Here is a 127,728-nt window from a genome sequence, read left to right as displayed (position 1 = left end):
TAACCTTGTGGGGGATTAACGGCTGAGGATGAATAACGCGGTTTTTCCTAACTGAAACTGCATTCCTCGAATGACTGACAACTAGAGACCTGTGGAAGAAGATTACCACGAGGGGCCGAGAAGGAGTTGGCATTGGACCAGACCAGCCTGACCTCCTGAGGAGGAGGGACAATTGGGGGATATGATGTGTTAGCCTTATTCTGTCTCAGATCCAACTATATACGCTGCCATCATGACTGTAGCTAGTAAAAGTACTTGTCTTTAATTCAAATGAAGTCAAGGTGTTTTCTTTCTTAGCTATAATCAGAGGTAGTCTGACAGTGGGTCTGGTGTCATTCCTCGTGTTAGGGACTCGTTTGTCAATAAGGGCGGGTTTCCAAATGGCTGGTAGGCGGGAGGTGTCATCTCGTTTGTTCATGCTGTGTGGGCATTTTTCTATCTCAACATTAGCCATTTCAAACCCCTCCAATCCATACATGCAGCAGACTGACACCCACTATGAAGATGTAGCACGACCACAAAGCCAAACAACAGCTATGCAGCTCACCAGCTCAAATCCCCCTGCAACACAGACTAAACTGAGCACAAACAAGCCCCACCAACAGGACACACCCAGCCAATCAGAGCACAGCCAAGCTCCCAATCAGTTCAAATTACTGCAGTTAAAAGGAAGAAACAGCTGCGATCACACATTGCTCCCAAAGCACGAAGCTGAAGCCTGAAGATGAATGAGACTTAAGACACTTCCAATTTTACGACCTATATACAAACACAATATATATATATATATATATATATATATATATATAGGTCTTTGGTTGTGGGGTTTTCCTGTGGAGTTCTTGACAGTCTCTGTCTTAGCTTCAATTCTGGGCAATGTGTGATGCCTTCTTCCTTTAACTCTAGTGATTTCTGATTGAGTGAAATTAATCTGTTGATGAGTTGTGCTCTGATTGGCTGGGGTGTGTCCTGTGTGTTGGTAGCTTGTGCTCAGTTTTCTGTGTTGCAGGGGATTTGAGCTGGTGAGCTGCATAGCTGTTGTTTGGCTTTGTGGTCGTGCTACATCTTCATAGTGGGTGTCAGTCTGCTGCATGTATGGATTGGAGGGTTTGAAATGGCTAATGTTGCAGCTGCGGTCTGGCTTCTGGTCCTTGGTCGTGCTTCATGATCAGTGTGGGTTTGGGTCTGCTTTCTGGGTGGATGTGCGGTGGTGACATCCTGTGTGGACCTCGTGAGTGTGGGTCTGGTGTCATTCCTCGTGTTGGGACACGTTTGTCAATAAGGGCAGGTTTCAAATGGCTGGTAGGCGGAGGTGTCATCTCTTTTGTTCATGCTGTGTGGGTTTTCTATCTCAATGGCTTCTCTGATTATTCTGTTGTTAAAGTGTTCAGTTTTGGCGATAGTTCTGGTCTTTTAAAGTCAATGATTGTTAAGTTGGAAGTAAGAGGCTGGAGACCAGGAGGTAGTGACAACAGCTCTTTAATATAGGGTGAACCAGCAACAGGCTGGGGAAAATCTCCTTTTATACAGTTCTGGGGAGGAGTTTCACCAATCAGCAACGTGCTGATTTCCGCTCAAATATTTAAAGGTACAACTGTTTCATACACACTCTCCTCCCAGAAAACACTTTGTCTCTATTTTGTATTTATTTGTTTTTTTTGCACATAAATAACCTGTCTAGTTTTTCTGATCTGTGGTTCAGTTCTGGGTGTGTTTTGGAGCTGGTGGAGGCTGTTTCTCCTGCACTTCCTCTGGGTCTTGGGCTGGATTATGGCTGACTCTTTCTTGGCCTTGGATTACTTTCAAATTCTGCAGCTTCCCTGGAAAATGCGTGCTGGAACTCAGGACCTCAATAAGTGTGGGTCATTGTTGTGGCAGTCCTGAAGACAAGAACTGGTTGAATGTCTTTCAGGTTACAGTCACTTCTGTAGATGCCAGTCACTCCCATGCCCAGGGCACGAAACCAGTCTAGTCCCAACAGACTGGGCAGAGTTCCTTGACGATCGTGATGGGCAGGGTCTTTTATGTGGACCGTGCTCGACTCGGACGGAGGTGGTCCCTCGAACAGGGATGCGATTCCCTGGTAGTCGTGCACTCGTAGCGTTGTGCTTGCAGGTGGCGTTCCGACGGACGGCAGCGACTTCGCCAGAGTGTCCCAGGACATGATGGTGATCGCTGATCCGTGTCTACTTCAAGCCTGCACCGTACTCCCTCGATCTTGGGCTTTGTGAAAATCTTCTTTTCCACTTTGGTTGGTGCGGCCTATAATGACAGTCGTTTGGTTAGACTTGGCGCCTTTCTTGTTTGAACCAATCGGGCCGCCTTTCCGGTTCAGCGTTTTGATTGGCGATTTGAATTTTCGGCGGGAAGGTTGGGCGCTCTGCAGACCTGAGCTAAGTGTCCTTTCTTCCCACACACCGGCATGTTGCGTCTTTAAACCTGCAGCGTTGGCGCTGATGCTGCCCTCCGCAGCTTCCGCTTTTCGTCACGGTCCTCAATGCCGCGTTTCTCGGTCCGGCAGACCCCTTCCTCATCCGCGCCCTCACCGATTCGGACTGAATCTCCTCCTGGTGTACTGGCGTTGGCTTTGCGCTCGCCTTGGATTGAAGAGGCTTTTGCAGGGTCTCTGCTGCTTTAGTAGACATTTCGTGTGCTCTGGCCGTCCAGAGCGTTGGCTAAGTCAGGTTGCTCTGGCTGGCAGCCGTCGCCGTGAGCGGATGTCCTTGACCCCTCGGATGAGTTGCTCGAGTAGCACCTCGTCTAAGTCTCGGTATCCGCGGTCCTTGGGCGCTCTTCTTAAGCGGCCATGTAGTCACCGATGGACTCGCCTCCATCTGTCTCGTTCTCAATTCAAACCGCTGCGTATTTGGGACGGCGTCGAAATGGTTCTTCAGCAAAGTCTGCAGAGTCGGCCACGATACCGATTGTATCGGCGTTGGCTCTGCCAGAACTCGCAATCTCGATGACCTCCGGCCCGCAATGGCTTAAAGTAAGCCCGTTTGCGGTTATCAGGATCCTGTAGTTCGTTGGCTTCTAAGCTTTCGAAACGGGTCATATGTTCCCATTTCTCCTTGACCGGGTTGTACGGTGCGGGTGGCGTATTTGCCATTTCCGCGTTTCTGCCCTGAGTTTGCTGGGTTCAGAACTAGCGTGCTTCAGCTCGGTTCTGGTTCTCCTTAACCTCGAAATCCCATCCTCGTCGCCAATGTTAAGTTCGGGAAGTAACGAGGCTGGAGACCAGGGTAGTGACAACAGCTCTTTAATATAGGGTGAACCCAGCAACAGGCTGGGGGAAAACCTCTCCTTTTATACAGTTCTGCAGGAGGCTTCGTCCAATCAGCAACGTGCTGATTTCCCGCTCAAATATTTAAAGGTACAACTGTTAATACATAACAAATATCATGTCCTGTGACTTTAAAGTGTTGGACCAGGGAAGAAGTTGGTTCCTCTTTTTTGAATGAGTTCTTGTGTTCTTCAATGCGTGCACTTATTCTTCTGTTGGTTTGTCCAATGTATGTGGTGGGGCAGGCGGTGCATGGGATTTCATATACTCCTTGATTTTCTAACTCAATTTTGTCTTTGGGGTTTCTTAGGATGGTGGATATTTTTCTGTTTGTGCAGAATGCTGTCTTGATGTTGTGTTTGTGGAGGATCTTGCTGATTCTGTCTGTGGTGCCTTTTATATATGGGAGGAGGGCTGTGCCATTTTCTTGTTCTCTGTCTTGGATTTTAGTGGGGGTTCTTTTGGATTAGTTTGGTAATCTTATTTCTTTGGAATCCATTGGATGTTAGTCGTTAGTGAGAGTGTCTAGTTCGGTTTTAGGTGTTGTTCATCAGCTAAGCATTTTGTTCTGGAGATGAGTGTCTTGGCTCGGAGTTGATCTGTGCTGGGTGGTGGTGTGAGAGTGCGTGCAGATAGCGGTTTGTGTGTGTTTTCTTCTGGTAGATGGTGTGTCCTAGGGGCCATTGGGTTTCTGTAGACTAAGACATCCAGGAAGGAAGTTGGTTATTAACTTCTGTTTCCATGGTGAACTGTATTTTGGGGTGTAGGCTATTGAGGTGTGTGAGGAAGTTGTCAAGTTTTCTTTCCCGTGTGGCCAGATTATGAAGGTGTCGTCTACATATCTGAGCCAGAGTTTGGGTTTGTGATCAGATTTTCTAGAGCTTGGGTTTCAAAGTGTTCCATGTAGAGATTGGCAATGACAGGTGAGAGGGGTGATCCATGGGTGCTCCTTCTACTTGTTTGTATTTTGTCCATTATAGATGAAGTATGTGTTGGATAGGCAGTGGTTGGTCAGATCTAGGATGTGCTTGGGGGTTATATTTGTTTTGGATAGCTGTCAAGGCTTCTTTGATTGGCACTTGGGTGAAGAGGATATGACATCAAAGCTCACAGGTAGGTCGCTGGGCTGTAAGTTTTGTTTCTTTATGATCTCTATGAACTGGAATGAGTTTTTCGTGTGAGGTGATGGATTCTGCATAGGGCTGTAGTTGTTTGGCGGAAATTTGGCTGGGTTTTGTAGAGGTGAGCCTATGGAGCTGACTATGGGTCTGAGTGGGGTTCCTTCTTTGTGTATCTTGGGAGGCCATAGAGCTTAGGGCATCTGGATGATTTCTCTCTGGGAATGATTCTTTGTTGGATTTCTTCGCTGATGGGGAGGCTTTTATTTTGGATCTAGTGGTTTTCTAGGTAGGTGGTGGGGTCTGTGTTTAGGGGCTTGTATGCAGGGTCTTGGAGTAGGTTGGTTAATTTGGTTTGGTAGTCAGATGTGTTCCTTAACCACCGTGGCGTTGCCCTTGTCTGCTGGTAGGATTATTATGCTGGTATCTTTTTCAGGTTAAGTAGTGCTGTCTGTTCCTCTTTGGGTAAGTTGCTTTTGGGTGGCTTGCTGGTGCAGAGGATGTTGGAGATCTCGAGTCTGATTTTGTTAAGCGTCATGGGGTTGATTTTGGTCAGGCTGGTTTCAACTCCATATAATGGTTTCGGTGGGGATGTATTTGGGAGTGACTGCAAAGTTGAATCCTTTGGAAAGGACATCGGTTTCAGCTTTGGTGAGGATCCTATCTGAGATATTATGCACTGTTTGTTTCATGTGTTGCTGTGAGGGTGGAGGTTTGTTTCTGGCGTTCTTGTAGTCTTGAGTTTGTTGGTGTGCGTGTCTGTCTTGAGGGTGGTCTGTGTTTGACTCTCAGGCGGCAAGTTGTTGGATTTGTCCCAAAGTGCAGGGTGCATCTTGTTGCTGAGTTTGAGGTGAAGTGTGAGGAGATCTTTGTTGATTTGATCTAGGAGGAATCTTTTTGTGTGAAGTTCATTTCTGATTAAGGCCAATTCTGTTCTTTTAGGATCGTTTGGTGAGGCTGCAGAGGAATTTCAATTAGAAGCCTTTATATTAAATTTTTCATGTCAGCAACGTAGGAATGCGAGGTCACATAAACAAGCTCTTTGGACTTGAGATAGGTCCTGGTCAGATGGTGGATTTCCTCCCGTAGAGGTGCAATATTTTTTCTGAGGTTTCATGAATTGTTTGTATATAGGTCTTTGGTTGTTCGGGTTTTCTCCCGTGTAAAATTGGAGTGTCTTGGCGGGGTTTAACGTGACAGTCTCGTCATCTTCAGCTTCAGCACCGGCTTCTGGGGCAATGTGTGACAGCTGTTTCTTCCTTTTAACTGCTAGTGGGGTTTTAACTGATTGGGTGGGGCTTGGCTGTGCTCTGATTGGCTGGGGTTTGTGCTCTGATTGGCTGGGTGTGTGTCCTGTGTTGGTGGGGCTTTTTGTGCTCAGTTTAGTCTGTGTTGCAGGGGATTGAGCTGGTGAGCTGCATAGCTGTTGTTTGGCTTTGTGGTACTCGCTACATCTTCATAGTGGGTGTCAGTCTGCTGCATGATTGGAGGGTTTGAAATGGCTAATGTTGCAGCTGGTCTGGCTTCTGGTCGGTGGTGCCAGTGTGGGTTTGGGTCTGCTTTCGCATTGTGGGATAGCAGCCCGTAGACCACCTCTAGCTCCTCAGAACAACGCTAACCAAAACATAGTACAAAGAGATGACACCTCCGCCTACCAGCCATTTGGAAACCTGCCCTTATTGACAAAGCGTGTCCCTAACACGAGGAATGACACCAGACCCACACTCACGAGGTCCACACAGGATGTCACCACCGCACATCCACCCAGAAAGCAGACCCAAACCCACACTGATCATGAAGCACGACCAAGGACCAGAAGCCAGACCGCAGCTGCAACATTAGCCATTTCAAACCCCTCCAATCCATACATGCAGCAGACTGACACCCACTATGAAGATGTAGCACGACCACAAAGCCAAACAACAGCTATGCAGCTTACCAGCTCAAATCCCCCTGCAACACAGACTAAACTGAGCACAACAAGCCCCCACCAACACAGGACACACCCCAGCCAATCAGAGCACAAACCCCATCCAATCAGACCACAGCCAAGCTCCCACCCAATCAGTTCAAATCCCCACTAGCAGTTAAAGGAAGAAACAGCTGCGATCACACATTGCTCCCAGAAGCACGAAGCTGAAGCCTGAAGATGACGAATGAGACTTCGTCGAAACGTCGCCAAGACACTTCCAATTTTACACGGGAGAAAACCCGAACAACCAAAGACCTATATACAAACACCCGTGAAAACCTCAGAAAAGAAATATATATATATATATATATATATATATATATATATATATATATATATATATATATATATATATATATAAAAAGAATAGGGAACAGGTGCTCTCTTAGGAATGGGGTGAGGTCAATAGTAGAAAGTTTTTGGTTAAAGCTTTTGGGATTATGGGAAGAGACCACAGAGTCAGGTAAAGTGTTCCAAGCACTGATGATTCTGTTACAGAAGTCATCTTTTCTGCAATCTAGATTAAAGCGGTTAACATTAAGTTTAAATCTATTGGTTGCTCTTGTATTATTGCAATTAAAGCTGAAGTAGTCTTTAATAGGAAGGACATTACAATAGATGATTCTATGAGTTAAACTTAGGTCTTGTCGAAGGCGACAGAGTTCTAAGTTTTCTAAGCCTAGGATTTCAAGTCTGGTGGGATAAGGTATTTTGTTGTTTTCAGAGGAGTGAAGAACTCTTCTTGTAAAATACTTCTGGACACGTTCAGTTGTATTGATGTCAGAAATTTGGTGAGGGTTCCAGACAGGCGAGCTGGATTCTAGAATTGGTCTAGCGAATGTTTTATATGCTCTGGTTAGTAGTGTAGTGTTTTTCGAAAAGAAGCTACGCAAGATGAGGTTTACAACTCAGAGCCTTTTTTGCTATGTAGTTGCAGTGTGCTTTGGCACTTAGATCATTTGACATGAAAACTCCAAGGTCTTTAACAGGGCGGGGTCATCTGCAAGGTAATGTCCATCAAGTATGTACTTTTTTTTTTAATTTGCATTTATATCCCGCCCTTCTCTGAAGACTCAGGGCGGCTTACAAAAATGTCTTCATCCATTTGTATACTATATACAAAGTCAACTTATTGCCCCCAACAATCTGGGTCCTCATTTTACCTACCTTATAAAGGATGGAAGGCTGAGTCAACCTTGGGCCTGGTGGGACTTGAACCTGCAATATTGCAAGCAGTTGCTGTTAATAACAGGCTGCATTAGCCTGTTGAGCCACCAGAGGCCCAAACTTAGTGTTTGGGTTCTTTTTTCCAATATGTAAGACAGAGCATTTGCTGGTTGAGATTTGGAGTTGCCAAGTTTTAGACCAAGCGGTTAGATGATCAAGGTCTTTTTGAATGGTAGATGTATTGTCTGTGGTGTTAAATAGTTTGACATCGTTAGCAAAGAGAACACAATTACTTGAGATATGGTCACAAAGATCATTTATGTATAGTATGAAGAGTGTTGGTCCAAGAACGCTGCCTTGAGGAACGCCATTCTTGACAGGAACAGGGTTTGATAAAGCATTGCCAATTTTGACCACTTGTTGTCTGTTAGACAGAAAAGCAGATATCCATTTGTGAAGGGGTCCAGAAATGCTAGGCACTGCGGGGTCTCCAGCGAGCAGGAGGGTGCCTCATGGGTGATGCTGGGGTGAGCAGTCCAGAGAGCTCCGCAGGGGCACCTGGGGAAACTTGTAGGCAGGAAAACAGGAGACTCCCGCCTCCCTTGCAGTGTTGTATTTTCTCCTGCTCTTTCCTTCCTTCCATCCTTCCTTCATCTTCCCATCTCCTTCTTTCCTTCCATCCATCCCTTATCTTCTCGTTCCCTCGCTCCCTTCCTCTTCACTTTCATATCCTTTCTTCCTTCCCTTATTTCTCTCTTATCTTCTCATTCCTATTCCTTTCTTTTTATTCCCATCTTCTTTCTTCCTTTTCTTTCTCCCACTTTCTTGTTATTTTCTTTCACCTTTTCCTTTCCTTCTCTTTCCTTTTCCATCTTTCTTTTTTCCTCTTTCTAACTTTTTCCCTTACTTTGTTTCCCTCCCTTTTCCCTTTATTCTTTCTTGCTACGTTTTTTTCTTTCACTTCCTTTTCCATCTTTCTTTTTATAATAATAATAATAATAATAATAATAATAATAATAATAATAATAATAATAATAATAATAATTATTATTATTATTATTATTATTATTATTATTATTATTTAATTTCTATACAGCCCTTTTCTCGAAAGACTCAGGGTGGTTTACAGCCAGATAAAAATAACAATCATAAATACAATACAATAAAATCAGAGTTAAAAAACTTATTCAATTTGGCTGATAATTCAAATATAAAATACATAACATCATAAAACCCCATTAAAATCCTAATAAAACCCATTTTATGCCAGTCCTGCGCGGAAGAATAAATATGTCTTCAGCTCACGGCGGAAGGCCCGGAGGTCAGGAAGTTGACGAAGTCCTGGGGGAAGCTCATTCCAGAGGGCAGGTGCCCCCACAGAGAAGGCTCTCGCCCTGGGGGTCGCCAGCCGGCATTGTTTGGCTGACGGCACCGTGAGGAGACCCTCTCTTTGGGAGCGCACCGGTCGGTGGGAGGAAAGTGGTAGCAGAAGACGGTCCCGTAAGTATCCCAATCCTAAACCATGGAGTGCTTTAAAGGTGGTAACCAACACCTTGAAGTGCACCCGGAAGACTACAGGCAGCCAGTGCAGCTGTTGTGTCTTGCCCGCCCTCAGAGCAGCCGGGGCCTTCTTACCTGCTCTTTCCCTGACCCGGCCGTCAGCGGAGGAGTGTGACTCGACAGCAGCTTGCGCAGGAGAGGTGTTATATGAGAGCCACGAGTGGCTCCCTCTATCATCCGCGCAGCTGCATTCTAGACCAACTGGAGTCTCCGGGTGCTCTTCAAGGGAAGCCCCACGTAGAGAGCATTGCAGTAGTCCAGGTGAGAAGTGACGAGGGCATGAGTGACCGTGCATAGGGCATCCCGGTCTAGGAAGGGGTGCAACTGGCGAACCAGGCGTACCTGGTAAAAAGCTCTCCTGGAGACGGTCGTCAGGTGTTCCTCAAAAGACAACCGCCCATCCAGGAGAACGCCTAAATTGCGCTCCCTCTCCAATGGGGCCAATGACTCGCCCCCAACAGTCAGCAGTGGTTGCAGCAGACTCTACTGGGATGCCGCCATCCACAGCCACTCCGTCTTGGAGGGGTTGAGTTTGATCCTGTTTCTCCCCATCCAGACCCGCACGGCCTCCAGACACCGGGACAACACTTCGACAGCTTCGTTGGGGTGGTCAGGGGTGGACATGTACAGCTGAGTGTCATCAGCGTACAGCTGGTATCTCACCCCAAAACCACTGATGACCTCGCCCAGCGGCTTCATATAGATGTTGAACAGGAGAGGCGAGAGAACCGACCCCTGTGGCACCCCACACATGAGGCGCCTTGCGGTCGATCTCTGCCCCCCTGCCATCGGTCGGAGAGATAGGATGAGAACTGAAGGGTTTCTGAAGGGCAAACATTTTGTTGTTCATTATGTATGCATTTTGGAATGTGGGTAGTGCTCTTATCTTGGATGGCAAAACTCATTTAAGCAGTGTTCCCAGCATATACAAGAATACAGGATGAAACAAAGTTGTAGCCCTGAAACACTGTTGCATTTGCTTTCTAGCATAAACACGTATTCTCACGAAAAGCCAATGATGTAATTACTAACCAATTATTGTGCCTTGGAGACTAATTAACCAATAATGAAGTAACACGTATGTTAGGTGAGAAATGAGAAATTGAGAAACTATATAAACTTTGTCTGACCTTCAATAAAGTGCTGTTGAATTCTAGACTTTCTATGCTGTTGATTCTGGACATTGTTTGCTGTAAAGTCTTATCAATCGTCTTCAGTCTCTGGGCCCATGCAACAGAGAACCACCGAAAAACGGTGCCCCCCACTCCTAAACTCCCCAACCGTCGGAGCAGGATACCATGGTCGATGGTATCAAAAGCCGCTGAGAGATCTAAGAGGACCAGGGCAGAGGAATAACCCCTGTCCCGAGCCCTCCAGAAATCATCCACCAACGCGACCAAAGCCGTCTCCGTGCTATACCCGGGCCGAAAACCGGACTGGAACGGGTCTAGATAGACAGTTTCATCCAGGTACTGGGGTAACTGATGTGCCACCACACTCTCAACAACCTTCGCTACAAAGCGAAAGTTGGAGACTGGACGATAGATTTTTTCATTTCTTTTCTCTCCTTTCCATTTCTCATTTTCGTTCCTTTTTTTCTTTCCTTCTTTTTTCTCTCTTCCTTTCTCCTGCACTATCTTTCTATCTTTCCTTTTTCCTTTCTCCCTTTCTTTCTCTTCCTTTCCTTCTCCTATTTGTGTCTTTCCCTTTTTCTCATTCTCCTTTTCGTTCTCTTTCCTTCATTTCTCCTTTCTCCTTCTCTTTCTTGCACTTGCTTTTTCTCTTTCCCCCTTTCTCTGTCACCATTTATTTCTCTTTCCTTCCTTCCTTTTTCACTCCTTCTTCCTTTTGGTCTCATTCCCCTACTCTTCCTTTCTCTGTGTTTTCCCCTCAGTAGTTTCTTTTTAATTTGAACTTATTCTAACCCATTTCTGAAGAAAGACGTAACCCATCAGAAAGAAAAGATAAAGCAGATTCAGATTTTTTTTTCAGCCACAAAGAATTCCATGAGTTTGTGTCCAAAATATAAAATTTATACTAAAAGAACAGAGGAATCAAATTCTCTTGGTGTCTTTGTTTTTCAGATGTGTTACGAATAATTCTGAAGTTGCTTTTTATATGCTTTCTCTCTTTATTTGTTTGAAGCTTCCTGCTCAGGAAGTGTTGTGGTCCGCCAGCAGCTTGCGGAGCTGGCAATGGAGTTGGACAGCGATGAGGCTGAGGTGATGCCAGGGCCATTGGGGAGTGTGGTGTGGACTCCAGAGCCTGATAGTAGTGAGGCAGAGGAACAGGAGGAGCCTGTCCTAATGCACACGAGAAGAGCTGCCAGAAGGCAAGAGGAGCTCAAGCAAAAAGGACAATTCGGGAGTAGGGCCAAGAGATGATTGGTTCCTCCCATAAGGTTTAAAACAGACCAGCAAAGGCAGTTTGGGCTTTGCCGGAAAACAACGTTGGTAGCTTTGTCTTCTGCTTCGTCTACGTCTTACATTTATTTTTGTGACTTCTGAACGTTTGCCAAGAAAGGCCTTTGGCAGTTTGCCTAATTGGACCAAGGTTTGCAATAGAACTGAGGAATTTGTGATGGGAGGAATTTGTTTTAATTTAGCTGAACTACGCTGGGAATGAAGTAATTCTCAGCTGTTCGAAGAAAGTTTTTTTTTTCACTAACTGAGTTTCCTACTACCTACTTCTATTCCAACTACCTACAGTATTCCTTAAAAAAAATAGTCCTAGACTTACAAAAGTTCATTCAGTGACCATTCAAAGTTACAACGGAATTGGAAATAGCGACTTATGACTGTTTTTCACACTTGCAACCGTTGCAGTATCCTCATGGTCACGTGATCAAAATTCAGTTGCTTGGCAACTAATTTATGACAGTTGCAGTGCCCCGGGTCACGTGATCCCCTTTTGCAACCTTCTGACAAGCAAAATCAATGGGTAAATCAGATTCACTTAACAACTGTGTTACTAATAACTTCAGTGATTCACTTAACAACCATGGCAAGAAAAGTCGTAAAATGGGGCAAAACTCACTTAATAAAGGTTTCACTTAACAGACATGTTGAGCTCAATTGCGGTCACAAGTCCAGGACTACATCTATATAGTTGGGTGTGTAGCAATTTTTGTTCATAGGGTTTTTATATTTCTTTCAATTCTATTTCCCTTTACAGAACAGAACAGAACAGAATGTCAGGGTTCCAACTTATACCCCCAATGAAAGAAAACTCCGAGGCTTGGATTTCCTCAAAGTCACATTTTATTACAGATGTCATATTGGCGCATCTGAGGAAACCTGAATCTAAAAGCTTTCAGGGTTTCCCCACCCAAAGGAAGTTCAAGTCTCTGCCCAACACCCACAAGTCCATCACATGGTCCAATTATAACATAGTCCAAACTGGACAGGCCTCCTAGTTTCAGCCTCTCAGTTGCAGGCCAAAATGGCCTTGACTTTCTGCGAAAGGAATGTTGTTATGACTGTATCACCGATGCTCCATACAATCCCCCCTCCCAGTTTCCCACACTAGGAAACATGGCAGGTCTGAAGGCACAATGACAGAAATGGCTTCCAGGTCTGAAAGCCACCCCACCCCCCCGGACAGAAAAGCATATCCTGGAAAGAGAGTAACATAGCGGTCAAAATTCAACATACTAACCACCTCTCCCTCCCCCAGGGGGGCCCTTTGGCTTATCAGGAAATTTATCATTGCTTTATCAGTCTATCTGCCTTAACATTCCAACTTTTAACCCAAGTTGCTTCAGACAAAGGGTACCCTCTCCAATGTACTAAGTATTGCAATCTACCTCTATACAGTCTAGACCATTTCAGGATCTATTGATATTCCTACAGGATCTATTTTGGACACGTGATTTATCCAGTCTCCTCTTAAAAACATGAAGGAATCACAATGTCTGAAGGAAAGCTGTTCCACTGGTTAAATGTCTTTACTGTAAGGAAGATTCTTGTTAATTCAAAATGGCTTCTCTCGATTATTTTGAATGCGTTGTTTCTTGTCCTGCCCTCTGGTGTTTTGGAAAATAAGTTGACCCCCTCCTCTTTGTGGCAGCCTCTCAAGTACTGGAATATTGCTATCATGGTCACTCCCAATCCTTCTTTTCTTTGACTAGCCAAACCAAAATCCTGCAATCGTTCTTCCTATGTTTTAGTCTCCAGGCCTTTAATCAGCCTACTGCTCTTCTCTGCACTTTTTTCCAAAGTCTCACCATCTTTTTTGTAATTTGAGAACCAAAACTGGATGCAGTATTCCAGGTGTGGTCTTACTAAGGCTTTATAGAGCAGGACTAATACTTCATGTGATTTTGATTCTATGCTTCTGTTTATACAACCAAGGATTGCATTAGCTTTTTTGGCTGCTGCTGCTGCACACAGGTAACTCCTCCATTCAGACTCCAAGGTCCTTCTCACAGCTACTGTTTTTGAGCCATGTTTCAGGTACTGTTTTTCCTGCCCAGGTGTAAAAGAGGTTCTGACAGGTTCTGGAGAACCAGTAGTGGAAATTTTGAGTAGTTTGGAGAACCGGTAAATATCACCTCTGGCTGACCCCCGAGTGGGATGGGAATGAAGATTTTACAATATCCTTCCTCCAGGAGTGGGGAGGTAATGGAATTTTGCAGTATCCTTCCCCTGGAGTGGGCTGGGAATGGAGATTTTGCAGTATCCTTCTATCACGCCTACCAAGCTACACCACGCACACCAAACCATGCCCACAGAACTGGTAGTAAAAAGAATTAGATTTCACCAATGGATTTAACCTTATCTCATTTGGATCAGAAAGGCATAATATGCATATACATAAAAAGCTATAGAAATGGTGGGGCTGTTGTAGAATGAAGAGATACAAGCCAGCTCTTCTGGGACGGAAAGGTTTATTATATATGCATAGGTTCAGGGAACAGAACAAAGCTGAGGGTCTGAACAAAATCAGGGACTTTCCAACAGAGATATATATACTTTTCCGTTACGTATAATCAGCGTATACATTGCTCAGCATGTTACATTCCATATATGGTTATAATTCCAGTAAATGAGTTTTGAGGAACTGATACCAAACATTGGGTGTGGCAAGACAATATGTTTGTTCTGATACCAGAGTTCAGTTGATGCATGACAGGAAGATATAGTTATCTAAGCTCAGCACATTTATTTATGGGTATATCCTGGCAGGGCTGTGGTCGTCCATCAGCCTGAGAAAGCAGTTCCTTTAATATAGCTGACAAAGCATTTCCTTATATATGAGAGTTGACCAAAGTTTATTTTCCCAGGGCTTGAGGCCTGCTATGTGTATCTGTGGTCTGAATGGTTTTATGTATGCCACCTTATTCCCCCCTTTGTTACTCATCTCATTCCTCGAGAAGAGTAACATATTCAGGTTCCTCAGGTTCTTCAGCAACCATGCGTTCTAATTGCCACATAGCCATGACCTGGGCCGTCGCTTTTCTTTCAGCTATTAAGGATATAGTGTTAGAAATAGTTCGCACAAAAATGGGCATCACACAGGGTATGAGGACACATCCAGCAGCAATAAGACCTATAAGCGCTACAATAGCCTGTAGTCCAGGCAATTTGGGAAACCAACTACCAAAGATTTCTTTCAAATTGAACCCCTTATTCCATACTTGGTCAGGGTTATGCGTAAGTTGCCGGATTTCCGTGGTCAATTGCTTTATAACCTGTCCTGTTTCATCTATTTGCAGACAACAGTTAGAGAGATTAAATTTACCACATGCACCTCCTTCTCGGGCTAGGATATAATCAAGGGCAAGCCTGTTTTGATATACCGCTGTTCGCAACCGGTCGGTGGTGTCTGATAGTATAGATAGGGCATTGCTAATCCTTACTCCGGCCATATCAAGAATGGCTTGTAACCTAATAATATGATTGAGTAAATATATTGGAGTACGATACCCCCATGAACCGTCTTCTGCCCACGTGGCTCTCCCATAGGTACATACAATTCTTTCATTTGTCCATACTTGTACCGATTTGGTGTCAAGTGCTTCATATTCGGCCAAATTTTTGCATGGAAAGTTGGAAAATGCAGAAGAGGAATCATCAATATCATACTTATAGGATCTCTTTTGTCTTTTTCCCAATTGCTCATACACAGGTACACCTAACACCTGTCGTGATTGAATAGGCAAAAGGAAAAAGGAAGGCTTTATCCAGCCGAGGATGCATGAGCCCGACCAGTCATGTGGCAATCGTTCATATGCTAGCTTTCCACAGATCCAGTACATGTTCTCTGGGGCTACCCATACTGTACTAGGGTTGGATGTATTAAGATAGGGTAAAAAGGTTCTATCGAATTTGTCAGGTTGAGAGGCGTTACCGGGTGACTGCCAAATAGTATATGTTTCATCCCAGGAGCCTAGACATATTAGGTCACCTACTTGGTTGGACCCGTTGCGAACAAAACAGTTACGTCCCACCAGATTTGTAGTCAGTGTCCAAATAATGTCTTGCCCTGTTTGCCTAGCCGAGATATTTCCCTCTTTTGACATTTGATTATATAGAGAGGGAGCTGCTTCTGTTGCTTCCCAAGGCCATTGCTCCCCCATATTTGTACCTCCTCACACAAAACAATTCTTAACAGTTAGGGTTTTAGCAATATCCTAAGCCATGGCCACAAAAAGGTTTTTAGCTAATGGGCTAATGTCCACAGGTTTTTTTTCCATTTCCTGAAGCCTGTCATATATTGTCCATCCTAATGTCCTTATTTGCCCATCATATACAGTGTCAATCTTGATGGTAAGATAGGTACTGGGATCTGAGCCTGTGCCGTCAATCCCAAACCCATAACTCTTTAAAGATGGATGTGACGGTGCTATATCCATCAAGATAATGTTGTTATCCCCCCTTCGGAAAGACGTAATATGTGGGCATCCCTTATAGCCTCCACCTGTGTAGTCACACACACACTCCCATCCTGAACATTGGGTTGTCCCTCCACACGGCAGCCATTGATTCGGATTCCCATAAGCCCAATTATCATTAGCTTTGCAGAGATACTTATGGTTATGGTAGTAGGCCTTTTTCCACGAATCAGACCCACAAGGAGTGCCCCACCCGTATGACAAAGCTTTGCATGCATCAAATGTTATAGTGGCTGCAGTACGGGACCCTTTTAGTATGGTGGTATGGTTCAGGTAATACTGCCTACCTGATCCTTCCGGATCTGTTCGGGCAGAAACCTTAGGCAAACCTGCCAGAATCGTATAGTTAAGATGGATGGGTGTCGCCGGATTATAGCAGATCACCTTCTGGCCATCTTTACAGTAACTGTACATAGTCTTATTATATACACAATTGTTTTTCAAGGGCTTACATGATTTCGGAGCTTGTGTATGATAACTCAAGGTGTTAATGATCATGATTCCTATCCTGGCCTTGGTAATACAAGGAGTGCATTCATCATCTAGTGAGGGTGGAGTGGGATGCAGTTGTACCTGTCTTATCATGTGTGAGGGTGTGAGTATGTGTTTAGCATATGTTGGCTCAGGGGATGTTAGAGGTGGTGGACTTAGAAGTGCTGAGGTGAGTTCCGGTACCTGCTCTAGGGTTGTAGGAGACTGGGATCTGGGGGTACTTGACAAGGAGCCGTATCCTTCTTGTTCATCTGGTTGACCTTGGGTGCTGGAATTAAAGTAGCTAGAACGAAACAACCTAAAACACACAATACCTTGCAGCCCCCGGCACCTACGGTATGTACTGAGTACTCTCAGGCCATATATACATCGGGGCAGGTTGTATTGGTTACATTCCCTGGGTATCCCATATTGTGCTAACATCTCTCCTTGTTTACCTATGCATTCGGTACATTGTGGAAGGTCTCTCCTGGTCCTCATCCGCTTTGCTATCTTAACACGCTTGCCTCGGCCTTCGTTTATTACCAGAGCATGCTCTTGGGGATCAACATGGAGGGTGCAAGTACCATCCTAACCCGATTTGAGCTGTGTGACTGCGGTGATGCGCTCCCAACCCCACAGCAATGGAGGTCCACAATCCAGTTTAACGGGGACCACTCCCTTATAAGGGGCCTTCGAGCACATCCCTTTTCTGAGAACATATCCCACGTATCGACAAGCCTCCGGATTGACTGGCCGTCTAACACGACAAGCTTCCGTAGCAATCCTATCAAACACCTGTGGGTACTGGCAAGGGTGAGGTAAGGTGCCTGCCCAGCATTCGGGGGTAAAGGTTAACGGTGGATGGCCTCCACAATCCCCTGTTCCTATAGCCTAGGACCTGGTAATTCTAGGCCTTTCCTCCGGGGGGGCTCCATTGGCCCAAGTTGCGGATGCATACATCATTGCTTCCAATCAGGAGTACAGAGATACGCAGCATCAACAAAACTACCTCCTTTTGTTGCATCTTCGTCTTTTTGCACAGCCCTAATGGTGGGACTAGATTTAAGGGTATAGTAGGAAGGGAATCCTGCACGTATCACCTTGTAATGGCTCAGGACGTCCTCTATGATCTTGATATCACACTCTACGTTACAGGCTACACATAAAACACAATCAATACAATGAGAACAGCAACAACAACCACAAAGGCACTTGCAAAACCAACACATCCAACTCCTTGTCCAGTCTTCTCCCGTGAGTAGAAAGTCAGCTTCCGGAGTGACTTATCAAGGATTTTCACTACTGTGCGCAGGGAACTCTATTGCCAGTAAGAGTTCAGCAGAGTAGCCACACTGAGATGTCGTCTTAGGCTCCTGAGGTTCACACGTCCGTATCTTATGATGTAAACAATACATATGAACAGTCCAAACACAACAACAGTAATTGCTAAGTGAACATAAAGCATTTGCAGGGTAATTTGTGGGTGAACTGTTACTTGCGGATCGGCCTCGGTCTCAAATTGTATGGGTGTCCACTGGGTTGTACAGTCCATTGTTGTTCAGCTGCTTTCTTAACCCTAGTCCAATGGATCCATAATTTGGACTCAGCAATCTTAACAGCAAGTGGAGATGACATGATTACAACATACGGCCCCTTCCATCTCCCTTCTAGCTGTTCCTTTTTCCAATGTTTCACCCATACTCTATCCCCAGGCTGGAATCAGTGACATTGAGTGATGAGCCTAGGAGGGGATTGTTCTAACACATAGTTCCTTAGCTTCAGTATTTGTTTATTTAATTGCTGTACCATTTCCATAGCCCAAACACCCCCCTTATGTCCCAAGTCAGGCCACCCAGCTAGGTTTCTCCTCAGCAAGATTGGCGGATGGCCGTACATTAGTTCAAACAGGGACAACTTATGTTGTCTTCTGGGTGCACTTCTGACTGCATACAATGCTAAAGGTAAGGCGTCTGGCCACTTTAGGTGTGTTTCAGCACATATCTTAGTTATTTTCTCCTTCAAGGTTCTATTCATCCTTTCTACTGTAGCGCCTCCTTGTGGGTGATAGGCACTATGGAATCGCCACTTAATCCCCACAGCTTGAGCTAGTGCCTGGTTTATATGATGTACAAATTCAGGCCCATTATCTGATGATATAAAGGATGGATTACCAAACCGGGGTATCACCTCTTTTAACAGTAGGCGGGCCACTTCCCGTGCTTGTTTTGACTTTGTCGGGAAGGCTTCTGGCCAGCCTGTATACATGTCTACCATTACTAACATAGCCTTGTATAATCCACACCTCAGCATATCTGTGAAATCTATCATGATGGAGTCCATAGGGAAATACGACTGGGGAATCGTTCCAGGAGGGATTATTGGGCCTTGTCTAGGATTTACTTTTGCACATATTTCACATTGAGTTGCTACTCTGGCTACAATACTGGCCACCCCATCAATGTAATAATCTCTGCCCAGGGCAGTTTCAAGAGCAGTCTTTCCCATATGTGTAGCCTCATGAGACATTTGCACTAGGGGCCAGGCCATAGATGACGGTACGTATATTCTACCATCGACTAAGATGTACCAACCGTCTTTGAGAGTTGCTTTCAGGTCGTTCAACGCCTTGGCACACTCTGCCTGGGAGTATGAGGGCTTAATTGTGGGTGGAATAACACCCAAGTCCTGAGCTATATGTATGGACAGGTCTGGGGTAACATCATCTCTAAGGGCCACAGCCCGCGCCTCCAAATCCACTGCCCTATTACCAAGGGCTACCCTATCATCACCATGTTGATGTCCCTTGCAATGCATTACTGATACTTTCTTGGGTTTCTTTACTGCGTCAATCAAATACTGGATCAGGTGTTCATGTTGTATAAACTTACCAGCTGAATCTCTAAAGCCTCTTTCCTTGTACACTGCCCCATGGGCGTGTAACGTCAAAAAGGCATATTTACTATCTGTCCATACGTTTAGCGTTTCCATCTCGGCCCTGTTTAGGGCTCGTATCAGAGCCCATAGCTCAGCCACCTGAGCACTCCTTCCGCTTCCTAGTGGTCCACTTTCTATTACTTGATCGTCATCGACAATTGCGTACCCTGCTACCCTTTTGCCTTCATGTATGTAGCTGGACCCGTCAGTGTACCAGTTATTTTTAGCATTTGGTAGGGGGATGTCTGATAGGTCTGGTCTAGTAGAATATACATTGTCTAGTACGTGCAGACAATCATGTTCCAGGGTTGTCTCAATAGGTAACAGGGTTGCTGGGTTGAGACGTGTGGATACATGAAGTCTGACATGTGGGTTTTCAATCATCATGGCCTGATATTTCACAAGTCTCTGGTTGCTGATCCACAAATGCCCCTTGCTGTCTAAAACAGATTGAACTGCATGGGGGGGGTGTACGTTTATGGGGCATGAAAACGTTAATTTGTTACAATCCTGCAACAGCTCAGCTATGGCTGCCAATACTTTCAAACAATGGGGCCATTCTTTGGCCACTCCATCAAGCTGCTTTGAGAGATATGCAATCGGGCGTTGCCACGCCCCTAACTGCTGAGTCAACACACCTAAGGCTATATTTTGTTTTGTATCCACATATAGGTTAAAGGGTTTTTCCAGGTTTGGCAGTGCCAACGCCGGTGCCCTGGTCAGTTCCTTTTTTATCTCTTTGAAAGCTCTGCGTTGTTCTTCAGTCCAAATGAACACATCAGTGTTACTCCCCTTAGTAGATGTATAGAGGGGCGCTGCCAATAATGCAAAATTGGGGATCCAAATCCTGCTAGCCCTAGGAATCCTTGCAATTGTCTTCTGGTCGTAGGTTCTGCTATAGCCAACACTGCCTCCTTCCGCTCGGGGCCCAAGGACCTTTTCCCTTGTTCAATATCGTAACCCAAATACCGCACTTGTTGCTTTACTAACTGGGCCTTTTTTCTCAACGCCCTATATCCACACTCCACCAATAGGACAAACAAGGCTTTTGTATTGTCCCAACACATGTCTTCTGTCTGTCCAGTCACCAGCACATCATCCACATACTGTAACACTGTATCCCCCTTCTGCCTAGGTACGTAATATTGTAAATCCCTTCCCAGAGCCGTTCCGAACAGGGTGGGTGAGTTCTTGAACCCTTGGGGTAAGCGGGTCCAGGTATATTGTAGTCTAGTTCCCGTGGTTGGGTTTTCCCACTCAAATGCAAACAACGGCTGACTTTCGGGGTGTATGGGGATTGTGAAAAATGCATCTTTCAGGTCTATGACTGAAAACCATCTAGCTTTTGGTGGGATTAGGCTGAGTAATGTGTACGGGTTCGGGACAGCCGGGTGAATCGTCACTGTGACGTCATTAATAATCCTGAGATCTTGAACCGGCCTAAAGGAGACCCCGTCCGGTTTCCTTATGGGCAAGATCGGGGTGTTCCAGGGTGACTGGATAGGGACCAAGATGCCTGCCTTCAGGAATTTCTGAATAATGTCATAAATGGCGGTAATCGCCTCACGTGAACATGGGCGTTGCCTGATGTGTACTGGTGTAGCATATGGTTTCACTTCTACAATTACTGGCGGATGGTGAGAAGCAAACCCGGGGGGGTTATCCTCAGCCCACAGCTCCGGCACATCAAACTCCTTTCATTTATCGTCCTCGACAGGCTGTACTACCATTAGCCTCCATACAGAGTCGGGATGGTGTTTGACAGTGATATGCTGTTTTCCCTCATCAAATGATATGGTGGCTCTCAATTTGTTTAGCAGATCCCTTCCTAATAGAGGGACGGGGCACTCAGGTATATATAAGAATTCATGTTGGAGTTTTGACCCTTTATATGTGCATGTCACGGGTTGAAGGACTTGTTGTTCTACTACTTGGCCTGACACACCTTGTACCCGTATTTGGTGCGGCCCTGGTGCAGTGATCGGATTATTCACTACGGATCTCCCTGCACCGGTGTCTACTAGGAAAGTTGTTTGTTTGCCCCCGATATTCATAGTAATCAAAAACTCAGGCGGGGCCTGCTCCAAGCCTGGTCCCCGTCAGTCCGACCATCCTGTTCCGGCAAGACCAATCTCCTCTATTTCTTCCACTCCTACATTTCCTCTGCCTCGTCCTCCTCTTGTTCCTCTACTTCCAAAACCTCGTCTCCCTGATGGGAATTGTGGTGCATATCCACCTCTTCCCACCAGGCCTCGACCACCTCCAGCCTGGCCAGCGCCGGGCCGGCTGCCTCTCACCACACGTCCCCTCATTAATCTCCTCGGGCAGTCTCTCTGCCAATGTCCCTCTGCCCTGCAATGCGCACACTGGTTGGGGCCCAAAACCCGTCCTCCTTGTAAAGCTACTGCCAACAATTCTGTTTTCTTATGCATTCGAGCATCCTTTTCTCTCTTCTCCACTTTATCCCTATTCACAAACACTTTCCGCGCCACTTCCAGCAACTCAGTGGTATTCTTCCCCAAAGCTCCCTCTAGCTTCTGTAACTTCTTCCCGATGTCGTCATAACTCTGCGCTATGAATCTTTCATTCAACATACGCACATTCTCCGGTTGCCGCGGGTCTACTTGGGTATACAACTCGTATGCCTCTATCAGCCTTTGTAGAAAGCTTTCAGGGCTCTCATCCGCCTTCTGCATTATCAAAGAAGGCTTGGACATGTTGACCGGAGGCTTCCCTGCCTTTCTCAATGCCTCCACGGTCAGATTTTGGAATTCTCGCAACCACGTCATTTGATCCGCCTCCTTTGGATCCCATCCAGGGTTGTGCTCGGGAGCTCATGCCGCCAACTCTGGTCCCACATCTGCCATATTTGGAAACCGTTCCCTCATACAAACCCTAACTGCCGCTTTCCACTTCTCCTTTTCCTCAGGTGTCAACAGCGTGTTCAATAACTGCTGCACATCCTGCCAATTGGGGTTATGTGTTTGCATGATGGTTTGAAACAGATCGGCCATTTCCGTTGGCTTACTGGATAATGGCCCATAATGCTGTTTCCAGTTTAAAAGGTCAGTTGTCGAGAAAGGAACGTATTGAAAACACGGTCGGTACTCAACCACTCCCTGAGGGTTTACCACTTGTGGTCCATCTGCCTTAACGGTGCCACAAACTCATCCTGGGCTGCAGCTGCCGCGGCTTCAGCCTTGGCGGCGGCTGCCCTTCTCATTACCCCTACGGCAAGCTCCATTCTTGCTGCCGGAGCCTCGGCTTCTTCTCCCTCGCCGTCCCGAGTCCAGGGGGGAGATCAAGCCCCCTCTTCTATCTTCAAACGAGATAGGTACACCAACAAGTTATATATACTCGCCTGCGATGTTTTCACACACGCGCGTCCTGGCCAGGATTCGGTTCAGACCTCCGTTCCTTCCCGCAAGAGTTCTTGGATGAACTCTCAGCACCGTCGGTCCCACCGAGGTGTCACCACCGTCTCCCGGAGGACGTACCCCCGTGGCACCTGGAGAATGTTCAGGAGTGGCCCCTGAGAGGGTCCGAGGGGTCGAGCCGCCTTCAACGAGATGTCGTCTCGCTTAGTGTCCCATCTGGGGTGCCAGCGAAGCTGTTGTAGAATGAAGAGACACAAGCCAGCTCTTCTGGGAAGGAAAGGTTTATTATATATGCATTGGTTCAGGGAACAGAACAAAGCTGAGGGTCTGAACAAAATCAGGGACTTTCCAACAGAGATATATATACTTTTCCGTTACGTATAATCAGCGTATACATTGCTCAGCATGTTACATTCCATATATGGTTATAATTCCAGTAAATGAGTTTTGAGGAATTGATACCAAACATTGGGGGTGGCAAGACAATATGTTTGTTCTGATACCAGAGTTCAGTTGATGCATGACAGGAAGATATAGTTATCTATGCTCAGCACATTTATTTATGGGTATATCCTGGCAGGGCTGTGGTCGTCCATCAGCCTGAGAAAGCAGTTCCTTTAATATAGCTGACAAAGCATTTCCTTATATATGAGAGTTGACCAAAGTTTCTTTTCCCAGGGCTTGAGGCCTGCTATGTGTATCTGTGGTCTGAATGGTTTTATGTATGCCACCTTAGGGCAGTGGCTAGAATACAGTACTACAGGCTAATTGCCCACAGCCAGGAGTTTGATTCGGACAGGCACATGGTTGATTCAGCCTTTCATCCTTCTGAGGTCAGTAAAATGAGGATGCAGGCTGCTGGGGACCGACCATATGCTGACTTTGTAAACTGCTCAGATAGTATTGTAAAGCATTGTGGAGTGGTATATAAGTCTAAGTGGAATTACTATTGTTATATAGTTTCTCATGAGCATGGATCCATTTATGAGAAGAAAGACATCCACTCTGAGCAAAGCACTTTCCACACTCCATGCATTTATATGGCTTCTCCCCTGTGTGGATCCTCTTATGGGAAATAAGATCACCTCTTTGAGCAAAGGTCTTTCCACACTCCATACATTTATACGGCTTCTCCCCAGTGTGGATCACCTTATGGCGAATAAGATGAGCACTTTGAGCAAAGGTCTTTCCACACTCGATGCATTTATATGGCTTCTCACCTGTGTGGATCCTCTTATGGCGAATAAGATGAGCACTTTGAGCAAAGGTCTTTCCACACTCGATGCATTTATATGGCTTCTCCCCTGTGTGGATCCTCTTATGGGAAATAAGTTCACCTCTTTGAGCAAACGTCTTTCCACATTCCATGCATTTATATGGCTTCTCTCCAGTGTGGATCACCTTATGGCGAATAAGATGAGCACTTTGAGCAAAGGTCTTTCCACACTCCATACATTTATACGGCTTCTCCCCAGTGTGGATCACCTTATGGCGAATAAGATCACCTCTTTGAGCAAAGGTCTTTCCACACACCATACATTTATACGGCTTCTCCCCAGTGTGGATCACCTTATGGCGAATAAGATCACCTCTTTGAGCAAAGGTCTTTCCACACTCCATACATTTATACGGCTTCTCCCCAGTGTGGATCACCTTATGGCGAGTAAGATGACCTCTTTGAGCAAAGGTCTTTCCACACTCCATGCATTTATATGGCTTTTCCCCTGTGTGGATCCTCTTATGGGAAATAAGATGACCTCTTTGAGCAAAGATCTTTCCACACTCCATGCATTTATACGACTTTTCTTCTGTGTGGATCTTTTTGTGGCTACTGAGTCCACTGCTTTGCGTAAAGATTTTCCCACACTGCATGCATTTATATGGCTTCTCCCCTGTGTGGATCCTCTTATGGGAAATAAGATCACCTCTTTGAGCAAAGGTCTTTCCACACTCCATGCATTTATATGGCTTCTCCCCAGTGTGGATCACCTTATGGCGAATAAGATGACCTCTTCGAGCAAAGGTCCTTCCACACTCCATGCATTTAAATGGCTTTTCCCCTGTGTGGATCTTTTTGTGGATAGAAAGTACATTACTATAAGCAAAGGTCTTTCCACACTCCATACATTTATACGGCTTCTCCCCTGTGTGGATCCTCTTATGGCGAATAAGATCCCTTCTTTGAGCAAAGGTCTTTCCACATTCCATGCATTTATACGGCTTCTCCCCTGTATGGAACTTTTTGTGGTTAGTAAGTCCACTGCTGTGAACAAAGGCCTTTCCACACTCCATGCATTTATAGGACTTTTCTCTTGTGTGGAGCTTATTGTGGTTACTGAGTCCACCGCTATGCAACAACATTTTCCCACACTCCATGCATTTGTACGGCTTTTCCCCTGTGTGGATCCTCATATGCCGAATAAGATTACCTCTTTCAGCAAAGGTCCCTCCACACTCCATGCATTTGTACGGCTTCTCCCCTGTGTGGATCGTTTTATGACGAATAAGATGACTTCCTTGAGCAAAGGTCTTTCCACACTCCATGCATTTATACGGCTTCTCCCCTGTGTGGATCCTCTTATGGGAAATAAGATTACCTCTTTGAGCAAAGGTCTTTCCATATTCGATGCATTTATAGGACTTTTCTCTTCTGTGGAGCTTATTGTGATTATTGAGTCCACTGCTACGCTTAAACATTTTTCCACACTCCATGCATTTATATGGCTTCTCCCCTGTGTGGATCCTCTTATGGCGAATAAGATGAGCACTTTGAGCAAAGGTCTTTCCACACTCGATGCATTTATATGGCTTCTCCCCTGTGTGGATCCTCTTATGGGAGATAAGTTCACCTCTTTGAGCAAACGTCTTTCCACATTCCATGCATTTATACGGCTTTTCTCCTGAGTGGATCCTTTTATGGGAAATAAGATTACTATGACTTCTGAACCTGTTACCAGACTCTCTGCATTTGTATAGCTTCTCCTCAGTGTGAATCCTTTCATGGGAATTAAGTTGCCTGCTTGTTCTAAAACATGTTCCACATTCCAAACATTGGTAAGGTTTCCAATCATTTGACTGGTTTCTATCATGGGTTTCTAATTCCGTTCGAATTCTAAACTTTCCCATTCCATCTTTAGCATTGATCACTTGGAACAGTTCACAGCAATCTTGATTCTCCTGACCATTATTACCTTCAAAGCAAAAGAGAAATGAAAATGATAACAAAATTAGAGAAAAAGATCAAACCATACAAAATCAAGTGAATTTCCTTCTGAATTTTTACGTTTTATGTTTGCATGCTTACAGTGGTGTGATATAGACAGAATGATTTCTATATTCATGAGTCCTGAAAGCTTTGAAAATATCTAGAAAACATCTCTTTCTTTACAACCATCTATATGTGTGCAAACCTCAATCAAAGTCTGTTTTGAGTCATGGAATAATCAGGGGAAACATCCAAGGAGGGATAAGGAGAAAACTTAAGATTTATTGGGGTGGGTTAATTTCGGCAGAGACCCGAGAGCTCTTTCTTCCCTGGTGTACCTTGGAGAAGCTGCTCCATGGCGTCTGTCTGGCAGGCAGGACTCCTGCTTGGCTTGTTCCTTGATCCCAGCGATGACTTTGGAGTGAAGTCCCTTGCTTGAAGCTTCCCATTGGCTTGTAAATGTCTTTCCACTGAGATTGGAAAGGTTGGGAGGCTTCAAGAATGACTATTTCGCTGCCCCAAAGTACTCAACGGTTGGCAAGGATCTGGTACAGGCTTCCGTTTGTAGAGAATGGAGGCCTAAAGTACTTTAGTGTGAGATCACACAAGACGAGAAGTGCAAGATCTCACACTAATGATCTTGCAAGATCTCACACTGCAGTACTTTTGTCCTGTGTTCCCTACAAACTGAGGACTGCACGAGATCCAGGGCAAAAGTGTTTGAAAACAAAGAGGCCTTCCCTTTGTTTGCACAGTATTTTGGCCGGGATCTCGTGCAGGCCTTTCTTAGCAGACAACAGAGGCCTGAAGCAGTGTAGTGCGAGTTCATGAGAGATCACTAGTTCCAAATTTCCCACTATTGATCTTCTGTATTTCTCACTACTTTAGGCCTCTGTATGCACCCAAGCAGGCAAAGGAACCGATAGCTCGCTCCATCCTCGTAAAGTAAGTCCCAGCAGGGTGGGGGATATAGGTAGGGTGATTGTTGTTGCAACGCCTCTGCTGTCATTTGTAATGCTCTGAGGCACACTTCATGAGGCCTTTGTTTTTGAATTGGATTGGGAGAAAGCTCTTCCGTGGCCTAAACGTGTAAGTTCTGTTCTCACACAATTTGGGGAGGTTTCAGTGGACAAATGACAAAACATTCTTCTCACCTAACCTCCAGAGGTCACATGAAAGCACACCTCGTTCTTTTCAGCCCCCACAGTTAAGTTCAAATAGAAATGGAAAAATACAGATAAGAAATGACCCAAAAGCATCTAAGCAAAGAGACATTGACTCCTTCTTTCCTTGGAGTACCAGAAGGCCAGATCCTTTCCTTTTCCCTTCCAGGAGATGATATCTGATTAGTGATTTTTTAAAATAAAAAGTAACTATAATCTGTCTCCTTGAACTCTCTGATTGGGGACTAGAAAACTCTTACCCAGAGAGACCACGTTCCTATAGTTTTCAAGCATGACTTCCAAATGTAGCGCTTTTTGGTCAGGATCCAGCTGAGACCATTCCTTCTCAGAGAAATAGACAGCCACCTCCTCGAAGGACACAAGACTCTCCTGAACACGGAAAAAAGAGAACAGGAGAATTTACAAGATCTGTTCAACTTCATTAATGATTTAGAAAAGGGAATGGAAGGGGAACTCGTCAAATTTGCAGACAAGACCAAATTGACAGAAATACCAACACTTCAGAAGATAGGCTCGAGATATAGAAGGATTGACAGATTGGCACCTTCTAACAAAATGAAATTCAATGGTGAGAAATGTAATGTGCTACATATAGAAAAGAAAAACCAAATTCACTGGCATAGAATAGGTGATACCTGGCTCAAAAGCAGTAAGTGGAACACGGATCTTGAAGAGGAAGCCATGTTGACTGAAAGCAACTTCAAGCTGTTATTCAGCTGTCCATGTTGTGGAAGAACACAAAAATAATCCAGTCCAAACAAGGGGAGAAATAGAAGCAGAGAGCACTCTGCACACCCACTTCTCTTCCTGAAGGTGAGAATACAAATCTAATAACTTTTCTCTTTCTTACTTGATTTAGAGGTTCAACCGTTGTTTGATCGTCGTCATAAAAACCTGAAAATTTTATTCTTTCTTTCTCTGTAAGGAAAAAATATTTTCAAAATAACTGATTAAAAAATATTTATTGTAGACAATTTATATGCCGCCTATGCGCAAATGGCGACTCAAGGAAGCTTACAAAATATAAAAACAATATTAAAACAATAAAAGGAAAATGATATAATACATTTAATAAAATGTAATAATAATAATAATAAAATCACACCCTCACCCTCCCCAACAACAGCCAATCACAGGAGCCATTTAATGGGCTCCATCCCACTCTGGGTTCCCCAGGCCCACTGGCAGAACCAGTTCTTCAATGCCTTCCGGAAGAGTGCTACTGTGCGGGTCCATTCTAATCTCTGGGGGGATGATGTTCCAGGGAGAGGGAGCCACCACAAAGAAAGCCCTTCTTCCGAGTTTCACCAGGTATATCTTCTAGGGGATGGGATCCACAAGACCAGAGATGGTTTAGTTTCAACCCGTTCAACCTCATCGAAAGCCACCGAGAGGTCAAGTAGAGCAAGGATGGATGCACTACTCGGATCCTGCTCTCGCCAGAGATCATACAAAATCGCAATGTGGATTCTGTCCCAAATCCAGGCCTGAAACTTGACCAGTAGGAGTCCTACCTGTCAATGACTTCTTCAGCCAGAATAATATATGAGCACACGTTAGATACAAAGTTATTGTAAACCATGTTAAACTTGATTGCAGAAAATATGACTTCAGTAACAGTCACTAACACCTGGAATGCACTACTACACTCTGTGGTTTCTTCCCCTAATCCCCAAAACTTTAACCTTAGATTGTCTGCTGTCAACCTCACCCCATTCCTAAGAGGTCTCTAAGAGAGTGCATAAGCATACTAGCGTGCCTACCGTCCCTATCTTAATGTTCCCTTTTCTATGTATCCATTTCATGTATTCATAATTATGTTTATGCTTATATCTCTTACCTCCATTACATGCTTGATGAAATAAACAAACAAACAAACAACCTCTGGAGCTGCTGCACAACCACATTCTAAACAACCTTCCCCAAAAGGGAAGATTGAAGACAGGTCGGAAATTATCCAAGAGGGTGGAATCCAGCAATAGCTTCTTAAGAAGAGGGCGGACCAGAGCCTCCTTAATGTGCTGGTGAACTGCCTCCTCCTGTAGAGAAGCATTAATGACTGCCAGCATCCACCCACCTGTTACCTCCCGGGAAGCTTTCACAAGCCAGGCAAGAACCTGCCTCAAGGGCTTCCCCTGGACCAGGAACTACGCCAGCATCCAACTGGGAATGAAGTCAAGCAATTTTGTCTTACAGAAAATCCAAAAATTCCTCAGTATGCCCCTTCAGGTGGACCTCAATCTCCCCCTTCCCCAGGAGGAGGAGGCTCACTTAAAGAGGGTTGCTGGGCAATTATCTGAAGATACAATTAGTCTCGAGAAATATAAATAGGAGGAGGTATCGTATAGAAGAGAAGAGAGAGCGAAGGTAAGACAGTTGGGTAATCGAAGGATCTTTAATTACCTCCTGAGCTGTCCTGACTTTGTTCTTCCCAAGGGATCCTCCTGAAAAATTGCTCCTGAGGGGAGTTTGATGGGTTCTTCTTTCCCTCAGGATCTCTGATCTCCACAGAGCAGCACTTCGAACAGGAGGAAGGAAGAAAGAAGCAGAATTAATATAAATCACACGACGTAAAGTGGATTCCTATATTCGGAACACAACATCAAAGCTCCCAATATCCATCAGTGTGGTTGAGTGAGAAAACAATGGAACAATGTCCTACAAGAATAGGTGGGACATCTCCACCTATTATGAATGTCAGAGAACTTTGGGAAGGAGGGGTGAAGCATTCAAACACATTCTCTATTGTCTTTTGAGCTCTCACCTGCATCTGGACCTGCTCCTTCTGTTCCTCTGCCTGGCTCAGGAGGAAGCCTTCCACCAGGGCCACCGCCTGGGAGCTGGTCTCTGCTCCATACTCCCGCACCCAGTCCTCCATCTCTGAGGGCAGAAGAGCCAGGAGCTGCTCCAGAACCACCAGGTCCAGCATCTGGGCTTTGGTGTGCTTTTCTGATCTCAGCCATCGCCTGCAAAAGTCATGGAGTCAGCTGCAAAGTCCTCGGGGACCCTCAGCCTCCCGATATTGGATGAAATTCCAGGGCTGAACTTCTGAAGGGAGGATGGTTTCCTCCTCCAGGATCTTCTGCCCAGTCCTTGTCCAGAGCTTCCCCCACTTCCCAGGCTGAGCAACTGAGGGGCCTTTTCCGGCTCCCTCCTTTCCAAAAGGTTGTATCTCCATCTTTTCTCTCTCTTGCAGAGATTTCAAATGGCTTCAAGTTTCTGTATTTGAGATGGAGAGAAAAATAAATAGAAGGAATTAGAAAGTGGAATTTAGCAATTAAACAACCTTCACCCAACCTGCCTGGAGCCCCAAGCGGCTCATCCCAGCGCAGGGGCGGGGAGGAAGCAGCTGGAGAGGCCGCCCCGCTTCCTCTCCCTCCGGAGACAGGACGGGGCCCTCGGAGACCCTGGTGCGAATCCTGCCTCCTCCTCGCCCGGATTCTCTCCTCTCCTGCTGGGTCTCTGCAAGGCCGACCCTCCCCTCCTCCCACTCGGGCTCTTCGCATGGAGAGGGCGGCTGGGGAGCATGGGACCCGGGGTTGAAGCCACAGGAGGGCCTCCTCCGCCTCCCTTTGCCCGGGAAGAGCCCCCAACTCACCCGGAGAACCTCTGGATCTCCCCCCGCCAGACTCTCCCGCAGCCTCTCCGCCTCTTGCGGAGCCCCAGGGGTTAAGGAGAGCGAGTGCGGAGTCCTAGAGCGGCAAGCGTTTGTGATGTCATTTCCTTCCTAATCTCCTCTGGAAAGGCAGCTGTGACGTTCACCCTCCAGCGGACCAATGGGGAAGCGCATGACGTTTCCTTCAAAATCCCAGCAATCTAGAAAGCGCGGGAAAGAGGAACGCTTCTGAGGGGAAGGGAGAATTTATTTATTTATTTATTTATTGTTTAAATTTATATACCGCCCTATCTCCCACAGGACTCAGGGCGGTTTACAGGCATTTAAAAACAAATAAATACAATCTAAAAGACAATTAAAAAACTTATTATAAAGCCTAATAATTAAAAAATATAAAAAATAAAACCCCATTTAAAACCCATTAATTAAAATCTAACTCAGTCCTGCGCAATGAAATAAGTATGTTTTGAGCTCGCGGCGGAAGGCCCGAAGGGTCCGGTAGCTGACGAAGTCCTGGGGGCAGTTCATTCCAGAGGGTGGGAGCCCCCACCGAGAAGGCCCTCCCCCTGGGCGTCGCCAGACGACATTGCCTCGCTGACGGCACCCTGAGGAGTCCCTCCCTGTGAGAGCGCACGGGTCGGTGAGAGGTATTCGGTAGCAGTAGGCGGTCCCGTAGATAACCCGGCCCTATGCCGGCAGGGGTGATGGGCTTGGGAGTAGGGGGAAAGGCCTCTCTCCATGGCTCCCTGGCAGACAAAGGCTGCAACGTTTCCAGAGGCGGCACTTTCTCCATCTTCCTCCTTCCTGTCCAGGAACCGTTTGTGGAGATGGAGAAAAATCTCTCTGGAGGATTTGAACTCACCTCCCTCAAGAACAGCCGCCCTGAAGGCTGGGCAGAGATTGGAGGAGGCCTCAAAAGGGTCCAAATCCTGTCAGAAACTGCCGGACAGTCAGAAGAGAAGAACCAGGAGGCTCTCTGGGAAACACAGCTTGTGTCTTGCGGTTGTTGAGAACTTCGGTCTTCAGTGTGGAAGATGGAACACAAGCAGGGAAGCCACAATCTGGAAAAATGGAGATTTCTGTCAATTTTTATTTTTTAATTCAATACTTACAGCTGCCCTTCTCAAATCCTGACGCTCAGCCTCACAACGGAGCACCCTGGGCGATCCGTCTCATGTGAATGACGCTGAAGAAAAAGAACAGTCAGTGGGCAGAAGATGAGGACCAGGAACCTCTCTTGGAACTTGTGTGTCTTGTGATTGTTGCAAATTGTAGCATGAAGTGGAGAAAGATAAACCATTTGTCTTAAGTGGTGTAGAGTTTCCTGCCTAAGCAGGGGGTTGGACTAGAAGACCTCCAACTTCCTTTCAACTACGCCTCCACCTTCATTGCTTCGGCAGATAACCGCCCGGCCGCCCTGTTTCGGTGACCCGCTCCCTCCTTCATCAGGAGGTGCGGGATGACCCTTTGCAGGGACCTGCCGAGGAGTTTAGTGGTTATCTATACAATAAAATCGCTCAGCTCCGGGATGGTCTGAACCGAAATTGGGATGATCCAAGCGAGGGAGAGGAGGCACGCCTTGTTGAGTCTGTTTGGGATGAGTTTGACCCTGTGGCTCCCGAGGACGTGGACAGGTTGTTGGGGAGGCTTCACGCCACTACATGTTTACTGGACCCGTGTCCTTCCTGGCTGGTACTGGCCACTCAGGAGGTGACACAAGGCTGGCTCCAGAGGATTATTAACGCTTCTTTGTTGGAAGGGGTTTTCCCTGCCGCCTTGAAGGAGGCGGTGGTGAGACCCCTCCTCAAGAAGTCCTCTTTGGATCCAGCTATTTTGGATAATTACCGTCCAGTCTCCAACCTTCGCTTTGTTGCGAAGATTGTAGAGAGTGCTGTGGTGCGACAGCTACCCCAATACCTGGATGAAGCCGTCTATCTAGACCCGTTCCAGTCGTGCTTCCGACCCGGATACAGCACGGAGACAGCTTTGGTCGCATTGGTGGATGATCTCTGGAGGGCCAGGGCCAGGGGTTATTCCTCTGCCCTGGTCCTATTAGACCTCTCAGCAGCTTTTGATACCATCGACCATGGTATCTTGCTGCGCCGGTTGGGGGGGATTGGGAGTGGGAGGCACTGTGTATCGGTGGTTCTCCTCCTATCTCTCCGACCGGTCGCAGACGGTGTTGACAGGGGGGTAGAGGTCGACCGCGAGGTGCCTCACTTGTGGGGTGCCGCAGGGGTCGATCCTCTCGCCCCTTCTGTTCAACATCTATATGAAGCCGTTGGGTGAGATCATCAGTGGCTTCGGGGTGAGATACCAGCAGTACGCTGATAACACCCAGCTGTACTTTTCCACCCCGGGCCACCCCAATGAAGTTGTCGAAGTGCTGTCCCGGTGTTTGGAAGCTGTACGGGTCTGGATGGGGAGAAACAGGCTCAAGCTTAATCCCTCCAAGACAGAGTGGCTGTGGATGCCGGCATCCCGATTCAGTCAGCTGCAGCTGCAGCTGACTGTTGGGGGCGAGTCATTGGCCCCGATGGATAGAGTGCGCAACTTAGGTGTTCTCCTGGATGAACGGCTGTCGTTTGAAGATCATTTGACGGCCGTCTCCAGGAGGGCCTTCCACCAGGTGTGCCTGGTTCGGCAGTTGCGCCCCTTCCTTGATCGGGGTGCCTTGTGCACAGTCACTCATGCGCTCGTTACCTCTCACTTGGATTATTATAATGCTCTCTACATGGGGCTCCCCTTGAGGTGCACTCGGAGGCTTCAGTTAGTCCAGAATGCAGCTGCGCGGTTGATAAAGGGAGCTACGCGTAGCTCCCACGTAACACCGCTCCTGCGCAGACTGCACTGGCTACCTGTGGCCTTTCGAGTGCACTTTAAGGTTTTGGTTACGATCTTTAAAGCGCTCCATGGCTTAGGGCCTGGGTACTTACGGGACCGCCTGCTGTTACCGCATGCCTCCCACCGACCCATACGCTCTCACAGAGAGGGACTTCTCAGGTTGCCGTCGGCCAAGCAATGTCGGCTGGTGGCCCCCAGGGGAAGGTCCTTCTCTGTGGGGGCTCCCACACTCTGGAACGAGCTTCCCCCGGGTTTACGCCAAATACCTGACCTTCGGACCTTTCGCCGCGAACTGAAGACACATCTTTTCACTCACGCGGGGCTGGCTTAAGTTTTATCGATTTTAAGTTTCTTATTACTAATTTTAAATGGGGTTTTAGTTTTTATATATTTTAAAGTTTTTAGGCTAATTATAATAAGTTTTTTAACTTGGATTTTAAATTGTATATTGTATTGTCTGTTTTTTTATTTTTGCCTGAGTCCTTTGGGAGAAGGGCGGTATAAAAATCAAATAAATAATAATAATAATAATAACTCTGCACCTCCGTGCAAGCCAGGGGCTAGAGCAGCCGGGAAGGAGAGAGCTGCTATTTATTTTTATTTTTATTTATTTATTTATTTTGTCACAACAATATATATAAGCATCACACAAAAAGATTATATAGTATATAAACATATACATGAGGGAATATTAGGAGGTATAAGCATATATATATATAAGAAGATAAAAGGTAAATGTTCCAAGCGCTGAAGTGGTATTTAACAGGAAGGACATTACAATAGATGATTCTATGAGTTAAACTCAGGTCTTGTCGAAAGTGACGGAGTTCTAAGTTTTCTAAGCCTAGGATTTCAAGTCTGGTGGGATAAGGTATTTTGTTGTTTTCAGAGGAGTGAAGAACTCTTCTTGTAAAATACTTCTGGACACGTTCAGTTGTATTGATGTCAGAAATTTGGTGAGGGTTCCAGACAGGCGAGCTGGATTCTAGAATTGGTCTAGCGAATGTTTTATATGCTCTGGTTAGTAGTGTAGTGTTTTTCGAAAAGAAGCTACGCAAGATTAGGTTTACAACTCTTAGAGCCTTTTTTGCTATGTAGTTGCAGTGGGCTTTGGCACTTAGATCATTTGATATGAAAACTCCAAGGTCTTTAACAGGGCGGGGTCATCTGCAAGGTAATGTCCATCAAGTATGTACTTTTTTTTTAATTTGCATTTATATCCCGCCCTTCTCTGAAGACTCAGGGCGGCTTACACTATGTCAGGCAATAGTCTTCATCCATTTTTATACTATATACAAAGTCAACTTATTGCCCCAACAATCTGGATCCTCATTTTACCTGCCTTATAAAGGATGGAAGGCTGAGTCAACCTTGGGCCTGGTGGGACTTGAACCTGCAATATTGCAAGCAGTTGCTGTTAATAACAGGCTGCATTAGCCTGTTGAGCCACCAGAGGCCCAAACTTAGTGTTTGGGTTCTTTTTTCCAATATGTAAGACAGAGCATTTGCTGGTTGAGATTTGGAGTTGCCAAGTTTTAGACCAAGCGGTTAGATGATCAAGGTCTTTTTGAATGGTAGATGTATTGTCTGTGGTGTTAAATAGTTTGACATCGTCAGCAAAGAGAACACAATTACTTGAGATATGGTCACAAAGATCATTTATGTATAGTATGAAGAGTGTTGGTCCAAGAACGCTGCCTTGAGGAACGCCATTCTTGACAGGAACAGGGTTTGATAAAGCATTGCCAATTTTGACCACTTGTCTTGGACAGAAAAGCAGATATCCATTTGTGAAGGGGTCCAGAAATGCTAGGCACTGCAGGGTCTCCAGCGAGCAGGAGGGTGCCTCATGGGCGATGCTGGGGCAAGCAGTCCAGAGAGCTCCACAGGGGCACCTGGGGAAACTTGTAGGCAGGAAAACAGGAGACTCCCGCCTCCCTTGCAGTGTTGTATTTTCTCCTGCTCTTTCCTTCCTTCCATCCTTCCTTCATCTTCCCATCTCCTTCCTTCCTTCCATCCATCCCTTATCTTCTCGTTCCCTCGCTCCCTTCCTCTTCACTTTCATATCCTTCCTTCCTTCCTTCCCTTATTTCTCTCTTATCTTCTCATTCCTATTCCTTTCTTTTTATTCCCATCTTCTTTCTTCCTTTTCTTTCTCCCACTTTCTTGTTGTTTTCTTTCACCTTTTCCTTTCCTTCTCTCTCCTTTTCCATCTTTCTATTTTCCTCTAACTTTTTCCCTTACTTTGTTTCCCTCCCTTTTCCCTTTATTCTTTCTTGCTACGTTTTTTTCTTTCACTTCCTTTTCCATCTTTCCTTTTATAATAATAATAATAATAATAATAATAATTATTATTATTATTATTATTATTATTATTATTATTATTATTATTATTATTATTATTATTATTATTATTATTATTATTTAATTTCTATACAGCCCTTTTCCCGAAAGACTCAGGGCGGTTTACAGTCGGTGGGAGGAAAGTGGTAGCAGAAGACGGTCCCGTAAGTATCCCAATCCTAAACCATGGAGTGCTTTAAAGGTGGTAACCAACACCTTGAAGTGTACCTGGAAGACTACAGGCAGCCAGTGCAGCTTGCGCAGGAGAGGTGTTATATGAGAGCCACGAGTGGCTCCCTCTATCATCCGCGCAGCTGCATTCTAGACCAACTGAAGTCTCCGGGTGCTCTTCAAGGGAAGCCCCATGTAGAGAGCATTGCAGTAGTCCAGGCGAGAAGTGACGAGGGCATGAGGAAGGGGTGCAACTGACGAACCAGGCGTACCTGGTAAAAAGCTCTCCTGGAGACGGTCGTCAGGTGTTCCTCAAAAGACAACCGCCCATCCAGGAGAACGCCTAAATTGCGCTCCCTCTCCATTGGGGCCAATGACTCGCCCCCAACAGTCAGCAGTGGTTGCAGCTGACTGTACTGGGATGCCGCCATCCACAGCCACTCCGTCTTGGAGGGGTTGAGTTTGAGCCTGTTTCTCCCCATCCGGACCCGCATGGCCTCCAGACACCGGGACAACACTTCGACAGCTTCGTTGGGGTGGTCAGGGGTGGACATGTACAGCTGAGTGTCATCAGCGTACAGCTGGTATCTCACCCCAAAACCACTTATGACCTCGCCCAGCGGCTTCATATAGATGTTGAACAGGAGAGGCGAGAGAACCGACCTGTTGTGACCCAGGTTCCTGGACCCGGACTCCTGGACTCGGATGATTCAGAAAGTGAGGGAGAAGACCTGGTCAGCCCTGCTTCTCTTGAGCCCTTTCCCTCCCTGGCAGCCACTCAAAGGGAGGAGGAGGGGCCAGCAAAGCCTGATTCCCTGGAGCCTCCTGATTTGGCAATGCCCCAAGAACAGTTTTGGAGTGATGCAAGATTACGGAGACGTGACCGGCGTGCGCAGCAGCGGAAGAGTTGGGACAAAGCCAAGTCATAATTGTCATGCAGTGACATCTGCAGAGACTATAAATAGGAGGCGGGACTTCCTGTTTTTTTGTCTTTTAATGAATTGGCGCGAGCTAACTGTCTCAATGGAGGGAAGAATATATTCGTGAGTAATTCTGGCCTTATCTATAATTTCCTCGTTATCTCCAGAAACTTGGCAGGCCCGTGGGTAGACGTGGCCAGGACATGTATCTATGTAAATAAAAGGAGAAAAGAGACTGACTCTTTGCTGGGAGTATTAGGGGGAGGGAAACAGAACATTTTGTCCAAGACCTGACTAAAACATCTTCCACCAAAGATGGACCAGCAGCAGGAACAGCAGCAGTTAAAGCAGCTACAAGCGGCTAATCAACAGCTCCAGCAGCAAGTGGCTCACTTGGCAGGCCAACTTGCTGCCAGGAATGTGCCTGCAGCCCCCCCCCCCATCCTCCCACGCCTCCTCCTCGTCGCAAGTGCCCGATAACCGTGCCGGATAAGTTTTCTGGGCAGCCTGAGATGTTCCCGACCTTCTTGGGACAGTGCCAGCTCTACATGGCTATGAGGCCAGAGGATTTCCCAGACGACCAGGCTAAGGTGGCCTTCGTGATTAACCTTCTTTTCGGCTCGGCTGCTCGATGGGCCACGCCCCTCTTGCTCCAGGACAGCCCCCTGCTGGCGGACCAACAGCGTTTTTGGCAGCACCTGCGCACCATGTATGAGGACCCCGTTCGAATGCTGATGGCAACCAGGCGCCTTAAGGAACTCCGTCAAGGGAAACGCCCCCTGCAGGAGTACATCGCCGAATTTCATCTTTTGTGCCAGGATTCTGACTGGAATGATGCAGCGCTGGTGGACGCGTTCCAGGAGGGACTCTCAGAGGAATTGCAAGACGAGCTGGCCTGCGTGGAGGTGCCGCGGACCCTCGACAACTTGGTGCCCCTTTGTCTCCGCCTCGATGCCCGTCTGCAATGGCGACCATCCCGTCGCACCCCCCAGGACCCGCCGTCGACATCTGCACCCCCACTTCCTGCACCACCAGCACCCAGGGTCGCCCCACGTTTTGTAACCGCTGCGGAAGAGCCCATGGAGTTGGGAGCGGCCAGACCTCGCCTGACAGCCCAGGAGCGGAACCGGAGGCACCAAGGGGGATTGTGCCTGTACTGTGGGGAGCCCGGCCACTTCGCCGCTTCTTGCCCCAGAAAGCGAAGTGGGGCACGCACGCCGGTCCCCGAATCACAGCGTGACCAATCGGGAAACGGAGCAGGCCCGACCTCGGGGAAACCCTAGGTCGGGCACGTACTAAGCCCCCACTGGACGTTGCGGAAGTAGACTCTGGGCCCCCTCGGCATCTGATTCTGGACACACGATAACCAGTTGGACAGGCTCCAGGCGCATGCGCTGGTGGACTCAGGGGCCACAACAAACTTTATGGACCAGGCCTTTGCGACCCAGTTTGCGGTCCCCGTGGTTCCGGTGGACCCTCCGATGCGGTTAGAGACAATTGATGGGCGAGAACTGGTGTCCGGCCCCATTAAATTTGCCACCCAGCCTTTGCGCCTGGCTATTGGGGACCATGAGGAGGCGATCCAGTTTTATGTCACGGCGGACCTTCATTTTCCCTTGGTCCTTGGGTTGGCCTGGCTTCGGACCCACGATCCTCAGGTGGCCTGGTCGCGGAACGGCATCTCTTTCCCGAGTCTGCAGTGCGTCGATCACATCCGCCACACCTGTGCCGGCCAGAACGTCCCCACCGCTGCCATCACCTTGCCTCCTGAGCTGACGGACTTCGCCGACGTGTTCAGCGAGAAGGAGGCGGACCGACTACCCCCGCATTGGCCCTACGATTGCCCCGTGGACCTTCTGCCCAACGCACCACTGCCTGTGGGATGCCTGTATTCCATGTCGGAGCCTGAGTTGGCCGCCCTCAGGGACTTCCTGGACAAAAACCTGGCCCGAGGGTTCATCCGGCCTTCAAAGTCCCCTCTCTCGGCCCCGGTCCTCTTCGTGAAGAAGAAGACAGGGGACTTGCGCCTATGCTGTGATTACCGCCGGCTAAACGCCATTACGGTGCGGAATCGCTACCCCCTGCCGCTCATCCCAGAGCTACTGGAGAGGTTGCGGGAGGCCATGATTTTCACCAAGCTCGATCTCCAGGGGGCCTACAACCTGGTGCGGATGCAAGAAGGAGATGAATGGAAGACGGCATTCGGCACCCGATACGGACATTACGAATACACTGTCATGCCATTTGGGTTGACCAACGCTCCCGCCGTTTTCCAGCACTTCATGAACGACATGTTCCAAGACATGTTGGATCGGTTCGTGGTTATCTACCTGGACAACATCCTGATTTACTCCCGGTCCAGGGAAAGCCACCTTCGACACGTCGGTCTGGTTCTGCAATGCTTGCGGGAGCAACAACTCAATGCGAAGCTGGAGAAATGCGTCTTCTTCCGGACTTCCATAGAATTCCTCGGACATATCATCTCGCCCGAGGGCATAGCCATGGACCCATGTAAAGTAGAAGCTTTGTGTAGCTGGGAAGCCCCTCGTCGGGTGAAGGATGTTCAGCGCCTGCTGGGCTTCGCCAACTACTACTGGACCTTCATCCCGGGCTTTGCCACACTGACGGCTCCACTTACCCAGCTCCTCAGGAAGAAGGTTGCCTTCCGGTGGGGTCCCCCGCAGCAAGAAGCATTCACAGCCCTCAAGAAAGCCTTCATCACGGAACCCGTCCTGAGGCATCCTGACCCGCTCCAGCCTTTTGTGGTGGAAACGGACGCGTCCAATGTGGCTCTGGGAGCGGTGCTGCTACCGGCTCTGACGAATGGCGGCACACTTTTTCCCTGCGCTTACTACTCCCGGAAACTCAATCCTTCCGAGCGCAACTACACTATCTGGGAAAAAGAGTTGCTGGCTATCAAGGCTGCATTCGAGGCTTGGCGACATCATCTGGAGGGGGCCCGACATCAGGTGGAGGTCCGAACGGACCATCGGAATCTCGAGCACCTCACCACAGCTCGGAAGTTGAACCAGCGGCAGATCCGGTGGTCGTTGTTTTTTGCCCGGTTCAACTTCCGCGTGACCTACATTCCCAGTGGTCACAACCGGAGGGCGGATGCCCTGTCCCGCAAGCCAGAGTACCTCTGCGCCAAGGACCCCCTTCCTCCATGGACAGTGCTGCCGGCAGAAGCCTTGGCCGCAGCACGGGAGCCAGTGGACTTGCGGGCCCAGGTGCGAGAGGCGCAGCGCCAGGACGCCTGGTCGTAGCAGAGGAGAGCGGAGGTGGGCCCCGCATCTCCTTGGACCTTGGAGGAGGACTTACTCAAGTTTCGGGGGCGATTATATGTGCCCACAGGACCACTCCGAGCCCTTGTCATGACCCAGTGCCACGACAACCCTGCAGCAGGACATTTTGGGTTCTTCAAGACCCTCCACCTGGTGACACGGACCTTTTGGTGGTTTCGAGTGCATGATATACATGCCTATGTGACATCCTGCGTACCGTGCCGGCAAGCCAAGGCCGCCACGGGGGCCCCTCCCGGGCTCCTCCAGCCCTTGCCGACACCCGACAGACCCTGGGGGGCGATCTCTATGGACTTCCTGACGGACCTGCCACCGTCCTCTGGGTTCACCATGGTGCTGGTGGTGGTGGACATGCTCACCAAGATGGCACACTTCATCCCATGCCGCGGACTGCCCACAGCTGCAAAAACGGCCCGTCTCTTTCTGTAGCACATCTTCGCCTCCATGGTCTACCGGACAGGGTGGTTTCGGACCGCGGAGTTCAGTTCACAGCCCGCTTCTAGAAGAGCCTGATGGCCACGTTGGAGGTGCAGGTGTGGAATCAAGTGCATTTACATAACATAACATCAGAGTTGGAAGGGACCTTGGAGGCCTTCTAGTCCAACCCCCTGCCCAGGCAGGAAACCCTACACCATCTCAATCAGATGGTTATCCAACATTTTCTTAAAAATTTCCAGTGTTGGAGCATTCACAACTTCTGAAGGCAAGTCGTTCCACTTATTAATTGTTCTAACTGTCAGGAAATTTCTCCTTAGTTCTAAGTTGCTTCTTTCCTTGATCAGTTTCCACCCATTGCTTCTTGTTCTACCCTCAGGTGCTCTGGAGAACAGCCCAACTCCCACTTCTCTGTGGCAGCCCCTGAGATATTGGAACACTGCTATCATGTCTCCCCTAGTCCTTCTTTTTGTTAAACTAGACATACCCAGTTCCTGCAACCGTTCTTCATATGTTTTATCCTCCAGTCCCCTAATCATCTTTGTTGCTCTTCTGCACTCTTCTAGAGTCTCAACATCTTTTTACATCGTGCACCAAAACTGGATGCAATATTCCAAGTGTGGCCTTACCAAGGCATTATAAAGTGGTACTAGCACTTCACGTGATCTTGATTCTATCCTCTGTTTATGCAGCCCAGAACTGTGTTGGCTTTTTAACAGCTGCTGCACACTGCTGGCTCATATCCAGATGGTTATCCACTAGGACTCCAAGATCCCTCTCACAGGTACTACTATTGAGCAAGGTACCACATATACGGTACTGGTGCATTTTGTTTTTGGCCTAAATGTAGAACCTTACTTTTTCACTGTTGAATTTCATTTTGTTAGATAGCGCCCAATGTTCAAGTCTGTCAAGATCTTTCTGTAACTTGAGCCTATCTTCTGAGTGTTGGCTATTCCTGCCAGCTTGGTGTCATCTGCAAATTTGATGAGTTCCCCATCTATCCTCGTCCAAGTCATTGATGAAGATGTTGAAGAGTACTGGGCCTAAAACAGAGCCTTGGGGTACTCCACTGCATACTTCCTCCATGTGGATGTAGTTCCGTTGAGGACTACACGTTGAGTGCGGTTGGTCAGCCAGTTACAATCCATCTGGTGGTGGTGGTGTCTAACCCACATTTTCTACTTTATCTAGTAGTAGGTTATGGTCTACTTTATCAAATGCTTTACTGAAGTCCAAGTAAATTATATCAACAGCATTCCTCTGGTCTACTAATTTTGTCATTTTGTCAAAGAATGCGATAAGATTAGTCTGGCATGATCTGTTTTGACAAACCCATGTTGGCTTTTGGTTATTACTTTGTTTGCTTCTAGGTGTTCGTGATTCGTTGCTTGATTATCTTTTCCAGAATCTTCCCGGTATTGAGGTCAGACTGATAGGTCTGTAGTTTCCTGGATCTGTTTTTTCCTTTTTGAAGATGGGAACTACATCAGCTCTTTTCCAGTCCTCTGGCAGCTCCCTGTGCTCCAGGATCTTTGAAAGATATAGTTCAGTGGTTCTGAGATCACGTCTGCCAGTTCCTTCAGAACCTTGGGGTGTAATCCATCCGTCCTGGTGATTTGAACTCGTCTAGGGTAGACAGGTGTTCACTTACCATTTTCTTCCCTATTTTAACTTGTGTTTCTAATCTGTTTTTGTAGTGCTGTTTTTGATAGGTTGGATTGTTTTTCCTTTTGTGTAAAGACAGATGCAAAATATGAGTTAAGTAGATCTGCTTTCTCCCTGTTGCTTGTCATCTTCTTGCCACTTTCTCCCAGCAATGGGCCAATTGTTTCTTGACTTTTTCTTGTTTTTAACATGTTGTAAGAAGCTTTTTGTTATTTTTTACTTTTGTCGCTAGCCTTTGTTCATTGTGAGCCTTAGCTTTCCTCATTTCAACTTTACAGGCTCGGGCTATTTGCTGATATTCTGCCTTAGTTATTTGCCCCTCTTTCTACTTTTTATATTTGTCCTTTTTGTCTTTCAATTTGTCAGATAGTTCTTTATGCATCCATGCTGGTTTCTTTTGAGATCTATTATTTTTCTTTTTCATTGGTATTGTGCTAGACTGCGCTTTTATAATCTCACTTTTCAAAATTTCTCAAGCTTCTTGAGTTGTTTTCCCGCAGAGGATTCTCATCCATTGAATCCTTCTCAAGCTCTCTCTAACTTTATTGAAATTAGCTCTCTTAAAGTCCAAGACTCTAGTTTGACTTTGTTCTACTACTTGTATTTGCTTAATGTCGAATTCCAATATTGCGTGGTCACTTGCCCCCGAGGTTCCTGTAGCTTCAACACCTTCTATCATTTCATCTCTGTTAGTGAGAATTAAGTCCAGTATGGCTGATCCCCTTGTTGCCTTCTCTATTTTTTGGGAAACAAAGTTGTCTGCTAGGTTTGTTAGGAACCTGTTGGATCTTCCACTTGGTGCAGAATTTGTTTCCCAGTTGATGTCAGGGTAGTTAAAATCCTCTATTACTACTGTGATGTGCTTTCTACATACCTTAGTTAGCTGACTAGCAAAAAGTTCATCTACTTCCTCTGTTTGGTTGGGTGGCCTATAGTATAGACCTATGGCAATATCGTTTTTCACCCCTTTTATATTGACCCAAATACATTCAAGATGATTTTCATCATTGTTGTGCTCTATTTCTGTAGAGATGTAGTTATTTCTTATATATAGTGCAACTCCACCTCCTCTTTTATTTGGTCTATTTCTTTTAAATAATTTATATCCCTCTAGCTGTATGTTCCATTTGTCAGTTTCATCCCACCAAGTTTCCGTAATGGCAACAATATCATATCTACCCTCATTTACTTGGATTTCTAATTCACTCTGTTTATTCCTCATACTCTGTGCATTGGTGTATAGACATTTGAGTCCATTTGGATTGATCTTGTGTTTACTGTCTACATAACCTGTGTTGACTGCCCCTACTTTCATGCCACCTGTTGGTTTAGTGCACATGGTATGGCACTCACTGTTAAATGCTTGGTTTTGCTTGATAGCATGGTTGATAGTCTTACCCATACAGACATCTATGTTACATGCACTGACATACATACATGTTACATACATGTGTGTCTGTCATCATCGCACCATCCGGAGACCGACGGGGGTACAGAGAAGGTCATCGGTATACTGGAACAGTATCGCCGTTGCTTCATCAACCAGCAAGAGGACAACTGGGCCGACTACCTGTCCTTGGCGGAGTTTGCTTTTAACAACTCTCAGCACACCTCTACTCAAATGACCCCGTTCTTTGCCAATGTGGGGTACCATCCGCGGCTCTTCCCTCTGGCACCACCGGACTCTCCTGTTCCCGAAACGCAGACCTTTCTGACGGAATTGCATGCGGTCCAACAGTTGGTACGTCAGCAGCTGAATCGGGCAAAGGAGGACTACAAACGGTCCGCTGACCGCTCCCGACGGGCAACGCCCCCGCTGGCAGTTGGAGACTGGGTGTGGCTCTCCACCAAACACCTCCCGTCCGACCGCCCGGTAAAGAAGTTGGATCACCGATTCATCGGCCCGTTCCCTGTCGAGGCAGTCATCAACCCGGTAGCCTACCGACTGACCCTGCCACGATCCATGTGGATCCACCTTGTTTTTCACCGGTCCCTTCTGGTTCCTGAGGCCACACCGAGTCCCCTTCGGTGCCCAACAGCACCCGTCACTATCGCCGAGGACGGATCGGAGGAATACGAAGTCCACAGCGTACGAGACTCCCGCTGGCTGAAGGGACGTTTCCAATATTTGATCGCGTGGAAGGGATACGGGACTGATTTCTCCTGGGTAGATGCCTCCGACGTTCATGCCCCTGACCTGGTGCAGGCCTTCCATGAGCAGAACCCAGCCCAACCGCATCCCGATCGTCAGCCCCGGGGGAAGGGCCCTGCGGTGAGGGATAGTGTTGTGACCCAGGTTTCTGGACCCGGACTCCTAGACTCGGATGATTCAGAAAGTGAGGGAGAAGACCTGGCCAGCCCTGCTTCTCTTGAGCCCTTTCCCTCCCTGGCACCCACTCAAAGGGAGGAGGAGGGGCCGGCAAAGCCTGATTCCCTGGAGCCTCCTGATTTTGCAACGCCCCAAGAACAGTTTTGGAATGATGCAAGATTACGGAGACGTGACCGGCGTGCGCAGCAGTGGAAGAGTTGGGACAAAGCCAAGTCATAATTGTCATGCAGTGACATCTGCAGAGACTATAAATAGGAGGCGGGACTTCCTGGTTTTTTGTCTTGGACAAAGTAATGAATTGGCGCGAGCTAGCTGTCTCAATGGAGGGAAGAATATATTCGTGAGTAATTCTGGCCTTATCTATAATTTCCTCGTTATCTCCAGAAACTTGGCAGGCCCGTGGGTAGACGTGGCCAGGACATGTATCTATGTAAATAAAAGGAGAAAAGAAGGCCTCTGACTGACTGTTTGCTGGGAGTATTAGGGGGAGGGAAACAGAACACGACCCCTGTGGCACCCCACACATGAGGCGCCTTGCGGTCGATCTCTGCTCCCCTGCCAACACCGTCTGCGATCGGTCGGAGAGATAGGACGAGAACTGAAGGGTTTGTGAAGGGCAAACATTTTGTTGTTCATTATGTATGCATTTTGAAATGTGGGTAGTGCTCTTATCTTGGCTGGCAAAACTCATTTAAGCAGTGTTCCCAGCATATACAAGAATACAGGATGAAACAAAGTTGTAGCCCTGAAACACTGTTGCATTTGCTTTCTAGCATAAACACGTATTCTCATGAAAAGCCAATGATGTAATTACTAACCAATTATTGTGCCTTGGAGACTAATTAACCAATAATGAAGTAACACGTATGTTAGGTGAGAAATGAGAAATTGAGAAACTATATAAACTTTGTCTGATATTCAATAAAGTGCTGTTGAATTCTAGACTTTCTATGCTGTTGATTCTGGACATTGTTTGCTGTAAAGTCTTATCAATCGTCTTCAGTCTCTGGGCCCATGCAACAGAGAACCACCGAAAAACGGTGCCCCCCACTCCTAAATTCCCCAACCGTCACAGCAGGATACCATGGTCGATGGTATTAAAAGCCGCTGAGAGATCTAAGAGGACCAGGGCAGAGGAATAACCCCTGTCCCGAGCCCTCCAGAAATCATCCACCAACGCGACCAAAGCCGTCTCCGTGCTATACCCGGGCCGAAAACCGGACTGGAACGGGTCTAGATAGACAGTTTCATCCAGGTACTGGGGTAACTGATGTGCCACCACACTCTCAACAACCTTCGCTACAAAGCGAAAGTTGGAGACTGGACGATAGAATTTTTCATTCCTTTTCTCTCCTTTCCATTTCTCATTTTCTCTCCCTTTTTTCTTTCCTTCTTTTTTCTCTCTTCCTTTCTCCTGCACTATCTTTCTATCTTTCCTTTTTCCTTTCTCCCTTTCTTTCTCTTCCTTTCCTTCTCCTATTTGTGTCTTTCCCTTTTTCTCATTCTCCTTTTCGTTCTCTTTCCTTCATTTCTCCTTTCTCCTTCTCTTTCTTGCACTTGCTTTTTCTCTTTCCCCCTTTCTCTGTCACCATTTATTTCTCTTCCTTCCTTCCTTTTCACTCCTTCTTCCTTTTGGTCTCATTCCCCTACTCTTCCTTTCTCTGTGTTTTCCCCTCAGTAGTTTCTTTTTAATTTGAACGTATTCTAACCCATTTCTGAAGAAAGACGTAACCCATCAGAAAGAAAAGATAAAGCAGATTCAGATTTTTTTTTCAACCACAAAGAATTCCATGAGTTTGTGTCCAAAATATAAAATTTATACTAAAAGAACAGAGGAATCAAATTCTCTTGGTGTCTTTGTTTTTCAGATGTGTTACGAATAATTCTGAAGTTGCTTTTTATATGCTTTCTCTCTTTATTTGTTTGAAGCTTCCTGCTCAGGAAGTGTTGTGGTCCGCCAGCAGCTTGCGGAGCTGGCAATGGAGTTGGACAGCGATGAGGCTGAGGTGATGCTGGGCCATTGGGGAGTGAGGTGCGGACTCCAGAGCCTGATAGTAGTGAGGCAGAGGAACAGGAGGAACCTGTTCCTAATGCACACGAGAAGAGCTGCCAGAAGGCAAGAGGAGCTTAAGCAAAAAGGACAATTCGGGAGTAGGGCCAAGACATGATTGGTTCCTCCCATAAGGTTTAAAACAGACCAGCAAAGGCGTTTGGGCTTTGCCGGAAAACAACGTTGGTAGCTTTGTCTTCTGCTTCGTCTACGTCTTGCATTTATTTTTGTGACTTCTGAACGTTTGCCAAGAAAGGCCTTTGGCAGTTTGCCTAATTGGACCAAGGTTTGCGATAGAACTGAGGAATTTGTGATGGGAGGAATTTGTTTTAATTTAGCTGAACTATGCTGGGAATGAAGTAATTCTCAGCTGTTCGAAGAAAGTGTTTTTTTTCTCTGACTGAGTTTCCTACTACCTACTTCTATTCCAACTACCTACAGTATTCCTAAAAAAAAATAGTCCTAGACTTACAAAAGTTCATTCAGTGACCATTCAAAGTTACAACGGAATTGGAAATAGCGACTTATGACTGTTTTTCACACTTGCAACCGTTGCAGTATCCTCATGGTCACGTGATCAAAATTCAGTTGCTTGGCAACTAATTTATGACAGTTGCAGTGCCCGGGTCACGTGATCCCCTTTTGCAACCTTCTGACAAGCAAAATCAATGGGTAAATCAGATTCACTTAACAACTGTGTTACTAATAACTTCAGTGATTCACTTAACAACCATGGCAAGAAAAGTCGTAAAATGGGGCAAAACTCACTTAATAAAGGTTTCACTTAACAGACATGTTGAGCTCAATTGCGGTCACAAGTCCAGGACTACATCTATATAGTTGGGTGTGTAGCAATTTTTGTTCATAGGGTTTTTATATTTCTTTCAATTCTATTTCCCTTTACAGAACAGAACAGAACAGAATGTCAGGGTTCCAACTTATACCCCCAATGAAAGAAAACTCCGAGGCTTGGATTTCCTCAAAGTCACATTTTATTACAGATGTCATATTGGCGCATCTGAGGAAACCTGAATCTAAAAGCTTTCAGGGTTTCCCCACCCAAAGGAAGTTCAAGTCCCTGCCCAACACCCACAAGTCCATCACATGGTCCAATTATAACATAGTCCAAACTGGACAGGCCTCCTAGTTTCAGCCTCCCAGTTGCAGGCCAAAATGGCCTTGACTTTCTGCGAAAGGAATGTTGTTATGACTGTATCACCGATACAGGGGCTGGAATAGCTCAGGCTGTTAAGAAGCCTGTTATTAGAACACAGTAGCCTGCAATTACTGCAGGTTCAAGCCCGGCCCAAGGTTGACTCAGCCTTCTATCCTTTATAAGGTAGGTAAAATGAGAACCCAGATTGTTGGGGGGGCAATAAGTTGACTTTGTAAAAAATATACAAATAGAATGAGACTATTGCCTTATACACTGTAAGCCGCCCTGAGTCTTCGGAGAAGGGCGGGATATAAATGTAAACAAAAAAAACAACAAAAAACCGATGCTCCATACAATCCCCCCTCCCAGTTTCCCACACTAGGAAACATGGCAGGTCTGAAGGCACAATGACAGAAATGGCTTCCAGGTCTGAAAGCCACCCCACCCCCCCGGACAGAAAAGCATATCCTGGAAAGAGAGTAACATAGCGGTCAAAATTCAACATACTAACCACCTCTCCCTCCCCCAGGGGGGCCCTTTGGCTTATCAGGAAATTTATCATTGCTTTATCAGTCTATCTGCCTTAACATTCCAACTTTTAACCCAAGTTGCTTCAGACAAAGGGTACCCTTTCCAACGTACTAAGTATTGCAATCTACCTCTATACAGTCTAGACCATTTCAGGATCTATTGATATTCCTACAGGATCTATTTTGGACACGTGATTTATCCAGTCTCCTCTTAAAAACATGAAGGAATCACAATGTCTGAAGGAAAGCTGTTCCACTGGTTAAATGTCTTTACTGTAAGGAAGATTCTTGTTAATTCAAAATGGCTTCTCTCGATTATTTTGAATGCGTTGTTTCTTGTCCTGCCCTCTGGTGTTTTGGAAAATAAGTAGACCCCCTCCTCTTTGTGGCAGCCTCTCAAGTACTGGAATATTGCTATCATGGTCACTCCCAATCCTTCTTTTCTTTGACTAGCCAAACCAAAATCCTGCAATCGTTCTTCCTATGTTTTAGTCTCCAGGTCTTTAATCAGCCTACTGCTCTTCTCTGCACTTTTTTCCAAAGTCTCACCATCTTTTTTGTAATTTGAGAACCAAAACTGGATGCAGTATCCCAGGTGTGGTCTTACTAAGGCTTTATAGAGCAGGACTAATACTTCATGTGATTTTGATTCTATGCTTCTGTTTATACAACCAAGGATTGCATTAGCTTTTTTGGCTGCTGCTGCTGCACACAGGGAACTCCTCCATTCGGATTCCAAGGTCCTTCTCACAGTTACTGTTTTTGAGCCATGTTTCAGGTACTGTTTTTCCTGCCCAGGTGTAAAAGAGGTTCTGACAGGTTCTGGAGAACCAGTAGTGGAAATTTTGAGTAGTTTGGAGAACTGGTAAATATCACCTCTGGCTGACCCCCGAGTGGGATGGGAATGAAGATTTTACAATATCCTTCCTCCAGGAGTGGGGAGGTAATGGAATTTTGCAGTATCCTTCCCCTGGAGTGGGCTGGGAATGGAGATTTTGCAGTATCCTTCTATCACGCCTACCAAGCTACACCATGCACACCAAACCATGCCCACAGAACTGGTAGTAAAAAGAATTAGATTTCACCAATGGATTTAACCTTATCTCATTTGGATCAGAAAGGCATAATATACATGTACATAAAAAGCTATAGAAATGGTGGGGCTGTTGTAGAATGAAGAGACACAAGCCAGCTCTTTTGGGAAGGAAAGGTTTATTATATATGCATAGGTTCAGGGAACAGAACAAAGCTGAGGGTCTGAACAAAATCAGGGACTTTCCAACAGAGATATATATACTTTTCCGTTACGTATAATCAGCGTATACATTGCTCAGCATGTTACATTCCATATATGGTTATAATTCCAGTAAATGAGTTTTGAGGAACTGATACCAAACATTGGGGGTGGCAAGACAATATGTTTGTTCTGATACCAGAGTTCAGTTGATGCATGACAGGAAGATATAGTTATCTAAGCTCAGCACATTTATTTATGGGTATATCCTGGCAGGGCTGTGGTCGTCCATCAGCCTGAGAAAGCAGTTCCTTTAATATAGCTGACAAAGCATTTCCTTATATATGAGAGTTGACCAAAGTTTCTTTTCCTAGGGCTTGAGGCCTGCTATGTGTATCTGTGGTCTGAATGGTTTTATGTATGCCACCTTAGGGCAGTGGCTAGAATACAGTACTACAGGCTAATTGCCCACAGCCAGGAGTTTGATTCGAACAGGCACATGGTTGATTCAGCCTTTCATCCTTCTGAGGTCAGTAAAATGAGGATGCAGGCTGCTGGGGACCGACCATATGCTGACTTTGTAAACTGCTCAGATAGTATTGTAAAGCATTGTGGAGTGGTATATAAGTCTAAGTGGAATTACTATTGTTATATAGTTTCTCATGAGCATGGATCCATTTATGAGAAGAAAGACATCCACTCTGAGCAAAGCACTTTCCACACTCCATGCATTTATACGGCTTCTCCCCTGTGTGTATCCGTTTGTGTATTCTTAGGCTACTGTTATGAGCAAAGGTCTTTCCGCACTCCATGCATTTATACGGCTTCTCCCCTGTGTGGATCACCTTATGGGAAATAAGATTACCTCTTTGAGTAAAGGTTATCCCACACTCCATGTATTTATACAGCTTTTCTCCTGTGTGGATCTTTTTGTGGTTACTGAGTCCACTGCTATGCCTAAAGGTTTTCCCACACTGCATGCATTTTCCCCTGTGTGGATCTTTTTGTGCATAGTAAGACCACTATTACGAGTAAAGGTTTTCCCACACTCCATGCATTTATACGGCTTCTCCCCTGTGTGGATCACCTTATGGCGAATAAGATTACCACTTTGAGCAAAGGTCTTTCCACACTCCATGCATTTATAGGACTTTTCTCTTGTGTGGATCTTTTTGTGGCTACTGAGTCCACTGTTTTGCGTAAAGATTTTCCCACACTGCATGCATTTATAGGGCTTTTCCCCTGTGTGGATCTTTTTGTGCATAGTAAGACCACTACTACGAGTAAAGGTTTTCCCACACTCCATGCATTTATACGGCTTTTCTCCTGTGTGGATCACCTTATGGCGAATAAGATCACCTCTTTGAGCAAAGGTCTTTCCACACTCCATACATTTATACGGCTTCTCCCCTGTGTGGATCACCTTATGGCGAATAAGATTACCACTTTGAGCAAAGGTCTTTCCACACTCCATGCATTTATAGGACTTTTCTCTTGTGTGGATCTTTTTGTGGCTACTGAGTCCACTGTTTTGCGTAAAGATTTTCCCACACTGCATGCATTTATAGGGCTTTTCCCCTGTGTGGATCTTTTTGTGCATAGTAAGACCACTACTACGAGTAAAGGTTTTCCCACACTCCATGCATTTATACGGCTTTTCTCCTGTGTGGATCACCTTATGGCGAATAAGATCACCTCTTTGAGCAAAGGTCTTTCCACACTCCATACATTTATACGGCTTCTCCCCAGTGTGGATCTTCTTATGGAAAGTAAGATGACCTCTTTGAGCAAAGGTCTTTCCACACTCCATGCATTTAAATGGCTTCTCCCCAGTGTGGATCTTCTTATGGAAAGTAAGATGACCTCTTTGAGCAAAGGTCTTTCCACACTCCATGCATTTAAATGGCTTTTCCCCTGTGTGGATCCTCTTATGGGGAATAAGGTGACCTCTTTGAGCAAAGGTCTTTCCACACTCCATGCATTTATACGACTTTTCTCCTGTGTGGATCTTTTTGTGGCTACTGAGTCCACTGTTTTGCGTAAAGATTTTCCCACACTGCATGCATTTATAGGGCTTTTCCCCTGTGTGGATCTTTTTGTGCATAGTAAGACCACTACTTTGAGTAAAGGTTTTCCCACACTCCATGCATTTATACGGCTTTTCTCCTGTGTGGATCATCTTATGGCGAATAAGATGACCTCTTTCAGCAAAGGTCTTTCCACACTCCATGCATTTGTACGGCTTCTCCCCTGTGTGGATCGTTTTATGACGAATAAGATGACTTCCTTGAGCAAAGGTCTTTCCACACTCCATGCATTTATATGGCTTCTCCCCTGTGTGGATCCTCTTATGGGAAATAAGATTACCTCTTTGAGCAAAGGTCTTTCCACACTCCATGCATTTGTACGGCTTCTCCCCTGTGTGGATCCTCTTATGAGAAATAAGATCACCTCTTTGAGCAAAGGTCTTTCCATATTCGATGCATTTATAGGACTTTTCTCTTCTGTGGAGCTTATTGTGATTATTGAGTCCACTGCTACGCTTAAACATTTTTCCACACTCCATGCATTTATATGGCTTCTCCCCTGTGTGGATCCTCTTATGGGAAATAAGATTACTATGACTTCTGAACCTGTTACCAGACTCTCTGCATTTGTATAGCTTCTCCTCAGTGTGAATCCTTTCATGGGAAGTAAGTTGCCTGCTTGTTCTAAAACATGTTCCACATTCCAAACATTGGTAAAGTTTCCAATCATTTGACTGGTTTCTATCATGGGTTTCTAATTCCATTCGAATTCTAAACTTTCCCATTCCATCTTTACAATTGATCACTTTGAACAGTTCACAGCAATCTTGATTCTCCTGACCATTATTACCTTCAAAGCAAAAGAGAAATGAAAATGATAACAAGATTAGAGAAAAAGATCAAACCATACAAAATCAAGTGAATTTCCTTCTGAATTTTTACGTTTTATGTTTGCATGCTTACAGTGGTGTGATATAGACAGAATGATTTCTATATTCATGAGTCCTGAAAGCTTTGAAAATATCTAGAAAACATCTCTTTCTTTACAACCATCTATATGTGTGCAAACCTCAATCAAAGTCTGTTTTGAGTCATGGAATAATCAGGGGAAACATCCAAGGAGGGATAAGGAGAAAACTTAAGATTTATTGGGGTGGGTTAATTTCGGCAGAGACCCAAGAGGTCTTTCTTCCCCGGTGTACCTTGGAGAAGCTGCTCCATGTCGTCTGTCTGGCAGGCAGGACTCCTGCTTGGCTTGTTCCTTGATCCCAGCGATGACTTTGGAGTGAAGTCCCTTGCTTGAAGCCTCCCATTGGCTTGTAAATGTCTTTCCACTGAGATTGGAAAGGTTGGGAGGCTTCAAGAATGACTATTTCGCTGCCCCAAAGTACTCAACGGTTGGCAAGGATCTGGTACAGGCTTCCATTTGTAGAGAACGGAGGCCTAAAGTACTTTAGTGTGAGATCACACAAGACGAGAAGTGCAAGATCTCACACTAATGATCTTGCAAGATCTCACACTGCAGTACTTTAGTCCTGTGTTCCCTACAAACTGAAGAGTGCACGAGATCCAGGGCAAAAGTGTTTGAAAACAAGGAGGCCTTCCCTTTGTTTGCACAGTATTTTGGCCGGGATCTCGTGCAGGCCTTTCTTAGCAGACAACAGAGGCCTGAAGCAGTGTAGTGCGAGTTCATGTGAGATCACTAGTGCCAAATTTCCCACTATTGATCTTCTGTATCTCTCACTACTTTAGGCCTCTGTAGGCACCCAAGCAGGCAAAGGAACCGACAGCTCGCTCCATCCTCGTAAAGTAAGTCCCAGCAGGGTGGGGGATATAGGTAGGGTGATTGTTGTTGCAACGCCTCTGCTGTCATTTGTAATGCTCTGAGGCACACTTCATGAGGCCTTTGTTTTTGAATTGGATTGGGAGAAAGCTCTTCCGTGGCCTAAACGTGTAAGTTCTGTTCTCACACAATTTGGGGAGGTTTCAGTGGACAAATGACAAAACATTCTTCTCACCTGACCTCCAGAGGTCACATGAAAGCACACCTCGTTCTTTTCAGCCCCCACAGTTAAGTTCAAATAGAAATGGAAAAATACAGATAAGAAATGACCCAAAAGCATCTAAGCAAAGAGACATTGACTCTTTCTTTCCTTGGGGTACCAGAAGGCCAGATCCTTTCCTTTTCCCTTCCAGGAGATGATATCTGATTAGTGATTTTTTAAAATAAAAAGTAACTATAATCTGTCTTCTTGAACTCTCTGATTGGGGACTAGAAAACTCTTACCCAGAGAGACCACGTTCTGATGGTTTTCAAGCATGACTTCGAAATGCAGCGCTTTTTGGTCAGGATCCAGTTGAGACCATTCCTCCTCAGAGAAATACACAGCCACCTCCTTGAAGGACACCAGACTCTCCTGAACACGGAAAAAAGAAGAGAACAGGAGAATTTACAAGATCTGTTCAACTTCATTAATGATTTAGAAAAGGGAATGGAAGGGGAACTCGTCAAATTTGCAGACAAGACCAAATTGACAGAAATACCAACACTTCAGAAGATAGGCTTAAGATATAGAAGGATTGACAGATTGGCCCCTTCTAACAAAATGAAATTCAATGGTGAGAAATGTAATGTGCTACATATAGAAAAGAAAAACCAAATTCACTGGCATAGAATAGGTGATACCTGGCTCAAAAGCAGTAAGTGGAACACGGATCTTGAAGAGGAAGCCATGTTGACTGAAAGCAACTTCAAGCTGTTATTCAGCTGTCCATGTTGTGGAAGAACACAAAAATAATCCAGTCCAAACAAGGGGAGAAATAGAAGCAGAGAGCACTCTGCACACCCACTTCTCTTCCTGAAGGCGAGAATACAAATCTAATAACTTTTTCCTTTCTTACTTGATTTAGAGGTTCAACCGTTGTTTGATCGTCGTCATAAAAACCAGAAAATTTCATTCTTTCTTTCTCTGTAAGGAAAAAATATTTTCAAAATAACTGATTAAAAAATATTTATTTTAGAAAATTTATATCCCGCCTATGCGCAAATGGCGACTCAAGGAAGCTTACAAAATATAAAACCCATATTAAAACAATAAAAGGAAAATGATATAATACATTAAAATAATAAAATCACACCCTCACCCTCCCCAACAACAGCCAATCACAGGAGCCATTTAATGGGCTCCATCCCACTCTGGGTTCCCCAGGCCCACTGGCAGAACCAGTTCTTCAATGCCTTCCAGAAGAGTGCTACTGTGCGGGTCCATTCTAATCTCTGGGGGGATGATGTTCCAGGGAGAGGGAGCCACCACAAAGAAAGCCCTTCTTCCGAGTTTCACCAGGTATATCTTCATGGGGATGGGACCCACAAGACCAGAGATGGCAATTATCGGTCTTGCCAGGGTTTAGTTTCAACCCGTTCAACCTCATCGAAAGCCATCGAGAGGTCAAGTAGAGCAAGGATGGATGCACTACTCGGATCCTGCTCTCGCCAGAGATCATACAAAATCGCAACCAATGTGGATTCTGTCCCAAATCCAGCCTGAATCTTGACCAGTAGGAGTCCTACCTGTCAATGACTTCTTCAGCCAGAATAATACATGAGCACACATTAGATACAAAGTTATTGTAAACCATGTTAAACTTGATTGCAGAAAATATGACTTCAGTAACAGTCACTAACACCTGGAATGCACTACTACACTCTGTGGTTTCTTCCCCTAATCCCCAAAACTTTAACCTTAGATTGTCTGCTGTCAACCTCACCCCATTCCTAAGAGGTCTCTAAGAGAGTGCATAAGCATACTAGTGTGCCTACCGTCCCTATCTTAATGTTCCCTTTTCTATGTATCCATTTCATGTATTCATAATTATGTTTATACTTATATCTCTTACCTCCATTATATGCTTGATGAAATAAACAAACAAACAAACAACCTCTGGAGCTGCTGCACAACCACATTCTAAACAACCTTCCCCAAAAGGGAAGATTGAAGACAGGTTGGAAATTATCCAACAGGGTGGAATCCAGCAATAGCTTCTTAAGAAGAGGGCGGACCAGAGCCTCCTTAATGTGCTGGTGAACTGCCTCCTCCTGTAGAGAAGCATTAATGACCGCCAGCATCCACCCACCTGTTACCTCCCGGGAAGCTTTCACAAGCCAGGCAAGAACCTGCCTCAAGGGCTTCCCCTGGACCAGGAACTACGCCAGCATCCAACTGGGAATGAAGTCAAGAAATTTTGTCTTACAGAAAATCCAAAAATTCCTCAGTATGCCCCTTCAGGTGGACCTCAATCTCCCCCTTCCCCAGGAGGAGGAGGCTCACTTAAAGAGGGTTGCTGGGCAATTATCTGAAGATACAATTAGTCTCGAGAAATATAAATAGGAGGAGGTATCGTATAGAAGAGGAGAGCGAAGGTAAGACAGTTGGGTAATCGAAGGATCTTTAATTACCTCCTGAGCTGTCCTGACTTTGTTCTTCCCAAGGGATCCTCCTGAAAAATTGCTCCTGAGGGGAGTTTGATGGGTTCTTCTTTCCCTCAGGATCTCTGATCTCCACAGAGCAGCACTTCGAACAGGAGGAAGGAAGAAAGAAGCAGAATTAATATAAATCACACGGCGTAAAGTGGATTCCTATATTTGGAACACAACATGAAAGACCCCAATATCCATCAGTGTGGTTGATTGAGAAAACAATGGAACAATGTCCTACAAGAATAGTTGGGACATCTCCACCTATTATGAATGTCAGAGAACTTTGGGAAGGAGGGGTGAAGCATTCAAACACATTCTCTATTGTCTTTTGAGCTCTCACCTGCACCTCGACCTGCTCCTTCTGTTTCTCTGTCTGGCTCAGGAGGAAGCCTTCCACCAGGGCCACCGCCTGGGAACTGGTCTCTGCTCCATACTCCCGCACCCAGCCCTCCATTTCTGGGGGCAGAAGAGCCAGGAGCTGCTCCAGAACCACCAGGTCCAGCATCTGGGCTTTGGTGTGCTTTTCTGATCTCAACCATCGCCTGCAAAAGTCATGGAGTCGGCTGCAAAGTCCTCGGGGACCCTCAGCCTCCCGATATTGGATGAAATTCCAGGGCTGAACTTCTGAAGGGAGGATGGTTTCCTCCTCCAGGATCTTCTGCCTGGTCCTTGTCCAGAGCTTCCCCCCATTCCCAGGCTGAGCAGCTGAAGGGCCTTTTCCGGCTCCCTCCTTTCCAAAAGGTTGTGTCTCCATCTTTTCTCTCTCTTGCAGAGATTTCAAATGGCTTCAAGTTTCTGGATTTGAGATAGAGAAAAATAAATAGAAAGAATTAGAAAGTGGAATTTAGCAATTAAACAACCTTCACCCAACCTGCCTGGAGCCCCAAGCGGCTCATCCCAGCGCAGGGCCGGGAAGGAGGCAGCTGGAGAGGCCGCCCCGCTTCTCTCCCCCTCCGGAGACAGGATGGGGCCCTCGGGGAGCCTGGTGCGAATCCTGCCTCCTCCTCGCCCGGCTTCTCTCCTCTCCTGCTGGGTCTCTGCAAGGCCGACCCTCCCCTCCCCCCACTCGGGCTCTTCGCATGGAGAGGGCGGCTGGGGAGCATGGGACCCGGGGTTGAAGCCACAGGAGGGCCTCCTCCGCCTCCCTTTGCCCGGGAAGAGCCCCCGACTCACCCGGAGAACCTCTGGATCTCCCCCCGCCAGACTCTCCCGCAGCCTCTCCGCCTCTTGCGGAGCCCCAGGGGTTAAGGAGAGCGAGTGCGGAATCCTAGAGCGGCAAGCGTTTGTGATGTCATTTCCTTCCTAGTCTCCTCTGGAAAGGCAGCTGTGACGTTCACCCTCCAGTGGACCAATGGGGAAGCGCATGACGTTTCCTTCAAAATGCCAGCAATCTAGAAAGCGCGGGAAAGAGGAACGCTTCTGAGGGGAAGGGAGAGGATGGGGATGATGGGCTTGGGAGTAGGGGGAAAGGCCCCTCTCCGTGGCTCCCTGGCAGACAAAGGCTGCAACGTTTCCAGAGGCGGCACTTTCTCCATCTTCCTCCTTCCTGTCCAGGAACCGTTTGTGGAGATGGAGAAAAATCTCTTTGGAGGATTTGAACTCACTTCCCTCAAGAACAGCCGCCCTGAAGGCTGGGCAGAGATTGGAGGAGGCCTCAAAAGGGTCCAAATCCTGTCAGAAACTGCCGGACAGTCAGAAGAGAAGAACCAGGAGGCTCTCTGGGAAACACAGCTTGTGTCTTGCGGTTGTTGAGAACTTCGGTCTTCAGTGTGGAAGATGGAACACAAGCAGGGAAGTCACAATCTGGAAAAATGGAGATTTCTGTCAATTTTTATTTTTTAATTCAATACATGTGAGAGGGATCTTGGAGTCCTAGTGGATAACCATTTAGATATGAGCCAGCAGTGTGCAGCAGCTGCTAAAAAAGCCAACACAGTTCTGGGCTGCATAAACAGAGGGATAGAATCAAGATCACGTGAAGTGTTAGTGCCACTTTATAATGCCTTGGTAAGGCCACACTTGGAATATTGCATCCAGTTTTGGTCGCCACGATGTAAAAAAGATGTTGAGACTCTAGAAAGAGTGCAGAGAAGAGCAACAAAGATGATTAGGGGACTGGAGGATAAAACATGAAGAACGGTTGCAGGAACTGGGTATGTCTAGTTTAACAAAAAGAAGGACTAGGGGAGACATGATAGCTGTGTTCCAATATCTCAGGGACTGCCACAAAGAAGAGGGAGTCGGGCTGTTCTCCAAAGCACCTGAGGGTAGAACAAGAAGCAATCGGTGGAAACTGATCAAAGAAAGAAGCAACTTAGAACTAAGGAGAAATTTCCTGACAGTTAGAACAATTAATAAGTGGAACGACTTGCCTTCAGGAGTTGTGAATGCTCCAACACTGGAAATTTTTAAGAAAATGTTGGATAACCATCTGACTGAGATGGTGTAGGGTTTCCTGCCTGGGCAGGGGGTTGGACTAGAAGGCCTCCAAGGTCCCTTCCAACTCTGTTGTTATGTTATGATGCACGTTTCACAAACCTGGATGCACGTTTCACAAACCTAGATATACGTTTCACAAACCTGGATACACAACTTGATGCATGTTTCTCCAACCTTGAAAATAAAATTATAGCCAACCTTGAAAATAAAATTACAACTAAAATAAATGAAATCACAACTGACCAAAACATCGCCCAACTCAACAAACATTGCCTTGTACGCAAACTAAATCACAAACCAATCACCCTAACAATGTTGAAATGCTAGTAAAAGATACAATGGAGAGAGAGAAAAAACACTAAAATGCTTTTTTATTTGCTCTAGATATTACAAATGAACCAGATATTGATAAAATACGAAACATCATTTCAAATTACAAATTAACATCTTTTGACCCTAGTGAAATAACTGAAGTCTCCAGAGATGGACCTGAATTTAAATACAACGATGGTTCAATAGCACCCAAATTCTGTAGAATCATATGCAAAAATGAAACCAGCAAAAGAGATCTCATTTATACTATAAACACAATAGCCAAAAACAACCTCAGCTACAACAAACTTAGAGCTAGACCAGACTTATCATTCCTACAACGTATTAGATCCCGTGAACTTCGTTCAGAGCTCAAACGACGACTAGAAGGAGAAACCAACCTTTACATTGACTACCGTGCAAACTGCATAAAAAGAAAATCCTTCAATCAAAACCCCATCACCCAATCTCACTCCAATCAAAACATTCAACCATCCACCAAACAAGGCATCCATCCATCTATAAATCAAAACACCCATTCACCCGTCGATCAACCTACAAATCCTCAACAACCCATTCAAAAACCCCAATCATCCAATGATCAACCACTCACTACTCAATCAACCAACCATCTACCGCCTGTTACAAAAACCAATCAAAAATAGGTATGCACGCCCCTTACGTCCAATACACTTAATTCTACAGGTCTCAAATGTAAATTATTATTTTTTAATTCAAAAAGTTTTACAAAAAAAATTTCCCTCCCCCTTTCCCCCCAACCCCTCTCCCTTCACAAACCCTCTCCCCCCCTGACTTCCCGGAACAAGCACAAGGTATAGTTAAAAATAAAACAAATATATGCTAAAAAAAAAATTTTTCCCCAAAACTATTATACCAATTTTCCCTCTAGCTCTGACTTCCTCCTTACATAACCAAAATCCTTCAAAAAATTAACAATAAACAGTAATAAAATATATAGATCAGTAGAACAAATTAATCCTAAAGTATTTAAAACCAGCTAAAGCATAAAAATCCAATCCAGTTCAGAGAATATCTCCCTTATAGCTTCTATAACCATATAATTTCCCCCCCAAGTCTTTCTTACATAAGATTTTTCGAGAATATTCTATTTAAAATTCAATACAACAGATTATAAAATTTCAATACAGGGAAATTACAATATCTATTCAACTTTAGTCCTTCCTCGTCAAAATCCAGTATAAATCCAAATATCTAGTCTTTTATGATAGTTATAAAACATATAATCAACCCATTTCTTCCAGATCCTTACATATTGTCTTTCAGGAACGCTAATATCTTTTTCTGTTAATATTTCCAAAAAAAAAATTCTTTCAAGAATGATACTTTTGTCTCTTGCCATTTTTTTTTGATGCATTAGTCTCTGTCTTTCCTTCATTACTCCTTTTGAAAAGTCAGTCACAATATTTCCTAATAGTTCCTTATGTCCAAGAATCCACGAGTTACTGCCGTATATTCCCTCAATCCGAAAAGAGAACTCTTGGGAAGCATTAACCCTGTGAATTTTTCCATTTCGGGAGACAGCCTCCTGTAGCACAAATTCAGGCTTTTCATCCAAACTTTTTAAAAAAGGCTTCTTTACATCCATTCCATATTCCAAGTCCTGATTACTTTGGTTAATTTCCTCCAAACTCTCATCCAAAACGCCTCCATTTTTTTCCAATTCGTATTTTTGAATAATTAAATACATTCTTTCTGTATAATCCTGTATAAAGTCACGAATCCATTCTTCTGAAAAAACCTTCATTTATTTATTATTTATTTATTTATTTGATTTCTATACCGCCCTTCTCCCGAAGGACTCAGGGCGGTGTACAGGCAAGAATAAAACAGACGGTACAATATACAAATTTAAAATGCAGTTAAAAAACTTATTTTAAAATAGCCTGAAAAGTAAAATATATAATAAGCTAAAAAACCCCATTTAAAATTAATCACTAAAAATTTAGAAATTTGTTAAAATCAATTTAAGCCAGCCCCGCGCGAATAAAAAGATGTGTCTTCAGTTCGCGACGGAATGTCCGAAGGTCAGGTATTTGGTGTAAACCCGGGGGAAGTTCGTTCCAGAGTGTGGGAGCCCCCACAGAGAAGGACCTTCCCCTGGGGGCCGCCAGCCGACATTGCTTGGCAGACGGCACCCTGAGAAGTCCCTCTCTGTGAGAGCGTACGGGTCGGTGGGAGGCATGTGGTAACAGCAGGCGGTCCCGTAAGTAACTTTGCTTTCATGGCAAAGTTCTTGCTGAAAATCCCCTTAACTTAACTTAAACAAACTAAAATAATCCAACAATCCACAGTCCAGTACAATAAGATAAAATCTCCATTCAGTTTCACTTTCTCAACAAGTAAACGCCATTTTATTTCATTGTGTTGATTGTAGATGAGAGAAATTAAAAAAAAAAATAGAAGTCAGATTTAATACTTGCAATTTAAATGACTGATCTCCTGTGTTTATTCCGTCTGCTTATAAATATCCATAACAATCAATTGAAGCAGAAGTGGTCGCTCTCTTCTCTGTCTGCTTGAAGCAGAAAATGTAAATTATTAAATGCAAGAAGTATTGTAAACAAATTACCTGAATTCATCCTCTTATTAAACAATGATACATTTGATATCATATTTGTATGTGAAACATGGCTAAACTCATCCTTCACTGACTCCATTATTTCAAACAAAGAATACCAAGTTCTTCGATCAGATCGTGATCACCGCAGAGGTGGTGGAGTAGCTATTTTTTACAAAAAATCACTGAACTTAAAAAATATTCAAGTTGCACATAAACTCTCTCTACCTGAAACTATTGTATGTGACCTATCCACCAATACCACACTAAGATTCATATTATGCTACAGAGCCCCTGACTACGACATCGCTCATGCAAATATATTAACCTCACTACTAACATGGGCTACCTCTTGCCCATATCCTCTCATCTTTCTGGGAGACCTAAATCTACCTTCTATAAACTGGATAACAAATGAATGTTCAACTGAACCAATCCATACTACACTATACAACGCAGTTACAGACCTTGGCCTTGAACAACTAGTAACTAACAATACTAGACTCATGAACTGCCTCGACCTCATCTTTTGTAATAACTCAAACTCAATTTATGGACTACAAGTAAAAGAACCCTTTTCCAACAGTGACCACTGCATGATAGACTTTTATCTAAACATACGTCCTCGCATAAATCGTCTCAACAATAGTACTCCAAACTACAATTTTAAAAAAGCCAACTATGACCTTATAAACAATGATCTCTCATTTCTTGACTGGCAAAATCTATTCTCAACCTGTACCACTGCAGAAGACCACTATAAAGTATTCCTACTCGAAATCAATAAAATCATCAAACTATACGTTCCACAATTCATCACCAAAATCAAAAAGAAAAGCAAATTTCCCATATCAATAAAAAAGCTGCAATCCAAAAAAAAAAAATCCCTCTGGAAAAAAAACAAAAAGGGTTATGTAGCAAACTTCAAAAACCGCTACAAAAATATTTGCAACAGAATAAAAACAGAATGTAACACTTACCACACTAAACAAGAAGAAGACCTCCTACGCACCAATTCCAGTCGTGCTTTTTATAATTTTGTTAATAATAAACTTAAAGAAACAAGATCCATTCCACCACTAAAAGAACCTAACGGCAAAGAATGTACTGACGAAAGTTAAAGCAAACCTTTTTAACATATTTTTCGGCTCAGTCTTTGTAAACAGTGATGGCTCACATCCAACATTCCTCAATCGTATCAAAAATGTTAACAATGACTTAACTCAAATAGATTCAACAGATGATAACAACGACCTATCACATATAGACCTCACAGAAAATAATGTTGAAAAAGCCCTTCGCAACCTGAAACCATCATTATCTATTGGACCAGATGGACTATGTGCATACTTTTTAAAAAAACTTTCAATTAATATAGCTGAACCCCTAAGCATAATCTTCAATATAGCCTTCATAATTAGTTCCCTTCCAAAACTCTGGTCTCTAGCCACAGTCATCCCTATCTTCAAAAAAGGAGATCCAAGCCTTGTTGAAAATTACAGACCTATCTCTCTATGTTGTGTCTCTTGCAAAGTAATGGAATCCATCATAAACCAATCCATTACACTCCATCTCGAAACAAACAACCTTCTCTCTAATAAACAATTTGGTTTCAGAAAAAAATTGTCTTGTAACCTACAACTCCTCCACTGCAAAAACATATGGACTACCAACCTTGATCAAGGAAAAACAATAGATGCAATCTACATAGACTTCTGCAAAGCTTTTGATTCAGTAGTACATGATAAACTACTCCTCAAACTAAAATCCTACGGCATTTTGGGACCTCTTCACAATTGGATAAATGCCTTCCTGTCAAATAGACAACAAGTGGTCAAAATTGGCAACGCTATATCAAATCCTGTTCCTGTCAAAAGTGGCGTTCCCCAAGGTAGTGTTCTTGGACCAACACTCTTCATATTATACATAAATGATCTCTGTGACTTCATCTCAAGTTATTGTGTTCTCTTTGCTGATGATGTCAAACTATTTAATACCACTAATAATACTTCTACCCTTCAAGAAGATCTCGACTTAATTTCCGATTGGTCTAAAACTTGGCAACTCCAAATCTCAACCAGCAAATGCTCAGTCTTACATATTGGAAAAAAGAACCCTAACATCAAGTACAAACTTAATGGACATTACCTAACTGACGACCCCCACCCTGTCAAAGATCTTGGAGTTCTCATATCAAATGACCTTAATGCCAAAGCCCACTGCAACTACATAGCAAAAAAGGCCCTAAGAGTTGTAAACCTAATTCTACGCAGCTTCTTTTCTAAAAACTCTACACTACTAACCAGAGCATACAAAACATTTGCCAGACCTATTCTTGAATACAGCTCATCTGTCTGGAACCCATATCTCATCTCTGACATAAATACAATAGAACGAGTCCAGAAATATTTCACTAGAAGAGTTCTTCACTCCTCCAAAAACAACAAAATACCTTATACCAATAGACTTGAAATCCTGGGATTAGAAAACTTACAACTCTGTCGACTCCGACATGACCTGTGTTTAACACACAAAATCATCTATAGCAATATCCTTCCTATAAAAGACTACTTCAGCTTCAATCGCAATATTACAAGAGCAAAAAATAGATTCAAGCTAAATGTCAACCGCTTCAAACTTGATTGCAGAAAATATGACTTCTGTAACAGAGTTGTTAATGCTTGGAATTCACTACCTGACTCCATAGTCCCTATTCAAAATCCCAAAATCTTCAACCAAAAACTGTCTACTATTGATCTCACCCCATTCCTAAGAGGACTATAAGGAGTGTGCATAAGAGCACAATAGTGCCTATCGTTCCTGTCCTATTGTTCCCTTCATTATATCAAATTAATATTATTGATGCATATTTTTACTTATATATTTTCTTCAATACATGTTGTTTTATCTATGACAATTGTTTGTGTATACTGTTGTGACAAAAAAAAAAAAAGAACGCTGCCTTGAGGAACGCCATTCTTGACAGGAACAGGGTTTGATAAAGCATTGCCAATTTTGACCACTTGTTGTCTGTTAGACAGAAAAGCAGATATCCATTTGTGAAGGGGTCCAGAAATGCTAGGCACTGCGAGCAGGAGGGTGCCTCATGGGCGATGCTGGGGCGAGCAGTCCAGAGAGCTCCGCAGGGGCACCTGGGGAAACTTGTAGGCAGGAAAACAGGAGACTCCCGCCTCCCTTGCAGTGTTATATTTTCTCCTGCTCTTTCCTTCCTTCCATCCTTCCTTCATCTTCCCATCTCCTTCTTTCCTTCCATCCATCCCTTATCTTCTCGTTCCCTCGCTCCCTTCCTCTTCACTTTCATATCCTTCCTTCCTTCCTTCCCTTATTTCTCTTATCTTCTCATTCCTATTCCTTTCTTTTTATTCCCATCTTCTTCCTTCCTTTTCTTTCTCCCGCTTTCTTGTTATTTTCTTTCACCTTTTCCTTCCTTCTCTCCTTTTCCATCTTCTTTTTCCTCTTTCTAACTTTTTCCTTACTTTGTTTCCCTCCCTTTCCCCTTTATTCTTTCTTGCTACGTTTTTTTCTTTCACTTCCTTTTCCATCTTCTTTTTTCATTCCTTTTCTCTCCTTTTCATTTCTCATTTTCGTTCCTTTTTTTCTTTCCTTCTTTTTTCTCTCTTCCTTTCTCCTGCACTATATTTTCTTTCTATCTTCCTTTTCCTTTCTCCCTTTCTTCTCTTCCTTCCTTCTCCTATTTGTGTCTTTCCTTTTCTCATTCTCCTTTTCGCTCTCTTTCCTCATTTCTGGTTTCTCCTCTTTCTCTTCCTTTTCTCTGTCACCATTTATTTCTTCCTTCTTTTTCTCTTCCTTTCTCCTGCACTATATTTTCTTTCTATCTTTCCTTTTTCCTTTCTCCCTTTCTTCTCTTCCTTTCCTTCTCCTATTTGTGTCTTTCCCTTTTTCTCATTCTCCTTTTCGTTCTCTTTCCCTCATTTCTGGTTTCTCCTCTTTCTCTTTCCCCCTTTCTCTGTCACCATTTATTTCTCTTTCCTTCCTTCCTTTTTCACTCCTTCTTCCTTTTGGTCTCATTCCCCTACTCTTCCTCTCTCTGTGTTTTCCCCCCAGTAGTTTCTTTTTAATTTGAACTTATTCTAACCCATTTCTGAAGAAAGACGTAACCCATCAGAAAGAAAATATTTTTTTTTTCAACCTCAGAGAATTCCATGAGTTTGTGTCCAAAATATTAAATTTATACTAAAAGAACAGAGGAATCAAATTCTCTTGGTGTCTTTGTTTTTCAGATGTGTTACGAATAATTCTGGAGTTGCTTTTTATATGCTTTCTCTCTTTATTTATTTGAAGCTTCCTGCTCAGGAAGTGTTGTGGTCCACCAGCAGCCTGCGGAGCTGGCAATGGAGTTGGACAGTGATGAGGCTGAGGTGATGCCAGGGCCAGGATTGGGGAGTGAGGTGCGGACTCCAGAGCCTGATAGTAGTGAGGCAGAGGAACAGGAGGAGCCTGTTCCTAATGCACACGAGAAGAGCTGCCAGAAGGCAAGAGCAGCTCAAGCAAAAAGGACAACTCAGGAGTAGAACCAAGAGATAACATAACATAACATAACATCAGAGTTGGAAGGGACCTTGGAGGCCTTCTAGTCCAACCCCCTGCCCAGGCAGGAAACCCTACACCATCTCAGTCAGATGGTTATCCAACATTTTCTTAAAAATTTCCAGTGTTGGAGCATTCACAACTTCTGAAGGCAAGTCGTTCCACTTATTAATTGTTCTAACCGTCAGGAAATTTCTCCTTAGTTCTAAGTTGCTTCTTTCCTTGATCAGTTTCCACCCATTGCTTCTTGTTCTACCCTCAGGTGCTCTGGAGAACAGCCCAACTCCCACTTCTCTGTGGCAGCCCCTGAGATATTGGAACACTGCTATCATGTCTCCCCTAGTCCTTCTTTTTGTTAAACTAGACATACCCAGTTCCTGCAACCGTTCTTCATATGTTTTATCCTCCAGTCCCCTAATCATCTTTGTTGCTCTTCTCTGCACTCTTTCTAGAGTCTCAACATCTGATGATTGGTTCCTCCCATAAGGTTTAAAACAGACCAGCAAAGGCGTTTGGGCTTTGCCGGAAAACAATGTTGGTAGCTTTGTCTTCTGCTTCGCCTACGTCTCATTTTTGTGACTTCTGAATGTTTGCAAAGAAAGGCCTTTGGCAGTTTGCCTAATTGGACCAAGGTTTGCGATAGAACTGAGGAATTTGTGATGGGAGGAATTTGTTTTAATTTAGGTGAACTACGCTGGGAATGAAGTAATTCTCAGCTGTTCAAAGAAAGTTTTTTTTTTCCAGGGACTGAGTTTCCTACTACCTACTTCGGTCTGAGTCACAACAGGAAGCATCAAAAATGAAAATTGAGCATAGAGGCTATAATTTTCCTTTAAAAAAAAAAAGGATATTCAGATAGTCCTAGACTTCCAACAGTTCATTCAGTGACCATTCAAAGTTACGACAGAATTGAAAATAGTGACTTATGACTGTTTTTCACACTTGCAACCGTTGCAGTATCCTCATGGTCACATGATTAAAATTTAGTCCCTTGGCAACTGACTCGTATTTATGATGGTCGCAGTGGCCCGGGTCATGTTATTCCCTTTTGCAGCCTTCTGACAAGCAAAATCAATGGGGAAACCAGATTCACTTAACAAACGTGTTACTGATAATCTCTGTGATTCACTTAACAACCGTGGCAAGAAACATCGTAAAATGGAGCAAAACTCATTTAACAAATGTTTCATTTAACAACAGAAATGTTGAGCTCAATTGCGGTCACAAGTCCAGGATTACATGTACATAGTTGGGCATGTAGCAAATTTTGTTCATTTCTTTCAATTCTATTTCCCTTTATGGAATGGAACAGAACAGAACTGTCAACCAGCCTCAGATCAGTGCTTAAGAAAATAAAGACCCAACTCCATCATTTTGAAGAAATTGGTAATTTATACTAAGCAAGTCTGAATGCTGTACAGGCAAAGCCAGAACTGAAAGTAAATCAAAACCACAGAGTCATATCCTCTCCTGAACCCTCCCACTACTAGATGTCATACAGTAATAATCCAATGTCGTCTTCCTCCTTGGCCACGTGTAGTTTCACTTCCGATATTTTCCCTCTGTCAATCTTCTGGATGGAATGTGAAGCAAGCAGCTGCTGTTACATTCACGCACCAAAACAGTTCAAACGTTTGTTTAAAAAGGCTATCTCCCTCTCCCACGCATGCAATGTCAGCCGAATGCTGGGAACAGTAAAAACCTCCCCCCTTCTCCATTAATCATGTAAGACACTCAGTAGAGCAAACTTTTAACAAGGTAATAAAACAGTAAAACAGTCTAGTAGGAGAAATACACTTAATTAAAGCAGAGGCTGACAAGAACAGAACAGAATATCAGGGTTCAAGTAACACCCCCAACGAAATAAAACTCCGAGGCTTGGATTTCCTCAAAGCCACATTTTATTACAGATGTCATATTGGCACATCTGGGGAAACCTGAATCTGAAAGCTTCCAGGGTTTCCCCTCTCAAAGGAAGTTCAAGTCCCTGCCCAACACCCACAAGACCATCACATGGTCCAATTACAGCATAGTCCCAACTGGACAGGCCTCCTAGTTCCAGCCTCCCAGGTGCAGGGCAAGATGGCCTTGACTTTCTGCGAAAGGAATGTTGTTATGACTGTACCACCCATGCTCCATACAATTCCCCCCTCCCAGGTTCCCACACTAGGAAACATGGCAGGCCTGAAGGCACAATGAAAGAAATGGCTTCCAGGTCTGAAAGGCCACCCCCAAACCCCCAGATAGAAAAGCGTATCCTGGAAAGAGAGTAACATAGTGGTTAAAATTCAACATACTAATAATCTCTCCCTTGTCCAGAAATTTATCATGGAATTGCTTTATCAGTCTATCTGCCTTAACATTCCAAATTTTAACCCAAGTAGCTTCAGACAAATGGTACCCTTTCCAACGTACTAACTATTGCAATCTACCTCTGTATAGTTTAGAGCCGTGAGGGTGAACCATTGGCATGTGTGCCATAAGTGGCACACATAGCCCTATCAGTGCATGTGAGCTCCGCTCTGGCACCCCAGGTAATTTTCAGGTCTTCTGGGCTCACCAGAAATGGGGAAACAGGCTGTTTCCTGCCTCTTGAGGGCCTGCGTGGGGGGGGGGATCCATTTTTCTCTCTCACCTGGCTCCAGGGCCTCTCCAGCAGTCTGGGGAGGGCGAAATGGCCTTTTCCACCCTCCCCGGAGGACTTCTGGAGGCCAAAAACAGCCGTTTGACAACTTGCGGTCCCACCGGAAGTTGTCAAACAGGCCGTTTCTGGCATTCAGAGGACCTCTGGGGTGGGGAAGGCCATTTTTCCCCTCCCCAGACTCCTAGAGAGGCCCTGGAGATTGGGGACAGCAAAAAACGGGCCTTCCAGGCCCACCAGAAGTTGTCAAATGGGCCGTTTTCATCTTCCCAGGGAGGCCCTGGAGCATGGTGAAAGAAAAAGGGGCCTAACGGGCCATCACGTGCCAGAAGCGGGGAGAGGGGGGGTCACACAGGCATGCAGAGGCCGGGACACATAGAATTATGGGTGTGGGCATGCACATGTGCAACCCCCTCCCCGCCCGGCACGCAATAGCAAAAAGGTTAGCCATCAGTGGTCTAGACCAGGGGTCCCCAACCTTTTGGACCTCAGGGACCACCAAGTTCATAATTTTAAATCCCATGGACCACTAATAAGAATCCAGAGCACCACTTGCTGAAGTGACGGGATGGGTGTCCTTCAAATAATGTCCCTTCTCTTTCTCCCCACCTCCCCTCTCTCTCCCATTCTTTGTCTCTCATTCTTTCTCTCTCTCCCACTCATTATCTCATCTTTCTCTCCCCCTTTCTCTCCCCCCCCTCATTCTCTTTGTCTCCCTCTCTCCCACTCATTCTCTCCCATTTTTTCTTATTCTTTCTCTCTCCCACTCATTCTCATTCTCTCTCATCTTTCTCCCCCTTTCTCTCATTCTAATTCTTTCTCTTCCCCTCTCCCATTCATTCTCTTCTCTACTCTTTCTCATTCTTTTTCTCTCCCTCCTGTTTTCCCCCTTTCTCTCTGCCCCACTCTCTCATTCTTTCTTTTCCCCCCCAACTCTCTCATTCTGATTCTCTCTCTAATTCTCTCTTTTTCTCTGTCTCTCATTCTCTTTCATTCTGATTTTCTGTCATTCTCTCTCTCACTCTCTGATTCTTGGTCTCTTTCTCGGTCTCTCATTTTCTCTCACTCTCCGATTCTCTCTCTGATTCTCTGTCTCTTTCTGTCTCTCTCATTCTCTCTCTATCATTCTCTGATTCTCTGCACATCCCTTTCAGAGCCAGGCGGCTTCAAGCAAGATCTGTGGAAAGAGCACATACCCCCCAACAACATCCCCGGGGAGGCGGGCAAGCTGAGCGGCGGAGCACTCTTTGAGTTTTCCCTCCAGCTGAGTAATCAGCCCAGAGACTCCGGGAGGAGGAGGAGATAGGAAGAAGCAGGAGGGGGGTCGGAGTGCTCCGGAGAAACAAGGCACGCCAGGAAGGACCGCTTCTCTCTCATTCTGATTCTCTCTCATTCTCTGATTCTTTCTCTGTCTCTGTCTCTGTCTCATTCTCTTTCTCATTTTCTCTCATTCTCTTTCTCATTCTCTGTCTCTTCTGTCTCTCATTCTCTCTCTATCATTCTCTGATTCTCTGCACATCCCTTTCAGAGCCAGGCGGCTTCAAGCAAGATCTGTGGAAAGAGCACATACCCCCCAACAACATCCCCGGGGAGGCGGGCAAGCTGAGCGGCGGAGCACTCTTTGAGTTTTCCCTCCAGCTGAGTAATCAGCCCAGAGACTCCGGGAGGGGGAGGAGGTAGGAAGAAGCAGGATTTGAGTGCTCCGGAGAAACAAGGCACGCCAGGAAGGACCGCTTCTCTCTCATTCTGATTCTCTCTCATTCTCTGATTCTTTCTCTGTCTCTGTCTCTGTCTCATTCTCTTTCTCATTTTCTCTCATTCTCTTTCTCATTCTGTCTCTTTTTCTCTATTTTATTTTGTGTGGCATCCACATTCCGCTCGGTATATTTGCTCCAGCCGATGGAGCAAAGCAGCCCTCGTCTCCTGCCGCTTGGGACTCGGAGGGGGAGGTAATGGAATTTTGTAGTATCCTTCCCCTGGAGTGGGTTGGGAATGAAGATTTTGCAGTATCCTTCTACCACGCCTACCAAGCTACACCACGCCCACCAAACCATGCCCACAGAACCAGTAGTAAAAAGAATTAGATTTCACCAATGGATTCAACCTTATCTCATTTGGATCAGAAAGGCATAATATGCATATACATAAAAAGCTATAGAAATGGTGGGGCAGTGGCAAGAATACAGTACTACAGGCTAATTACCCACAGCCAGGAGATTGATTCTGACAGGCTCATGGTTGATTCAGCCTTTCATCCTTCTGAGGTCGGTAAAATGAGGATGCAGGCTGCTGGGGACCATATGCTGACTTGGTAAACTGCTCAGATAGTATTGTAAAGCATTGTGGAGTGCTATATAAGTCTAAGTGGAATTACTATTGTTATATAGTTTCTCACGAGCATGGATCCATTTATGAGAAGAAAGACATCCATTCTGAGCAACACACTTTCCACACTCCATGCATTTATATGGCTTCTCCCGTGTGTATCCGTTTGTGTATTCTTAAGCTACTGTTATGAGCAAAAGTCTTTCCGCACTCCATGCATTTAAATGGCTTTTCCCCTGTGTGGATCACCTTATGGGAAATGAGATGACCTCTTTGAGCAAAAGTCTTTCCACACTCCATGCATTTATATGGTTTCTCCCCTGTGTGGATCCTTTTATGTATTCTTAGGTCACTGTTATGAGCAAAGGTCTTTCCACACTCCATGCATTTATACGGCTTCTCCCCTGTGTGGATCTTTTTGTGCACAGTAAGACCACTACTACGAGTAAAGGTTTTCCCACACTCCATGCATTTATACGGCTTCTCCCCTGTGTGGGTCATCTTATGGGAAATAAGTCGACTACTTTGAGCAAAGGTCTTTCCACAGTCAATGCATTTAAATGGCTTCTCCCCTGTGTGGATCCATTTGTGTCTTCTGAGATTACTGAGTTGAGCAAAGGTCTTTCCACATTCCATGCATTTATACGGCTTTTCTCCTGTGTGGATCTTTTTGTGGCTACTGAGTCCACTGCTATGCCTAAAGGTTTTCCCACACTGTGTGCATTTATATGGCTTCTCCCCTGTGTGGATCACTTCATGGGAAATAAGATTATCTCTTCGAGCAAAGGTCTTTCCACACTCCATGCATTTATATGGTTTCTCTCCTGAATGGATCCTTTTATGGGAAATAAGACTACTACACCTTGTGAACCTGTTACCACATTCTCTGCATTTGTATAGCTTCTCCCCAGTGTGAATCCTTTCATGGGAAGTAAGTTGCCTGCTTGTTCTGAAAAATGTTCCACATTCCAAACATTTATAAGGCTTCTCTTTTGTGTCAATCACTTTTTGAGATTTAAGGGACTTATTTCCAAGAGAAAGAATGAATTTCCCATTGTAACGTCTTTTTATAGCATCTTCTCCTTGGTTTTGGGTTAAATTGTGTTCTTTTACTTGTAATTTAGCTTTGATTAACTTCAGACTTTTTCCAGTATATTTTTCCCTTAGTTTCTCTTGTTGGGCAAGAAAGTCTTGCATCAGAGCATCAGTGGAAGATGAGCTTTCCTGATTCCAATCATTTGACTGGTTTCTATCATGGCTTTCAATTTCCATTCGAATTCCAAACTTCTCCCTTCCATCTTTAGCATTGATCGCTTGGAACAGTTCAGAGGAATCTTGATTCGCCTGCCCATTATTACCTTCAAAGAAAAATAGAGAAATGAAAATGGTAACATTAGAGAAAAAGATCAAATTGTAGAAAATCAAACAAATTTCCTTCTTAAATTTTCCAAAATCCCATTAGGTTGTTTGCTTGCTTACAGGGGTGTGATACAGACAGAATGATTTCTATATTCGTGAGTCATGAAACCTTTGAAAACATCTAAAAAACATCTCTTTCTTTACAATTATCTATCTATCTATATCTATATATGCAAATGTTACTCAAAGTTAGCTTTGAGTAAAGGAATAATGAGGGGAAACATCCAAGGAGGAATAAGGAGAAAACTTAAGAATTATTCGGGTGGAACTTCCGGTTGGCACCACCTTTCTCGCTGGGTGCCTAATTAACGCGCTCCGCACTGGATATCGTAAAAGCCGGTGAAAACAAAGATGAACAGCTGTTCCCGGCTTCAATTTCCCTCTCTGGTCGAAAGAGAGAGAATAGAGCAGTGGGGGGAGTGGTAGATTCCCCTAGGGGCTTTGTTTTTGTTATGCAATTGAATCCCATTGAATCCTGCTTTAATCTCCAGTACTCAGCACGCTCCTGCAAAAGCAGGAAAAGAGGAAGGTGTCCACCTCTGCTCAGTTGATTTATTTTTGTGGATTTCTATGTGCAGACGGAAGAAGACGAGTGAACAATTATTGGATTGCAAGTATTTTTGATTTCCTGACTTCCACCTTTTAAAAAGAGAAATTTTTTCCCCCTTGCTTTAACTGACTGTTTAAAATGGCGTTTGAGAGAAAGTGAAAGTAAAGCGAAGTAAAGTGGAAAGGAGCAAGCTGCGTAACTAAGAAGCTAGGAAACACTATTTGTGGATTGTAACGAATTGAGCTCTCTTATACTTAAAGGAAAAATTGCGTTTACTTGCTGAGAAAGTGAAGGTGAATGGAGACTTTATCTTATTGTGCTAGACTGTGGACTGTTGGATTATATTAGTTTGTTTAAGTATTTCATAAGGGGATTCTCAGCAAGAATTTTGCCATGAAGGTTCTTTCAGAAGAATGGATTCGTGACTTTATACAGGATTATACAGAAAGAATGTATTTAATTATTCAAAAATACGAATTGATAAAAAATGGGGACGTTTTGGATGAGAGCTTGGAGGAAATTAACCAGTGTAATCAGTACTTGGAATATGGAATGGAGGTGCAAGCAAAAACGGATAAAAATGAAGATATGATCGTGAATAAACCAGATGATGTACAGAGGCTCTTTTTAAAAAGTTTAGATGAAATGCCTGAATCTGTGTGACAAAATGACAAAATTAGTAGACCAGAGGAATGCTGTCGATATAATTTACTTGGACTTCAGTAAAACATTTGATAAAGTAGACCATAACCTACTACTAGATAAAGTAGAAAAATGTGGGTTAGACAGCACCACCACCAGATGGATTCGTAACTGGCTGACCAACCGCACTCAACGTGTAGTCCTCAATGGAACTACATCCACATGGAGGGAAGTATGCAGTGGAGTACCCCAAGGCTCTGTTTTAGGCCCAGTACTCTTCAACATCTTCATCAATGACTTGGACGAGGGGATAGATGGGGAACTCATCAAATTTGCAGATGACACCAAGCTGGCAGGAATAGCCAACACTCCAGAAGATAGGCTCAAGTTACAGAAAGATCTTGACAGACTTGAACATTGGGCTATCTAACAAAATGAAATTCAACAGTGAAAAAGTAAGGTTCTACATTTAGGCCAAAAACAAAATGCACTGCACCGTATATGTGGTACCTTGCTCAATAGTAGTACCTGTGAGAGGGATCTTGGAGTCCTAGTGGATAACCATTTAGATATGAGCCAGCAGTGTGCAGCAGCTGCAAAAAAAGCCAACACAGTTCTGGGCTGCATAAACAGAGGGATAAAATCAAGATCACGTGAAGTGTTAGTGCCACTTTATAATGCCTTGGTAAGGCCACACTTGGAATATTGCATCCAGTTTTGGTCGCCATGATGTAAAAAAGATGTTGAGACTCTAGAAAGAGTGCAGAGAAGAGCAACAAAGATGATTAGGGGACTGGAGGCTAAAACATATGAAGAACGGTTGCAGGAACTGGGTATGTCTAGTTTAATAAAAAGAAGGACTAGGGGAGACATGATAGCTGTGTTCCAATATCTCAGGGGTTGCCACAAAAAAGAGGGAGTCGGGCTGTTCTCCAAAGCACCTGAGGGTAGAACAAGAAGCAATGGATGGAAACTGATCAAAGAAAGAAGCAACTTAGAACTAAGGAGAAATTTCCTGACAGTTAGAACAATTAATAAGTGGAACGACTTGCCTGCAGAAGTTGTGAATGCTCCAACACTGGAAATTTTTAAGAAAATGTTGGATAACCATCTGACTGAGATGGTGTAGGGTTCCTGCCTGGGCAGGGGGTTGGACTAGAAGGCCTCCAAGGTCCCTTCCAACTCTGTTGTTATGTTATGTTATGTGTCACAAGAGGCTGCCTCCCGAACCGAAAAAATTTACAGGATTAATGCTTTCCAAGAGTTCTCTTTCCGGACTGATGGAATACATGGCAGTAACTTGTGGATTGTTGGACATAAGGAACTATTAGGAAATATTGTGATTGACTTTTTAAAAGAAGTAATGAAGGAAAGACAGAGACTAATGCATCAAAAAAAATGGCAAGAGATGAAAGTATTATCCTTGAAAGAAGCTTTTTTTGAAATATTAACAGATAAAAATATTAGCGTTCCTGAAAGACTATATGTGAGAAAGATCTGGAAGAAATGGGTTGATTATATGTTTCACATTTATCATAAAAGACTAAATATTTGGATTTATATTGGATTTTGACAAGGAAGGACTAAAGTTGAATAGATACTGTCATTTCTTGTATTGAAATTATATAATGTGTTGTACTGAATTGTAAATAGAATATTCTCGAAAGATCTTACGTAAGAAAGATTTGGGGGGGGAAATTATATGGTTATAGAAATTATAAGGGAGATATTCTCTGAATTGGATTGGATTTTTATACATTAGCTGGTTTTAAATACTTTAGGATTAATTTGTTTTATTGATTTATATATTTTATTACTGTTAATTGTTAATTTTTTTTAAAGGATTTTGGTTATGTAAGGAGGAAGTCAGAGCTAGAGATGGAAAATTGGTATAATAGTTTTGGGGAAATTTTTTTTAGCATATGTTTGTTTTATTTTTAACTATACCTTGTGCTTGTTCCGGGAAGTCGGGGGGGGAGGGGGGTTTGTGAAGGGAGAGGGGAGGGGGGTTGGGGGAAAGGGGGAAAAATTTTTTGTAAAACTTTTTGAATAATTAAAAAAAAAAGAATTATTCAGGTGGGTTAATTTCAGCAGAGACCTGTGAGAACTGAAACAATTTTGAAACAAGCTCCTTCATTCCCGGTGTACCTTGGAGCAGATGCTCCATGACAACTGGCAGGCTGGACTCCCACTCAGCCTGTTCCTTGATCCCAGCGATGAGATTTTGGAAGAAAATCCCTTGCTTGAAGCCCCCTATTGGCTTGTAAACGCTTTTCGCACTGAGACTACATAGGTTGAGAGATTTCAGGAATGGCTATTTCGCTGCTCCAATGTCTTACTGGCTTTAGATCTTTGGCAGGATCTGGTTCGTAGAGAATAGGGTTCGGGTGCACGGAAGCCGGCAAAAAAAACAACAGCTTGCTACATTGTCACAACATAAGTCCTGGCATGGTGGGATGGGGGAATAAGTAGGGCAAATGTTGTTGCAGGGACTCTGCTGTCATTCGTAAATGTGAATGACCGCCGTGGTGCTGCAACATTCGTAACTTTAGGATTAAGTACTTGGGAGTGGGCTAGGTCATAAATTGGAATGGTTTCCTTCCTTGGAATACAAGGCCAGATCATTTCCTTCTTCCTCCCAGGAGACGATAACTGATCAATGATTTTTTAATTAAAAAAAGATAACGATAATCTGTGTTCTTGAACTCTCTGATTGGGGACTAGAAAACACTTACCCAGAGAGACCACGTTCCTATAGTTTTCAAGCATGACTTCCAAATGTAGCGCTTTTTGGTCAGGATCCAGCTGAGACCATTCCTCCTCAGAGAAATACACAGCCACCTCCTCGAAGGACACAAGACTCTCCTGAACACAGAAAAAAGAACAGGAGGATTTGCAATATCTGATCATCTTAATCAATGATTTAGACAAGAGGATAGTAGAGGAATTCCTCAAATTTGAAAGCAGGACTAAATTGACAGGAATACCAACACTCCAGAAGATAGACTCAAAATATAGATGTATCAACAGATTGGGCCCCATCTAACAAAATGAAAAGCAACAGTGAGAAATGGAAGGTTCTACATTTAGGAAAGAAAAACCGAATGCACAGGCATAGAATTGGTGATACCTGGCTCTACAGTGTAACAGAGGAGACCATGCTGACATCGGAGCAAGACAGTTGTGGTGAGCGGAGGTCCATCGAGCCCAACTGCTTTCTGCCTGCCTGGAGGATCTTCGGAGCCAAAGCTACCTATAGAGGTGATGAAGAAAGGAAGTGCTTTCTGTCGATCACAAGTGGACAGCCATCCACTTTGTTGGATCCGGAAAATCTTCCTGACAGGCAGAGAAGAAGCCGGCCATTAATGGCTGAACTGGAGGTGCGACAGCCAGGACGAAGAAAGCAGAGATAGAAGCGTAAAGTGAAGCAATCTGCCAGATCTGGGTAAGGATTGTCTAATTTCTACCCAGAAGTAAGTTTAATTCCACAAATACATTTAAGAAAAGATGGACTCCAGAGAGAAGGAGGGAGGGCACAGGTTTCTTCACTTCAAGGAAAACTGCCGAGTGAAAGTTTTGAGCTGATTACAAATCCATTGAAGTAGACCAGTGATGGCAAAACCTTTTGCCGTTGTGTGCCAAAAGCATGGGAAGCTTGGGGTTTTTTTCGCCCTCCCCAGGCTCTAGAGGCTTTTTTGGAACCTGAGGAGGGCAAAAATGTCCTTTGCCCCCACCCAGAGGCCAGAAACTGCCCATTTCCTCATTTCCACTAACCCGGAAGGTCCGAAAATCAGCTGGTCGGAATGCACATGAGCACTGGAGCTGAGCTAGGGCAACACTCACGTGCCCACATACATGGCTCCACATGCCACCTGTAGCACGCATGCCATAGGTTCACCATCATGAAGGAAAAAGAGAGAAGCGACTGGAAAATTGAAAGAGGCGGTGGTGAGGCCCCTCCTTAAGAAGCCTTCCCTGGACCCAGCTATTTTGGCTAATTATCATCCCGTCTCCAACCTCTGCTTTTTAGCGAAGGTTGTTGAGAGTGTGGTGGCATGGCAGCTTCCTCGGTACCTGGATGACACTGTTTATCTAGACCCGTGCCAGTCCGGCTTCAGGCTTGGGTACAGCACGGAGACGGCTTTGGTCGCGTTGGTTGATGATCTCTGGAGGGCACAGGACAGAGGTTGTTCCTCTGTTCTTGTCCTGTTGGATCTGTCAGCGGCGTTTGATACCATCGACCATGGTATCTTGCTGCAACTGTTGGGGGGTTTGGGGGTGGGAGGCACCGTTTTGTGGTGATTCTCCTCCTACCTCTCCGACCATTCGCAGACGGTGTTGACAGGGGGGCAGAGATCGATCACTAGGCAACTCACTTGTGGGGTGCCGCAGGGGTCGATTCTCTCGCCTCTCCTGTTCAACATCTATATGAAGCCACTGGAGGAGATCATACGTGGTTTCGGGGTGAGTTGTCAGCTGTACGCTGATGATACTCAGCTGTACATTTCCACCCCGAACCATCCCAACAAAGCCATCGATGTGATGAGTTGGTGTCTTGAGGCCGTTCGGGTCTGGATGAGGACGAACAGACTCCGACTCAACCCATCCAAGACGGAGTGGCTGTGGATACCAGCGTCCCGGCACAGTCAACTAACCCCATTGTTGACTGTGGGGGGCGATTCGTTAGCCCCCAGGGAATCGGTGTACAATTTAGGCGTTCTCCTGGACGCTCGGCTGTCCTTAGGAGACCATCTGACGGCCGTCGCCAGGGGAGCTTTTCATCAGGTTCGCCTGATTCGCCAATTACACCCTTTTATGGATCGGGACTCGTTATGCAGTCACTCACGCCCTCGTTACTTCCCGTCTGGATTACTGCAATGCTCTCTACATGGGGCTCCCCTTGAAGAGCACCTAGAGGTTCCAACTGGTACAGAATGCGGCCGCGCAGGGGATTGAGGGAGCATCTTGTAGTTCTCATGTAACACCTCTCCTGCGCAGGCTGCACTGGTTGCCAGTAGTCTTCTGGGTGCGCTTCAAGGTGCTGGTTATCACCTTTAAAGCGCTCCATGGCATGGGACCGGGATACTTACGAGACCGCTTGCTGCCGCCAGTTACCTCCCAGTGTCCTGTGCGTCCAGTCCGCTCTAACAGGGAGGGCCTCCTTAGGATGCTGTCGGCCAACCAATGTCGGCTGGCGGCCCCCGGGGAAGAGCGTTCTCTGTGGGGGCTCCGGCCTTGTGGAATGATTTGCCGGTGGGACTCCGTCTTCTCCCTGATCTTCGGACCTTTAAGTGCGAGCTCAAGATCTTCTTTTTTCACCAAGCGGGGCTGGCCTGATTAATTTTAATACTGTGGGTTTTTAGTGGGCTTTTAAATAGGGGTTTTATTCTATTTTTGTAATTTTCTTAATTAATATTTTTAACCTACAGTGATCGAATTAGATTTTTAAACTGGATATTGTATTTTAAATTTTTGGATTATTGGTGTTTTATCTGCTGTACACTGCCCTGAGTCTTCGGAGAAGGGCAGTATAAAAATTTGAATAAATAAATAAATAAATAAAATTAATTTTAAAACGAAAGAGAAAGCGTAGACTGGGCATTTTAAAAAAATAAATATAATTCAATGCATGCATATGGATAAAAGTATTTTTAATGTGTTATCTCCCGTTAATAGTGAAAGTTTTCCTTGGGTGGTCAGGCCTGGATGGATTGACCTTGATGATTATTGGGATTAGTTTCAATAATGTGAAACATTGGAGTATTAAAGATTGGGGACTCGGTGGGCTTTATGGACTACAAATACTAATTGAAAGAGGATAAATATTTTTCCCTTTTCTCCTGTTTTTTTATTTTTTAAGTTTTTATCTTTTTTCTAAGAAGGCCTGTGTGGATTGATTTTGGACTAGCTTGGTATCGTGGAACATTGGAACATTTAAATAGCAAAAATTACAGACATAGAGGGTCTTGTGGATTATAAACTTAATTGATTGCAACATCGAGGTATTGAGATACTGAAGACTGATTGAACCTGAAGGAACTGATCTGTGATCTGTTTGCTTCTCCTATCTCTGTGGAATATTGACGTACTGGGGTGCTGTTAACGATCAGGGTCCAGTTCTATAAGAAGTTATATGATTATGAAAAAATTCCAGAGGAAAATATAATACAATATTTGGAAAAAGCCAAATATTTGAATAAACTACCTATATGTTTTAATAAGGCTGTACACCGCCCTGAGTCCTTCGGGAGAAGGGCGGTCTAGAAATCTAATAAATAAATAAATAAATAAATAAATAAAATAAAGCCAACTTATCAAAAGTGCAGGAAACGGTGAAGAAGATGTTGAATGAAAGAATAACAATGGTAGAATTAGTAAAGGTGATTAAAGTAACAAAACACCTGATGACCTGCCAGTAGAAATGTACAAAGAGTTACAAGATACATTGAGTTGTCAATGTTAGAGGCATATAAGGAAGTGTTACTAGAAGCTTAAGATACCAGATACAAGGACAGATGCTAATATCACCTTAATTCCAAAAGAAGATTCAGATTTAATATAAATATAAAATTATAGGCAGATATCCTTATTAAATGCAGACTATAAAATATTTGCTTCAATAATATCCAAAACACATAAGAGATTTCTGAATGAATTTATACATTCTGACCAAAATGGGTTTTTACTTAAAAGGCAAATTAGAAACAAATTAGTGGACTGGAGGCTAAAACATATAAAGAACAGTTTTGGGAATTGTCTGGTTTCAGGAAAAAAAGGACCGGGGGTGACATGATAGCAGTGTTCCAAGAAGCAATGGATGGAAACTATTCAAGGAGAGAACCAACCTACAAGGAAAGAGAAATTTCCTGACAGTGAGAACAATTAATCAGTGGAATGACTTGCCTCCAGAAACTGGAGGTGTTTATGAAGAAATTGGACAGCCATTTATCTGAAATGTTATAGGGCTTCCTGTCCGAGCAGGGGGGTTGGACTAGAAGACCTCCAAGATCCCTACCAACTCTGTTATTCTGCTCTCCCAAATTCCCAAAGCAAACATGTAACTAAGTTAAATGGCTGTACGTCACACAAGTCCTAATTTTAGATGAGAAAATGGACAATTCTCAAAATTTCTTTCGACTGAAGAAATATTTGGGGAAGTATTATCCAACTTCTCTACTGATTCTTCAAAACCTTCAGTGCCTTTCAGTAAAGTACCGGTAATCCCACTTCTGGATCAACTGATCTATCGCTCTGTCTATCATTGATTGATCTAGTAGTCTGAGCCATTGGCTGAATGGACGAAAACAAAGGAGAGAAAATTCCCTGGGAAAGTCATTTCTCACCCTTTGCAAAGCGGGAATGTTTGATCTCCTAATCGAGGGGGAAATTAGGGGATTGGAAATTATTTTGTAGCCCAAAGTACCTTGATAACATGCTCTACGTGGCCATTCTCTTTGGATAAAATAGTCTGCTTTACTTTTTAATATGATTTGCTTATTTTTGAACCACAGGTTATAAACGAGACTTTTAAAAAAATGATAATAGGGCAATGTGAGCATTTAGTTATTTTTCATTAGCTTTGCAGAATTCCAAGTCAAAGAACAACCTTAAATGATAGGCTCAAGATCCAGATGGATCCTGACAGACTTGAACACCTACCTAACAAAATGAAATTCAATGTAGAGAAAAGTAAAGTTGCGTCAACTCCCCGACCTCCGGTCCTTTAAACGCGAGCTCAAGACTTTCTTATTCCACCGTGCGGGGCTAGCTTGAGGAAATTTTAAGTGGGGTTTTAGGATTGTTTTACTTTTAGTTTTAATTTTAATTGGCCATTTTATAATCAGTTTTTTAATATGCTTTTTAATTTTGTCTATGTGCATGTTGTTTTTACTTGGCTGTGCACCGCCCTGAGTCCTTCGGGAGAAGGGCGGTATAAAAATCTAATAAATAAATAAATAAATAAATAAATAAAGTCTTACACTTAGGCAAGAAAAACCAAAAGTACACATATAGACTGGGTAAAACCGGGCTTATCAGCAGTTACTGTGAGAGGGACCTTGGAGTCTTAGTAGACAACCAATGAAATTTGTTTTTCCAGTTTTGGTCATCACACTATAATAAAGATGTTGAGACTCTAGAAAAAGTGCAGAACAACCAAGATGATTAGGGGACTGGAGATTAAAACATATGAAGAACAGTTGCAGGATCTGGGCATGGCTAGTCTAGTGAAGAGAAGGACCAGGGGAGACAGGATAGCAATATTCCAATATTGGAGGTGCTGCCATAGATAGAAGAGGGTCAAGCTATTTTCCAAAGCACCCAAAGACCAGGCAAGGAATAATGAATGGAAACTGAACAAGGAGAGATTCAACCTGGAAATAAGGAGACATTTTCTGACAGGGGGAGCAATCAAACAATGAATAGAAGTTGCCTTCAGAAGTTGTGGGACCTTCATCACTGGAAGCTTTCAAGAACAGACTGGACTACCATCTGTCAGAAATAGAGTCTTCTTAGGTGGAGGGGCTGGACTAGATGACCTACAAGGTCCCTTCCAACTCTGTTAATCGTTACCTTCTGAAGTCGATAAATTACAAAAAGAACGGAGGTCTAGCAGTTCCTGCCACTGTGATACGTTTATTCCTAATTCTTGAAGGATTTTAAAAAATTGCTTCTTGTAAATGCAAAGTTGGAGGAGTACCTAGCAGAACAAGATATGGAAGAGGAAGCTATGCTGGCTGACAGAAACTCGAATCTACTATTCTGCTATCCATGTTGTGGAAGAACACAAACATAATCCAGTCCAAAGAAGGGGGGGAAATAGAAGGAGAGAGCACTCTGCAGACCCGCTTCACTTCCTGAAGGGAGAATAAAAATCTAATAACTTTTCCCTTTCTTACTTGATTTGAAGATTCAACCACTGTTTGATCTCCATCATAAAAACCAGAAAACTCCATTCTTTGTTTCTCTGTAAGGAATAAAAAATTTCAAAATGCCTAATTAACAAAATAGGAGGAGGTATTTTGTAGAAGAGAAGAGAGTGAAGGATCTTCCATTACCTCCTGAGGTCTCCTGGCTTTGATCTTCCCAAGGGATTCTCCTGAAAAACAGCTCCTGAGGGGGATTTGATGGGTTCTTCTTTCCCTCAGGATCTCTGATCTCCACAGTGCAACACTTCAAATAGGAGGAAGGAAAAAAGAAACAGAATTAATGTACATCACATGACGTAAAGTAGATTCCTATATGCAGAACAAAACCTAAATGCCCCCAATATCCATCAGTGAGGTTGAGTGAGAAAACAATGGAACAATGTCCTACAAGAATCGATGGGACATCTCCACCTATTATGAATGTCAGAGGTTTGGGATGGAGGGGGGTTGTCAGGAAATTGTTATTTGCCTAACTAGTTGGCCAGGCAATATATAAACTAACTATGTATGTTTGTAGAAAGGCATGATATTGCTTTAAGGCTGTGCTGCATCTTGCAAGCATCCCGATTGGTTGAGCTCTGTAGCCAATGTATAAGAGGACTACTAAATTATGGCTTGTTTGGGGAATTTACAGAGATGCTTCAGCATTGTAACCTGATGACATGCTGCAACTGTATATTTGAGCTTTATGATCGTTGCTTGATCATGGCTAGTTACTGATTCCTCAAGATACTGACTGTTGTGTATTGAACTGTGTTTTGCTGAACTGAAAGAAGACCTTGTTTGTTGTGTAAGTCTACGTTTGGTAAGAAGACTTTGTAACATCCCTGACTGACTGACTTTATATGTGTATGACCTAGAATTGTTTTTGGACTATGACTTTGCCTTTTCCCTAAAAGTAAAGGAATATTAAACCCCAGTTTGTCTGCAAGTGACTGTTATTGTATACAACCAGTCTCAGTCGTTTTCATGCGTAGGGTACTCTGCTCAACAGTCCACAACCTTGGTTGTGAACCCAGATTACCCTTAACATTTGCTGGACAGGTCAATATATAATATATAATATAACAACAGAGTTGGAAGGGACCTTGGAGGCCTTCTAGTCCAACCCCCTGCCCAGGCAGGAAACCCTACACCATCTCAGTCAGATGGTTATCCAACATTTTCTTAAAAATTTCCAGTGTTGGAGCATTCACAACTTCTGCAGGCAAGTCGTTCCACTTATTAATTGTTCTAACTGTCAGGAAATTTCTCCTTAGTTCTAAGTTGCTTCTTTCCTTGATCAGTTTTCACCCATTGCTTCTTGTTCTACCCTCAGGTGCTTTGGAGAACAGCCCGACTCCCTCTTCTTTGTGGCAACCCCTGAGATATTGGAACACAGCTATCATGTCTCCCCTAGTCCTTCTTTTTATTAAACTAGACATACCCAGTTCCTGCAACCATTCTTCATATGTTTTAGCCTCCAGTCCCCTAATCATCTTTGTTGCTCTTCTCTGCACTCTTTCTAGAGTCTCAGCTTCTTTTTTACATCGTGGCAACCAAAACTGAATGTGGTATTCCAAGTGTGGCCTTATCAAGGCATTATAAAGTGGCACTAACACTTCACGTGATCTTGATTCTATCCCTGTTTATGCACCCCAGAACTGTGTTGGCTTTTTTAGCAGCTGCTGCACACTGCTGGCTCATATCTAATCATATCTAGGATTCCAAGATCCCTCTCACAGGTACTACTATTGAGCAAGGTACCACATATATGGTACCTGTGCATTTTGTTTTTTTGCCTAAATGTAGAGCCTTACTTTTTTCACTGTTGAATTTCATTTTGTTAGATAGCGCCCAATGTTCAAGTCTGTCAAGATCCTTTTGTAACTTGAGCCTATCTTCTGGAGTGTTGGCTATTCCTGCCATCTTGGTGTCATCTGTAAATTTGATGATTTCCCCATCAATCCCCTCGTCCAAGTCATTGATGAAGATGTTGAAGAGTACTGGGCCTAAAACAGAGCCTTGGGGTACTCCACTGCATACTTACCTCCATGTGGATGTAGTTCCATTGAGGACTACACGTTGAGTGCGGTTGGTCAGCCAGTTACGAATCCACCTGGTGGTGGTGCTGTCTAACCCACATTTTTCTACTTTATCTAGTAGTAGGTTATGGTCTACTTTATCAAATGCTTTACTGAAGTCCAAATAAATTATATCGACAGCATTCCTCTGGTCTACTAATTTTGTCATTTTGTCAAAAAATGCAATAAGATTAGTCTGGCATGATCTGTTTTTGACAAACCCATTTTGGCTTTTGGTTATTACTTTGTTTGCTTCTAGGTGTTCGGTGATTCGTTGCTTGATTATCTTTTCCAGAATCTTCCCCGGTATTGAGGTCAGGCTGATAGGTCTGTAGTTTCCTGGATCTGTTTTTTTTTCCTTTTTTGAAGATGGGAACTACATCAGCTCTTTTCCAGTCCTCTGGCAGCTCCCCTGTGCTCCAGGATCTTTGAAAGATATAGTTCAGTGGTTCTGAGATCACGTCTGCCAGTTCCTTCAGAACCTTGGGGTGTAATCCATCCATATAATGGCTTATATCAATCTATATAATGGCTTATAATCTCAGCCCATAACTCTCACAACATGTTTTATGTCTGATCACACCCTGCGGTTTTGTAAAATTATCGGCGATATTATTTTCTGATATACAATACTTCAATTGTATCATATTATCCTGTATACATTGCCTTACATTTAGGTATCTAATGTCAGTATATTTAGATCTTGTTTTAACAGCTAAAGTAGTAGCCATTTTAATAGCAGCTTGATTGTCTTCAAAAAGAACAATTGGATTATGTACATTTAAACCTATATCTGACATCAATTGTCTATAATAGATTAATGCTGTGCACAATAAAGACAAACAGGAAAATTCAGCTTCCATTGTTGATAAACTTATGTGCTTTTGCCTGATAGATTTCCACCCAATTAATGTATTTCTAACATTATTGCGATACCTGATGTAGATTTTCTCATAGCTAAATCAGTAGCAAAACTAGCATTAGCATATTTTATTTTATTTATTTATTTTATTTTATTTATTCGAATTTTTATACTGTCCTATCTCCCGAAGGACTCAGGGCGGTTCACAGCCAGATAAAAACATGCAAATAATACAGGTAAAAACAATAATTAAAAAACTTATTAATTAGGCCAAATTAAAAATATCACTAGAATAAAATAATATAAAACCCCATTAAAAACTAAATTTAAAAACTAAAACCCTAGGCTAGCCCTGCGCAAATAAATAGATGTGTCTTAAGCTCGCGGCGGAAGGTTCGGAGGTCAGGAAGTTGACGAAGCCCTGGGGGAAGCTCGTTCCAGAGGGTGGGAGCCCCCACAGAGAAAGCCCTTCCTCTGGGTGTCGCCAGTCGGCACTGCCTGGCGGACGGCACCCTAAGGAGTCCCTCTCTGTGAGAGCGTACGGGTCGGTGGGAGGCGATCGGTGGCAGTAGGCGGTCCCGTAAATAACCCGGCCCTATGCCATGGAGCGCTTTAAAGATGGTAACCAAGACCTTGAAGCGCACCCAAAAGGCCACAGATAGCCTGTGCAGTCTGCGCAGGAGTGGTGTAACATGGGAGCCACGAGGGGCTCCCTCTATCACCCGCGCAGCTACATTCTGAACCAACTGAAGCCTCCGGATGCCCTTCAAGGGGAGCCCCATGTAGAGAGCACTGCAGTAATCCAAGCGAGATGTCACGAGCGCATGAGTGACCGTGCATAAGGCATCCCGGTCTAGGAAGGGGCGCAACTGGCGAACCAGGCAAACCTGGTAAAAAGCTCTCCTGGAGATGGCCGTCAAATGATCTTCAAAAGACAGCTGTCCATCCAGGAGAACGCCCAAGTTGCGCACCCTTTCCATCGGGGCCAATAACTCGCCCCCAACAGTCAGCCGCGGATGTGACTGACTGTACCGGGGTGCCGGCATCCACAGCCACTCAGTCTTGGAGGGATTGAGCTTGAGCCTGTTTCTCCCCATCCATACGGCTTCCAGACACCAGGACAGCACTTCGACGGCTTCGTTGGGGTGGCCCGGGGTGGAAAAGTACAGCTGAGTGTCATCCGCATACAGATGGTACCTCACCCCAAAGCCACTGATGATCTCACCCAGCGGCTTCATATAGATGTTGAACAGGAGGGGCGAGAGAATCGACCCCTGTGGCACCCCACAAGTGAGGTGCCTCGGGGCCGACCTCTGCCCCCCTGTCAACACCGTCTGCGACCGATCGGAGAGATAGGAGGCGAACCACCGATAACTGGTGCCTCCCACTCCCAATCTCTCCAGTCGGTGCAGCAGAATACCATGGTCGATGGTATCAAACGCCGCTGAGAGGTCTAATAGGGCCAGGGCAGAGGAATAACCCCTATCCCTGGCCCTCCAGAGATCATCCACCAACGCGACCAAAGCCATCTCTGTGCTGTATCCGGGCCGAAAGCCGGACTGGAACCGGTCTAGATAGACAGTTTCATCCAGGTACCGGGGAAGTTGACATGCCACCACACTCTCTACAACCTTCGCCACAAAGCGAAGGTTGGAGACCGGACGATAATTACCTAACACAGCTGGGTCCAAGGAAGGCTTCTTGAGGAGAGGTCTCACCACCGCCTCTTTCAAGGCAGCAGGGAAGACCCCCTCCAGCAAAGAAGCATTCGTAATCCCCTGGAGCCAGCCTCGTGTCACCTGCTGTGTGGCCAGCACCAACCAGGAGGGGCACGGGTCCAGTAAACATGTGGTGGCATTCAACCTCCCCAATAACCTGTCCATGTCCTCGGGAGCCACAGGGTCAAACTCATCCCAAACAGTCTCAACAAGACAGCTCTCCGACCTCTCAAACGCTGAGACCAAGTCTTCAGCACCGCGCCATCTTGCGCATGCGCAGAACCCGTACATATGCAGTCAGTATAAGATCACAGTTAGGTTCTAGATATAAGGAGTAATGCATTGTTAGCTTCAGATATCTCAGTATCTGTTTTGCGGCTTGCCAATGCCTTTCAGTTGGTTCTGCATTATATCTAGCTAACTGGTTAACACAATAGGAAATATCAGGTCTAGACCAATTACTAATGTAAGATAAACTACCTATCAAGGATTGATAAATCTCCCTGCTGAATACAGGACTTTGTATATCACCGTGTTTAAAATCCTGACTCATAGGTGTTTTTGCTGTTCCATATTGTAACGTTTCAGTAATTGGCTAATTTTACTAGATTGTGAAAGTTTGTATCCTCTAGTTGTTTTCTCAATATCTAGACCTAAATAGTGTTTAATATTGCCAAGATTTCGTATTTTGAATTTCTTCTGCAACAAAACAACAAGTTCTCTTGCTTCCTTTTCAGTTTTAGTTATAATGGCAATATCGTCTGTCAACAAGAGTAAAAATGAAACCAAACCATCTTTCTCTCGTTTAAAGAGACATTTGTCCGCTATACTTGCTTTAAAACCTATGGCATTTAATTCTTTCACTATATATTTATTCCAGTCAAACCCTGATTGCTTCAAACCATAAAGACTCTTTTTTAATTTCCAACAATCAGTTCGCCCATCCAATCTAATACCTAATGGTTTTTTCATATAGATATCGTGATGCAAACGTGCATGTAAATATGCTGTTTCAACATCTATATGAGTTATCTGATATTCATTTTTCGCTGCCCACACGAACATGGTTCTCAATGTGGTTGCTCTCAAACTGGGAGCAAAATCCTCATCATAATCTTTATCAGACTGAGCAAAACCTTGAGCAACTAATTGTGCTTTATGGGTTACAGTTCCATCAGCACCGGTTGTTAATTTATAAATCCATCGGCAACCAATTAACCGTTCTCCTGGTGGTAACTTAACATTTTCATATACATCTAACTCAGTTAATGAATTAAGTTCTTTATCCATAGCTTCCTTCCAAGATAATTGACCCTTTTCAGGATACATCCTAGTATCATTATAGTTAAAAGGTTCTATGTTTATTTGACAAACAACATTCGCTTGATACCTATCAGGTGGACGCCTTATCCTTGTAGATCTTCTAGGTAATACAGGACTTATAACTGGTCTTTCATCTAATTCCTCCCCTAAACTTTCTTCTTCTTTTATAATAGATTCTACTTCATCTATTTCAACTTCAGGGGTATTATTGAATATTTGATTATCAATAATAACATTATCCTCCTTTCTGTAATTAGCTTGCTCAAGCTCATCCCAACCTTCATGCTCCAGGAATTTTGCACTAGCACTACGATAAATACTAGTGGTACCTGGCGCCCAAAATCTAAATGACCTGTGATTAGATTCATACCCAACAAAAAACATTTTCCGAGCTCTTGGTTGTCCCTTTTGCCTTAATTGCGATGGTATATGAATCCAAGCAGGAGCACCAAATGTATGTAGGTAGCTTAGATTAGGTTTTCTATCATGCCAAAGGGTAAATGGTAATTCACCAGATGAATTCACTACATTGTTTAACACATGGTTAGCACACATTATGGCTTCACCCCAAAGTGATTCTGGTAGACTAGAATCTGCTAACACAGATCTAGCCATGGCTTGCAGTGTTTGTCCTCTGCACTCTACATAAGAGTTATGTTGTGGTTGATAAGGGGCAGAACATTTATGTTCAATACCTGCCTCCTGCAACATGTTCTCTAATCTAAGATTAGTAAACTCAGTACCATTGTCTGTTACCAAGCAAACTACCTTATGTTTCTCTTTCCTCTCGACAAATTTCAGCCAGTTTGCCATATGCTGAAATGTTTCAGACTTTGTTTTCATCAAGTAACAGAAACCATACCTAGAGAAATGATCAACTAAGCTCAGTATATAGCAGGCTCCCCCTAAACTGGATTTTTTAAGGTCCAATTAGGTCTGCAAATACTACCTCTAGTGGTTGTTTAGTTTTGAATCCGTTCATTCGGTTTGCTTGGGTTACTTTGCTTTTTTCTTGATTGCAAGCATTACAATTGAGGTACTTAGTACATGGTTTCAACCTTATTCCCTCAGATAATGCTACTGTTTTTTTCAAGGCTCTGAAATTTGTGTAGCCTAAGTGTCAATGGAGTAGATGAATACATTCATCATATGGCTTCTTATTATCATAAACTGAGTTAGCATTAGCCACTATAGCTGGATTCTCCTTCAGTATGAATAAATCCTTTTCTAATTTTGCCGTAACACATTTACCTTCCTTTTCTATTAGGCATTTATCTCCCCTAAAGGTTATTACAAATCCAGCTTGTGCTAAGGCTTTAACAGATAATAGCTTATATTTTAGTTTCAGTATATGTAACATCGGCAACTGCTCATTGATAAATGGACAATGTGCAATACCTTCACCAGCCACTTTCATTTTCCACCCATTTGCTAATGTTATATATTGTTTGCTATTATTCAGTTTCACAAACCTTTCTTTTCTCCTAGTGATTGGGATGCTCCACTATCAACTACCCATAAATTGTTGTTACCATGAGCAGACCCTGATATAGCTAGAGTAACGTCATTTTTAGACCTTCTTTGGGTATGAGTAGGCATTTTCTTACCCCTATTGCAGTATTTGGCTATATGACCCTTAGCCCCACAAGAAAAACATTTTCTAACAATATAAGGAGATGAAGACAGGTTTTCTTCCTGTGGTTGTTTCTCTCTTAATTGTTCTCTTTCCTGCCTTCTTCTAGACTCTTCCAGCAATCTTCCAGTTATGCCAGACAATGTTAGTTCATCTCTGGTCAGAACCTCCAGTGAAGAAACATAGTTGTCATAACTGTCGTCCAAAGAGGAAAGAATAATGTACATCTGTTGTAATTCAGAAAAAATGAGTTCCTTCTCATGTAGCTCTTGGAAAGTTTTTGTCATAAACTCCAAACGAGCCAACATATCTCCATTTTTCAGAAGCCGAGTTTGAAACAGTTTACGTGTAAGGTGTATGTGTGCACCCACACTATCTTGAACATAAATCCTCTTCAAATTGTTCCAACACCTAGCAGCAGACTCTTCACCACGAATATGGACAAGGTGCTGGTCATTTAGTGTCAGCCCAATTATGCAAAGAGCCTGTTCGTTATCCCTGTTGAATTTGGCTATTTTCTTTTCGTCTTCCTCATCATTTGGATCCCATACATTTACATCTGGTGGATTATTAACCACGCCCCATAGTCCTTTCTTAATGTAGAAGAAGGTTACACTTCACAGACCAGGATGCATAGTTTGATCCATCCAACCGGATTATCATGGATATGCTGGACAACTGTTCTTGTGCCATCTTCACTTGGACTATTTGTATCAAACACAGCTGTCTGAATTATATTACTGTATAGACACAGCCACTCTGAGTCCTGGGCCCATACCCAATGTTAAGGGTAATCTGGGTTCACAACCAAGGTTGTGGACTGTTGAGCAGAGTACCCTACGCATGAAAAACGACTGAGACTGGTTGTATACAATAACAGTCACTTGCAGACAAACTGGGGTTTGATATTCCTTTACTTTTAGGGAAAAGGCAAAGTCACAGTCCAAAAACAATTCCAGGTCATACACATATAAAGTCAGTCAGTCAGGGATGTTACAAAGTCTTCTTACCAAACGTAGACTTACACAACAAACAAGGTCTTCTTTCAGTTCAGCAAAACACAGTTCAATACACAACAGTCAGTATCTTGAGGAATCGGTAACTAGCCATGATCAAGCAACGATCATAAAGCTCAAATATACAGTTGCAGCATGTCATCAGGTTACAATGCTGAAGCATCTCTGTAAATTCCCCAAACAAGCCATAATTTAGTAGTCCTTTTATACATTGGCTACAGAGCTCAACCAATCAGGATGCTTGCATGATGCAGCACAGCCTTAAAGCAATATCATGCCTTTCTACAAACATACATAGTTAGTTTATATATTGCCTGGCCAACTAGTTAGGCAAATAACCATTTCCTGACAGGGGTGAAGCATTCAAACACATTCTCTATTGTCTTTTGACCTCTTACCTGCAACTCGACCTGTTCCTTCTGCTTCTCCGCCTGGCTCAGGAGGAAGCCTTCCACCAGGGCCACCGCCTGGGAGCTGGTCTCTGCTCCATACTCCCGCACCCAGCTCTCCATCTCTGGAGGCAGAAGAGCCAGAAACTGCTCCAGAACCACCAGGTCCAGCATCTGCTCTTTGGTATACTTTTCTGATCTCAGCCATCGCCTACTAAAGTCATGGAGTCGGTTGCAAAGTCCTCGGGGACCCTCAGCCTCCTGACATTGGATGACCTTCCAGGGCTGAACTTCTGAAGGGAGGATGGTTTCCTCCTCCAGGATCTTGTGCCCAGTCCTTGTCCAGAGCTTCCCAGGCTGAGCAGCTGAAGGGCCTTTCCCGGCTTCCTCCTTTCCCAAAGGTTGTGTCTCCATCCTTTCTCTCTCCTGCAGAGCAACTCCAAATGGCTCCAAGGACTCTTCTGGGTCTCCAGATGCCTTTTCCTTCACGGGACCATTTCTGGTGCCTCAGGACTCTGATCCCTCCAAGTGACTCCGCTCTTTTTTTCCCAGCAAGAGAAAATCTTGGCTTGCAAAGATTACAAATAATTTCGAGTTTCTGTATCTGAGATTGAAGGAAAAATAAATAGAAAGAATTAGAAAATGGATTCTAGCAATTAAACCACCTTCACCCAACCTGCCTGGAGCCCCAAGCGGCTCATCCCAGCGCAGGGCCGGGAAGGAGGCAGCTGGAGAGGCCGCCCCGCTTCTCTCCCCCTCCGGAGACAGGATGGGGCCCTCGGGGAGCCTGGTGCGAATCCTGCCTCCTCCTCGCCCGGCTTCTCTCCTCTCCCGACCCTCCCCTCCCCCCACTCGGGCTCTTCGCATGGAGAGGGAGGCTGGGGAGCATGGGACCCGGGGTTGAAGCCGGAGGATGGCCGGGCTGGGGTCTTTCCCTCCTCCGCCTCCCTTTGCGCGGGAAGAGCCCCCAACTCACCCAGAGAACGTCTGGATCTCCCCCCGCCAGACTCTCCCGCAGCCTCTCCGCCTCCTGCGGAGCCCCAGGGGTTAAGGAGAGCGAGTGCGGCGTCCTAGAGCGGCAAGCGTTTGTGATGTCACTTCCTTCCCAGTCTCCTCTGGAAAGGCGGTTGAGACGTTCACCGTCTAGTGGACCAATGGGGAAGCGCATGACGTTACCGTCTCTTAGCAGAGGGCGCCCCCTGGTGGATTAGGGGCAAAGTGCCAGGATTGTAGAAAGGGCGGGAAAGAGGAGCGCGTGTGAGGGGAAAGGAGAGGGCAGGGATGATGGGCTTGGGAGTAGGGGGAAAGGCCCCTCTCCATGGTTCCCTAGCAGACAAACGGTTCGGTGGCACTTTCTCCCTCTTCCTTTCTTTTCTGTGTGGAGATGGAGAAAAATCTCTCTGGAGGGCCGGTTTAGCTCTGCCTGGTAAGGCCTGTTATTAAGAACACAAAGCCTGCAATTACTGCAGGTTCGAGCCCGGCCCAAGGTTGACTCAGCCTTCCATCCTTTATAAGGTAGGTAAAATGAGGACCCAGATTGTTGGGGGGGCAATAAGTTGACTTTGTAAATATATACAAATAGAATGAGACTATTGCCCTATACATTGTAAGCCGCCCTGAGTCTTCGGAGAAGGGCGGGGTATAAATGTAAACAAAAAAAAACTAACTTTCCTCAAGAACAGCTGCCCTGAAGGCTGGGCATTGATTAGAGAAGGCCTCAAAAAAGTCCAAATCCTGTCAAAAATAGCAGATCAGTCAGAAGAGAAGGACCAGGAGGCTCTCTGGGAAACACAACTTGTGTCTTGCGGTTCTTGAGAGCTTCGGTCTTAAGTGAGGAAGATGGAACACAAGCAGGGAAGCCACAATCTGGAAAAATGGAGATTTCTGTCAATTTTTATTTTTTAATTGAATACATACAGCTGCCCTTCTCAAATCCTGACGCTCAGCCTCACAACGGAGCACCCTGGGCGATCCATCTCTTGTGCCTGCTGAATGACGCTGAAGAAAAAGAACAGTCAGGGTGGGCAGAAGACGAGGACCAGGAACCTCTCTTGGAACTTGTGTGTCTTGGGATTGTTGCAAACTGCAGCATGAAGTGAAGAAAGATAAACCATTTGTCTGAAGTGGTGTAGTTTCCTGCCTAAGCAGGGGGTTGGACTAGAAGATCTCCAACTCCCTTTCAATTCTGCTATTCTATTCTATTCTATTCTGCTTTACTTTTTAATATGATTTGCTTATTTTATTTGCTGTTATAAACGAGACTTTTTTAAAATGGTAATGGGACAACGTGAGCATTTAGTTATTTTTCATTAGCCTTCACTGCTTGTGACCAAGGAAATAATGCTGAAGAACAAGAAATCTCAAAGGTAAACCAATTCCAAAATGGAGAAAAAGCTCAAACTAGTGAATGTTCTAGAAATTTTACCTCAGAACGAGGCTGTTGGAGAAATCAAGAAGGGGGGAAATGGCCTCTCATGTGTGACTGGAAAAAGGATGGCATTGCAAAATGGTGACAGGAAAAGAGTGAAAAGTGATTTTTGTTTTAATTATTCCTTTCACCAAACATAGTCGAGAAACTACATTTACATATATCCAACATATATATAAAAGGGGAAAAAGCAAGAAGAAAATGTGAAAAATACCAAGAGATCTACTCAGTGTGAATAAATAGATCTGTTTCTGCGTTGTGGGTATTTGTTTATGTGTATGTACATACACACACATACACTTTGCATATCTCATCTCAATTGGCCAAATAAAATATTCAATTCAATATACATATAATTATTTCATATAACATTGTTATTAAGATGGACCATAGCATCCATCAAAGTTTATTAAAATTGTGGTTCCCGTCTATGACATTTCATGATTTTAATTTGGTAATTTCCTATAAGGTGGTAGTTATTAATCCCCAATTCAAAGGTTATTGTAGAAAAGGAAGGACCCAGGTCCTTCTGATTCTCTTTTAGGTAAAGAAACATCTCTGCAATACAGTAATTAAGCAACAGGCACCCATTCTTTACTTCAGGAGTCTCTAAACTCAGCAACTTTAAGACTTCAACTCCCAGAATTCCACAGACAGCTTAGGAATTCTGGGAATTGAAGTCCATAAGTCTTAAAGTTATCAGGTTTAGAGACCTTGGTCTAGTTCAGGGGTGTCAAACATTATTATCACGTGACATATCGCACCTTTCTTCCCTTTTGCTAAACCAGGGGTGGGCATGGCCAGCGCATGACACTGCGAGTTTGACACCCCTGGTCTAGTTAACCCTGGAGCTCTGATATAGCCACCAAGTTTCTTGAAGACACCTCTTGGTCACTTTGAGTTCTGCAGCTCCAATCTCAGAGACCCACCTCATGGGATCAGGTGTGGGGTCGGAAATTGAAGGGATGCAGCAGGACTCCAGCACTAGACTGAATGAGATGATCTGAAAGATCCCCTCACCGCATCCTTCCGTTCTGTGATTTTATGGAAAGATGCCCTGCACGAGGGGTTGGAATAGATGCATCCACGTTCCTTCTGACCCTTCCATTGTAGGATTTTACACTCGTGTGCAAATGTAAGTGTACGCTCCTTTCAAATGTTTGACAATTTCATCATATTTCAGCACACACATATTTGATCTTCATTTCAACGATACTGATCAACATAAGGGGATATAATAGAATAAATATTGGGACCTTTACATTTGGTAGTCACCCTGTTGTTTACCGATTCTGATGTCTGCATCTTTGTCTCCCCATTTTTTCCTACTGGCTTTATTTTGAAGTGGGGAGGAGAGGACCTTCTTTTGTTCCATCACCACAGTCTCAGGGTCTTTTCCTCCTGGGTGTAGCTTTTCCATCTCTTTTTGGCTAGGTCCTCCTCAAGCAGCATGGTACCTGGGCAATCATTTATTTTTTATTTTATTTATTTATTTTGTCACAACAGTATATATAAACATAAGCATGAAGTAACTATATAATATATAAGCATATATATGAGTCTAAGTATGTAATAACTATATAAATTGGATATAATGAAAGTAAACAGTAGGACAGGAACAGTAGGCACGTTTGTGCTCTTATGCACGCCCCTTACAGACCTCTTAGGAATGGGGTGAGGTCAATAGTAGACAGTTTTTGGTTGAAGCTTTTGGGATTTTGAGTAGATACCACAGAGTCTGGTAGTTCCAAGCATTAATAACTCTGTTACTGAAGTCATATTTTCTGCAATCAAGATCGAAGCGATTAACATTAAGTTTAAATCTATTGTTTGCTCTTCTATTGTTGTGATTGAAGCTGAAGTAATACTCAACAGGAAGGACATTGCAATAGATTATTCTATGAGTTAAACTCATAGAATGGTTTGCCACCCATATCGCTCTAAGGCCTTCCCCTTCAACCTCCTCTTAAGAGGTCTCACCCCCTCACCAAACTCAGTCAACCCTCTATTATGATGAGGATTCATGCCATTGATGTGACTTGGTTTTTAAAATTGGGGCAGCCCCTTTGAAACGTCCCACCATTCTTGAAGCATCTAGGTGCTGAACTTTTGACGAGGAGTTGGGGCACTTCTGGCAGGGCAACTTTGATTGGAGCTTTGGGCTGGCCTATCAGTCGGATCTTGGTTGGGACCCCCATGGATTATTTTGGGACTTTTTTTAAATTTCATTTTGTCACAACAGTATATACAATCATCAACATAAACAATAACCCATCATGAGAGAAAAAAAGTATATATAAGTAAAAGTATGCAACAACTATGTTAATTTGATATAATGAAGGGAACAATAGGACAGGAACGATAGGCACTTTTGTGCTCTTATGCACGCCCCTTATAGTCCTCTTAGGAATGGGGTGAGGTCAATAGTAGACAGTTTTTGGTTGAAGATTTTGGGGTTTTGAGTAGAGACCATAGAGTCAGGTAGTGAGTTCCAAGCATTAACAACTCTGTTACAAAAGTCATATTTTCTGCAATCAAGTTTGAAGCGGTTGACATTAAGTTTGAATCTATTGTTTGCTCTTGTATTGTTGCGATTGAAACTGAAGTAGTCTTTTACAGGAAGGATATTACAATAGATGATTTTGTATGTTAAACATAGATCATGTCGGAGTCAGCGGAGTTGTAAGTTTTCTAATCCCAGGATTTCAAGCCTGGTGGCAAAAGGTATTTTGTTGTTTTCGAAGGAGCGAAGAACTCTTCTAGTAAAATATTTCTAAACGCGTTCGATAGTATTAATGTCAGAGATGTGGTATGGGTTCCAGACGGATGAGCTGTATTCAAGAATGGATCTGGCAAATGTTTTGTATGCTCTGGTTAGTAGTGCAGTGTTTTTGGAGAAGAAGCTACGTAAGATTAGGTTTATAACTCTTAAGGGTTTTTTTGCGATGTAGTTGCAGTGGTCTTTGGCACTTAGGTCATTGGATATTATTATTATTATTATTATTATTATTATTATTATTATTATTATTATTATTATTATTATTATTATTATTATTATTATTATTATATGAAGACTCCAAGGTCTTTGACTGGGTCGGGGTCATCTGCAAGGTAATGTCCATCAAGCTTGTACTTAGTGTTTGGGTTCTTTTTTCCAATATGTAAGACTGAGCATTTGCTGGTTGAGATTTGGAGATTTGGAGTTGCCAAGTTTTAGACCATTCCGATACAAAGTCATGACCTAAGTATAACTCATAAAATCATCTGTTACAATGTCCTTCCTGTCGAAGACTACTTCAGCTTCAATCGCAACAATACATGAGCACACAATAGATTTAAACTTAAAGTGAACCGCTCCAATCTTGATTGTAGAAAATATGACTTCAGTAACAGAGTTGTTAATGCCTGGAATGCACTACCTGACTCTGTGGTCTCTTCCCAAAATCCCAAAAGCTTTAACCAAAGATTATCTACTATTGACCTCACCCCATTCCTAAGGTCTATAAGGGGCGTGCATAAGAGCACCAGCATGCCTACCATTCCTGTCCTAATGTTCCCTTTGATTGTATCCAATTCATATGGTTATTTCATGCTTATCCTTATATATACTGTTGTGTTTGACAAATAAATAAATAAAATAAATAAATAGACAACACTATTTAAAAATTCCAGTCTGGTTATCAACTATTGAAGCATTCTCATACTCAATAACATTTAGAAAGGAACAAATTGTTCAATATAGTGAATTGTTGAATGAAAAGGGTGAACTTAAATCTATGCAAGAACTAGAAGTACAAGGTATAAAAATAAATTGGTTTTCATACTTGCAAATACATTCTAGATATGATAGATTCCAAGACAGAAGGTTTTTATAATAATTTGACTGAGATAAAATCTTAACAGGTACTGATGAAAACTTAATTAAAAAATTATACGGATACTTATTATCGGTTGAACTGGAAGAAGAGCAAGTTAAAGAAACAATGATTGCTTGGGGGATTGACTTTGAGGCATGGCAAAAACTGTGGTCACAAAATTATAAAATGACAATGTCAGTTGCGTATAAAGATGTTTGTATATAAATTTGTATAAGATGTTTTACAGGTGGCATCTACCCCCGACATGAATAGCCAGAATGTTCAAGAATAAATCCGAAAAATGTTGGAAATGTCATCAGGTACCCGGCTCATATTACCATGTGGTGGATGTGCGTAGAAGCTAAAAGATACTGGACTAATATCCACATGTGTTTGGAAAAAATGATTAAAAAATATATAGACTTTAAACCAAAGTTTTTTTTATTGGGGATCATACCTGAAACTTTATTAGAACTGATATATTTGATTGTGAATGTAGTAACAGTGGCTAGAATTGTGTTTGCTAAAAACTGGAAAAATGAGAAAATACCAATGCAAGATGAAATTATTAAGAAAATAATGGAAAGTGCTGAAATGAGTAAATTGACATTTGAAATTAGAGAACAGGAAGATAAACAATATAGAATAGAATAGAATAGAATAGAATTTTTATTGGCCAAGAGTGATTGGACACACAAGGAATTTGTCTTGGGGCATATGCTCTCGGTGTACATAAAAGAAAAGATACCTTCATCAAGGTACAACATTTACAACACAAATGATGGTCATAGGGTACAATTTAATACTTAATGATACAACACATAATAATAATCATAGGGTACAAATAAGCAATCAGGAACAATCAATAACAATAAAAATCATAAGGATTAGCAGCAACTAAGTTACAGTCATACAGTCATAAGTGGAAAGAGATGGGTGATGGGAACGATGAGAAGATTAATAGTAGTGCAGATTTAGTAAATAGTTTGAGTGTTGAGGAAATTATTTGTTTAGCAGAGTGATGGCCTTTGGGGGAAAAACTGTTCTTGTGTCTAGTTGTTCTGGTGTGCAGTGCTCTATAGCGTCGTTTTGAGGGTAGGAGTTGAAACAGTTTATTTCCTGGATGTGAGGGATCTGTAAATATTTTCACAGCCCTCTTCTTGATTCGTGCAGTATACAGGTCCTCAATGGAAGGCAGGTTGGTAGCCATTGTTTTTTCTGCAGTTCTGATTATCATCTGAAGTCTGTGTCTTTCTTGTTGGGTTGCAGAGCCAAACCAGACAATTGCAAATGACAAATATTATAAGATATGAGATTTATTTTATCAATGGTTAGATAACAAATATGTTAATGAAGTTTGGTAGAGACTTTTATAATGTAAAAATTGTTGAAACATACAAAATATAATGTAATATTATTGGTTTGATTCAAGATGATGAAATGAATGATCTAATACAATTAACATAAAATTCAGAACATTTTATACGAAGTGAGGGGAAGAAATACCTATAGTTAAACAAACGATTAATTGACTAAAATATGTGGACATATTTTAGACTGGTAAAACACAAAATTAGATAAATTACACGTTATGAATATGGTGAAATTGCACAAAAGACCTGTAATTAACCAACCGACAGGCTGATTGTATTTGTATTGAAGATGTTTTTATGTATGTCTGTCTAAAAAAATAAAAAATATATATAAAAAAGAATAAGAAATGGCTTCCAGATCTGAAAGGCCACCCCGGACCCCCATCCCCACCCCGGACAGAAAAGCATATCCTGGAAAGAGAATAACATAGTAGTTAAAATTCAACTTACTATTTATTTTATTTATTTATTTATTTTATTGATCAAATTTATATACCGCCCTATCTCCCGAAGGACTCAGGGCGGTGTACAGGCATTTAAAAACACATAAATACACTATAAAAAACAGTTAAAAAACTTATTCTAAGAAGCCCGTTAATTTAGAATTAAAAATAGAATAAAACCCAATTTAAAACCAGTAATTTAAAATCTAGCTCAGTCCTGCACAATTAAATAAATGTGTTTTAAGCCCGCGGCGGAAGGTCCGGAGGTCCGAAAGCTGACGAAGTCCGGGGGGTAGTTCATTCCAGAGGGTCCCCACAGAAGGCCCTTCCTGGGCCGCCAGACGACATTGCCGCGCTGACGGCACCCTGAGGAGACCCTCTCTGTGAGAGCGCACGGGTCGGTGAGAGATATTCGATAGCAGTAGGCGGTCCCGTAAGTAACCCGGCCCAATGCCATGGAGCGCTTTAAAGGTGGTCACCAAAACCTTGAAGCGCACCCGGAAAGCCACAGGTAGCCAGTGCAGTCTGCGCAGGATGGGTGTTATACGGGAGCCACGAGGGGCTCCAGCTATCACCCGCGCAGCCGCATTCTGGACTAACTGCAGCCTCCGGATGCCCTTCAAGGGGAGCCCCATGTAGAGAGCATTGCAGTAATCCAGGCGAGACGTCACGAGAGCGTGAGTGACCGTGCATAGGGCATCCCTAACTACTAACCACTTCTCCCTCCCCCAGGGGGCCCCTTTGGCTTATCAGGAAATTTAACATGGAATTGCTTTATCAGTCTATCTGCCTTAACATTCCAACTTTTAACCCAAGGGCCTCTGGTGGCTCAGCAGACTAAGTCTGTCTGTTATTAATACAACTGCTTGCAATTACTTTCAAGTTCAAGTCCCACCAGGCCCAAGGTTGACTCAGCCTTCCATCCTTTATAAGGTAGGTAAAATGAGGACCCAGATTGTTGGGGGCAATAAAGTTGACTTTGTATATAATATACAAATGGATGAAGACTATTGCTTAACACATTGTAAGCCGTCCTGAGTCTTCGGAGAAGGGCAGGATATAAATGCAAATTTTTTAAAAAAAGGAGCTTCAGACAAAGGGTACCCTCTCCAATGTACTAAGTATTGCAATCTACCTCTATACAGTCTAGACCATTTCAAGATTTATTGATAGTCCTACAGGATCTATTTCAGACACGTGACTTATCCAGTCTCCTCTTAAAAACGTGAAGGAACCACAATGTCTGAAGGAAAGCTGTTCCACTGGTTAAATGTCTTTACTGTAAGGAAGATTCTTGCTAATTCAAAATTGCTTCTCTCAATTATTTTGAATGCATTGTTTTTTGTCCTGCCCTCTGGTGTTTTGGAAAATAAGTTGACCCCCACTTCTTTGTGGCAGCCTCCCAAGTACTGTAATATTGCTATCATGTCACTCCCAATCCTTCTTTTCTCTAGACTAGCCAAACCAAAATCCTGCAATCGTTTTTCATATGTTTTAGTCTCCAGGACTTTAATCAGCCTACTGCTCTTCTCGGCACTTTTTCCAAAGTCTCAACATCTTTGTAATTTTAAATTTCATTTTGTTGGATTCAACCTTGTCTCATTTGGATCAGAAAGCCACAATATGCATATACATAAAAAGCTATAGACATGGTGGGGCTGTGGCTAGAATAGAGAACTACAGGCTAATTGCCCACACCCAGGAGTTTGATTCAGATACTGATGGTTGATTCAGCCTTTCAGCCTTCTGAGGTCGGTAAAATGAGGACCCAGATTGCTGGAGACCATATGCTGCTCAGAGAGTGTTGTAAAGCATTGTGGAGTGGTATATACGTCTAAGTGGAATTACTATTCCTATATAGTTTCTCATTAGCATGGATCCATTTATGAGAAGGAAGATTAACTTTCTGAGGAAAGCTCTTTCCACATTCCATGCATTTCTATGGCTTCTCCCCTGTGTGGATCATCTTATGGGAAATAAGATGACCGTTATGAGGAAAGGTCTTTCCACACTCCATGCATTTATAGGACTTTTCTCTTATGTAGAGCTTATTATGGTTACTGAGTCCACTGCTATGCGTAAACGTTTTCCCACACTCCATGCATTTAGACGGCTTCTCCCCTGTGTGTATCTTCTTATGGGAAGTAAGGTGACCTCTTTGAGCAAACATCTTTCCACACTCCATGCATTTAAATGGTTTTTCCCATGTGGATCATTCTGTGGATAGTAAATACATTACTATAAGCAAAGGTCTTTCCATACTCCATGCATTTAAATGGCTTTTCCCATGTGGATCATTTTGTGGTTACTGAGTCCACTGCTACGTCTAAATGTCTTCCCACACTCCATGCATTTATACAGCTTTTCCCCTGTGTGGATCATCTTATGACGAATAAGATGACCTCTTTGAGCAAAGGTCTTTCCACACTCCATGCATTTAAATGGTTTTTCCCCTGTGTGGATCCTCTTATGGGAAATAAGATGACATCTTTGAGGAAAGGTCTTTCCACATTCCATGCATTTAAATGGTTTTTTCCCTCTGTGGATCATTTTGTGGATAGTAAGTACGTTACTAAAAGCAAAGGTCTTTCCACACTCCATGCATTTATACGGCTTCTCCCCTGTGTGGATCCTCTTATGGGAAATAAGATGACCTCTTTGAGGAAAGGTCTTTCCACACTCCATGCATTTATAGGACTTTTCTCTTGTGTGGAGCTTATTGTGGTTATTGAGTCCACTGCTATGTGTAAACGTTTTCCCACACTCCACACATTTATACGGCTTCTCCCCTGTGTGGATCCTCATATGGCGAATAAGATGATCTCTTTGAGCAAAGGTCTTTCCACACTCCATGCATTTATATGGCTTCTCCCCTGTGTGGATCACCTTATGGCGAATAAGATGACCTCTTTGAACAAAGGTCCTTCCACACTCCATGCATTTAAATGGCTTTTCCCCTGTGTGGATCTTTTTGTGAATAGTGAGTACATTACTATAAGCAAAGGTCTTTCCACACTCCATACATTTATACGGCTTCTCCCCTGTGTGGATCCTCTTATGGCGAATAAGATCCCTTCTTTGAGCAAAGGTCTTTCCACATTCCATGCATTTATACGGCTTTTCCCCTGTATGGAACCTTTTGTGATTAGTAAGTCCACTGCTGTGAACAAAGGCCTTTCCACACTCCATGCATTTATAGTACTTTTCTCTTGTGTGGAGCTTATTGTGGTTACTGAGTCCACTGCTATGCGAAAACATTTTCCCACACTCCATGCATTTGTACGGCTTCTCCCCTGTGTGGATCCTCATATGCCGAATAAGATTACCTCTTTCAGCAAAGGTCCCTCCACACTCCATGCATTTGTACGGCTTCTCCCCTGTGTGGATCGTTTTATGACGAATAAGATGACTTCCTTGAGCAAAGGTCTTTCCACACTCCATGCATTTATACGGCTTCTCCCCTGTGTGGATCCTCTTATGGGAAATAAGATTACCTCTTTGAGCAAAGGTCTTTCCACACTCCATGCATTTGTACGGCTTCTCCCCTGTGTGGATCCTCTTATGGGAAATAAGATTACCTCTTTGAGCAAAGGTCTTTCCACATTCCATGCATTTGTACGGCTTCTCCCCTGTGTGGATCTTTTTATGGGAAATAAGATTACTACAACTTCTGAACCTGTTACCAGACTCTCTGCATTTGTATAGCTTCTCCTCAGTTTGAATCCTTTCATGGGAAGTCAGTTGCCTGCTTGTTCTAAAACATTTTCCACATTCCAAACATTTGTAAGACTTCTCTTTCGCGTCAATCACTTTTCGAGATGTAAGGAACTTATTTCCAAGAGAAGGAATGAATGTCCCATTGTAACTTTGTCTTATACAATCTTCTCCTTTGTTTTCTTTTATTTGTAATTTACCTTTGATTGGCTTCAAACTTTTCCCAATATATTTTTTCCTTATTTTTTCCTGTTGGGCAAGAAAGTCTTGCATCGGAGCATCGGTGGAAGATGAGCTTTCCTGATTCCAATCATTTGAATTATTTCTATCATGGGTTTTTAATTCCATTTGAATTCCAAATTTTCCCATTCCATCTTTAGCATTTATCACTTGGAACAGTTCACAGCAATCTTGATTCTCCTGACCATTATTACCTTCAAAGCAAAAGAGAAATGAAAATGATAACAAGGTTAGAGAAAAAGATCAAACCATACAAAATCAAGTGAAATTCCTTCTGAATTTTTATTTTATGTTTGCATGCTTACAGTGGTGTGATATAGACAGAACGATTTCTATATTCATGAGTCCTGAAAGCTTTGAAAATATCTACAAAACATCTCTTTCTTTACAACCATCTATATATGTGCAAACCTCAATCAAAGTCTATTTTGAGTTAAGGAATAATCAGGGGAAACATCCAAGGAGGAATAAGGAGAAAACTTATTGGGGTGGGTTAATTTCAGCAGAGACCTGAGAAAACTGAAACAATTTTGAAATAAGCTCTTTCCTCCCTGGTGTACCTTGGAGCAGCTGCTCCATGGCGTCTGTCTGGCAGGCAGGACTCCCACTCGGCTCGTTCCTTGATCCCAGCGATGAGACTTTGGAGCGAAGTCCCTTGCTTGAAGCCTCCCATTGGCTTGTAAACGTCTTTGCACTGAGACTGGAAAGATTGGGAGGCTTCAAGAATGACTATTTTGCTGCCCCAAAGTACTCATCGGCTGGCAAGGGCATTTTGGCCGGATCTGGTACAGGCTTCCGTTTGCAGAGAACGGAGGCCTAAACTACTTTAAAGTGAGATCACACAAGATGAGAAGTGCAAGATCTCACACTAATGATCTTGCAAGATCTCTCACTGCAGTACTTTAATCCTATGTTCCCTACAAACTGAGGACTGCACGAGATCCAGGGCAAAAGTGTTTCAAAACAAAGAGGCCTTCCCTTTGTTTCGAAAGCATTTTGCCCTGGAGCTTGTGCAGGCCTTGGTTAGCAGAGAACAGAGGCCTAAAACAGTGTAGTGTGAGTTCATGTGAGATCACTAGTGCCAGATTTCCCACTATTGATCTTCTGTATCTCTCACTACTTTAGGCCTCTGTATGCACCCAAGCAGGCAAAGGAACCGACAGCTCGCTCCATCCTCGTAAAGTAAATCTCAGCAGGGTGGGGTGGGGGTACAGGTAGGGTGATTGTTGTTGCAACGCCTGTGCTGTCATTTGTAAGTGTGAATGATGGCCGTGGTGCTGTAAGATTTGTAATTTCAGGACTGAGTCTTAAGTACTTGGGAGACAGTTAGGTTGTAACTTGGAATGGTCACTTAATGAACTGTCGTAACTGAGGGATCACCTTTCCTACGACACTCTGAGGCACACTTCATGAGGCCTTTATTCTTGAACTGGATTGGGAGAATCCTCCTCCATGGCCTGAGCGTGAAAGTTCTGCTCTCACACAATTTGGGGAGGTTTCAAAGGACAAATAACATATGATCTGCAGACAACACATAAAAGAACATCCCATTCTTCTCAGCCTCCACAGTTAAGTTCAAATAAAAATGGAAAAATACAGATAAGGAATGGCCCAAAAGCATCTAAGCAAAGAGACACTGACTCTTAATTTCCTTGGGGTACCAGAAGGCCAGATCCTTCCCTTTTCCTTTCCGGGAGATGATATCTTACTATAGTTAGTTTTTATTAAAAATCACTAATCTGTCTCCTTGAACTCTCTGATTGGGGACTAAAAACTCTTACCCAGAGAGACCACGTTCCGAAGGTTTTCAAGCATGACTTCCAAATGCAGCGCTTTTTGGTCAGGATCCAGCTGACACCATTCCTCCTCAGAGAAATACACAGCCACCTCCTCAAAGGACACCAGACTCTCCTGAACACGGAAAAAAGAAGAGAACAGGAGGATTCGCAAGATATGTTAATCTTCATCAATGATTTAGACAAGGGGATAAAAGGGAAACTCATCAAATTTGCAGACAAGACTAAATTGACAGGAATACCAACACTCCAGGAGATAGGCTCAAGATACAGAAGAATTGACAAATTGGCACCTTCTGACAAAATGAAATTCAATGCTGAGAAATGTAATGTGCTACATTTAGGAAAGAAAAACCAAATCCACTGGCAATGAATAGGTGATACCTGGCTCAAAAGTAGTAAGTGAAACAGGAATCTTGGAGTCCTAGTGGACAATCGCTTAAACATGAGCCAGCAGTGTGCTACAGTTGCCAAAAAACACCCAACAGAATCATAGAGAGGGATCAAGAGAGGGATAGAATCAAGATCACATGAGGTGTTAGTACCACTTTATAATGCCTTGGTAAGGCCACACTTAGGAACTTTGCATCCAGTATTGGTTGCCATGATGTAAAAAAGATCTTGAGACTCTAGAAAGAGAGCAGAGAAGAGCAACCAAGATAATGAGGGGACTGGAGGCTAGAACATATGATGAACGGTTGCAGAAACTGGGCATGGCTACTCTAGTGAAGAGAAGGACCAGGGGAGACACAATAGCAGCGTCCCAATATTTGAGGAGCTGCCACAGACAGGAGGTGGTCAAGCTAGTTTCCAAAGCACCTGAAGGCCAAACAAGGAATAATGGATGGAAACTGAACAAGGAGAGGTTCAACCTGAAAATAAGGAGACATTTTTTGAAAGTGAGAGCAATCAACCAATGGAACAGAAGTTTCCTTCAGAAGTTGTGGGAGCTTCATCACTGGGAGCTTTCAAGAAGAGACTAGACTGCCAATTGTCAGAAATGGTGTAGGGTGGTTGGACTAGATGACCTACAAGGTCCCTTCCAACTGTTAATCTTTACTTTATGAGGTTGAATTAATTACAAAAAGAAAGGTGGTCCAGCAGTTCCTGCCACTGTAAAACGTTTATTCCTAATTGTTGAAGAACTTTAAAAGAAGTGATTCTTGTAAAGGCAAAGTTGGAGGAGCACCTAGCAGAACAAGATAACCAGAGGAAGCTGTGTTGACTGACAGCAACTTCAACCTGCTATTCTGCTGTCCATGTTGTGGAAGGACACAAAAATAATACAATCCAAACTAGGGGGAAAATAGAAGGAGAGAGCACTCTGCACACCCACTTCACTTCCTGCAGGGAGAATACAAATCTAATAACTTTTCCCTTTCTTACTTGATTTAGGGGTTCAACCGCTGTTCGATCGCCACCATAAAAATCAGAAAATTTCATTCTTTGTTTCTCTGTAAGGAATAAATAATTTCAAAATAAATAACAAATTTATTTTATTTATTTTAGACAATTTAAATGCCGCCTATTTGCACATGGCGACTCAAGGCGGCTTACAAAATATAAAACCCATATTAAAATAATAAAATTAATAAAAGGAGAATTATATAATATATTAAAATAATAAAATCACTCCCACCCCCTGCACTGGCGACAGCACCACACAGAAGCCATTTAATGGGCTCCATCTCGCTCTGGGTTCCCCAGGCCCGCTGGCAGAACCAGGTCTTTAACGCCTTCCAGAAGAGCGCTAGAGTGGAGCCATTCTAATCTCTGCGGGGGATAATGTTCCAGAGAGGGAGCCACCACAGAGAAGGCCCTTCTTCTGGGTCTCACCAGGTGTGTCTTCTTAGGAGATGGGACCCACAATATTTCCTGCCTCCACACTCTGATTGGTTGGGCAGATGTAACCAGTAAGAGATGGTCCCTCAGATAACCTGGTCCCAAGCCATGAAGGGCTTTAAAGATGACAACCAGCACCTTGAATTGCACCCGGAAGCAAATTGGCAGCCAATGCAGCTCCTACAGGAGATACTTGTGCACACCGGGGTCTGCATAAAACCATGCGGGCCGCTGCATTTTGCACCAACTTGAGCTTCCATAGAGCGTGTTGCAATAATCAAGAATGGAAGTGACTAGGGCATGAGTGACTGTGAGTAGGGATTGTCGGCCCAGGAAGGGGTGTAACTGGTGCCCATCACGTAGTTGTGCAAAGGCCCTCCTGGACACGACCGCCACCTGCTTTTCAAGCAGTAGTCATCAGCCTAGGAGAAAACCCAATTACACACAGCATCTGTTTGGGTAGTGCCACCCCATCCAAGACCAGAGGTGGCAATTCTCCCTTGGCCAACGAACCCCAAACCCAGAGCCACTCAGTCTTGCCAGGGTTTAGTTTCAACCCGTTGCTCCCCATCCAGCCCCTAACAGCCTCCAGGCACTGCAACAGGGAGGACACGGCATCATTTAACCCACCATGAGCCGAGACATACAGCAAGATATCTCAGTCCATGCTGGCAGATGATCTTACAAAGCAGTTTCATATAAATATTGAAGAGGAGCGGAGAGAATACCAAGCCCTGCGGAACCCCGCAAAGCAGTGGACAAGGGCTGAATCTCTCCCCTCCTATCAACACTGACTGAGAGCGGCTGCAGAGGAAGGAAGTGGGCCAGAATACACAAGACCTCCCACTCCCATCCCCCGAAGCCGCCGCAAGAGAATGCCATGGTCGATGGTATCTAAAGCCGCCGAGAGGTCAAGTAGAGCAAGGATGGATGCGCTACTTGCATTCCGCTCTCGCCAGAGATCATACAAAAACACAACCAATGCCGATTCTGTCCCAAATTCAGGCCTGAATCTTGACTGGTAGGAGTCCTACCTGTCAATGACTAATTCAGCCACAACAATACACGAGCACACAACAGATACAAAGTTATGGTAAACTTATGGTAAAATAAAAACCACCTCTGGAGCTGCTGCACAACCACCTTCTCAACAACCTTCCCCAAAAAGGGAAGATTGGAGACAGGTTGGAAATTATTCAACAGGGTGGAATCCAGCGATGGCTTGTTAAGAAGAGGGTGGACCAGAGTCTTCTTTAAGTGCTGGTGCACTGCCCCCTCCTGTAGGGAAGCATTAATGACCACCAACATCCACCCGTCACCTCCCAGGAAGCTTTCACAAGCCAGGAGGGACATGGGTCTAAAACACAGGTGCTTGCATGCATCCTCCCTAGGATCCTGTCTACTTCCTCAGGAGCAACAGGGTCAAACCGTTCCCAGATAAAACAGCAAGAACCTGCCTCAGGGGCTTTGACTGGACAAGGAACTACGCCAGTATCCAACTAGAAACAAAGTCGAGCAATTTTATCTTTCAAAAAAAGCACCAATTCCTCAGCAGGCCCCTTCAGGTGGACCTCAATCTCCCCCTTCCCCAGGAGGAGGAGGCTCACCTAAAGAGGGTCCCTGGGCGATTATCTGAAGATAATCCTGACTTTGATCCTCCTGACTTTGATCCTCCCAAGGGATCCTCCTGAAAAATAGCTCCTGAGGGGAGTTTGATGGTTTCTTCTTTCCTTCAAGATCTCTGATCTCCACAGTGCAGCACTTCCAATAGGAGGAAGGAAAAAAGAAGCAGAATTAATGTACATCACACGACATAAAGTGGATTCTTATATTCAGAATACAAACTAAATGCCCCCAATAGCCATCAGTGTGATTGAGTGAGACTCCACCTGCTCCTTCTGCTCTTCCACCTGGCTCAGGAGGAAGCCTTCAGCCAGGGCCACCGCCTGGGAGCTGGTCTCTGCTTCACATTCCCGCACCCAGCTCTCCATCTCTGGGGGCAGGAGAGCCAGGAGCTGCTGCAGAACCACCAGGTCCAGCATCTGGGCTTTGGTGTGCTTTTCTGGTCTCAGCCATCGCCTGCAAAAGTCATGGAGTCGGTTGCAAAGTCCTCGGGGACCCTCAGCCTCCCGATATTGGATGAAGCTCCAGGGCTGAACTTCTGAAGGGAGGATGGTTTCCTCCTCCAGGATCTTCTGCCCAGTTCTTGTCCAGAGCTTCCCCCCCTTCCCAGGCTGAGCAGCTGAAGGGCCTTTTCCGGCTCCCTCCTTTCCCAAAGGTTGTGTCTCCATCCTTTCTCTCTCCTGCAGAGCAACTCCAAATGGCTCCAAGTTTTTGTATCTGAGATGGGAAGAAAAAATAAAATAAATAGAATTAGAAAGTAGAATTCAGCCACTGAACAACCTTCACCCAACCTGCCTGGAGCCCCGAGCGGCTCATCCCAGCGCAGGGCCAGGAAGGAGGCAGCTGGAGAGGCCGTCCCGCTTCTCTCCCCCTCCGGAGACAGGATGGGGCCCTCGGGGAGCCTGGTGCGAATCCTGCCTCCTCCTCGCCCGGCTTCTCTCCTCTCCTGCTGGGGCTTCCCAAGGCCGACCCTCCCCTCCCCCCCCTCGGGCTCTTCGCATGGAGAGGGCGGCTGGGGAGCATGGGACCCGGGGTTGAAGCCGGAGGAGGGCCGGGCGCGGGTCTCTCCCTCCTCCGCCTCCCTTTGCCCGGGAAGAGCCCCCAACTCACCGGGAGAACGTCTGGATCTCCCCCCGCCAGACTCTCCCGCAGCCTCTTCGCCTCTTGCGGAGCCCCAGGGGTTAAGCAGAGCGAGTGCGGCGTCCTAGAGCGGCAAGCGTTCGTGATGTCATTTCCTTCCTAGTCTCCTCTGGAAAGGCGGCTGTGACCTTCACCCTCCAGTGGACCAATGGGGAAGCGCGTGACGTTACCGTCTCTTAGCAGAGGGCGCCCCCTGGTGGATTAGGGGCAAAGTGCCAGCATGCCAGAAAGAGCGGGAAAGAGGAGCGCGTCTGAGGGGAAGGGAGAGGAAGGGAATGATGGGCTTGGGAGTAGGGGGAAAGGCCCCTCTCCATGGCTCCCTGGCAGAGAAAAGCTTCAAAGTTTCCAGAGGCAGCACTTTCTCCATCTTACTCTCTTTTCTGTGTGGAGATGGAGAAAAATCTTTGGAGGATTTGAACTCACTTCCCTCAAGAACAGCCGCCCTGAAGGCTGGGCAGAGATTGGAGGAGGCCTCAAAAGGGTCCAAATCCTGTCAGAAACAGCAGATCAGTCAGAAGAGAAGAACCAGGAGGCTCTCTGGGAAACACAGCTTGTGTCTTGGGGTTGTTGAGAACTTCGGTCTTAAGTGTGGAAGATGGAACACAAGCAGGGAAGCCACAATCTGGAAAAATGGAGATTTCTGTCAATTTTTATTTTTTAATTCAATACTTACAGCTGCCCTTCTCAAATCCTGACGCTCAGCCTCACAACGGAGCACCCTGGGCGATCTGTCTCTTGTGCCTGCTGAATGACGCTGAAGAAAAAGAAGTGACTGACGTGACTTGGTTTTTATTTATTTATTTATTTATTTATTTATTTTATTTGATTTTTATACCGCCCTTCTCCCGAAGGACTCAGGGCGGTGTACAGGCATAATAAAACCGACAATACAATATACAAGTTTAAAATACGATTTAAAAAACTTATTTTAAATTAGCCCAATGATTAAAATTTACCATACTAAAAAACCCCGTTTAAAATTAATAAATTTAAACAATTAAAATCCCAATTTAAGCCAGCCCCGCGCGGATAAAAAGATGAGTCTTGAGTTCGCGACGAAATGTCCGAAGGTCGGGTATTTGGCGTAAACCCGGGGGAAGCTCGTTCCAGAGGTGGGAGCCCCACAGAAGGCCCTTCCCTGGGGCCGCCAGCCGACATTGTTTGGCGACGGCACCCGGAGAAGTCCTCTCTATGGGAGCGTGCAGGTCGGTGGGAGGCATGTGGTAACAGCAGGCGGTCCCGTAAGTACCCAGGTCCTAAGCCATGGAGGCGATTTAAAGGTCATAACCAACACCTTAAAGTGCACGCGAAGGCCACAGGCAGCCAGTGCAGACTGCGCAGGAGGCGGTGTTACATGGGAGCTATCGTAGCTCCTCTATAACCCGCGCAGCTGCATTCTGGACTAACTGAAGCCTCCGAGCGCACTTCAAGGGGAGCCCCATGTAGAGAGCATTACAGTAATCCAAGCGAGAGGTAACGAGCGCATGAGTGACTGTGCATAAGGCATCCCGATCAAGGAAGGGGCGCAACTGCCGAACCAGGCGAACGACAGCCGATCATCCAGGAGGACACCCAAGTTGCGCACCCTATCCTTTGGGGCCAGTAACTCGCCTCCAACAGCCAGCCGCGGCTGCAGCTGACTGAATCGGGGTGCCGGCATCCACAGCCACTCCGTCTTGGAGGGATTAAGCTTGAGCCTGTTTCTCCCCATCCAGACCCGTACAGCTTCCAAACACCGGGACAGCACTTCGACAACTTCATTGGGGTGGTCCGGGGTGGAAAAGTACAGCTGGGTGTCATCAGCGTACTGCTGGTATCTCACCCCGAAACCACTGATGATCTCACCCAACGGCTTCATGTAGATGTTGAACAGCAGGGGCGAGAGAATCGACCCCTGTGGGACCCCACAAGTGAGGCTCCTCGCGGTCGACCTCTGCCCCCCTGTCAACACCGTCTGCGACCGGTCAGAGAGATAGGAGGAGAACCACCGATATACGGTGCCTCCCACTCCCAATCTCCCCAACCGGCGCAGCAGGATACCATGATCGATGGTATCGAACGCCGCTGAGAGGTCTAATAGGACCAGGGCAGAGGAATATCCCCTGTCCCTGGCCCTCCAGAGATCATCCACCAATGCGACCAAAGCTGTCTCCGTGCTGTATCCGGGTCGGAAGCGGACTGGAGCAGGTCTAGATAGACATCTTCATCCAGGTGTTGGGGCAGCTGTCGGCACGGCACTCTCTACAACCTTCGCAACAAAGCGAAGTTTGGAGACTGGACGATAGTTACCCAAAATAGCTGGGTCCAAAGAGGGCTTCTTAAGGAGGGGTCTCACCACCGCCTCTTTCAAGGCGGCAGGAAAACCCTTCCAACAAAGCGTTGATAATCCTCTGGAGCCAGCCTCGTGTCACCTCCTGAGTGGCCAGTACCAGCCAGGAAGGACACGGTCCAGTAAACATGTCGTGCCGTGAAGCCTCCCCAACAACCTGTCCACGTCCTCGGGAGCCACAGGGTCAAACTCATCCCAAATGTGCTCAACAAGGCGTGCCTCCTCTCCCTCGCTTGGATCATCCCAAATTCGGTCCAGACCGTCCCTCAGCTGAGCGATTTTATCGTATAGATAACCACTAAACTCCTCGGCTCGTCCCTGCAAAGGGTCATCCGCACCTCCTGATGTGGGAGGCGGGTCACCAAACAGGGCGACCGGGCGGTTATCTGCCGGCGCAATGAGGGTGGAGGCGTAGGGCGCCGCTTCCCTCATTGCCACTAGGTAGGTCCTAGAATAGGTCTAACTAGTGTCCGATCAGCTCGAGCGACTGGACCTACAGGTGGTCTGTAGGCGTCATCTCCGGCGTTTCATCTCCATCAGCCCCTCGTAGAACCAAGGGGCCGGACGAGTTCTACGCCGGGTCAGAGGGCGCAAAGGCGCGACACGGTCCAGGGCCCCGGCCGCGGCCTGCTCCCAGGCCACGACCAGTTCCTCAGTCGTGCCGTGGGCCAGATCCTCAGGGAATGGCCCAAGCTCCGTCTGGAACCTCTCAGGGTCCATCAGGCGCCTGGGACGGAACCACCGTATAGGTTCCGTCTCCCTGCGGTGGTGAATGGCGGTTCGGAAGTCTAGGCGAAGGAGAAAATGATCCGACCATGACATTGGTTCTGTTACTAAATCATCTAATACCAGATCATTTAACCACTGTCCAGAGATATAAATCAGATCCAGCATGCCTCCCCCCATGTGCGTAGGGCCATCATTTACTCGAATCAGGTCCAAGGCCGTCATGGAAGCCTGGAACTCCCGAGCTGCCGTCGATGACAAGCCGACTGATGGCAAGTTGAAATCCCCCATGACTATAAGTCTGGGGGTCTCAACCGCCACAGCAGCCAGTACCTCCAACAGCTCGGGCAGGGCTGTGGTCACGCAGCAAGGAGCCAGGTACGCGATCAACAAGCCCAACTGATTCCTATGGCCCCACCTCACATAGAGGGATTCACAGCCGGCGATCTGAGGCACAGTGGCCTCCCTCGGCTCTAGATCTTCCTTAATAACAACCGCCACCCCCCCACCCCTACCTTGGGCCCTCGGCTGATGAAATGCTCGGAAACCTGGAGGGCACAACTCAACAAGGGGCACCCCCCCCTCCGGGCCCAACCAGGTCTCCGTAATACCCATAAGGTCCACGGACTCCCCCTGAATAAGATCGCAGATCAGGGGAGCTTTATTAGCCACGGACCAGGCATTACATAACAACAGCCGAAGATCCAAGCTCTGAGGATCATGGCCACCCGAGGAACGGGTAGGGACTGAGGGGCTGGAGCACGCGATCGCTTTCAGACATCGAACGCGTGCTCCCACAACTCGGTACGGCCCCTCCCCCCCGCCATATCTGCCTCTCCCACTTACCGTACAGATCGAACATCCCTCTAAACCTGGAACGTCCTCCCCCCCTGCCTTCAGACAAGATGGAATGGTGTCGCGAACTAGCACAGGGGCTGGATCCCTCCCCGACGGGTTCTCACCCCCACCCGTCGAATCCCTCCCCTTAAAAACCCTTATTTAAAAAACGATTTAAAAAACCCCACAGATTCTTCTTCCTCGCATGCCACCTCTCCGGGTCCCAAGACCCCTCGTTAAGGCCGGCCCTCGATAACCCAGAGGGCCATTCCTGCGAGGCGGGGGAACCTCACAGTCGGAGAAGGTCAGCGGACGAATATTTCATGCTAAAAGATTAAATAACAGTGGGGGGAAAAAAAGGTGTTCCCTAGCCACTTGATGTTATCGTAGCCTGTGGACAAAGTCAGGACAGTCACAAACCAGGGCCAAATGCCCGGTAAGGGCAATAAATAAGATGGAGGTTTGGCTGATGGATTCCGCCATTCAGTACTGCCCATAATGGATACAGCAAAAGTTTTTGCCCGCTGGTGCCGCCCATGATCAGGTCCCAGGCCGTCCAAGATTGATGCCATAAATAAATAAATAAATACCGGGGACAGGAAAAAGTTTTCAGCCGCAGATGTCCAAAGATGGTATATATAAGAGTCAGCTAAAATTCTAAATTCCAAAATGTCCAAAATGTCCAAGCTACCTGTATCCAATGTCTCTGGTGCTGCTGAAAATAGTCCGGCAAACAATCCGGCCGCCAGCCGCTGATGATGAGTGCGGCCATAATGCAGACAAACGATCCCAGATGTTACCAATGGTACCAGGCGACAATCCATACCATTCCATACCCCACCGGAATGGACGCCGCCCTCCACCAATAGGTGGGTGGAATCGTAGAAACCATGCTGCTGAGCCATGCCACTGAAGGATAGAGCGGCAGAACATCCAGCCGCCGTTGACATGTGCGGCCGGCAGCAGCAAACCACGATCCAGCCCGGCCATTCCTAACGAGCGCCGCTCCGCGCCCCTCCAAAATGGCCGGCACCATCTACCGTTGCCGCCAATGGTATCAGTGCCGCTACTGATTTAAAGTTGGGGTAGCCCCTTTGAAATATCCCACCATTCTTGAAGCATCTAAGTGTTGAACTTTTGACGAGGAGTTTGGGCACTTCTGACAGGGCAGCTTTGATTGGAGCTTTGGGCTGGCCTATCAGTTGGATCTTGGTTGGGACCCTCATGGTGGTGTGCCTCGCCCGCCCTCCTCTCCTCAGCCGGGCCCCTCCCATCTCCTGTTGTCTGAGTCAGAGTCTGATAATGAAAAGGAACGGCCTGGCATGCCTCCAGCCCCCAGCCCTGGCACCATGCCCGGACAGAATGTCAGGAATGAGCAAACAAACCTCCCTCCTGCAGCGTGTGAGCACAAAGTCAGCCACGTGCTAGAATTGCTGGCAGCAGATCAGGAGGACGGAAAGTCATAGTGGATGGATCCCCGCTTTCGGAGAATGGAGAGGCGACGTCAGCAAAACTATCTAGACCCATTCCAGTCCGGTTTCCGGCCCGGTTACAGCACTGAGACGGCTTTGGTCGCGTTGGTGGATGATCTCTGGAGGGCCAGGGATAGGGGTTGTTCCTCTGCCCTGGTCCTATTAGACCTCTCAGCGGCTTTTGATACCATCGACCATGGTATCCTGCTGCGCCGGTTGGAGGGATTGGGAGTGGGAGGCACCGTTCATCGGTGGTTCTCCTCCTATCTCTCCGATCGGTCGCAGACGGTGTTGACAGGGGGGCAGAGGTTGGCTCCGAGGCGCCTCACTTGTGGGGTGCCGCAGGGGTCGATTCTCTCGCCCCTTCTGTTCAACATCTATATGAAGCCGCTGGGTGAGATCATCAGTGGCTTTGGTGTGAGGTACCAGCTGTACGCAGATGACACCCAGCTGTACTTTTCCACACCGGGCCACCCCAACGAAGCTATCGAAGTGCTGTCCCGATGTCTGGAAGCTGTACGGGTCTGGATGGGGAGAAACAGGCTCAAGCTCAATCCCTCCAAGACAGAGTGGCTGTGGATGCCGGCATCCCGGTACAGTCAGCTGAGTCCACGGCTGACTGTTGGAGGCGAGTCATTGGCCCCGATGGAGAGGGTGCGCAACTTGGGCGTCCTCCTGGATGAACGGCTGTCTTTTGAAGATCATTTGACGGCCGTCTCCAGGAGAGCTTTTTACCAGGTTCGCCTGGTGCGCCAGTTGCGCCCCTTTCTAGACCGGGATGCCCTATGCACGGTCACTCACGCCCTCGTGACGTCTCGCCTGGATTACCTACACCTATCCTGCGCAGACTGCACTGGCTACCTGTGGCCTTCCGGGTGCGCTTCAAGGTTTTGGTAACCACCTTTAAAGCGCTCCATGGTATAGGGCCGGGTTACTTACCGCCTGCTGCTACCGAATACCTCTCACCGACCCGTGCGCTCTCACAGAGAGGGACTCCTCAGGGTGCCGTCAGCTAGGCAGTTTCGTCTGGCGACACCCAGAGGAAGGGCCTTCTCTGTGGGGGCTCCCACCCTCTGGAACGAACTCCCCCCAGGACTTTGTCAACTTCCGGACCTCCGAACCTTCCGTCGTGAGCTTAAAACACATTTATTCATTTGCGCAGGACTGGACTAGATTTTAAATTTATATTGATTTTAATTGGTTTTAGTATTTATATCATTTTTAATTCATGTGGCTTTAGAATAAGTTTTTTAATTGTGATCTTAATTTGTATTTATATGTTTTTATTTGCCTGTGAACCGCCCTGAGTCCCTCGGGAAATAGGGCGGTATACAAATATGATTAATAAATAAATAAAATAAATAAATAAATAAAAGGAAGGGAGGGACAGGCCTGGATAAGTGCTGAGTCATGGAGCCACACCCCGTGGCCTATATAAAGGATCTGCTTTTTGGCATTCCTTGAGTCAAGCAAAGTCTCATCTGGTTTGCGGAAGTCACACCTGGGATTCCTGCTTGCCCTGAGAACTCTGACAGGAATTTCGCAAAGCTGCAGAGGCTTCGTGGCCACGCTTGATACCGACTTCCCAGACCTGGCCATTGGAGGGGGAATGGGACATGACACATGGATTATTTAGGGACTTTTCCATCTGCTCCATGGTGCAGCTGGCTAAGCCCCCAGGGTGAGAGGAAAGAGGGCTTTCAGTGGTGCCTGAATCTAGAGAGTCTTGGAGGAAGAGAGACAAATTAGGCTCCCAGTTTCCTTCTTCAGTCCCCGCTCCCCCTGTGGAGAAGGTTGGGTGAGTAGGAAAAGGGTCTGGGGTCCTGCCGCTTCCCCCTCGGAGCTGCAATTAGGGGCAGCTGCCATTGCATGTGTCCCCACCCCCCCTCGCTGCAGAGCTGGGACCCTGGAGCTCCCTCCCTCCACAGCACCAGCTGCTGCTCCTCCTGCCCAGCTGTAAGGTGCACCCCTTCTGCATCCCTGGCCCACTCCCTGCAAGCCAGGGGGTGGAGCACCTGGGAGAGAGACGGCCGCTAGACACTGCAGGGTCTCCAGTGGGAAGGAGGGCGCCTCCTGGGTGATGCTGGATTCTTTTTTTTATTATAAAAAAAGTTTTTATTGGTCAAAAAAAATTTATGCAAATACATATCAGGTATGGTAAATTTTCATTTTTCTTATACATGATAAGAATTTTACTCAAAATTTTAAACACATACAACAGCCATATGGCAAGCAGGTGATCTGAGTAGCTAAGTTTCAATCTTACACAATAAGGAAGGGTCAAGAATAATCAGAATATCATACGAAAGAGAATAAGGAAAACCAACACAATACCAAATATCTTTGTCACTTCCTAGTTTTGGATCTCAGAACTCTGGGTTCAGCCTGACCCAACTCCAGGGCCGCAACAGCGGCAGCCGCCTCCGCCCCATGGTCTATAACCTCCCCTTCTTCAATTCCTGGGTCATCTAAATCCAGGAGGGCTTTGTGTTCCTCCACGTAGGCCGCAGCCTCCGCAATTGTACTAATTTTTTTCGTAATTCCCTCCCGGAAAATCATCAATCCCTCTGGCATCAGCCATCTGAAGCCCACTCCCTTCTGGTACAATTTGCTTGATAAAAAATAATATTTCTTTCTCATTTCACGTACCTGTCTGGGAATCTGCCTCAGAATGGCTATCTCCCTGCCCCTATAAGTCAGTGCCCCACTCCTATGTTTTCTAAGAATTTCATCTCTCGTCTCTCTTTTCACAAATTTGACATGAACCTCTCTAGGAACTGCATGCGTGCGTGCATATTGTGAATTAACTCTATAAACTCGATCCACATCCCAATTCATAAAATCAACACCTCTCCCAAGAAATTCTCCCAACAGTTTAGTCACAACATCTCTCAAATCTTCTTGGTCCACTTCTTCCAAATTTTGAAACCTAAGAAAATAAGACATTTTATCCATCTGTAGTCCAAGCACAGCATTGCTTGTCGTCTCCCCTCTTTTCTGCACTGCCCGCATCTCACCCTCCAGACCTTCCACTTTCTGCTTATTTTCTGCTGAGACTTGTTGAGTATCCTTTAAATCCTTTTGGATAGTCACAATTTCTGCTCTTATTTCATCCAGTTTCTTGTCCATATTAGATAACTTTTCCAGAATTCTCTCCATTTCTCCAGCAGTTGGTCTCTGACCTTTTGCCATTTAAAAAAAAAATTTTTTAAATCCTCAGGCAAGCACAGTATCCTTATAATTTCCTCCGGATCCACCAGGGGGCACTCACAGGAGCAACGAGTCCAGAGTACAGTTAGTCAACCAGGAAGCCGAAGGGAAGTGATGTCATCAAGATTCTCATAGTGAAGGCGGAAGCTGGACGCCACCATTGTTCCCCAGAGGGAGGGGGGGCCTCAAACCCTCCCTCCTAAATTTCTCCATCACCTCTTTCTCCAGAGCTCCACAAAACCGGTAATCTTGTTATTTTAAGTTCTCCTCTCTCCAAAGTGATTCGTACTCCTTCCAGTCGCAGGGGAGAAAAAACCCCCCCGCACTCGGAGTACTCCACTCACATTGCCGATATCCCTTCCTTCTTCATTCCTCAATTCTTCTCCGTTCCCTGTTCACCACCAGGCTGCTGCAATTATAAATCCAAAGCCCCGGTGTCACCGAGCACAGCGGCCCAGGCGACGACCAAAATAATGGCCGCGGCCTGTGGCCTCCGAACCCCGCCGAGCCTAGGACGCGCCAGCATCGGTCCCCCCAGTCCTGTATATCGGCTGGGAGACCCCTGGCGAGCCGTCCGTGCGGCAGGTGTCCTTTTCGGAACACCTGGCCCCTAAGGGCCTCGGCGGCGGCCGGATTCGGACACTGGAGGCAGGAGAAGCCTTCCAGACGTCCGTTGCCACCGGATACCGGAAGTCGTCTCCGTGATGCTGGATTCTTACTGTGCATGTCCAAGATGGCGCCGCACCGCTGATTTGGGGAATGCGGCGGTGAGCCTTTTCGGGCCGGCCTGAGCCAGGGAGGACCCTTTGGAGATCTTGGGTCCCTCGCCCAGGTGATGGAGCATTTCCCCAGCTGGGGTGTGTGCGGAGGGCTTCGGATGGCCTCAGACGAGGCCGGCCGGAGCGACTCTCTCCAGCGGCCTGGCCAGGCCTGGTCCGGTGATCAGGTGGGCGGCGCCGGCGTCGGCGGCAACGGCATTGGGCGTCGGCGGAGTGCGACAAGGAATGGCGGTAGCGGCTGTAGCAGCTGTAGCAGCGTGTGTTTCCTGCTGTGATGGTGCTGCGGCAGCCCCTGGGGTTGCTCTGTGCGGACGGGGGTGCTAACGACGCCGACGGGGGTGCCCCCCCTTTTTAGAGAGCCAGCCAGGTCGTGAAGGGCGAGCACGATGGCATTGACATTGGCGGTTGAGTTGGTGGGGAGAAGTGGCGGCGGTGGTGACGGCGACGGTATTAGGGCGCTGATCCTGGTGCCCCGGCAGGGGTGTGGTCCTGATCGCTGCGGACCCCCAGCGATGACGACGGTGACGATGGTGGAACGAAGATCTGTGCTACAGAGATCCCCCAGGTGGAGCCCATGGAGTCCATGGAATTTTGAGGACTCTCCCCCAGACCACCCATGGATTGCCCATAGAACCCCACCGAGCCTCAGACTGCTTTCCATCGGCGACCGAATTAGTGGCCGCAATTTTCGAGGCTACGGTGGGGATGTTGGGATGTTGGGGGGTTGGTGGTGGTGAGTGGCTGGATAACGCAGTGACTCTGCGCTTGAGACTGATTTCTATCGACTTATTCCCACCCGGAGAGCTGGCGGTTCCATCTCGACCGGCTAGGATGAGACTATCCGCTGGGTTTCATCACGCAGACTTTTTCAGTGGCTGACCTTCTTGGCCTGCGAGATTCCCCCCTCTCGCAGGTTTGGCCCTCCACATTATCGAGGGCCCACCTTGACAGGTTTTGGAATCCCGAGAGGTGGCATGCTAAAAATAGGAAACTTTGCGGCCTCTGACCCGGCGCTGTCCTCGACCAGCTCCTCGGTTTTCCGAGGAGCTGAGAGAGATGAAGCACCGGAAAAGACGCCTGGAGAGTGGCTGGAGAGCCAGCCGTTCCGACTCAGATCGAACACTAGTAAGGTCTCATATTCAGACCTATCTAGTGGCGATAAGGGCGGCGAAACAGGAATATTTCGCCGCTCTCATTGCATCAGCAGATTATCGCCCAGCCGCCTTGTTTAGGGTGACCCGCTCCCTTCTCTCTCAGGGGGCTAAGGAGGACCCCTTGCAAGGTCGTGCTGAGGATTTTGAACAGCATCTGCACGATAAAATCGCTCAGATTCGGGAGGGGCTTGGACACAGACTGGGTAGATTCAGACGGGTGGACGGGGGCAGGTCTTGAGGTTGTCAGCTGGGAGGAGTTTGATCCTGTGGCTCCCGAGGACATGGACAGGATAATGAGGAGGTTGAGAACAACCACATGTTTACTGGACCCCTGTCCCTCCTGGTTGGTACTGGCCACACAGGAGGTTACACGATGCTAGCTTTAGGGAATTATTAACACTTCTTTGAAAGAGGGTGTCTTTCTGACTGCCTTGAAAGAGGCGGTGGTGAGACCCCTCCTCAAGAAGCCTTCCCTGACCCGGCTGTTTTAGCGAACTACCATCCGGTCTCCAACCTTCGCTTTGTGGCGAAGGTTGTTGAGAGTGTGGTTGCATACCAGCTCCCTCTCTACCTGGATGGAACCATCTATCTGGATGAGTTCCAGTCCAGTTTCTGACCTGGGTACAGCACAGAGACGGCTTTGGTCGCGTTGGTGGATGATCTCTGGAGGGCCCGGGCCAGGGGTTGTTCCTCTGCCCTGGTCCTATTGCATCTCTCGGTGGCTTTTGATACCATCGACCATGGTATCCTGCTGCGGTGGCTAGAGGGGTTAGGGGTGGGAGGCACCGTTTTTCGGTGGTTCTCCTCCTTCCTCTCGGGCCGATCGCAGACGGTGTTGGCGGGGGGGCAGAGGTCAACTGCGAGGCACCTCCTATGTGGGGTGCTACAGGGGTTGATCCTCTCACCCCTCTTGTTCAACATCTATATGAAGCCACTGGGCGACATCATACATGATTTTGGGGTGCAGTGTCATCTGTATGCTGATGATACGCAGCTGTACATTTCCACCCCAAACTACCCCAACGAAGCCATCGAAGTGATCTCCCGGTGTCTGGAGGCCGTGCGGGTCTGGATGGGGAGAAACAGGCTCCGGCTCAACCCTTCCAAGACCGAGTGGCTGTAGATGGCGGCATCCCGGTATAATCAGCTGACTTCATCGCTGACTGTGGGAGGCGAGTCATTGGCCCCCACGGCAAAGGTCCGCAATCTGGACGTTCTTCTGGATGTACAGCTGTCGTTGGAAGAACAAACGATGGCCGTCGCCAGAGGAGCTTTCTATCAGGTTCGCCTGATTCGCCAGTTGCGTCCCTTCTTAGACCGGGATGCCCTATGCACGGTCACCCATGCCCTTGTCACCTCCCATCTGGACTACTGTAACACTCTCTACATGGGGCTCCCTTGAAGAGCACCCGGAGGCTTCAGTTGGTCCAGAATGCGGCCACGCGGGTGATAGAGGGAGCAAATCGAGGCTCCCATATAACACCACTCCTGCATAGGCTGCACTGGCTTCCGGTGATCTTCTGGGTGCAATTCAAGGTACTGGTTACCACCTTTAAAGCGCTTCCTGGCATGGAACCTAGCTATTTATGGGACCGCCTACTGCGACCGACGGCCTCCCAGCGACCAGTGCGCTCCCATAGAATGGGCCTCCTCGGGGTGCCGTCGGCTAGACAATGTCAGCTGGCGAACCCCAGGGGGAGGGCCTTCTCTGTGGGGGCCCCAACCCTCTGGAATGAATTACCACCAGGTATTCGCCAACTCCCTGATCTCTGGACTTTCCGACGCGAGCTGAAAACATGGCTGTTTCATCGTGCAGGACTGGCCTGATAGTTTTAATTGGGAATTTTAAATTGGGTTTTAAGGAGTCAGCCTAAATTTAAATATTTCATTTTAAATTATTTTAGTGTTTGTAAAAATTGTTTTAATATGGCTGTAAACCGCCCTGAGTCCTTTGGGAGAAGGGCAAGTATAGAAATATAAACAAACAAACAAACAAATAAATAATAAAGTGCTGGGGCAAGTAGTCCACAGAGCTCCGCAGGGGCACCGGGGGAAACTTGTAGGCAGGGAAATGGGAGACTCCTGCCTCCCTTGCAGTGTTTCATTTTCTCCTGCTCCTTCCTTCCATCCTTCCTTCCCTTATCTTCCCATCTCCTTCCTTCCTTCAATCCCTTATCTTGTTTCCTCACTCTCTTCCTCCTCTTTATTCCATCTCCTTCCTTCCTTCCTTCCCTTATCATCTCCCTTATCATCTCTTTCTCTCACTCCCTCCCTTTCATTCCCATCTCCTTCCTTTCCTTATCTTCTCATTCCCTCATTCCTTCCCTTCCTTTTTATTCCCATCTCCTTCCTTCCTTTTTCCTTGTTCTTCCTTTTCTTTCACCCTTTCCTTCTCTCGTTTTCCATTTTTCTTTTTTCTCTAACTTTTTCCCTTACTTAGTTTCCCTCCTTCCCTCCCTTCCCTTCATTCTTTCTTGCTGTTTTCTCTTTCACTTCCTTTTCCATCTTTTCTTTTTTCTTTCCTTCTTTTCTCTCCTTTTCCATTTCTTTCATATTTTCCTCCTTTCCCCCCCTTCTTTCTTCTCTCTTACTTTCTCCTGCACTATATTTCTTTCTATTCTTTTCCCCTTTCTTTCTCTTCCTTTCCTTCTCCTATTTCTGTCTTTCCCAATTTTCAAATATTACATACTTTGCGGATGATTTATTGTTTACTATGGAAGGACCAGTGGAAACAGGCCCAAATTTAATGCAACAAATAGAGGAATATGGAGAAGTAGCTGGACTGAAAATAAATAAAAATAAAACTAAAATCATAGTAAAAATATGAGAGAAAAACAAAAGAAGCAGATGATGCAGAATTTAGACATTAAAATAGTAAGGAAAGTGAGATATCTGGGCATTCAACTAATTTCAAGATGTATCACAATGAAGGAAGATAACTATTATAAACTGAGAGATCAAATTGAAAAGTAAGTTTTTACATTTAGGCAAAAATACCCAAAATGCACAGGTACCATATATGTGGTACCTTGCTTAATAGTAGTAACTGTGAGAGGGATGTTGGAGTCCTAATGGACAACCATTTAGATATGAGCCAGCCGTGTGCAGCAGCTGCCAAAAAAGTCAACACAGTTCTGGGCTGCATAAACAGAGGGATAGAATCAAGATCACGTGAAGTGTTAATACCACTTTATAAGGCCTTGGTAAGGCCACACTTGGAATATTGCATTCAGTTTTGGTCGCCACGATGTAAAAAAGATGTTGAGACTCTAGAAAGAGTGCAGAGAAGAGCAACAAAGATGATTAGGGGACCAGAGGCTAAAACATATGAAGAACGGTTGCAGGAACTGGGTATGTCTAGTTTAATGAAAAGAAGGACTAGGGGAGACATGATAGCAGTGGTCCAATATCTCAGGGGTTGCCACAAAGAAGATTTGGGGGTCAAGCTATTCTCCAAAGCACCTGAGGGTAGAACAAGAAGCAATGAGTGGAAACTGATCAAGGAAAGAAGCAACTTAGAACTAAGGAGAAATTTCCTGACAGTTAGAACAATTAATCAGTGGAACGACTTGCCTGCAGAAGTTGTGAATGCTCCAACAGTGGAAATTTTTAAGAAAATGTTGGATAACCATTTGTCTGAAATGGTGTAGGGTTTCCTGCCTGGGCAGGGGGTTGGACTGGAAGACCTCTAAGGTCCCTTCCAACTCTGTTGTTGTTATAGATTTGGAAAAATGGAAAAACCTGCAATTATCATTTAGATGCTTTCACATTACAGCATAAACTCATTAGTTTTAAACCTTTTGCCTTTCTTTCCCCCGCCCCCCCCCCCCAACGCAACCCCCCCCAATCTGCCTTCAATCTCAAGAGTGCGTCAAAACAGAGATCTCAAGTCCAAGTGGGCTGAATGCTGCTCAAACCAATGACTCCCCACCAGCAGGAATGAATGGGAGCCGAGTGAAAGGGTTTGTTTTAATTCTATAACTCGGGCGGATCGCAAAGGCATGATAAAATCAGCTTGGTATTCCGAAAGTAATCACAGACACAAACTCTAGGAAAGGAAAAAATTTCTTCCACAGTTCTGAAAAGGAACTGAAAAACTTCTTGCCATCCCTGATCAATAATCCCTCAACCCCAGTTCCTCTCTCTAAATTTTCGGCGACAAGCGCGAAAAGGGAAATCGCGTCACACTGCAGACCTTGAGAAAGTTTCATGGTAACTAAACCTGATGCTTCCTAACGAGCTGAATCACACACAGCACGGCCAGCCACAGAGTTCGGCGGTGAAAGCCAGGACTTTGCCCTTAATGGAAACCATCTGCTGTTCAAACATGGAAGGACGACCGCTTATTCTTTCAAGAAAAGCAGGAAAAAGGAAGATCTTTAGTGAAACACATGGTCAACCGATCTTTACCTTCCTGCCTGCCTAGCGGTCCCATCTGAACTCCCAGAAGTAGACGAGCGTAGGCGACTGAAGGCGTCCTCAATGGAAAAGCGGCAGCAGAGCTCAGAACTGCAGTTTGTCTGATCAGCAAATCAGCAATCCCATCTGACTTTTCAACAGGTGGAGCCACCCTTTGTAAAAAGGAGGGACTGAGAACGAAATTTCTGAAATTTTGGCGGCACCCTCAAAAGATCTCACGGCACCCCTTAGTGCCGCGGCACACCGGTTGGGAACCACTGATTTATGGGAAGAATAGCAGTAATTAAAATGAATATATTGCCAAGGATCTTGTTTCTCTTTCAAACAATTCCGATAAAACTGGAAAAGTTTTATTTTTATTTATTTTATTCTTTTCTTTTCTTTTCTTTTCTTTTCTTTCTTTCTTTCTTTTCTTTCTTTCTTTCTTTCTTTCTTTCTTTCTTTCTTTCTTTCTTTCTTTCTTTCTTTTTTTCTCCAATTTGACACTGAACCTTTAATAATCCATATTTGAAAAAAGAGCTTCAACTGAGCAACAGCTGAACTATGCTCCCCAGACCATCCAAAGACTTTTGTGGGTTACTAATTTTTAATCATGCAATGAAGAGAACTTTATGCACATTTAGCAAGTAACTACACGACTGACACTTATTTAATTTTCACCCCGAAGCTTTTTTTCCACACACTACATTGACCTCTGTCATTATTCCATCTCATCATAAGAGATCTTTGACCGAAAGAGGTTTCCTATTTCTACATTCATTCTGGTTGACTCGGATCTTAATTTGACACACGCCTTAAGCTATGAGTCCTTGTTCTCCAGCTTTGTGCAATTGATAAAGTTTGGGTAATGAAATCTGCAACAGAACAATTGTCAGAGAGCAAAGGACCCCTCATTGCCTGGTGGCTCAGGCTGAAGAAGCCTGTTATTTAAAAAAAAACACAGCTGCCTGCAATTCTGCAGGTTCTAAAAAGCCAAGGTTGACTCAGCCTTCCATCCTTTATAAGGTAGGTAAAATGAGGACCCAGATTGTTGGGGGGGCAATAAGTTGACTTTGTAAAAAATATACAAATAGAATGAGACTATTGCCTTACACACTGTAAGCCGCCCTGAGTCTTCGGAGAAGGGCGGGATATAAATGTAAACAAAACAAAAAAAAATAACGGTGAGCTATTGGCAGATTGGATTATTTTTGGTATCTTGATATTCCAGACAATGTTCCCATTTGCATTTCTGTATGTTTCATCAGAAAGAAGTGAAATAATTTTTTAAAGTAGTACTTAATTTCATCTTATTTTGGTCCCCATTGCTTTCCAAAGATCTTCCTTCTTGATTGATCATTTGTAATGTTAGCTTGTAACTTTGATTGATTACTTAATCAATTACAGTAAATAAGGGACTGCGTGGGTTGGCCAGTAGGCTGCCTAGCTATGAGAACTTAATATGCATCCACATTTCCCTACCACCGCTTTGCCTTAATAAAACTACTTGTCAGGGTTCCGAGTGATGCTCCCAACCAATTCAAGACTCTGAGGCCTTGGCTTCCTCAAAAATCCGGTTTATTGGGTACATCTTATTTTCACAGTCAAAGATGAAAGCAAAATTGAATAATTTCCACATTTTAGTTATAAATAAAGAATAGATATGGCCCTCCCCCCTCGTGTCACAGGTCACGTTAGCCAAGTAAGCAGATGAAGTTCTCAGCACTCCCTCCTGCTATTGTTGGTCACTGCTAATTTGGCCTTGGTTCTCAGCTGCCTTATCGTCGTTGTGTCAGGCACATTGGAGGAAAACATTCTACATTCCATAAATTCTGTCTCTCCCCCCCGCCCTTAAGTATGGCCACTAAGAAACAAAGCAAGAAAAATAGGGCTTCAACTAGAGTCATTTTGGGGGGACGCAGTGGCTTAGTAGCTAAGACGCTGAGCTTGTTGATCAGAAAGATTGGCAGTTCAGCGGTTCAAGTCCCTAGTGCAGTGGTTCCCAATTTTTCTGAGGCACCTTGAAAGCATTTCAAAAGTTGAGCATTTAAGGAAAGAGTCTTGAGCCTTTCACATTACAGCATAAACTCATTAAAATTTTTAAACCTTTTGGCTTTCTTTGATATAACCCCCAATCCTTCAATCTGAGGGAACAGAGATCTCAAGTCCTTGAAGCTCAAACCAATGACTCCCCACCAGCAGGAATGAATGGGAGCCAGTGAAAGGGTTTGTTTTAATTCTATAACTCAGGCGGATCGCAAAGGCATGATAAAATCAGCTTGGTATTCCAGTAATCACAGACACAAACTCTAGGAAAGGGCACCCTTTCTTCCACAGTTCTGAAGAAAAAAAACTTGCCATCCATCCCCAATAATCCCTCCAACCCCAGCCTTTCTCTCCTAATTAGCGACAAGCGAGGGAAATCGCGTCACACTGCAGACCTTGAGAAAGTTTCACATGGTAACTAAACCTGATGCTTCTAACGAGCTGAATCACACACAGCACGGCCAGCCACAGAGTTCGGCGGTGAAAGCCAGGACTTTGCCTTAATGGAAACCATCTGCTGTTCAAACATGGAAGGACGACCGTATTCTTTCAAGAAAAGCAGGAGGAAAAAGGAGCGGCGATCGCTTTAGTGAAACACACCGGGGTGGGTGGTGGCGGGGAAC

At 44.9% G+C, this 127,728-nt stretch overlaps 2 protein-coding genes and 2 pseudogenes across 5 annotated transcripts; all 4 read right to left on the bottom strand.

Moving 5' to 3' along the window:
• Positions 1-18,188: 18,188 nt before the first annotated feature.
• LOC131192657 (uncharacterized) lies at positions 18,189-21,457 on the bottom strand (annotated as a pseudogene).
• Positions 21,458-21,497: 40 nt separating this feature from the next.
• Positions 21,498-58,644, bottom strand: LOC131192661 (zinc finger protein 493-like). 4 transcript variants are annotated; one of them, XM_058172020.1, is made up of 6 exons: positions 57,445-58,644; positions 56,612-57,066; positions 56,251-56,365; positions 54,696-54,763; positions 54,082-54,211; positions 21,498-25,971 (listed from the first exon to the last, which is right to left on the bottom strand). In XM_058172020.1, exons 2-6 carry the CDS (start codon positions 57,023-57,025, stop codon positions 23,714-23,716), a joined length of 2,985 nt encoding a protein of 994 aa, XP_058028003.1. In that variant the 5' UTR covers positions 57,026-57,066; positions 57,445-58,644; the 3' UTR covers positions 21,498-23,713. The 4 variants fall into 4 exon arrangements, with proteins under 4 accessions (XP_058028003.1, XP_058028004.1, XP_058028005.1 ...); XM_058172021.1 differs by lacking the exon at positions 54,082-54,211 and adding an exon at positions 27,409-27,538; XM_058172022.1 differs by lacking the exons at positions 54,082-54,211; positions 54,696-54,763; positions 56,251-56,365; positions 56,612-57,066; positions 57,445-58,644 and adding exons at positions 27,409-27,538; positions 28,020-28,087; positions 29,573-29,687; positions 29,934-30,388; positions 30,768-30,892.
• Positions 49,735-94,160, bottom strand: LOC131192841 (zinc finger protein 493-like; annotated as a pseudogene).
• A 5,993-nt stretch (positions 94,161-100,153) lies between these two features.
• On the bottom strand, positions 100,154-110,548 carry LOC131192673 (zinc finger protein 665-like). The gene is made up of 6 exons (XM_058172046.1): positions 110,125-110,548; positions 109,281-109,731; positions 108,999-109,152; positions 106,936-107,003; positions 105,535-105,664; positions 100,154-103,947 (listed from the first exon to the last, which is right to left on the bottom strand). The coding sequence occupies exons 2-6, from the start codon at positions 109,680-109,682 to the stop codon at positions 102,071-102,073; spliced, it is 2,631 nt and encodes an 876-aa protein (XP_058028029.1). The 5' UTR covers positions 109,683-109,731; positions 110,125-110,548; the 3' UTR covers positions 100,154-102,070.
• Positions 110,549-127,728: the final 17,180 nt, after the last annotated feature.

This window comes from Ahaetulla prasina, chromosome 2 (genome assembly GCF_028640845.1).
Source record: "Ahaetulla prasina isolate Xishuangbanna chromosome 2, ASM2864084v1, whole genome shotgun sequence".
NCBI classification, from domain to species: domain Eukaryota; kingdom Metazoa; phylum Chordata; class Lepidosauria; order Squamata; family Colubridae; genus Ahaetulla; species Ahaetulla prasina.
The sequence above is the reverse complement of the archived record's forward strand: the minus strand, read 5'-3'. Positions and strand labels throughout refer to the sequence as shown.

Coding starts and splice junctions, on each gene's coding strand:
- LOC131192661 (XM_058172020.1), bottom strand. CDS start 57,025: ATGGAGACACAACCTTTTGGAAAGGAGGGAGCCGGAAAAGGCCCTTCA. Junction 54,764..56,250: donor AAGTCAGGACAGCTCAGGAG/GTAATTAAAGAT, acceptor TTTTCCTTACAG/AGAAAGAAAGAATGAAATTT. Junction 25,972..54,081: donor TCAGAACGTGGTCTCTCTGG/GTAAGAGTTTTC, acceptor TTTGCTTTGAAG/GTAATAATGGTCAGGAGAAT.
- LOC131192673 (XM_058172046.1), bottom strand. CDS start 109,682: ATGGAGACACAACCTTTGGGAAAGGAGGGAGCCGGAAAAGGCCCTTCA. Junction 105,665..106,935: donor CGGTTGAACCCCTAAATCAA/GTAAGAAAGGGA, acceptor TTCCGTGTTCAG/GAGAGTCTGGTGTCCTTTGA. Junction 103,948..105,534: donor TCGGAACGTGGTCTCTCTGG/GTAAGAGTTTTT, acceptor TTTGCTTTGAAG/GTAATAATGGTCAGGAGAAT.